The 123,444-nt window shown below is 40.7% G+C and overlaps 2 protein-coding genes and 1 pseudogene across 14 annotated transcripts; 1 reads left to right on the forward strand and 2 right to left on the reverse strand.

Moving 5' to 3' along the window:
• The first annotated feature begins 6,161 nt into the window (after positions 1–6,161).
• Positions 6,162–95,287, forward strand: Nfat5 (nuclear factor of activated T cells 5). Of its 12 annotated transcripts, XM_042277654.2 has the most exons (16): positions 6,162–6,598; positions 8,358–8,411; positions 39,049–39,174; positions 51,803–51,942; positions 52,084–52,361; positions 57,346–57,538; positions 61,186–61,376; positions 62,653–62,825; positions 66,657–66,791; positions 66,917–66,969; positions 69,283–69,415; positions 73,886–73,969; positions 82,028–82,176; positions 83,021–85,547; positions 86,399–86,642; positions 87,125–95,287. In XM_042277654.2, exons 1-15 carry the CDS (start codon positions 6,526–6,528, stop codon positions 86,632–86,634), a joined length of 4,545 nt encoding a protein of 1,514 aa, XP_042133588.1. In that variant the 5' UTR covers positions 6,162–6,525; the 3' UTR covers positions 86,635–86,642; positions 87,125–95,287. The 12 variants fall into 12 exon arrangements, with proteins under 12 accessions (XP_042133588.1, XP_042133584.1, XP_042133585.1 ...); XM_042277650.2 differs by having other exon boundaries at positions 51,803–52,361; XM_042277651.2 differs by having other exon boundaries at positions 51,803–52,361; positions 73,889–73,969.
• On the reverse strand, positions 36,537–37,064 carry LOC102919863 (proteasome subunit alpha type-3 pseudogene; annotated as a pseudogene).
• Positions 95,288–105,868: 10,581 nt separating the features above from the next.
• Positions 105,869–120,073, reverse strand: Nqo1 (NAD(P)H quinone dehydrogenase 1). Of its 2 annotated transcripts, none has more exons than XM_042277662.2 (6): positions 119,882–120,073; positions 115,635–115,799; positions 115,435–115,565; positions 111,076–111,189; positions 109,762–109,863; positions 105,869–106,220 (listed from the first exon to the last, which is right to left on the reverse strand). In XM_042277662.2, exons 1-6 carry the CDS (start codon positions 119,886–119,888, stop codon positions 105,915–105,917), a joined length of 825 nt encoding a protein of 274 aa, XP_042133596.1. In that variant the 5' UTR covers positions 119,889–120,073; the 3' UTR covers positions 105,869–105,914. The 2 variants fall into 2 exon arrangements, with proteins under 2 accessions (XP_042133596.1, XP_042133597.1); XM_042277663.2 differs by lacking the exon at positions 119,882–120,073 and adding an exon at positions 115,882–116,007.
• Positions 120,074–123,444: the final 3,371 nt, after the last annotated feature.

Raw genomic sequence — 123,444 nt, forward strand, 5'->3', positions numbered from 1 at the left:
TGGCAAGCAACACCTGGACCCAGGAAAAGCCATAAGCTGACCCCACCCAATGGGCCTGTATCTAAGAGGAAATACCTGACATTCCAAACATTCCCTATACCCCTAGACAAATGTCAGTCACTCAGGGTCTTGGACCCTGGAATCCCTTTCCTCCAACCTTTGCTATAATAAAAACCCCACCCTGCCTGGGCTCTGGGCTCTCTCCTCTCACTGCTGCATTGGACAGAGAGCCCAAGCCCTGAGCTTGAAAATAAAGGCTGTTTGCTTTTACATACGGGATTCAGTCTCTGTGGTGGTCTTTTGTCTTTTGGTGGACATAACAATATGACAAGGTGTGCTTACATTTGCTTTTGGATACACTTGCTCACCAGGGTGTGTGTGTGTGTGTGTGTGTGTAGGTCAGAGATTGACATTTGGAGTGTGTGTGTGTGTGTGTGTGTGTGTGTGTGTGTGTGTGTGTGTAGGCCAGAGATTGACATTTGGAGACTTCTGCTGCCCTCCACCTTATTTTTTTGAGACATGGTCTCTCCTTGATGTTAGAGCTCACCCTTCTTGCTAGACTGGTTGGGCAGTGTGTTCTGCAGATCTTTCTGTCTCTGCCACTCAGCACTTGGGTTACTCATCCTAGTGTCCAATCTTCAGCGAGGGTGTTGAGGATCTGAACTCAAGTCCACATGCTCGTCACAGCAAGCATTTTACTCACTCAGCCATCTGTTCCCTACCTCTGAACGTCAATGTCATAGATGACAACCTTGTGTCCCAATGTCAAAAGGTTGGACATCCCTGCAAAACCTTGAGAGACTTGACTGATGATGGTAAGACTTCAGATCTAAAGTGACTGGGACAATCTCATAACAACATACAGAAGTATTTTATAGAATTAAATGTCTGGTTATCATAAGAGGTAGGCACTTTGGAAGAAAAGCGAACAGTCTAGATCTGATGCAAATAGTATGCAGTCTAATTTTGCCTTCAGGAATATTTGCTAGAACATGCTTTCAGTGTGGATACTGATATATAAATATAACCAAATATAATTTAATTAGAATTTCAGGACAATGAGGTCATTTATTTCCCACCACTATCAATTCTCTTTTTTTATTATAAAGGAGTGCACCCAAGGTGGGGCAAAGGTAATCTGTAGTCCAAACTTTCTTTGTTTTATTACCTAAACTGCTCTGGGAAATTTCCTTTCAGGTTTTGCATTTGTTTAGCAGGTTCCTTACAATATATGTGTGACTAAAATCATTTTAACAGCCTTAATTGCATTACAAGGGCAATGATTCTGTAGATCTTGTGACAACACATTCCTCTGTTCTGTATGAGTTTATTTAATTTCTTTTCAGTGGTTGATATTTGAACCTCTTTCATTTACAGTAGATCCAGCTACACAGTTCACAAAAGTGCCTAAGCAGGTCCAGGAGGGGTTAAAGAATGCACTGCTGATCTAAAAACTGCCACTCTCTTATGTAATCTGTGCAATCTTGTAGTTGAATCTGGGTGTGAAATTATCAAATGACTAGGGAATATGATACACGATTGGGAAGTAATATAAAAGAATTACACATACTACCATATCTGTACATTTTGTTCTATGGACCCATTGTGATTTTTGACAAGAAGCAGCAATTTCCAAGTTTTAGAAGTTTAAATGATTTAATTTTTGTTGTTCTTGTGTGTCTTCACTATTTTATGAAGAAGTACAGGTTGTGGGTTGTGTCTAAAATATATCATTACATGAATTCCAGATAAAAGGGAATGCAACCGAGACATTAATGAACACACAGGGAAATACCATGAGAAATATAATTTACGAAGGATACAATGATCACATTTTTTTGTTGTTTTTGAGATGAGGTCTCAATATGCAGCCTCGGCTGGCCTGGAACTCACAGAGATCTGCCTGCCTGGCCTCTCATGTATAGAGATCAAAGGCATGTACCATCACACCCAGCTGCTTTTGATTTTGTTGTTTTGAAACAAGGTTTCATGTGGCTCATGGTGGTCTTGAACTTCTGATTATCTCCCAAGCACTGGGTTGATAGCACACACTTCCACATCTACCTGTTGTTTTTGTTTTTTTTTTCCTTCTTTTTGATACAGGATCCCATGTACTTCTGATTCCCCTTCTTCCATGTCTTGAATGTTGGGGTCACAGGCATGTATCCCCACTACAGTTCACTATTTATTTACTACTTTTTTTTGAAGCAGGGTGTCCTGTAACCCAGGCTAGGGTCATCTTGGGTATATAACCAAGGCGATCTTCAACTTCTGTTCTTCTTGCCTCTACTCGGATGGTAGGTGCACAAGTACACGTCATCACAGTGTATACAGGACAATTGAAACCAGGGCTTTGTCCATTCTAGTCCATTCTAGGCAAACGCTTTCCTGAGCTACGGTAGTCTTATGTCTTGTTTTTGAGTTTTTGAGACAGAGGCTCTCTATGTAGTCAAGCTGGCCTTGAACTCACTACATAGCCCAAGTCAGCTTCAAAAACTTGTCAATATTCTTTTTTTTTTTTTTTTCTGAGACAGGGTTTCTCTGTGTAACAGAGTCCTGTCTGTCCTGGAACTTGCTTTGTAGACCAGGCTAGCCTTGAACTCACAGAGATCCTCCTGCCTCTCCCTCCCAAGTGGAATTAATGGCGTGTGGCACCATGCCTGTCCAGAACTCGTCAATAGTCTTGCTAAGCATTCCTCTGTGTTAAGATTCAGGCATGAGTCACCGCCATTGGCTCATTTGAATTAAGTCACTGAAGTTGAAAAGAATAAAGTGAGCCGGGCAGTGGTGGTGTAATCCCAGCACTCGGGAGGCAGAGGCAGGTGGATCTTTGTGAGTTCGAGGCCAGCCTGGTCTATAGAGCGAGACCCAGGAAAGGTGCAAAGGTACACAGAGAAACCCTGTCTTGAAAAACCAAAAAAGAAAAGAATAAAGTGAAATTCTACTTTTTTTTGTTTGTTTTTTTGCTTTTGTTGTTGTTTGAGAGAAGGTCTCAAACTGTAGTCCAAATAGAAGCCCAGGTTTGTAGTGATCCTCTTGCTCCAGCCTAGGAAGTGTTTGCATTATAGGTGTGAGCCACGCTTGGCATGAATCTAGGTTCCTACGTTGCTACAAAGCATGGACACAAAAATTCTCCTATTAAATAGTTTTTCAGGCTGGTAAGATGCTCAATGAGTAAAAGTACTTGCCCCATAAAACCTGGAGACCCAAGTTTGAGCCTCAGAACTCCACAAAGGTGGAAGGAGAGAACTCACTTCACCAGTTGTCCTCTGACTCAAAACATGCACCATGGCACACATGCCCACATACATGCACATACACATACAATAATAATAAATACATTTGAAAATTTCAATTGAGCCAGGCGGTGGTGGCACACACCTTCAATCCCTGCTCTTGGGAGGCAGAGGCAGCCCAGCCTGAGTTCAAGGCCAGCCTGGTCTACAGAGCAATTTCCAGGACAGCCAGAACTACACACAGAGAAACACTGTTTCGAAAAATTAAAAAAAAAATCAATTGAAATATTTTTTTAAAGAATGTATCTGCACTCATTTAGTTATAAGGAATGCTTGCTGCTCATGGTGGCTCATGCTTATCATCTCAGCCAGCATTGGAGGCTAAGACAGGAGGATCATTCGATGTTTGAGGACAACCTGATCTACATACTGAATAGCAGGCCTACCTAGGCTACAGAGATGCTGTCTCAAAAATTATATATATGCACACACCACACACACACACACACACACACACACACACACACACACACACACACACTTAAGTGCAGGGCCTGCTGGGGTGGTGGGTCCTGGACTTGTGGAATTCCAGTCTAGAGAATTAACTGTCAAAGCCAAGTCACACTTTGGGGATCCTCTTCATTTTGTTTTTCTCTAATCAGAGAAAATTTGATAAACTAGGGAGCCCAATGGAAAAAAGCCAACAAAGGGCAGAGAATTGCTGAAGAAAGGGAAGAGGCCTGGGCACTTCGTGACTTGTTGATTAGGGTCAGAAAGGGGATTTCCTATACCCTAAGTGTGTTTCGGTCTCATAGGTTTGGCGAAAGGAATATGCGCTCAGTGATTCACCCCGCTTTCTCAGCGCTGCAGCTGGGTCTGGTGCATTGCAATTTCCTCTTCATGTATTATGTAGTGACTAATGGAAGGGCTAGGCCACCAACCAATGCTTCACTCCAACTCGAAGCTATAGGATTTCAATTGGCCTCAGCCTGTTGGGCAATAGGAGGTCTGAATCTTTTCTTATCAAATGAGTGGGGCTCTCAGAAGTTACAAGGGACTTCCCTTGGGACTTGTTACAACAGAGGGCAGTGGCCATAGAAGTTTGAGGGTAGTTTCCTGTTTTGCGCTGCTGTATCTCAGGGTGGCTCTGAAAACCTTTCTTCCCTCTGACAGAAGAAAATGCTCACAGGGTTGATTAATTATCACTAAGAATTCACTGAAGAAAATTGGGCAACCTCTATCAGATGCTGAGATGAAAGGATAGGCAGTTTCTGATGACACAAATGTAAATCCGAGGTCTGTGGGTGACACTCTGTAAATGCCCACTCCAGAGATACCGGGGCCTCCTTTGCTTGGAGAGTCTTCCCCCATACCAGCAGCATTCCAAGGCCTGATGAAGTGGCCGAATTCACTCACGGCGGGGCGGGCAAAGCTTTGTTAAGGATTTACACATTTAAAATCGGCAGGGTTTTAGGATTTGTGACTAGCTTTGCAGACACAGAAACACAAACTGAACCATCTTGAATACCTCAAAAACCTTGCCCATGTGGCTGCTGGCATCAATACTCCACACAAAATCAAAAATTAGTTCCCACGATGTGCACCCTGTGCTCCATTTGATATTTTAATAACTTGATTAAAAATTTCCCAGATGTCTATTAGAGTCAGGAAACAGTCTGTGGTGTAGGTGAGGATTTGTTTTTTGCAACGGAAACTTTTAGCCCCCATGAAGAGACTAGCCAAAACCCCTCATTTACATGTTTATCCTCCATCCTCACTTGAATGAACAATGAAAAGTGAAAACCTGTTTGGAAGAACAGGCTTTGAGGTTTGCTTCTTTCTCTGTCTCTCTAACAGCCAGGTGGACTCACAGGATCCAATTTTCAAACTGTCTTTTATTTTCCACTCTTGAATAAATTTGGGCGTCCACTATCAGAGACATCATTATAAATAAAATTAAAAAGATCAAAGCCGGTGTCGTGGTACTCTCCGGTGATACAAGCATTCGGAAGGCCGAATCAGGAGGATTGCCCCAAATTTGAGGCCAGTCTAAATCTACATAGTGAACTCCAGGCCACCTAGACCTACTTAGCGATACCATGTATCTAAATAAATAAATGCAGTCGCCATAAATATGATGTGGGTAACCTGGGGGAATTATTTTAATGAAAATAACGAATAGCCGGGCATGGTGGTGTCTGCCTGGCAGAGGCAATCACAGCTCTGTGAGTCTGAGGCCAGCCTGGTCTACATAGTGAGCTCCTTCAGGCCAGGGAGGACCAAAAAAGAAAAAAAAAAAAAATCAACATGAACAAGAACAAAAAAATCCATAAGCAAACGAAAAACCCCTCCAAAAACTCGATAACCCGGGGTGGTGGTGGTGGTTAGAGTACGGTCTGCCCTTTCTTAATTAAAAATGAGTCTGATGGTCCTTGGCCAGCTCACTGCAGAAACGGCTATGAAAAACCCCCGAAGGGCTGGGTTGCCGTCCAAGCCATGGAACTCCATTCCCCCGTGCGAGCTCCAGCCTGCCGGCCTTGGGTCGCAGCAAGTCTCTGGAGGTCTTTCCCCTGCTCGCAGACAGCCAGGTCCCCCAGGGTCGGTGTCCTCCTGCGTACACCACGGGGCAGGGCCGGCCGCCTCAGGCTCGCCGCCACCAGGTCGTGGCAAAAAAATCTCTTCCCTCCTCGGGGCCCCAGGAGCCAGGCCGCCTCCCTCCCTCCTCCCTCCCTCCTCCTCCCTCCCGGCTGGCGGGGCCCTTTCCCAGCCCGGGATCAGCAGCGGCCGCGGGAGCGACGGCAGGAAGCGAGGCCCTTGTTGATGCTGTTCCGCGGCGCGCCTGCCCGCCCTCCGGCGGCCCCTCGGCTCTTCCGGGCTGCTGGAGTTCCCCCCCCCGCGCGTGCGCAGTGCCCCACGAGGGGGCGGGGCTCAGATTCCTGTCAGCGGCGGCGGCGGTGGCGGCGGCCGTCAGTGTGCGCGGAGGAGAAGCCCGAAACGGACCCTCTGGCTCTCTCCCTCTCCTCTCCGCCGCCCGAACCTTCTTCTCTCTCTGGACTCGCCGGGAGTCAGGTCTCTACTCCGCAGAGCTGCTCTCCACCACGCCGCCCTTCTCGTCGCTCGGCCGGGTGGGAAGTGACTGCCCTCGAGGAGGAGGAGGAGGAGGAGGCAGCGGCTGCCGCCCTCGCCTCGCCGCCCCCGGTTCGGTGCCCGCGGTCCCGGAGAGGAGGTGCCGCCGCCACCGCCGCTCCCCCCCTCCCGCTGCCCTCGGGCCGGGCTGGGTCGAGCTGCGATGCCCTCGGACTTCATCTCATTGCTCAGCGCGGACCTAGACCTGGAATCGCCCAAGTCCCTGTACTCGCGAGGTGAGTCAGATGGGGGGTGGGGCGTGGGGGCGGGGAGCGCGGGCGCGCGGAGTCCCGGTGGGGAGGGGGGGTCCCCGTCGGAACCCGGCTCAGCCCGGCTTGCCCCTCTCCAGAGTTGTCCCGGGCCGGCCGTGGGGCGCCCCCGGAGGGCCAGGGGTGATTTCGGAGCTGCAGAGCGGCGGCCCCTCCCCGGCGCGGCGCGGGGCGGCCGGGGACTCTTGGTGGTGCGCTCCCCCCGCTCCTCCACCCCCGAGTCCCCAGCGGCCCCCCGAGGTTCGCCACCTGACGGTCGGCCGCTCCCGGCTCCGCCACCCTGGGCGGGCTGCCGGCCCAGTCCTCCCCCGGCTCGGCAATCACCCCACCGGTCCCGGTGCCGGGGCCGCGCGGGGGGTCGGGACGCCGCCGGGGCTCCCGTCTGCCGGACTCTCCTCCCCGGCAAAGTTGCCCCACGCCGGGCTGCGTGGTCCCAAGCGGCTGCCGAGCCCGGGGTCACCATTTTTTCCTCCCTCTTTCGGCTTGTTTGTGCGCGGTCGTCCTATCCTCCCCCCCCCTCCCCCCGCTCCGGCCTAGTCCACTCCCTCCCCATGTCGGGACGGCCCCCCTCGACCAGGCGTTCTTCCTTTCCTCGTCATCTTCTTGCCTGGAAAAGGCTCGAATTTTCTTTTCTTTTTTTTTTTTCCTTCTCTCTTTTCATCTCCGTGGCATTCTAATTACTTCTTTTACAAAGATAGGGATGCCCTCTCTGGATTACTTGTATTCCTCTCCCTGGAGTACCAGGCTCGGGCACAGTCTTGCCCTTTGAGAAATTTCTCTTCTTTGCTGTTCAAGGGCTTCTTGCAGAGAGGAGGCGAGGAACAGAGCTTCTCATTTAAAACTATTTTTTTGGCCAAGGCCTTCAGGGGATTCCCAGCATCTAAAACATTAACACTTGAGGTGATCTCTGCTGGGGTTAAATTCCTACACTGGACACCACAAGAATGTGTCAGAACAGGTTCCCTTTGCAACGGGTATTAAACCCAAAATACCCACATTTGCACTCATCACCACTTAATACCAGTGGGAGGGGGCAAAAGTTCTTAACGATTCATTTATATTTTAAAACATATACCATGGTGACCCCTTTGCCCGAGAAATCCAGCATTTCTTCTGTTTTTAGTTTTACAAATCCACTGGATAATTTCACCTCTTGTGGGTAGGGGACAGGAGGGGACTTAATCTTGACATTAGTGCATTCATGTTTAGTTGAATCAGAGGGATGTGGTTTACCCTGGAAGGTGCTGCTGACTTTATAGACTATTGAGTTTGTACACAGAGCCCTACTTAGTAACTGTTAGGCCATTGTCTGTTGCTCTGATGACTTTAGTTGGCAGACACTATCCTGAGGATGGTTCTCAGATATTACCTGAAATAGCTTAGAAATATTGTAGTTTGAAGTGTCAGAAGGAAAAGAAAAGATCAAGAGGTGTTCCTTAGAATAGGGCTGAGGTACAATTGGATGCTAAAAATAGTCAAGACAGTAACACCATTTGGGCAGTAATCGTCAGATAATTTTCCATGAAACAAATGCTTTATCAAAATCTAAGTTTAGCTTAGAGACCAGTGTAGAAGCAACCCAACCTTCCTTTTGCAGGAAATAAACTAGACTAATATGGGCTTAAACTCTTAAAAATACATAGTAGTTATATAAGAGATGTATGCTATCCTTGGCATTTTTTCTCATTCAGCATAAAAAGTACTTAATGCTTTTTGTGTTTTTCAGATTCTCTGAAGTTACACCCATCACAGAATTTTCATAGAGCTGGACTATTGGAAGGTCAGCAAAGTGCCGTTTTTACAGCATATTGTGTCAGTATGCAAAGGCTTTCTCTGAGATGGAGTTGAAATGGAAAAGTGGGAAACTTTGCAGACTCACACAATGTAGTTTTTTGCTAAGGAGCCTGATCCTTCTTTTAGAGCAGCTAAATGTTTCAGTGGATTTCGTTGTTGGACTTGAAGTGCTTGTAGGCCATTGTATCTGCTTTGAGAGGCCTTGGGGAAATCCCTCATAATCATTTAAAATTATGTGTTGGGTGTTCTACTTTAGAATGTCAGTTAATTTTTCTTTTAACACAAACTGAATTTGAAAAGGTTCAAACATAAAGATGATAAATTAATAAATACAGCAGTGACACCAAACACATACTTAGTTTGAAAGTTCCAAATTGAAAACTTTTGGATATTGTGCATTTCAAAATGATATATAATTTTTTTGTTGTTTGTTTTTGTTTTTTGAGACAGGATTTCTCTCTGTAGTTTTGGAGCCCGTCCTGGATCTCTGTAGACCAGGCTGGCCTCGAACTCACAGAGATCCGCCTGGCTCTGCCTCCCGAGTACTGGGATTAAAGGCTTGCGCCACCACCCCCACCTGGCACAAAATGTTATATAATTTATTTACCAATTATAGATGTGATTTCTATATCATCATATCTAAGGATGAAAAAAGCTAAGTAATCAAGATAATTAAACTATGCTTGGAAAAAAAAAGCCCATAGAATGTTCTGGAAAAAGTTAACAGGCTATGCACCTTAAACAGATGACAATTACTTTCTTTTTTTTTTTTTTTTTTTTTAAGACTTTACACTTAGCATCTTTGAATTTTAGAGTCTTGTTTTAGATAGCAAGGATATTAATTATTTCTCCATTATTTAGTAATGGGAAACAAACTGAAAGTAAGAGACTTGGGGGGGAAAAGGTCAACAGCAGCAGAAACAATCCTTTCTGTGTTGTCGTCAGTACTCCTTACCAAAGCCACGTGCTACTGTGAAATAAATACATGTATCCAGTAACAAGTATTTACTGTCTCTTTGGAAAGGGCCTTGGATATTTCTGTTATGTCTTGAATATAGCTTTCTCTTCTGTCAGAGTACAGGTAGTCCTGTAGATACAATGGGGAAGAGGGTGTTGTAATTGAGCTTAGGTTTAAATACCAGTTTAGCAACTTCTTCAGCTCGGTGACCTGGGGCAAGTGATTTCACTATTCTAAACTTTATTATTCCTTCTATAAAACATAGGTATCTCCTTAGTTAACTAATGTGTATTAAAGTGCATAGTTATAGTGTTTGGCTTTATTAATTATTTTATTATTGGACAGTACTGGGGATTTTTTTTATTTACTTTTGTTTTTTTGGGACAAGTCTTACTATGTAGCTCTTTGTTGTTCTGGAACATCTCCCTATTTAGACCAGACTGGCCTGAAACTTAGTTCTGCCTGCTTCTGCTTTGAGTGCTGAAATTAAAGGGTGTGTGAGAATGCACAGCAGTACTGGACCCAGATCTAACCTGGGTCAAGAATGAGAGACAAATGTTCTGAGCTATATAGCCCTAGCAGGGAGTATCATAATTAGAGAGATTATCAGGTAGGAGAAAGACAGGGGAAATGTGTTAATTATTTAAGGATGTATTTTATAAATGTTAAGGATTGTCTTGTTGTTTATTTTTGTTGTTGTTGTTTATTTTTATGTGTATGGGTGTTTTGCCTGCCTGTATGTCTGTGTAGCATGTGTGTGCCTTCTGCTCACAGAGACCAGAAAAGAGTGTTAGATCTTCAGAGAACTGGAGTTACAGATGGTTGTGAACTGTCATGTATGTGCTAGGAATCAAACTTGGGTCCTCTGGAAGAGCAGCCAATGCTTTTCTGAGCCATCTTTCCAGTCCCCTAAAAGTTAGTTTTTTAACTTTAGCACCAGCTATATTGTTTTAACAATATAATTTAGAGCTTATAAAAGGTTCTCTTACATTGTACCTATAAGAAGCGCACAAGTGTGAGGATTTTTTTTAAACTACAGTCCGAAGAAGAGAGACATTTTTAGAAGGGATGTTTTGTTTTGTTGTGCTTTTTGTTCTTTTGGAAACTGAATTTTACTATGTAGCCCTGGCTGTCCTGGAATTCAATATGTAGACCAAGCTGGCCTCAAACTCACATCTTCTGTCTCCCAAGTGCTGGATTTAAGTTGTGTAAAAGTGTTTTTTTGTTTGTTTGTTTTGGGTTTTTCGAGACAGAGTTTCTCTGTATAACAGCCCTAAGTGTCATGGAACTCACTCTGTAGACCAGTCTGGCCTGGAACTCACAGAGATCCGCCTGCCTCTGCCTCCTGAGTGCTGGGAATAAAGGTGTGCGCCATCAATGTATGGCTTTGTGTTAATTTTTTAAATACTCTGTTTTATTCTAAGAAGAGTATATTCTAGTTCATTTCTTCGTTCTCTTGATTCTCCTTTGCCGTCTTTGCAAGGTGAAGTATATTAGGAGACCAATGCTTCTGGTGTATCAGTATCTTGTAATATGTGTCAAAATTGCAGTCCCAGCAGGTGAGGTGGGTGAGGCAGGAGGGGTGCAGAGATGGAAACAAAGCCAGTGAGTTCCTGGTTACAGGATGTGAAACTTGCGCGCGCGCACACACACAGTGGGAAAAATTGTTGAACATAAATCTCTGCAGAGGGCTGTATGTCAAGAGCTTGCCACTGAATTCTTTAAAAACCTGTGCCATAGTACACATGTGGAGGTCAGACGACAGTTTTCAGGATTCAGTTCTTGCTTTCCATCATGTGGTCCTGGGGATCATACTCAAGTTGACAGGCTTGTTGGCAAGTGCCTTTACTTTACCCGCTGAGCTACCTTACAGGCCCCATAATTCATTGAATTATTTTTGTGTGTGTGCATGTATGTGTGTATGCATGTGTGTACCCTCCATGTAGAGCCCAGAGGTTCCTCAGTCTATCCCTGCCTTTCTGTTGAAGTTTCTCCCAGAGCCTGGAATTAACTAATTTAGCAAGCCCCCAAGGACCTTCTGTTTGTGCCTCCCTCTGGTGCTGGGATTACAGGTAACTATTTATATGGGTGCTAGGGCTCTGAATGAACTTAGGTCTTCATGCTTACATAGAAAGCACTTTTCCCACAGAGTCATTTCCGCAGCCACTGAATTCATTCATTTCTCTTTTTTCTAATTGTTTTTTGGGTTTTTTTTTTTTTCTTTTTCTTTTTGGTGTGTGTGTGTGTGTGTGTGTGTGTGTGTGTGTGTGTGTAGACAGGGTTTCTCTGTGTAGTTTTGGTACCTGTCCTGGATCTCACTCTGTAGACCAGGCTGGCCTCGAACTCACAGAGGTCCACCTGGCTCTGCCTCCTGAGTGCTGGGATTAAATAAAGGCTGGCGTTTTTTTGAGCTGTTTGTCTTTATTTTATGTGGATTGGTGGTTTGCCTGTGTGAATGTCTTGTTCATCACATGCATGTAGTACACAAGGCAGCCAGAAGAGGGAGTTGTATCCCCTGGAACTGGAGTTACAGATGGTTGTTAGCCACCATATTGTTGCTGGGAATTGAATCTGGGTTCTCTTGAAGAACAGCCAGTGCTCTTAATTAACCACTGAGCAATCTTCTCCCAGCCGTCTTTCTTTTTTTGAGGCAGGGTCTCACAGCTTGAACTTTTGGTCTTCCTGTCTCATGCTTTGGAGTGCTGGGATTAGAGCTGTTGCTAGCTACTGCATCCTAGTGGATCACTGGACTCACAGAATTTGTATAACCCTGAGATGTTAAATAGCAATTATCCCACTTTAGAGATGAGGAAATGGAGGCATATGGACTTTTAGTGACTTGCCTGGAGTCACATAGTAAGTTATAGAGTCCTGCTGTTGCAGCTGCTACTCCTCTTCCTTCTCCCTGTTTTAAACTTTCAGTCCTTCTGCCTCAGCCTCTCAGTGCTTGGATTACAGGTAGTCCTCACCATGTGCAGCCAATTTAAGTTTTTAAGAAAACAAGTTATAAACCCTGAAATTGGGAATTATTAAACTTGATAAATAGATTAAAAGAATATCCTTGCCATTCAGCAGAGTTTGATTTTTAGCTTGCCTATTAAGACAGTGCTGAGCCTTCTTGCTACCATGATTTTAATTAATGTGATGAGTGCCTGACAATAGGTACAAGGTCTTAACTAATTAATACAATAATGCACAAGTATTAAAATGACCTCAACTGCAGGAGATCCAGTGCTGTCTTCTGGCCTCAAAGGGTTCCCTCACATAATGGTATATATACACATAAATTTAAAATATATATAAATCTTTAAAAAATTGTATTTTTGTTTTTGAAGGATTTACTTTATAAGTGTTAATATCTTGCTTAGATGCATGTCCACCATGTACATGCAGTACCCAGGAGACCATAGGGCATGTGAGAGCTCCTGGAACTGTGGGTGCTGGGAACCAAACCCCTGTCTGATACAAGAGCCAGAAGTGCTCTTCATTGATGAGCACTAGCATCCGTGTGTGTGTGTGTGTGTGTGTGTGTGTGTGTGTGTGTGTGTGTAAGTGTAATGTATATAATATGTATTTTATGTTAAGTGAAAAGAAGCAGAAAGTAGCACTACATTAGTACAATCCTGAGTTTACATTAAAGTATGTACAGGTAGATGCAGTTATCAGTCAAAACCAAAGAATGCCTTCCAAAGATCTGTAAGAATGTTAATATTTACAATGTTGATCATCTTAGGTAATAAATTCCAGATAATTAAAAAATATATATATATATATTAAAAAATAACATGATTTCTAGTTATGTACAAATTTCATTATTAAAGCTGAGAATCATCTGGAGGAAAAAGTCACCATTTCTTAGACATTCTCTACTGAAAAACATTTGTTTTGGTTTATCTTGTTTGCCAAACAAAACTAATAGCCAGACCTGGTAGTGTAGACTTTTGAGGCTGAGGCCAGAGGATGACAAGGCCAGTCTGAGCAACTTCATGAGACATTGTCTCAAAATAAGTCTGACAGATGATCTAGGAATTACAGTATTAGTACAGTATTTTCAAGATTCTAGGTCCAATGTTCAGTACAGACAGACACCTAAGAAATGAAAGTAAACAGACTAAGAAAAAGGTCAAAGTGTGGTGGTTGCTCATGCCTTTAATTCCAGCATTTAGGCAGAGGCAGGCAGATCTCTAAATTCAGAGCCAGCTTGGTCTAAAGATTGAGTTCCAGGACAGCCAGAGCTATACAGAGAAACCCTATCTTGAAAAAAGAGAGAGGAAAAACAAAACAAACAAACAAACAAACAAAAAAACAGAAAACAAAAAAAAAACTATTGGGTTCTTCTTTTATTTTGAATTTTTATTTAGTTTCTATTGATCTGGGTCATACCTAAAGATTAAATATCATCATTATGAAAATAATGATGTTAAAACATGTCAGAAGTCTTGACTAGTTCATGACAGCTTCTTGTTAATTCATTCTCCCAATGATTTGTTATCATGTATTCTGTTGTTACCCATTTGTTTCTAGAGAAAGATTTTGTTTGTTTTTTGTTTTTGTTTTTGTTTTGTTTTTTTGGTAGCCAATGCTGGTCTCTTAGAGGGTGGATTTGAACTCCCTGTCCTCTTGTTTCTATCTCCCAAGTGCTATAATTATCCAGCGTGGGAATTACAACAATATAGTGTTCTTTAGGAAGCATCCATAAGGCAATGAAAGAAATTCAACTTGTTACACAATAGAAATCAGTAGAAACATAATATCCTCTTGCAGCAATATTTATTTTTTTTTGGGGGGGGGCAGGGGCAAGGCAGGGTTTCTCTGTATGTAGCCCTGCTGTCCTGAAACTGATTCTGTAGACTAGGGTAGCCTCAAACCCAGAGATCTGCTTGCCTTTGCCTCCCAAGTGCAGAGATTAAAGGCGTGTGCCACGACCTCCTGGCTTATTTTATTTTATTGAAAATAATTTTTTTCATACTCAGTGAGACTCCATTGATGATTTTTGTTTTTGTGTGGTTGTCAGTTGAAGATAGCTTCTTGGTTAGGGATAGGAGCCCATGTCCACTTTGGGGAAATATTTTAATGTTCACAATTAGCAAATCATTTGTTGTCTTAGGTGAGTGTCTTAGTTAGGGTTTTCTAATGCTGCAGTGAAACACTATGGCCAAAAAGCAAGTTGGAGAGGAAAAGGTTATTAGCATTGCTGTTCATCACTGAAGGAAGTCTGGACAGGAACTCAAAGAAGGCAGGATCCTGGAGGCAGGAGGTGATGCAGAGGCCATGGAGAGGAACTGCTTACTGGCTCACTTCTCATGACTTGCTCAGTCTGCTTTCTTTTTTCTTTTTTTCTTTAAATTTTATTTATGTGCATTGGTGTTTTGCCTGCATGAGTGTGTACGCTATCTTTTAACTGGAGTTACAGACAATTATGAGCTGCTATATGGGTGCTAAGAATTGAACTCTGGAAGTTCAAGTTCTCTGGAAGAGTAGCCAGTGCTCTTAACCGCTGAACCATCTCTCCAGCCCCCAGTCTGCTTTCTTATAGGACCTAGGACCACCAGCTCAGGGATGGCACTACCCACCATGGGCTGGGCCCTCCTCCATTGATCACTTAATGAGAAAATGCCTTATAGATGGATCTCATGGAGGCATTTCCTCAACTGAGGCTCCTTCCTCTAATAACTCTAGCTTGTGTTGAGTTGACACACAAAACCAGCCAGTACAGTGAGTATCTTTAAGAGGTAGTTGTAGCATATTATAGGTTAAACTCTGTCTTGGCTGATAATAATGCTTAGAAGTGAAAAGAAGGAAAAGAAAAGCAGAAGCCAGACTTTTCTCTCTCTCAGTTTTAATTTTGTTTATTATTGTCTATGTGTATGAATTGAGATGTGAATGTATTGCTCACCATACTTGTGAGATTGGGGGACAACTTTCTGGAGTTGGTCCTTTTTCCACCATGGGTTCCAGAGATGGGACTCACATCATCAAGCTGTTATTCTTGCTGACCCAGGGCACTTGATTTCTTTGGCAGTATTTTTATGACATCATAGAATCTCTTTCTGCTGCTTCTTATTTCTGCTGGTATGTTTCAGAGACAAAATGAAATTGAGAAGAGATGGGTGACAATAGTAGCCTCAGGAATTAGTCTTTATCTTGCTGGGGTTGATTTTGTTTCCTGAACTTCCTGAAAGTTCTGTGTTAGGAATTAGAATATTTCAGTGTGGCCCTGAGAACCTACCTGAGGGAAAGCACAGTACTTTTCTTCATTAAAAACACTCAGGGTACTTACTTTGGAGTTACTAAATTGCTTCTTTTCATAAATTTAAAACAGTATGAAGGGGTTGTGTTTGAAACAGGAGTCTTACAGTCCAGAAGGTTTGCCTTGAACTTGTTATATACTAGAAGATGACCTTGATCTAATTCTGATTCTCCTGTCTTTCTCCCAAGTACTGGGATTACAGGCCTATGTCCCCAAAGCTACTTTTATGTGGTGCTGGGGATCAAACTCAGGGCCTTGTGAAAGCTAGGCGTGCTTTGCACCAACTCCAGCATAGAATGTGAGTTCTTTGGCCTAACTTTATGTAGAAAATGCTGATTTTGAATAAAATCAAATTTTAATCAATATTCATACATACTAAATTCTACATTACTAGTTAGGATGTTAGATTAAAATGATTTTTTTAACATTATGAGAAAACAAGTTTGTTGATAGAGACTTTATTTATTTTGAGACAGAGTCTCTCTACGTAGCTCTTGCTGTTCTGGTTTTTATTGGGCTAGGCTAGCCTTGCTCTCACTAAGATCTAACTGCCTCTGCCTCCCAAGTGCTGGGATTAAAGGCATGCACTACCATGCCTGACCATAGAGGTTTTATTATACAAGTATGTTTATTTAAAGTTTTCATTACAGTCATCTCTACAAATTAATAAGATAGGACATGTTTATGTGTGTCCTGTGACAGAGGCTATAAACCAAATGTAGGCTTAAGCTAAAAAATTGCTGTTCTTCACAATCATGTACATGGGGTAGTGTTGAGAAGTCTTGGAATATGTTGTTTCTTTTTTACATTAATTAATTGTGTATGCATGTGGGCTGGCATGTGCCATAGCATACATGTCTGGAAGTAAGAGAGTAACCTGAAGGAACTTACTTGATTTTTGTTTTTGTTTTTGTTTTTTGGTTTTTCAAGACAGTTTCTTTGTGTAGCTCTGGATGTCCTGGAACTTCCTCTATAGACCAGGCTGGCCTTGAACTCACTAAGATCTGCCTGTCTCTGACTCCCGAGTGCCTGGATTAAAGGCGTGGGACACCACGACAGCCTTTACTTGATGTTTTTTGTGTTGCTCCGTATTGAATCAAAGTCCTCATGCTTGCAAGTTTGGCATATACTCTACCACTGAGCTGCACCATAGGATTGAATCATTTAAAAAAAAATGTCAGGCAAATGAGACAAACATTTATCAGTACAGAGTGAGTAAAGTCTGACTACTTTGTTTCATTGATTAGAACAACTATTTCTATATATTAAGGCAGCAAAATCCTTCTTGTTCTAGTAAATGTACCTTTGTTTAAGGACACCCTGACTTTAATGCTAGTAAACTATATTTAAGGAAATATGCATTATTAAAAAATTCATAAATATTACTAAGCATAACTTTTAGCATAAAAACATACAATAAAATTATATAAGTCACTTAATAAATACATGTAAGATGTTCATTGTTAACATTGGGAAATATAATGAAAATCACCAGAGATACTTCTCTTCCTTGCTAGGATGGCTGTGATCAAAAAGATGAGCCAAACATTGTGGTACATACTTGTAGTCCCAGTTACACAGGAGGCTGAGGTAGAAAGATCCCTTGAGCCCAGGAGTTTGAAACCAGCCTGGGTAACATAGTAAGACCCTGTCTCAAAGAAGCAAAAGGACAACAACAACAAAATACTGTTTACAATCATGTGGAGATCAATATACTACTGCTGGGAATGTAAAATCGTGAAAGTTAAAACGTGGGTGCTGGAGAGATGGCTCAGTGATTGAGAGCACTGGCTGCTCTTCCAGAAGACATGGGTTCCTTTCCCAGCACCCACATGGCAGTTTACTGCCATCCGCAGCTCCAGTTCAGGGCATCTGACACCCTCCTCTGGCCTCCAAGGGCATCAGGCACACATGTGATGCAGATATACATGTAGGCAAAACACTCATACACATGAAATAAGAATAAGTCTTTTTGTTTGTTTTGTTTTTTGAGACAGGGTTTCTCTATGTAGCTTTGCACCTTTCCTGGAACTAACTTGGTAGCCCAGGCTGGCCTTGAACTCAGAGATTCGCCTTGCTCTTCCTCCCGAGTGCTGGGATTAAAGGCGTGCGCCACCACCTGCAAGAATAAGTCTTTAAAAAGTAAAACACATGGAATTACCCTATTATCTAGAAATTGTGGTGTTAGATATGTACCCAAGGGAAATAAATACATATGTCCACACACAAATGTTTATAGCAGCATTACTCATAAATAGCCTAAAATGTATAGAAAAACCCAAATGTCTATAAATTGATGGATAAATGGGTAAGCAAAATTTGGAATATCCACACAATGGAGTATTATTTGACCATAAAAAGAAATAAAGAACTCACTATAATGTGGACTTGAAAACATGTTAATCACAAAAGACTACATATTATTATAGTCCCATTCCTAATACTATACAAAAGTTAGGTAGCTCTAGAGACATGTAGATTAGTGTTTCCTAAGGGTTGGGAGTGAGGAATAGGGGCATACATAGTTCAGAAAAGATATGGGAGTCTTTTAGGGGTGATAAAAGTGTTTTGTAATTTATAATAATGGCTATAAAAACTTGGACTATATTAAAAACCGTTATTCAATTTGGATGACTTTTGTGTAGTATATGAATTATATTAGTACACATACAAGAAGAACAGATACAGGAAAAGTTGAAATAGTATGATAAAAACAATACAGTTTATGTACGTGGGTTTTTTTATTGTAAAAGATTAGATCTAATAATAAAGTATTGATTGTGGAATGTTAAGTACATTGACTGTAGCTGCTATGTACAACAGGCAGTTCCTCAACAGGTTAAGCATAATTCTCACACAATCCATCTATTCTACTCATAGTTAGATATGAAAGCAGTGATTTAGGACAGATACTTGTATGCTAGCAACATTCTTTACAGTAGTCAAAAGATGGGAAGGATGGGAATGTAGCTCAGTGCCTGCCAAGCATACACAAGCCCCTTCTTCATTCACTCACACAGGCCTGGGAAGGTAGCACACACCTGTAATTTCAGCAGGCTAGAAAATTGTGAATTTGAAGCCAACCTGGACTATATATTGAGACTGGCTCAAAATTAAAAAATAAAGATGGAAATAACTAATCTCCATGAATACATATGACAGCTAAACAAAGTATGTTATGTGTTAGAACAGTGGAGTATTATTCACCCTAAAACCGAAGTGAAATTTTGATACTTCCCATATTGTGTAATAATTTTCAAAACATAGAAAGTAAGCCAGTCTTGGAATCTACCTATAAACCCAGCACTTAAAAGGTGGAAGCTAGAGGATCAGAAGTTCAAGGTCAGCCTTGACTACATAGTGAGTTGGGGCCAGGCTTGGCTACATGAGACCCTGTCTCAGAAAACCAAAACGAACAAAGAACATACAAAGTGAAATAAACCAAACAAAAAGAGACAACGTATGGCTAAAAGTTATGCTTGTATATTATTACTAATTACTTACTACCATTAAATTATGTACTTAAAAATGGCTAAGATGGTATAAATTTGATATATATTTTACTACAAAAACGTTCATAATTTTTAAAATTTAAGTGAGACATACTGATTCTCTCTTTCTCTTTGAGACAGACAGGGTTTCAGGTACCTTAAGGCTGATCTCAAATTCACTGTGTAACTGAGGATGACTTTAAACTTCCATCCTCTTGCCTCTGCCTTCTAATTCCTGGTATTGCAGGCATGAGCTTTGGCTACTATGCTGTATCCATAATAATAATAATCAAAACTAAAATTTGAGAAGCCAGATAGATGACTTCATGAAAAATTTATGAGTAGGTATATTAGTTTCATTTAGATGGGATGAAATAATATTTTTCACTATTGCATGGTTGATTCATTTTGTTGATTTGTAGAAAGAAAATGTTTATATTTAATAATAGCAGGATTGCAGTTATCCAGTAAATGTCACAGAATTGTGGCAGTGAGCCAGAAAGAAAAAAAATCTCCATTAGTCAAGTGAGATATACTTCTGTAGCTATGGAAACTTTAAGCTCTACTGAGTCTCAAAAAGATGTTCTTGTACTTATATCTGTATCATTAATTAGACATGATGGGGTTAATGAAGACCTTGGATAATTGTTATGTTAAATTGATATAATTATATTCATTGAAGGGCTTGGTTAAAGGGCACTGTTGGGTGGTTTAATGCTTGTTTTATATAAACATTAAACTAATTGTTGTTTATATGAGATAATTTTATATGAGGGTTTATATGAATTTTTTTTTCGGAGACAGGTCCTCACTTTTTAGCTCAGGCTGGCCTCTTAACTCATTGTCCTGCTTTAGCCACCTGAGTACTAAGATTATAGCATGTGCTACTGTGTCTGATATGTGAAATTTTGTTTGTACATTGTGCTAATACCTATGAATATTTTTTGAAAATCTATTTTGCTCTGAGAATTTTGAAGAAAAGTTGAATCTATTCAGAGGAAATAGAGTCTTTTTGTTTGTTTTAGGATATGTTATTCTTTGTTTGTTTTCAAGACAGGGTTTCTCTGTGTAGCTCTGGCTATCCTAGAACTTGCCCTATAGAGCAGGCTGGCCTGGGACTCACAGATATCTTCCTGCCTCTGTCTCCGAGTGCTGGGATTAAAGGCATGTGCCACCACCACACTTTTTATAATTTATTTGTTTTTATTTTACATGCATTGGTATTTTGCCTGCATGTATGTCGGTATGAGGGTGTCAGGCCCCCTAGAACTGAAGTTACAGACAGTTGTAAGCTGCCATGTGGGTGCTGGGAATTGAACCCAGGTCCTCTGGAAGAGCAGCCAGTGCTCTTAACCACTGAGCCACCTCTCTAGACCCGGGTTAATATTTTTTACAGAAAATTCTTTAAAAAATTTGAAGCTTATTTTTCAGGTTATAACAAATTAAACTTTTAAATGCTGTGTGTATGTGCTTGGAATTGAACCTAGGACCTTAGAGGGGCTAGGCAAGTGCTCTATCATTTATCTATATTCCCAGTCCTAAAAAGTGTTTTTCTTTTTTTTGGTTGAGTGGGGGGCGGCGGGCGGCGGCTGGAAGGTTGCTAGGAATTGAACTTGTTTTTGTTTTTGGTACTGAAGACTGAACCTAGGGCCTTATACATGCTAAGCAGGCAGTCTGCCACTGAGCTGTATCTCCAGTCTTGTTTTGTTTTTTGAAACTGCCCTCCTGCTTCAGTTTCTTGAGTTTTGCATTTTGTTTTATTGCAGAAAAGCCATTGTTAAAATCATAAAGCATAAAATGTAAAAGAGAAAATATGTAATCCTATCACATAGAAATAACTACTGTTAACTCTTTTCTAAGATAGCTCATTTTATACCTTTCTCTTATTTCTGATCATTAATAGCTATATACTGGTTTTTATTCTTTTTTTTTTTTTAAGATTTATTTATTATATATACAGTGTTCTGCCTGCATATATGTCTGTATGCCAGAAGAGGGCACCAGATCTCATTACAGATGGTTGTGAGCCACCATGTGGTTGCTGGGAATTGAACTCAGGACCTCTGGAAGAGCAGTCAGTGTTCTTAACCTCTGAGCCATCTCTCCAGCTCCAGTTTTTATTCCTAAATTACTGAATTCTATAAGCTGTTTTTTCTTTATATGTTTGAACATCCTCTTAAGTCATAAATGGAGTATAACTTAGCTGTATTTTTTATTCTAAAAGTAAGATTATAAACCTTTATATGTGCTGAGCATGCTGGAATATACCTTTTTGTTTGGTTCTGTTTTGTTTTTCGAGACAGGGTTTCTCTGTGTAGCTTTGCGCCTTTCTTAGCACTCACTCTGTAGCCCAGTTTGGCCTCGAACTCAGAGATCCACCTGCCTCTGCCTCCTGAGTGCTGGGATTAAAGGCGTGTGCCACCACCGCCTGGTTACTGGCATATACCTTTAATCCTAGCACTTGAGAGGCAGAGGCAGGGAGATCTCTGAACCTGAGGCCAGCCTGGTTTACAAAGCAAGTCTAGGCCAACCAGTGCTGCATAATGAGACCCTGTCTCAATACAAAACAAAACAATCTTTAAACAATGTGAAAATTCTAAGAAAAAAAGTAAAAATCTTTTCTCACATATATTTTCTGTGTATATAAGTAGGATTCTTTTGTTTGTTTGTTTGTTTGTTTTTGTTTTCGTTTTCCGAGACAGGGTTTCTCTATAGCCTGGCTGTCCTGGAACTCTATAGACCAGGTGGGTCTTGAATTCACAGAATTCCACCTGCTTCTATCTAGGATTAAAGGCATGTACCACCATTGGCTTCTTGTTTTATATATTTTTTTGTTGTCCTAGCTGGCTTGTAACTGACTGTGTAGACCAAGTTGACTTTGAACTTGTAGCCATCCTCCTGCCTCTGCCTCCCAAGTGCTGGGATGGCACATAAACTATGCTATGTTTAGCTAAATAGGATTTCTTTTTTAAAAAATCTTATTTATCTTTATTTCATGTGCATTGGCATTTTGCCTGCATGTATATCTGTGTGAGTGTGTTGGATCCCTTGGAATTGGAGTTCTAGACAGTTGTGAGCTGCCATTGGGTGCTGGGAATTGAACTTGGGTTCTCTGGAAGAGAAGCCAGTGCTCTTAACCACTAAGCCATCTCTCTAGACCCACTAAATAGAATTTTTTAAAAGAAGATTTAGTTTATATTTAATCATTATTTGTGTGGGGGGTGGAGTTTTGTGCATGTGTGTGGAGGTATATGCATGTTTGTGCAGGTGTCATTGGAGGCCAGAAGATGTCAGATCCCCTGGGGCTGGAGTTACATTGGAACCAGAGTTGATTCCCTGGAAGGGCTGTATGTGGTTCAAGAACTCTTAACCTCTTAGTCATCTTTCCAACTCTAGTTTTTTTTTATGATTTTACACTGTTTATAGCCTGATTCGCTGAACAGTATGTTACAGTGTAGACATTTGATGTGGTCCAAATATCTGTTTCTAACAACTGCATTGTATCATGATGTGGAAAATAGGAAAAAAGGAAAATAAAATTGCAGGTTTAAATATATATTTTTCTAGTTGTATTTTTTTTCCAAACCAAATTAATTCTTGAGTTTTGATATAATTTGAACATTGTGTGTGGGTGTGCATGCACTTCCTAAATATGAATGCATGGGTTAATGAACAGAGGTTAGAATTTTATTTTATTGGTCAACTTTTTAAAAATGTGACCTTTTCCTAGTCCTTTCTTCCCATGTTACAGTAAAATATCTGAAGGGGGAGCTGAAATGAAATGACATTTGCCAAATGAATAACTTGAATTCACCACTTGTATTGTGGGCACAGTTCCTGGGAACTGTTGCAAGTGCTTACCTCTGGCTTAGATGCCACCTTTCCTTTTCTTTTTCTTGTTACTTTGAGATAGCCTCACTAAATTGTCCAGGCTCTTCTAGAACTCACTGTGTAACCCAGTCAGGCCTTGAACTTGAGTACTCCTGTTTCTACCTCTAGAGTATCCAGGAATACAGAGGCCTGTGCCACCAGTAACTCAGAGAATTCAAGTTAAGACTGGTTTGGTCCTAAAATTGGTTGGTATATATATATATATATATATATATATATATATATATATATATATATATATATATATATATATATAGAGAGAGAGAGAGAGAGAGAGAGAGAGAGAGAGAGAGAGAGATAAGAAGGAAAGATGGTAAACTGATATAAATTCATTATTGGAAGAAAATACACCATTAAAATTATTATTAGCTGGGTTGGTGGTGATGCACAACTTTAATCCCAGCACTCTGGGAGGCAGAAGCAGGCGGATCTCTTGAGTTTGAAGCCAGCCTGGGCTACAGAGTGAGTCCCAGGACAGCTAGGACTACAGAGAGAAACCCTGTCTCGAAAACAACAGATTATTATTAGTAGTAGTAGCACTACTACTACTGATACTGATACTACTGCTGCTACTACTAGTAGTAGTAGTACTACTACTACTACATGTATGGTTTTGCCTGCATGTAAGCCTGTGCACCATGTCCATACAGTACGTGCAGAAGCCAGAAGAAGGCTTCATATCTCGAACTGGAGTTACAGATATGAGCTGCCATGTAAGTGCTAGGAATTGAACCTACTTCTTCTGGAAGAACAACAAGTGCTCTTAGTTACTGAGCCATCTTTCCAATCCCCAAAATACTCCATTTTGTACAGTGAAAGAGCATAAACTTTCCAGACTTAATGGTGCATGCCTATATTCCCAGCTGGGACAGGAAAATCAAGGGTTCAATGTTATCATCAGTTTGAGACCAGTCTGAGTTGTATGAGACCTTGTTACAAACAAAATGCCCTGAAAAAGAATACATGCTTACTGGAATTTACTTAATATAGTAGTAGTAGTGGTAGTGGTGGTGGTAGTAGTAGTAGTAGTAGTTATTGTTGTAGTAGTAGTTGTTGTTGTTGTTATTATATGTGCATAATGTTGGGAGGCACACTGTGGAAGTCAGTTTGAAATCAGTTCTTTTCTTTTATGTGACATCTGGGGATCAAACTGAGGTTGTCAGGCTTGCTGGCCCAGAAATTTTTGTTGTAACCTAGTCTCTTATTAGAGCTATTTCCCCCTCTTGATGCTGATTTTAGCTATAATTAATTAACTACTGAATTTACTTCAGTCTTCCTAGTGATCTTTAACCTCTTTGTACTTGACTACTTTAACAAGTTCACAGAAATTTATCACTTGTTAGTTGAAACTGCCAAGAGTTGGAATTATAACTATTTGGTTTCTAGTGTATCTGCCAAATGAGTTGATTTTGTTTTGAGAAGTTACTTTGCATTAACAAGTAGGATTGTTTAGATCAGGACTTCTAAAACTTTTCTACTCATAACCTCTTTTCAGGCCTGAGGAGTTTTCACATGACCCCACGTACCATAGGTATATAAAGTTAATATACAGATCTAACATTTATGGTTAATAAATCAATAAATAGATTTATTCTAAAATAATTGTTTGGGGTGTGTATATATATATATGTATGTATGTATAATTTTACTTTTTATTAAGGACAAAAGCAAATTTGCTTATTATGAGATGAATGTGATTGTCTTTACATAAAAGTTAAATCTTGACTAAATGTTTGATACCACAGATGTAGAGCCATATTCAGTGTTTTTCAGAGCTGACTGATATTTTGATTTTGTAAACCTCAGTGCTGAGAATATAGCTTGGCATAAATAAATAGTACAAAATGACAGAAGTATGTTTAGTGCCATGTCAAAATTGTTGGAAATTGTTTTAATCTCAAGCCAAAAGTCATCTAATGACTTTTTAGATGATACTCAGATCAAATTTGATTCTGGGGAAATATAATTAACAGCTCTGACTTTTTTCCACTTAAGATTTTTTTTTTTTCTATTGGTTACTTAAGACAGGGTTTCTTTGTATAGCCCTGGCTGTCCTGGAACTCTCCAGGTAGACCTGTCTGTCCTTGGACTCAGAGATCCACCTGCCTCTGCCTCCCTAGTGCTGAGACTAAAGGTGTGTGTTACCATACCCAGCATTTTTAATCTTTTTTTGTTGTTAAGATTTAATTTTTTAAATTTTATTTGTGTGTCTGGGGATATGTGCACATGTGTATATGTTTGCAGAGGTCAGAGATGCTAGATCTTCCTGGAGCTGGAGTAATAGATGCTCGGAACCAAATTTCAGTCTTCTGGAAGAGAAATGTGTAACATCTCTCTAACCCCAAAGACACTTTTCTTTTTGGCGGGGGGGGGGGGGGGGGGGGGGGGGGGGGGGACTTTGAGACAGGGTTAACTTGTTTAGTTCTGGCTGTCCTGGAACTCACTCTGTAGACCAGACTAGCTTCAAACTCAGAGATCCACGTGCCTCTGCCTCCTAAGTGCTGGGATTAAGGGTACAGGCCACTACATCCAAGGACACTTTTTTTTTAAAGATTTATTATTATTATTATTATTTATGTCTGTGTGTATCTGTGTGAATGTATGTCCATATGTGTGTGCAGGTGCTTTGTAGGCCAGGCTGGCCTTGAACTCACAGAGTTCTGTCTACCTTTGTCTCTTGAGTGCTGGGATTAAATATGTTCGCCACCACCGCCTGACCATACAAATATTTTTAAGTTATATTTGGAAGAAAGCATGCCATGGCACACATGTGGAGGTAGAAGACAACTTGTTAAAAAAAAAAGTCAGTTTTCTCTTTCTACCGTGTGAGTTCTGGGGTTAAAAGAATTGTTTCCTCTTTCTACTGTATCAGTTCTGGGGATCAAATTCCAGTCGTCAGGCTGGGTGGCAAATGCTGTTAGCTACCAATACATTTCTGAAAGTAGTAGTAGTCCTCTATGTCAGAGGTGAGAAATAAGTCAATTGGGATTTGATTGCAGCATTATGAACAAAAGCCTAGTTAGTTAAGTGATAAATGTGAGAAGAGGAAGTAGTGGCAGATAGTACAGACAACTTAACTGCTAAAAGCATTTGTAAAGAGTTATGACAAGAAGCCCCTAAGGGAAGGTAGAAAAATGCAATAGGAACATCAGTAGGAATCTTTGGGGTGAAGGAGTTGATGAAAGGAATGACAAAAAGATGGGGCAGGTCTAGTTGCACAGGACTGTTACAGTCCCAGCTACTCTAGTTCAAGGCATAAGGTTCTCAATCAAATTTAAGAGTTACCTAGTCTAAGAATTAGTTCAAGGCCAACCTGGGATAAAGTAAGACCTTGTCAAAAGAAAAAAGAAAGAAAGAAAAAGATCTGGGAATATATCTTGGTGGTAGACCACTTGCCTAGCGTGTACAAGATGCTAAATTCAACACTCAGTGCCACAAACAAAGCAAACAGATAAACAAATATAAGAAAGTTTTGGCACCTAAGGGAAAAACAGATTTGGGATTTAAGAGTTAGTGCTTCTCTTGAATTTAAAGGGATAGATAATAGTCATGCATGTGTATGCTCACCTTTAATCCCACTGAGATAGGTGGATCTCTGTGAGTTTGAGGCAGCCTGGTCTATGAAGTGAGTTAAGGCCAACCAAGGATACACAATGAGAATTTCTCTCAAAAATAGTCAGCTAGCTAGATGATAAAGGGAAAGAGATGAAAATAAGGAAGTTTGAAAACATGACCTGTGGTCTGATTTCTCCATGAGTGACAGACAGGAGCGTGGCTTTCAAAGAACCATTGTAAAGAATTGCTGGGAAAGCTGACAGGATGACATTACCTCTAATAAAAGGCTTCTAGGATGCTTGGAGGAAGGACATGAATTCATAGAAGTACTAGTCTGTGTAAGCTTTGATTTTTCTGCATCACAACCTTGAAGCTATGGGTTTAGGAATGTTGAAGAGGAGTGGTTAGTTTTTCCAGGATCGGGCATTCTCATTCTCTCTCTCTCTCTCTCTCTCTCTCTCTCTCTCTCTCTCTCTCTCTCTCTCTTTCTTTCTTTCTTTCTTTCTTTTTTTCCAGAGCTGAGGACTGAACCCAGGGCCTTGCACTTGCTAGGCAAGCACTCTACCACTGAGTAGAGTGCATGGATCGGGCATTATAAACTGGATGAAAAACAGTATGGGCAGAGTATGGGAGTGTTTCAGGACACAAGTTCACATTTTATCTTTTTCTTAGTTATTCCTTTTCTCCCTACCTCTCTCTGCTTTCTTTCCTTCTTTTTTGGTGGTGGTGGTAGGACTGGTTCTTGTGTTGCTTTGCTTTTTTGAAACACGATCTCATGACATTGAATTTATGATCCTTGTTCTTCACCTCCACAATGCTGAGATTATAAAGGTGGGCCACTATTTAGCCCGCCCTTATAATCTCAGTTTAGGTTTAGCCCAGTGTAGGGTTTTTTGTTTTTGTTTTTTTTGGATTGAACCCAGGCTTTGCGCATGATAAACAAGCCCTCTCAACTGATTTTCATTTCTAGCCTGCCTTTCCTTTCATCCCCTATCCCATCCATCCATCCATCCATCCATCCATCCATCCATCCATCCATCCAGGCATGTGCTATCACCACCTGGCTTTCATCTCTTTTTTGACGGTTTTCCCACTGTAGGCTAAGGTGGTTTCAGAATCACAGTAGTTCTCTTGCCTCAGCTTGGACATGTTGAGAATAACAAGTATGATCTACAGTACCCTCTTACCACTGATTTTGTACTTTTCTCTGATGCTGCTGCCTTATGTTTGATCTGTCAGAATTTAAATATGCACATATAAATACATATATATTTGTAAACATAAAATATTACACTGTGTTTTAAAATATGGGAAAGTACAAAACAAAAATAAATCAACATGAAATTCTGCTGTAATTGGATAGTGGCCACCATTAATAAGTTCATGATGATTCTTTCATGTATATACCTCTATTCCATTTATATGTTGCCTCATGAATAGAATTCTAGAATACATCCTGTTGTAGCAGCTTACTGCTGCTATTAAATGTAGATCTGTTACAATTTACAATGGCTACAAAGTGTTATATTGTTTAAATAACAAGATTTACTCAGTTAGCCAATCCTTTCATAATGGACTATTAATTCATTTTTAATACAACTTACAGATCACTGTAATGAACACAGTGTGGTTATTTTCTGTGAGGAGTAATGCTGCTGATCATGCAAGAGTTTGTATATCACGATCACTATTCCTGAACACTTTTTGTCTTGTGTTTCTAAATTTCTTCTGCTGTTGTATTTCCCAGTGAATGGTGCAGACTTGTGTCTTTGAGAATAGAGAGTAGAGTACATAAATAAGATAACTTGTGTGTTATTAGGTAAGACCATACCCAGATCATTTTGTAATCTAGTGTTGTAGTTTCATTCTTAGACTTTGTGGAGTCAGAACAAATTTGAATTCAAATTCTTCATCTATACTTTCTTTAGTTGTATAAATCTAAACATCTAAATCTAAGCATGATTCCTATTTCATTGGGAGAGAGTTTATAACTAAGATAGCTGTTTTAAAAAGTTTTGTTGGAGTGGGCTTAATGGCATGCTCCTTTAATTCCAGCACTTGGTAGGCAGAGACATGCAGATCCCTGTGAGTTTGAGGCCAGCCTGGTCTACAGAATGAGTTCCAGGAAAGGCTCCAAAGCTACACAGAGAAACCCTGTCTCGAAAACAAAACAAAACAAAACAAAACAAACAAAAACAAAAAAGGTTTGTTGGGCTCACAAGATAGCTCAGTAGCAGGTAAGGGCATTTTCTAAACAATCCTGGCAGTCTGAATTGACCTGTGGGGACCCATATAAAGGTGGAAGGAGAGAACTGGCACTATAGAGTTGTCCTCTGACCTCCACATGGGCAATGTGGCTTGTGCACACTCTTGCACACTTCATGTATACACTCATAATGGTAATAATAATAATAATAGTTTCATTTAGCTAATTAAAATTCTTCGTGGTATTGTTGACTTATTTATCTTAAGGGAATCTTCATTATCATCTTTTGTGCAATAAACCTTCTTAGATTAAATACTATGATTATTATAAATGTATTTAATTGGGTGTAGTGATACATCTGTAATCCCAGGATTACTAAGGCTGAGGCAACAGTTTAAGGCCAGTGTGATCTACATATGTAACCAAACCCTTCCTCAAGCAAAACTAAATAAACATCATTTGTTAAAAGAATATTTAATGATAGAAGAAAATGTTCATGATTGAATGTTTAAGGTTTTTTGTCGTGTCCCGCCCCGCCCAAGACACCTGGCCATTCTGGAACTCTCTCTGTACATCAGACTGGCCTCAAAGTCACAAACATCCTCCTGCCTCTCTCTGTCTCCCAAGTACTGGGACTAAAGGTGTGCACCACCACCGTCAGGCCTAAGGCTTAAGTTTTTATTAGGAAGCTATGAAGCTCATTCTGGGCTTGGGTTGCAGTTCATTTATTTTTAATAATATGTGTGTGTGTGTGTGGGGGGGGATCAGAAAGAAAGACAAAAGATTTCTTTCCTAATGAAACTTTTCATGCTTAAAGACCAGAACAGTGAGTGGTCTCAATTTTCTTGATTAAACACCTTGTGCCACAGGTAAATTTTAAAAGAAACTAACTACCTGTGATAGTCATGAGTACTTCCATCATCTTCAACACAAGAACAAAAATGCTTCCTGTTTTTTTAAAAAAGGAATTAAACTTTCATAGACTTAGCAGGTTCATGAAGAGTTTTGAAGAATTCAATAAAGGCTTTTTTTTTTTTTTTTTTTTTTTTTTGAATTAAAAAGCAAGTGTGGTGGCTCAGATCCATAATCCCAGAATTTGGGAGGCAGAGGCAGGAGGATCAGTAGTTCAGGGTCATATCTGGCCACATGGACAGTTTCATACTAGGTTACGTGACACTCTGTATAAAAAAAACTTTTTATACTTAAGAATATTAAAATTTGGTACTCAAATTAGCCAGGCCTGGTGACTCAGGCCTAATATGTCACCTGCTAAGGAGCCCAAACAGGAAGATCACAAGTTCAAGGCCTGCCTAGGCTACAGCATAAATAAATTCAAGGCCAGCCTGGAAAAAATAAGACCCCATCTCAAAAATAGAATGGTTAGGGACATAGCTCAGTGGCTCAGTGGTGTAGAGCACTTGGTCTAATAGGTGCTAGGCCCTAGATTCAGTTCCTGGTACTGCTTCTATCTACCCCCAAATATGTGTACACACATGTTCAAAGCTTATGAATAGCAGCATTATTTACAATAGCCAAAAGAGAGGAACTTAAATGCCATCAAAATACAAATGGTAATGTCCACATGATGATGAAACAATTATTCAACTACAAAAAGAAATTAAATACTAAATATATCCTACAACATGAATAGACCTCAAAAACATCATCCTGGACTGAGGGTGTAGATCAGCAGTGGAACACTTGTCTAGTATAATGCTTAAGACCTTGGGTTTAATCCTCAGAACAGATAAATAATAAATACAAAAACAAATAAAATCCCAGTGAAAAGATGTTCAGTGTTGAGGAATCAAGGAGGGCTTTCAATATCAACCTCTGACTTAACACACGCACGCGCGCGCGCACACACACAAAGGGCCTAGAGGGCTGGAGAGATGGCTTAGCAATTAAGAGCACAAACTAGACCCAAGTTAAAATTCCCAGCACCCACACTGTGGCTCACAACCAAATATAACTGTAGTTCCATGGAATCCAATGCCCTCTTCTGCTGTGCAGACAAAACACCTATATACATTAAATAAATAAATCTGGGGGAAAAAAGGCCTAGTTAAAATTTTTTTCATGAAAATATAAAGGAAAAAAATGGGGCTTGAGTGATGGCTCAGTAGTTAAGAACACTTGCTGTTCTTTCAGAGGACCAGAGTTTGGATCCCAGCACCCTTGTCAGGTGGCTCACAATCTCTTATAACTCTAGCTCTAGGGTAGCTGGTGCTCTCTTTTGGCCTCCACAGCATCCACAGGTATACATGCACACATAAGTAAAACGTATTTAAAATAATTTTTTTAAGTATAAGGGGAAAATAAAGTCACTTTGGGTTTTAATTCCCAAGGGTTGGGAATTCTGATGTTTTAGTTTATTGTTTAGTTTTTTGTTTTGTTTTTTCTTAAGATATGAAAAACAAATTGGAGAGGTGGCTTAGTGGTTAAGATCATTTGCAGCTATTGTAGGGGACTTAGTTTGGTTCTCAGCATCAACATGGTAGCTCACAATCATCAAGACTCAGATCCAGGCTGAATTCAAACTCACAGAGATCCACCAGCCTCTGCTTCCTGAGTGCTGGGATTAAAGGAGTGTTCCACCACACTCAGCTCTTGATTATTTATTTTTGTTGTTGTTTGTTTTGTTTAGGGGCTTTAGGGCTTTCCCCACCCCCCTTCAAGACAGGGTCTCACTATGTAGTAAGTGTGACTGTCCTGGAACTCACTATGTAGACCAGGCTGGACTTGAACTCACAGAGATCTGCTTGCCCCTGCCTCCCAAGTGTTGCCACTATGTTGCCTCCCAAGTGTGCCACTATGCCCCAGCTTGGTTCTATATTCTTTTTTTCTAAATTTATTTATTTTTACTTTATATGCATTGGTATTTTGCCTGCGTGTATGTCAGTGTGAGGGTGTCAGATCCCCTGGAACAGGAGTTACAGACAATTGTGAGCTGTCATGTGGATGCTGGAAATTGAACCCCCAGTCTTCTGGAAGAGCAGCCAGTGCTCTTAACCACTGAGCCATCTCTTCAGTCTGGTTCTGTATTCTTAAAGTTCCTTTCTCTCTATGATTTTATTGCCCCTGTTGCTTTTCCTATTTTCATCTGTTTACATTTTTTTAAAATTTATTTTGTGGTACATGATGTGTGCATATGAGTGAGTGAGTGTGTGTGTGTGTGTGTGTGCGCGCGCGCGCGCGCGCGCGCGTGCGTGTGTGCAACAATGCCAATGTGGAAGCCAGAGGAAAACTGTGGAGTAAGCAATCTCTTTCCACCTTTGTGTTGGTTTCAAGGATCAAACTCAGGTCACCAGGCTTGGTGAGCAAGTGGTATATTTACCATCTTGAAGCCCTACTTTTTTTTTTTTTTTAATGTACTATAACATCCCCCTTCCCCAACCATACAAAATAATAGGAAATTTAAAGTGTAGGTGGGTTTTTTTTGTTTGTTTGTTTGTTTTGTGGTCTTTTTTGTGGTCTTTTTTGGACATAGTTTTCTAGTCCAGACTGGCTTTGAACTCCCTGAGTAGCCAAGGATGACCTTGAAACTGCTGAATTTCCTGTTTCTACTTCCAGAGTGCTGGAATTACACGAGTGTGTCACTAGGCCAGGTTTATGCTGCCTTGGGCATTGACTGTACACTAGGCAATTACTCTACCAACTGAGCTACATCCCCTGTCCTAAAATAACAGATAATTAAATAACTGAATACTGTCTATGAAACTCTCTAGTTTCCTTTTTCCCCTAGTTGGTATAATGTGTACAGTGAATATTACCTAAATACCTTAAAACACTAATATGTTTGGGGAAAACAATACAATCTGGAAAATAATTTGAATAAATACATATTTGATAGCAAATGAGTAAGTTGGCTTACACTTCAAAACAGAAAATATATTAAAGGATCGCCTACCAGTTACTCTTGGAACTCTATAATCTTTCAGAAACAAAAATATCCAGTGGACCTGCAGCCAGTACATTTTTCCAGCGGAGATGCCAAGTGTGATGACTATCAAGGCTGAAGTGTTTTTGTTTTTTGTTTTTTAAACAAAAAGAATGCTGTCTCCTCGGTGCAGAACTGAGTTGGCACACTGGAGATGTCAGGACTGCGTTGTAGAATGTCTGATGTAAAACCTTAGCGTGGGATTTCACGTGCTTATTGAGGCAGTGAACAGAGGAGGGGAAAAATAAGGCAAATATTTCCCAAGCCTTTTTGGAGGGGGTGCATTAAGGAAACTTTCTATGCCATATGGTAGTCATATTTACAAAGCTGTGGGAGCACTCGGGAGGCAGAGCCAGGCAGATCTCTGTGAGTTCGAGGCCAGCCTGGTCTCCAAAGCAAATTCCAGGAAAGGCGCAAAGCTACACAGAGAAACCCTGTCTCGAAAAACCAAACAACAACAAAAAAAAAAAAAAAAAAAACAAAAAACAAAAAACAAAAAAAAAACAAGGCTGTAGGGTCTTGTTTTTGTTTTCATATTTAAAACAAGATGAAAGTGTTTACAAGTGGAGTTTTCAGTTTGTGTCCATACCTGATGATTGGGCATTGCAGATAGCATGGCTATAGACAGTGTCTATACCTGATAATCAAAGGAACTTTTATTATTTGTGTAATAGTACCTGTTTGGGGCATTAATTCACGCCTTTTAAAATGTTTATGTGTATGGTATTTTGCCTGCTATGTGTGTCTATGCACCACATGTGTCCCTGGTTCTTACAGAGGCCAGAAGAGGGCATTGGATTCCTGGGACTGGAGTTATAGTCTGTTGTGAACTACCATGTGGTTTCTGGGAATTGAACCCTGGCCCCTGTAAGAGCAGCCAGAGCTCTTTAACCATTGGAGCCATCTCTCATTGTTGTATTTTTAAAGCATTCTCAACATAAAATGTCATCTTTGCTCTTCCTTTTCCCATGATGTCTTCATCTATCATGGTATCTCCCTCCCTGCCCTCCCACTCTGTCCCTGTTCCAGCTCGACCCTCCCATTTCCCTATGTTCTCATTCCCCACTCCTTGCCCTCTGCCACCCCCACCCCCACACACCCAGTCTGCTCATGTAGATCTCATCCACTTCTCCTTCGCTGGGTCATCCATATGTCCCTCCTAGGGTCTTTCCCTGTTAGCTAGCCTCTCTGGAGCTGTGGGTTGCAGTCTGGCCATCCCCCCTCACATCTGGTATCCACCTATGAGTGAGTACATACTATGTTTGTCTTTTTGAGTCTGGGTTACCTCACCCAGGATGATATTTTCTAGTTCCATCCATTTGACTGCAAATTTCTTGATATCATTGTTACCACAAGTATATTTATTTAGTTACTTGCCTGACAAACAAAAATACTTATGTGTATGCACATGTACATGTGCATGGCCTCCTGGCCAAGAAACACCACACAGAAGCTGCTTTTTTTTTCTTTTTCATTTCTTTATATGCATAAGTCAGTATTAGTTGTGTTCAGCTTGATTACCTGAAAGTAAATCAGAGGAGATTCTTGAGAAATGTTATAAAGGAAATGAACTTTCTGACAATTTTGGTGTTTAGTCTAACCTCAAAGCAATTGAATTCCAGTTCTCAAGTCAATAAAGGTGAAGTGGAGACTAATAATCCAAAAACTAATAATAATGTAGTTCTTAGGAACATCTGTTCCTATTTAAACTACATCTGCTCTGTGAGCTGTGCCCCATTCATTAATACCACTTTTTATTGTGTTTATTTAATGATGATCTCCTTAAAAAAAAAAAAACAAACACCTATGAATCCATTGTCTGATCCAGTTTGGTTTTTTTTGTTCCTTGTCCTATCTCCAAGTTTCTTATCAGAGGAAAACTCTACTGTTCTAGATTTTATCACCATTCCTCCTTTGTTTCATCATTACATATTTTAAAATCTCTTTCTTTCTTTCTTTCTTTCTTTCTTTCTTTCTTTCTTTCTTTCTTTCTTTCTTTCTTTCTTTCCTTTTTTTGTTTTTTTTTTGTTTTTGTTTTTTGGTCATCTTTTTGAGACAGGGTTTCTCTGTGTAATAGCACTGATTGTCCTGGAACTAGCGCTGTAGATCAGACTGGTCTGGAACTCACAGAGATGTACCTGCTTCTGCCTCCTGAGTGCAGAGGTCATGTGCCACCGCTGCCCAGCTAAATTTTTGACATTGTTGTCTTTGTACCTAGAGACATTAATTTGTTTTGAGTACCTAAAAATGCTGATTTCATTCTTTCTCCTTTTCCGATTGGTCTGGGCCCTTACAACAAATTCTTAGTCTTCTGAATCTTCTCCCCATTCAGCTGATTTTCTTTCTTTGTGCCCTGTACCAGTTGTCAGACTGTGGGAACCTTTTGTCTTACCTTGATAGGAAGAAACCTGTTTGACAGCGGAGAAGTAGCCACAGGCAGGCCAGTGCAGTAGCATTTGGCGCCCTCTAGTGTTACAGCTCCTATGCAGACCTCTGGTAAGATCCTTAGCCCTGCAAAGTGAAAGCTACAGTGCTTCTGTAGGCCTAGGAAGTTAGAATGCCTTAGCCCTTGGCAGAAGCTGAGTTCTGGGTATGTCAAGATATGGAGATTCCTTAGCCCTTGACAGCTGTCAGTTTTACAGCTCCAGACCTTGAGGTATCTGAAACCCTCATTTCCAAAAGCTTGACAAGTCTCTGGAAGTCTTCTAATAACCCCAGTCTGGGATGTCTCTTGGATAGCCTTCTATCCTTCAGCCTCTGTTCTTGTTCTTTGTCTGCTTTCTCTGTCTCATCCTAACCTGGCCATCTTTGGGAACTCCTCAGCTCCTTCTTTTTCAGCTGTCAAACAGCCAACTACCTTGCCACTTTTTGCAGTCTGGCCTGCAAGCTGCCATTCTTGCTTTTCTATTGACTCGGCTTCCTATGTTAGCAGCTCAACCCTCATAACTAAAAGCAGCAAGAAAGGACTGCTAGAGAAAAATTTTGTATTGGACTTAGTGTTGCAATACTGGGACATGTATCACAGGGTGGTCTCCCAACTAAGTCACCAAGTGAACCAAACAGCCTGCTCATGTAGCCAGGGAAGGGATCAGAATGTGTTTGCACTAATTTTTCATTATCAGTGATGAATTATAATGATGAATATATCCCTCTTAAACCTCTGTCATTTGCAAATTAGAAATATTCAAGTTATTAATGTAATGACCACCTCCTTCCTATATCCTTGGGTACGGTTGGTAGAAAGTTATCTATTTTATAAAGTTGATATTTCTTCATCATGTACATAGGAACCTTTTTGGGTTTTCAAGTCAGGGTTTCTCTGTCCCTAGCTGGAACTCACTCTGTAGGCCTGGCTGGCCTCTGACTCAGAAATCCATGTGCCTCTGCCTCTTGAGTGCTGGGATTAAATGTGCCACCACCTCCTGCCTCCTTCTTTCTCTCCCCTCCTCTCCCCTCCCCCTTAAAAATTACTAAGTTAAGCATAACTGTGCATGTAGCATTTTCCTGATCTGGAGGAGAGCCAAAAACAAACAAACAAACAAAAAAAAAAAACCCAACAACAAAAAACTTGTTTGCTGTTTGGGCTTCATAATTTGCTTCTCACAAATAGAAGCCAATTTTGTCCATGAAGTTTATTAGGAACATTTTTAGGAGCCATACTTGTTCTTCCATAATTCTCACTTGTGCTTCTCCACTTTTGTGTATGTGTGTATGAGACAAAAATTTATTGAAAATTTATCAGTGGGTATATATGATCCATGGTGCTAGTCATATGGAGCTGTCACAGAAATGTAAAACAGAAGAGAGAGTGAAGAAAATGTTACATATTGTCATCATCTGATTCATCTTCTTCCTTCAAAGATTCCTCAGCCTGTTTCTCTGCTTCCTCCCTTATATCTTTTAGAACAATTTCATGTCTTCCTTTAGTTCATTTCTCCAACCCAGCTGAGCTCTAGTTCAAAAGCTTTATCCTTAAAATATTTTGCAGTTCTTTTAACTACTCCACAGCAAGTCATTTCTTTCATCTGAAGCTTTTCTATTTATTTCTTTGCAGCTTTCTGGCTTTAATGGTATAGCCCCAATAAATATATGAAATAACCAGTGGGTCAATACATATAGAACTGTGCATCCTCTTTTACACTGTAAGATCCTAACTTGAAACTACAGCCAAAATGTCTTAACAGCACCTTAGAGTCTGTACGTGTGTACATGGCCACTCTGCAAGATGTTTAAGAGGAGTGTTACAGCCAAAGTTAGATCTAAAGTTGGATGCTTCTCTTCTTGCTCTGTCTGCTAATGAATGAACATCTGCCAACAGATCTGTGACTGTCATTCTAACATGTCAATCAACATTAAGAAGTCGCTTATTGGAGCCTTCTTTATAAAGTTTAGAAAGGACTAATTTTTTTTACCTCAAACATAACACTGGGGCTCAGAGGTTAAGTGCACTGGCTGCTCTTCTAGAGGTCCTGAGTTCAATTCCCAGCAACCACATGATGGCTCACAACCATCTGTAATGAGATCTGGTGCCCTCTTCTGGCCTACAGAATCTTATAAAATCTTAATAAAAACAAAAAACAAAAAACACTTAACACTGTTTTTACATTTGATCCCAACAGCTGTACTGTTTTCCACAACCTTCATAGCATATTCATCTTGAAAAACTCTTCCATCAGGAGAGAATTTTACTCTAGATTTTTTACTCAAGATTTTACTCTAGTCCAGGCCAGCCTGGAACTGTGTAGCTCAAGCTGGCCTAAATATTCCTCCTGCCTTGGGCTTTGAAAATGCTTAAAATTACTTAAGCATACACCTGACAATACTTAAGCCAGGCTCCTTTTCTTTCTGGTTTAATTTTGTTTTGTTTTGTTTTCGAGACAGCCTCTTACTATGTATCCTTGTCTAGCAGGGAGTTTGATCCATAGACCAGGCTGGCCTCAACTAACAGATCTGCCTGCCTTTGCTTCTGTGTTAAATGTAAAGGTGTGAGCCACCCAGCCTCTAGTTCTCTTTCTAAGCAACAATACTTAATTGCACATGCACATGCACACACACAAAAGAGTACATTTAAAATAATAAAATTAATAGTTGTTAGTATATTTACAGAATATCATCACCTTAATCTGATTATGGAACATTTTTAGCATCCTGAAAAAAAGCCTCTGGCATTCCACACAGTCCCTATAATGTTGTTTTTTCGAGACAGGGTTTTCTCTGAGTAGCTTTTGAACCTGTCCTGGAACTTGCTCTGTAGATAGACCAAGCTGGCCTCAAACTCACAGAGATCTGCCTGCCTCTGTCTCCCAAGTGCTGGGATTAAAGGCATGCGCCACTACCACCCATCTCCCTATAGTGTTTTTACTTCTGTATAAGAAGTCTTGCCAGGCGGGGGTGGCACACGCCTTTAATCCCAGCACTCGGGAGGCAGAGCCAGGCGGATCTCTGTGAGTTCGAGGCCAGCCTGGGCTACCAAGTGAGTTCCAGGAAAGGCGCAAAGCTACACAGAGAAACCCTGTCTCGAAAAGCCAAAAAAAAAAAAAAAAAGAAGAAGTCTTAGTAGGGGTCTAGTGGTAAAGTGCTTGCCCAGCATGCCTGAGGGCCCTGGGTTTGGTCTGCAATATTGGAGGGATCATTTTCTCTCAGAAACACTTTTTTGTTTGTTTTTGTTTTGCAAAACAGGGTTTCTTTGTGTAAGTAGCCCTGGCCATCCTGGAACTTGCTCCATTGACCAGACTGGCCTCGAACTCAGAGATCCACCTGTTCCTGCCTTCTTAGTACTGGGATTAAAGATGTGCTTCACCACTGCCCAGCTCAGAAACATTCTTTGAGGGGGGTAGTTTTTGTTTTATTTTTGGAGATAGCATCTTCCTATATAGCCCAGGCTAGTCTAGAACTAACTTTGAGTCAGGTTAGCCTCAAACCTGTGGTCCTGCCTTGGCTGTTTGTGTTAGGATTGTAGGTGGATTTCACCTTGCCTTTGCATTTAAATTGATGTGTTTGTGTCTGTAAACCTTTGTGAGCTTTTGGATTATGATTTTAGTTTTAGATAATTTAAAAAATATATTTCTTATATTTTTAAATAGAAGAGACTGTCTTGAACAAAGAGTAAAAGTAAAAACCAAAATCAGAGAACCAATGAAAAATTCATTCTTCAGGTTTTTAATAAAATTATATACTAGAAGAACAAATACTTGCTAGTAACTGTTCACAACCCTCATGATACAGTTGTTTTTTGTGAATATGTAATTCTCAAAAGAGAAAAGATACTTATTTCATGTACATGTATTAGGCAATATTGACTGACCTTCCTTCAAATTTTTTCCTCCCTACAGAATCTGTCTATGATCTTCTCCCAAAGGAGTTACAGTTACCTCCACCTAGAGAAACTTGTGTAGCATCAATGAGTCAGACAAGTGGTGGTGAGGCAGGCTCGCCTCCTCCAGCTGTAGTCGCTGCTGGTATGCATTTCATTTTACTTCATTAACAAAAACTAGCGTATTATCTGGCCAACATGAACAGTATTGGCAAAGTTCATATCAAAAAGAGTATGATTTGAGGGTTTGTTTTTAGAAGAGTTTGAAGACTATACCCTTTAAATGGAAAGATTTTCAGTGATTTTTTTTTTAATATATATAAAATCTTTAATTTGGCACATTAGAATGCTATCTCTTAAAATGGACCTTGTCTTCAAATATGGGAACCAGTTTAAAATGACTTTGTTGAGTGCACATACAAAGGTTAAATATCACGCTATGGTTAGAAAATTGTATTTGACCTTTTATTTAACAAATATTTTTAAAGACTTGCCCAAAGGGAAAAATGTTATATGATCTGAAAAAGGACTCAAGTTCTGAAGTCTCTTTTCTGTTTATAAGGATATAACCTTTTTCCTACACTTGAATATACATATGGCCTGATTTATTTTAAATTTATGGAAAATAATCGCAAAATTGAATACAATCTTTTATTTAAATGCATTCTCCTGTATCAGTGAAAAGCATTAAAAATGTTTGAAATTTGTTAAGTTTATTTTTACTCAGCTCTCAAATCATACACTTTATAACTACAGTTAAATTGGTTCAGACTTCTACTTTGAATTACGATAAAAAATGACAGTTAAACTAATAGGAAAAAGTCTTGATTAGTAATAAATTAGTATGAATGATTTCCATATTAGCTTGCCCAACTATAATACTTTAAAAAGTTGGGATTATAGGTTGCTAAATGTATTTGCTTTAGAAAAATGAATACATTATATCTTTTCTGAAGTTTTATCTGTGCTATAGAGGTTTCTTGCCTTGTGATACGTGTCATCTTTTAAAATAGTATTTAAAGTCTATCAAAACATTCACAAGGAGAAATCAAAAGGGAAGGCTGAGTCTAAATGACGGTATTGGTACTGTGTTCTAGCAGCAGGTGTTTAAATTCATACATGCATTAATTTATATACCTTTAGCCTTGTGTACCAACCTTTCTCAAACCAAACAGTGCAGTATGAAGCCTTCTTGGTTGAGGGCAGGAAAAGTTCAAACATGACAAGGAAATATTGGCCCTCCTCACTGTTCATGTGTGGCCAGACATTTTCTAACAGTTTCTGTGGATTTAACTGTGAATTAGTGAGCTTTTTAGTGATCAATTTGGTAAGATGATCTCTCATATCTACCAGATTCTAAAGTGACTCTAAATATTTTTTTTTTAATTTGGAGCTTTAAATCTGGTTTTTAAAGATTGAATCATAAAACAAAATAGAAAATATTTTAAAGAAGTATTGTTTCACTTTAAATCCACATGTAGAAATTGACTAACTGATTTCTTTTGTGTCTTGAAATTGTTTTTATAAGGACATTTTGAATTTGCATAGAACTACAAGTCTGTTTCTTCTGTGCTTTTTAACATCTGTTTTCAGTAGATCCAGTTCCTTTTAAAAGCTGAAAAAAAAGATAGCTAAGTTTAGAAAAAGAACACTTTCCTTTAAATAGCCACGTGTTTTAGAAATTCTTATGAATAAATATTTAAAGCCCTTGATTTGGGGTCATTAATGAAAAATTTTACTTCCTGTATAGTTGAGAAAGTCTTTCCAGGTAAATTAGATTAAAAGCTGTGAGTTGAAACATGAAGATAAAAGATGTGACCAAAGGAAATATTCTAAAGCTATCTGTGTGTATATATATATATATATATGTACATTTGTGGACCTGGGGATTAAACTCAGGCCTCATGCATGATAGGCAGGTGCTCTACCACCAAAACATATCTCCATCCCAGTAAATTCTTATTATCTTGAAATCATTGGCATTATAAAAATGGTAAAGAGAATAAAAAGGTAACGTTGAAAGTTTTCTTCTCACAGAAAGTTTCTGTGATCTAAATCCAAGTAATTAATGGTCTTTTAATTTGCATATCTACTTTTTTTTAGTAACCAATATAGTTTATTTTCTGATGTCTTATTAATAGAAAAGACTCCTTTATTATATACTGTTACAGATACGAGTTTCAATTACAGAGTAGTAATTGTAGGGACATCAGTATGTATTATATGTGACATCATTGGAGTCACAATTTTACTTATCAGATTGATAGCCTTGGTGATACAACTATCAAAGAGAAAAATGGAGAATATATTACCAAGTTACTCAATGTCCTTTTGGCCAGAAGCTTGATAGCTAGGGAAATGCACATTAATTTAAATATCTGATGTTTTTTAAAAACAAAAATCTGTAGCATTTGCTGTTTACATGTGAAATGCATAAAAATGATGACTCTTGATATAGTTAATTCTTCAGAGTTTTGAAGGAGCTGGATTGGCTGCTATCAGGTATGAGGGCCTGGTGGGAACAGACTTCTAGTTCTGCCATAAAGGTTTGTGTTTCACAAATTTTAAATCAGTTTAAATTTTAAAAAATTTTAGAGACTGGGAATATGTGTGTTCATAACATTCTTTATTAATTATTAAAAATGTGTTTCTCAGATTCACCAATGCAAATTTATTTTTCTTTCTCCTCACTTATTACTGAGGGCATAAATAAATGTGATGCTGCTGATCCAGAATCCAGAATCCTGGGTAAAAGGATGTTTCTCAGCCCCTTTTAACTTGTTAAGATTTGGTCTTTGTACTATTACTCCTTTACATACTCTTATCAGTAGTATCTTTTTGCTTTGTGAGACCCAGGGTTAGGATGCGGGAAGATGAGGACAGGAGGCACAGTTCCTCTCCTATATGAAGACAAGGTCAGAACCTTTCATTAGTTTGAAATTTGTTCACCTGCTTGTTTTTAAGAATTCTCTTGGGAAAGTAGTTAAGAATTTGAAGTTCTATATGTCAATAAATGATAGATTCAGAAATGAAAACTTTAGACAGTGTTGCAAATTTTATAAAAAAGTAGTTATGACAGAGGCTATTTTCTTTTTTTTAAAAAAAATCAATGAATTAATAATATTAGCAAAATGAGTTGACCAAGAGAAATAAAAGTTATAGCAACCGAATATTATTTTTAATTATACATTTAGAGTTTTAAATCCTGAGATTTGTTTATAATAATAAATCTTTCATGGAAATCAGTATTAACCTTTATTATCTCAATTTAAGAAACCAGGTAGAGCCGGGCAGTGGTGGTGCACGCCTTTAATCCCAGCACTCGGGAGGCAGAGGCAGGCGGATCTCTGTGAGTTCGAGGCCAGCCTGGGCTACAGAGTGAGTTCCAGGAAAGGCGCAGAACTACACAGAGAAACCCTGTCTAGGAAAACCAAAAAAAAAAAAAAAAAAAAAAAAAGAAAAAGAAACCAGGTAGTAGCTGGAGAGATGGCCCAGTGGTTAAGAGCACTGAATGCTCTTCTAAAGGACCGGGGTTCAATTCCCAGCACCCACATGGCAGTTCACAACTGTCTATAACTCCAGTTCCAGGGGATTTGACACCTTCATACAGACATACATGCAGGCAAAACCCCAATGCACAATCAATCAATCAACATAAAAAAAAAGAAAGAAAGAAAAAAGAAACCAGGTAGTATACCTATAATACCAGCATTTTAGAAATGGGGGGAAAAGTAGTTCAGGGGGGAAAAGGCAAATTAATTTGTCTATTTTCATTTGGGGGATATTTGATGGGCATTATATTTCTTAGTTTATATTTAGAACAGATTGTCTTCAAACTCCGGGGTTCCCCCTGCCTTTGCCTCTAGGGTGCTGGGATTATAGGTATGTGCTACTACATCCAGTGTGCAGTTCATTGTATAGCTCAAGAATTTGAGTTAAAAATCTTTCTAGAGTCCATACCTGCCTGCAAGGATGGCTGCTAAGTTTGAGGCCAACCTGAGCTACTTAGGATGACTGTCTCAAAACAAAAACAAAACAGCAACAAAAAGATACCAAGAATTGATAAAACTATAAGTTTTATAATTCAGTGAAAAAAATTAATAATTAGTATATAATTCATTGGTTTCATTGTTAGTATTTATTTTGAATCTCCAATTCCCTATATAGACAAACCTAGCCTGGAACTCCAGATCCCTTTCCACCTGCCTCTACCTTCCAGATTCTGGGGTTGCTAGTTTGCCTCTTTTAGAAGCAGTATAGCCTCAGTACACTAATCCACAAGGCAGCTTTTAAAAACATGTATAGGAAGCTACAGTCATAAAGCTTGTACAATAGAATCTCTGTTGAGGCCTAGGGAGATGGTAATAGTGCTTGAAGACCTTAGTTCAGATTTGCAGACTCTATGTAAAACTTGTTGCATTGGTACATTTCTGTAACCTCGACTGGGTGGGATGTGTGTGTGTGTGTGTATATGCAAAGACAGATGGGTCTCTCAAAGGCTCCATGGCCATCCAGTTTAGTCAAAAATGGCAAGCTTCAGGTTTAGTTTTTAAAAAAATCAAAACAAAACAAAAAAACAAGCAAAAATAACCACAAAACAAGTCTCAAAGAAAATAAAGTGGAGAAGTGATTGAGGAAGATTATCCTGGCTGGTCTCCATACACTCCCACATAAGTGAATACAATCCTGCCCCCCCACACACACACACACAGAATACATCATATGTACACAGTCTCCGTTGTATATTTCCATTATTAAATCAGTGTAGGGTTTTTATTCTGTTCTACTTTGGTTTGGTTTGGGTTTGTTTATTTTGTTTGGTAATTTTTTGTTCTATAATATTATGTATTCCTTTTTTTTTTTTTCCTGAGACAGGGTTTCTCTGTGTAGTTTTGGTGCCTATGATGGATCTCGCTCTGTAGACCAGGTGAACTCACAGAGATCTGCCTGCCTCTGCCTCCTGAGTGCTGGGATTAAAGGCGTGTGCCACCACCGCCTGGCTTATTTATTTGTTTATTGAGGAATGTACTTTCTGTAGTGTGCATGTGAAGGTTTGAGGACAATTTTTCAGAGTCAGTTCTTTCATTTTGTATGGCCTAGGATCAAACTCAGATCATTAGGCTTGGCAGCAAATTCCTTAACCTGTCCAAGCCATCTGATGGCCTAGTGTTTTTTTGTTTTTTTGTTTTTTTTTTTTTTTTTTGTTTTTGTTTTTGTTTTTGTTTTTGTTTTTTTTTTTGGTTTTTCGAGACAGGGTTTCTCTGTGTAGCTTTGCGCCTTTTCCTGGAACTCACTTGGTAGCCCAGGCTGGCCTTGAACTCACAGAGATCCGCCTGCCTCTGCCTCGCGAGTGCTGGGATTAAAGGCGTGCGCCACCACCGCCCGGCTGGCCTAGTGTTTTTATTTATTTGAGAGAAGATCTCAGATAAACTTGAGCTTTGTAGCAGAGGATGATCTCAAATTCCTGATCCTCCCTGACCCTCCAAGTCCTGGGATTACAGCGTATTGTCAGCATACCTGGATTCAGGGTATGTAGTCCAGGCTGGCATTTAACTCATAGCAGTCCTCCTTCCTCAGCCTCTAAAATTCTGAGATTATAGGCATGGGCTACTACCCCCAGTTGGTAACTTTTAGAGGGTGCTGTAAGCAAGTATGTGGGCATTTGGTGACAAAGAAATTAAAGATAGTTGGTATGTTCTTGTTTTGTTTTGAGATAGGATCTTTGTTATATATAGCCTTAAATGCTTTGTTCAGAATATATCTCCTATTTCTTCTCTGTCCCCCCTTCCCCCGAGACAAAGTTTCTCTGTGTAACAGTCTTGGCTGTCCTGAAACTTAGTATGTAGATCCTCCTGCCTCTGCCTCCCAAGAGCTAGGACTAAAGTCGTGCACCACCACTGCCTGGCTCCTTCTACTTCTTAAGAATGTTTGGGTAAAGGCACAGCCTAAAAGTTTAAAACAACCACATAAAAGAGAGCATTCTGGCTTATGGATTAGATTGCATTTATAAACAGGAAAATAAATTGGTGAATATGAGTTAACCAAAGTTTTGGGTAAAAAGTTTTTCTTTACATGCATTTATCTGATGCTAATTTTTAAAGTTTATCCTAAAATATTGATTATTATAGCATGTAAACTTACTTTGGGTGGGAAAAGTACATGTGGGAAGTTGAAACTTTTAAACATGTAAATTGATCAGTCCTACAATTTTTTGTTTTTTTGTGAAGTAATCTGGATTGCTTATTTTATATGCTGGGATGCTAGTTGTTTTTCTATTAATGCACTTAACTTGCATTCTAGCCTCGCCATTCAAAGACAGGCTTCGTGTGGTGGGTTGTGTGACAGTGTCTGTCAGTAGTGAAGACAAATAGTACCAGAGACACTTAACCCATCCAATCTCACCCAGGGTATAGGTCGGTCTCGTTTTCAGACTTCTTCATAAGTCTTATTTCTTTCATTCTTTCTTCTTTTCTTTTTGTTTCTAAATAGTGGATTGATACTGATTGAAACTAAATCTGTTTGTAAAGTGTTAAACTTTACATTAATATTATAATAAGAAAAGTAGAAAATGAAGGTTGGCATGTAAGGTGTTGAAAAAGCAGGTTTGCAGCCACTTTGTGTCTTCTGTGTTTCAGTTTCTTGGCAACACAAACCTTGTGTCTTTCTTCTTTGATCTGAAAATATATATGTCCTTATATCTGATGACTTATGAGACAAGATATTTACCAGTAAGACAAATAATGGTCCTCATCAAGAATAACTAAGTTTCATTGGTGTGTAATAGATCAGAAAGTGTGTACCAAGTGCCTGTGTTGGTTTTCAGGAATATTTTTGAGTAGGCAGTAGTTGCCTCCTTCTCTGTTCCACTATTGGCTTACATAGTACACTACAAAAAGTTCATGGCCTTTGTAGGGACCTTTTAGAAAATTCAATTAATTTGCATAGATAATTGAAAATGTACAAATATTTTAAAGTGTTGTTTAAGCAAGGGATATATAAAATAACACTTAGGTTTCTGTATATGATAAAACTTAAAATCTAGTTTTTATTTTTCTTAACAAATTAGATATATGTATATTCTGGCATATTTAACTGACAATCTTTTTTATCCCAGGTACTTTGAACATTCATAGTGACCTTTAGTGATGTGTCGACATTCTCTTTGTAATGGGAAGTGAAGCCAGGGCCTCATGAGTGGTAGGCATTGCTCTGCTACTAAGCTGTGCTCTTAACTCCCTCCATCAATTCAAAGAAGCCAGTGAGAGCCAGTGAGATGGGTCAGTGAGTAGAGACACTTGCTACCATAGCCAACAACTTAAGTTGGATCCCTGGAACTCACATGGCAGACAAAGAGAACCCAACTCACACAATTTGTTATCTGACCTCTACATGTGTGCAATGACATGTGAGCGCGCGCGCGCGCGCGCGCGCGCACACACACACACACACACACACACACACACACACACACACGCGCGCGCGCGCGCGCGCATGTGCGCGCGCAAAATAAGTAAATATAGAAATATAACAAGAAAAATGAGCCATATGGACAGTTCAAGTTCATCATCATGGGTGACATTTAATTTGCAAAGAATAGAATAGAACTTACAGGACACTGGAGACATGTTGATGTTTATTTATTTTTTTTTTTTTTTTGGTATTTTTTTGAGACAGGGTTTCTCTGTGTAGTTTTGGCACCTGTCCTGGATCTTGCTTTGTAGACCAGGCTGGCCTCGAACTCACAGAGAGCCACCTGGCTCTGCCTCCTGAGTGTTGGGATTAAAGGTGTGTGCCACCACTGCCAGCTGATGTTTCCTTTTTTGTTTGGTTTGTTTTTTGTTTTTTTGAGACAGAGTCATTCTGCATAGCCTTGGCTGTCCTTGTACTCACAGAGGTTTACCTGTCTCTGCCTCCTAAGTTCTGGAATTAAAAGCATGTGCCACTATACCCAGGTTCCCTTCATTTTCTTTATTTTATTTTATTTATTTGATTTTTGAAACAGGGTTTCTCTGTGTAACAGCCCTGGCTGTTCTGGAACTGGCTTTGTAGACCAGGCTAGCCTCGAACTCACATAGATTCACCTGCCTCTGCCTCCCAAGTGCTGGGATTAAAGGCGTGTGCCACCACCGCCTGGCTGATTCCCTTCATTTTTAAAATTTAAAATTAATATATTCTTCTCAGGTAATAAATTTTTACTAATAAGTTGTAGATTATCAGTTTTTCTCTGGATATTTCCTATTTGTGATAGTCTCTGTGGTCACAGAAAGTTTTATGGAAAAATAGTTAGCTTATATAAATTAAGCTAAGTTCAAAAACAGTTATTTCACAAAAGAAAATAAAGATGTATTCACATACTACTTAGATGAGTAAATAAGTTTAGAAAAAACTTCCATGGTTATAAAAGATGGGTAAGCAACTGAAGGAACAAATAAAATTGTATAATTATTCATGGAAATATATTGTAACTATTTTGCTCTATAAGACAATAAAAGCAGAGTGCTTTTCTGGGAACCAGGGTTTGAGTCCTAAGCACTCACATGGTGGCTCACAACAGTCTATAACTACAGTCTGACGCAACCTAGTGCCCTCCTCTGACCTCTGTGGGCACTGCAAGCACATGGTACAATTTCATTCAGACAGGCAAAACACCTGTACACATAAAACCAACACAGCAAAAATAAATCATTTTAAAAAGAGATAAAAGCATTTATTAAAACATTTTGGGGGGGTTCTGTATTTTTAATAAGCAGCTATTTAACAAAGACTGAACATTCCTAACATAAAAATACGGTCTTTGTACTAAAAACAGGTCAGGGAAGTAGTTACCATATTCTGTTCATAGGAACTTACAAATAAGAATGATATACAAGGCCAGGATGGTAGTGCACACCTGCAATCTCAGCACTCAGGAGGATGCAGCAAGAAGAGTGCTGTGAATATAAGGCCCACATGGGCTACATAGCCTGCCTCAAAAAAAAAAAAAAAACAAAACAGCTGAGTGCGGTGACATTCCTTTAATCCCAGCACTGAAAAGGCAGGAGCAGGCAGGTCTCTGAGTTCCAGGCCAGCCAGAGATACATAGTAAGACTCTGCTTCAAACAAATCATGCCCCCCAAAATGAAAAAAACAAAATGGAAAAAAATATGCATGTATAAACAAGCAGAATTTTCTTATCACTTCAGTTCTATAGAATGCCAATTAAGTTTTTGAATGATTATATCATTGCCTGAAAGGTCTTTAAAGGTAACTTAAGAATATTTATAGTATTCCCAGAAATATTCTGTATTACTGTTCTAGTAATGCTTGAAATTGACAGGTTAGTGTTTAGCAATCTAAAATGTCCTTGTTATCATTGTTTTTATCTTTATATTTTAATGAAATAATATTAAGAAATTTTTTTCATAGTAAATTTAGGGTTAACATGTAAATAAGTAATATATAAGTAATTTCATTATATTTTTAGGGAAGACTGGTGTAGTACTCTCTAGGTAAAGGGCAAATAGTTATCTCTAAACTCTCAGTAGTTTACCTGTATCAGGTACTGCTCCTGTACCTATACAATCTAAGGATTTTGCATTTTAAATACTAAATCCTTTTTAAATCTCCAACCCAGCTTGTTTGCCAGTTTAACTTAATAGAATTCAGTATTCATCTGACTGCTTATAATTGAACTTTCCATTAACCCCCTTTTTGAATTCAATTAATTTTCTAGTACAGCAACTCAAGAGAACTCAGGAAACACATTTTCTAATTCATTACAAAGAGTATTTTAGGGGGCTGGAGAGATGGCTCAGAGGTTGGGAGCACTGTATGCTCTTTCAGGGGTCCTGAGTTCAATTCCCAGCAACCACATGGTGGCTCACAACCATCTTTAATGGGATCTGGTGCCCTCTTCAGGCATGCAGGCATATGTGCAGGCAGAACACTGTATACATAATAAATAAATAAATCTTAAAAAGAGTATTTTAAAGCACAGAAATGAATACACCAATGAGGTGATGCATAGGACAAGATAGAAGCCTCAGTCTCCAGTGGGAATTTGACTGTGCCTCTTTCTTGGAACATGGTGTGTTCTTGTTCCCTTTCCTGGATACCTGAATTAAGTCTGTTTTAATTTTTATATAGAAAAAAATTTTCAAGAGACTTCATTATATAGATATGATTGACTAAATTTCTGGTGTTGTTTATTTCCCTAATCTCCAGGCTCTGTAAGTGGGAGGATGGGGCTGTGAGCACTAACCCTTTGACTTGAGGACATAATTTATTCTTGTGGCACCCAGCCCCTCCTCCCATCTTGTGTTATTTAGCAACTTCCCCCAAGCCACCTTATTAATACAGTCTCAGGCGGTTCAAAGATGCTTGTTATAAATTAAAACCAGAAAACAAGAGAGACACTGTTTAAAAAACAAAACAACAACAACAAAAAACCCATCTTTATCATTCTGAAGCAAAAGGCCAAAATTTTAACCACAGATACTTATTGCTCTATTCAATTTAGGAGGTTTCTGGAGCTGTAAGCCAGGAACCCTGGATCAAAAAACAAAACACATATATCAGAATATCAGAACTATATAATTGGCAGTTGACTTCATTATGGCCTTGCACATATACTTTCCCTCTGTCCTTGGCAGGGATCTTTGAGATGCTCGTATTCTGCATTCTTGTGTGCATGATAGACTCAGAAAGGAGGGCAGGAGTAAGTGCTTTAGAAAAATACAAGTTCACAGCATTCATGCTACATGCTTTGTGTGATCCACTGCAAATAATGCATGCTGTTAAAGAATTTCTCTGAAAGTCAAGAATATAGACACACACAAACACGGATTTTAGTTTCATTATAGCCAATAGTTGGAACAGATGAAGTAACATTAGATATATCTTTTCTATTTGGTCCAAAATGAGCACCATAGTATTTTCCAAAGGAAAAGAAAAAACTGTATTTAAACCCAAAGTGGCTACAAATCGGCTCCTAACTGTCATTGACATTAGCATCTAGATTTTGTAGTTTTTACAGTTCTTTAAGAATATTTATTTACCAAGAAAACATTGCATTAATGCATGATACAAAATTGATAAATTTTTCTTTAAATTGGAATGCAGTTTAAAAGTGACTGAATTTTCTAATTTCAGCTACTGCATTTGACAGGATACAAACTAAAAAGTGGAACTGGTATCATCAACTCCTTCAGGTTCTTTGACTTATGGTAGTTGGGAGAAAATTTTTGAGTGTGGCATTACGTAGATCACATTACAGATAGCTAACATGACTTCAGCCTTGACAACAATGAAAAATTCGGGGGTGGTTGTCATTCTTTTAAGTAATTTACATGTTTTGATACATGCTTTCAATTGGGTTCAATTAATTTAGTAGCACAGCTTTTTATTATCTAAACACTGACTTTCTTACATTTTAGCTCTATAATTGACAATGAATGATTTCAATAATGGTACATTTAAATAATGGTGCATTACATTTGAATTTTTATTGTGCAGTTTTAAAACTGTGGCATAAATGGTTGTAGACACAAATTAAATTTAAGCACATTACCAATTTTTATTTATATGTACAATTTTATCTTGTACACGATAAATTAGTAATTTGAATTAAAGGTAACTTCCAGCCTAAGCAGTGTTAATATGTCTGAGTTTATGCTTTTTAGGGCTAGAGTAGAAGTGTTCTCAGTGCTACTGCTAATTGACACACAGTCTGTTCTGCAGAAACTTACTTAAATTTTGCAATGCATACTTGATAAATGATTTGAGATATTTTTATAGGAATTCTTGTGTTCTAGAAATTTTCATGCTTAATTTTTTGTTAGGCTTTAGACAGTACGATTTGCTATTCACTACCATACACAATTAGGCCTTTTTTAAAAAAGAGAGCTAATAGAAAGAAACTAATTTTTGAGCACATAAGACTTTATAAGAAAAGTCCATCTAGTAGCCACCCTTTTCTGCTTTTTATTCATTCTTAAAGGATGGATGTTTTTTATTACTCATGATTTTGATGTGCTGTTTCCAACTTTGAGATTCTCAGTGAGCAGCCTGTTTATCTTCTACAACCAAGCATGTTCCCATTAAACCTTTCTCACCTCTATTCTCATGGATTTTACAGTGAGTTATAGTGATGGTACCAGTTCCATTTTGCCTCCAGTTCAGTTGATTATCTTTTTTTTCCTCTATTTATTTTTCATTTTATAATTGGTATCTGGAATAATCAGAAGCTCTTTTCTCATTTATTTTCTCATATTTTTATTCCAGGATTTGCCTCTGAAGCAGGGAGTGTCTGCATTAAAAATGACCTGTAGTTCTCTGCTTCATAGGTTAGAAACTTATTTTAATATTTTGTGGCTAAGCACAGTCCCACTTTTCAAATTCTATAATGAATTATTTAATTGGCATTGAATGTGGACCACAAACATATATTTCATATTGGGGTTTTCTGTATTACTTTTAAATGATTAAAATTCAACAGAACATTCAGCTGAGGCAATAAAAGCTTTATTCTTGCTTTACAGCTTAAAACACTAAATTAGATTTTTAAAAATTTATCAATTATAACAAAAGTAAAAATGCTATTTGGGCATTTTTTAAAAATTGTATTTCTTAGGCTTTGTATTGCTTAAAGCATTTATATTCTAAAACTTAACCAAATTCCAATTATTTGTTTTGGGGAAAACAAATCAGTTCACAAATCACATTTTCATTGGGACTGCTAGCCAGCATAGGTGAAAACATGTATAGTGTATTTACTCTTGGATTGTACACTGCAGATGCTTCTTCAGCTCCCTCCTCTTCCTCCATGGGCGGTGCTTGCAGCTCCTTTACCACCTCTTCCAGCCCTACCATTTATTCTACCTCAGTCACCGACAGCAAGGCTATGCAAGTGGAGAGCTGCTCCTCAGCCGTGGGGGTAAGTAACAGAGGGGTAAGTGAAAAGCAGTTAACCGGTAACACAGTTCAGCAGCATCCATCAACCCCGAAGAGGCACACAGTTTTGTACATCTCACCACCACCTGAGGACTTGCTGGATAACAGTCGGATGTCCTGCCAGGATGAGGGGTGTGGATTGGAATCTGAGCAGAGCTGCAGTATGTGGATGGAGGATTCCCCCTCCAACTTCAGTAACATGAGCACCAGTTCCTACAATGATAACACTGAGGTACCTCGTAAATCACGAAAACGAAATCCAAAGCAGAGGCCGGGGGTCAAACGACGAGATTGTGAAGAATCTAATATGGATATATTTGATGCCGACAGTGCCAAAGCACCTCACTATGTGCTTTCTCAGCTTACCACGGACAACAAAGGCAACTCAAAAGCTGGAAATGGGTTGGTATCCACATTTTTTAAAGTTCTATCACCATTATGCAAAGCAAAAACGTAAATCATTCCCAAATTTTCTTAATTCTCAGTTCAAATTTGCATATAAAGCAAAAATGCTAATTTTATCCTTGAAGTACATGAAATTTTCAACTTAAAATCAAATTTTACTAGAAAAATAATTTTAAAATAGCAGTAGATTATAGCAAATGAATTTTATTATGGGTATGTTTAGTAGTAGGTGTAGTAGAAAAGATAATCTGTTTTGAAATAACTTTTAAACTTCAAATGGACTTATTTTAAAAGGATTTAAAAATATATTTACCTGCAGAAATAAGTAATAGTGTGGTGATGCTAGCTAAAACACTTAAATGTTCTCCAGAAGTTAATTTGTTCTTGTAGCAGTTTATTTCATATGGTTCATTCCATTATATTTTTTTTTAAAGAATTTTATGTTTTATTTTTGTTTTTCATCTTTACTTGATGAAAACAAGAAAAAAACAAAGATGACTCTATTCTCATATAGGTTCCTTTGTTTGAATATTTTTTTCCTTTGATACATAGTTCCAGTTTAGGAATTTTTTAAAAAATTGTTACTCTTTTTATCCCCCACCCCCAACCCCCGATTCTGTTTCTTACTTGAAGAATGATGAAACAGGATCATGGGTGCATATTCAAGTTTTCTGTTCCATCTGTGCCCTTGGTATACTACTCACCAAATCCATTTCAATGGTTATGTTATAGAATATTCCATGCTATAATACAGATTAACGTGATTTACTTTAGGATTCCTTTAGTATTTTAATTGTAATATTTAGTTGCTGGACTTTTGAAAGTAAATTTTCTACAGTATATTCAGTAAAATTTAACTCATTAGATTTTGAGAATTAGTTTTTAAGGAGGTAGAATATGGTTCTTTAGGTAACCCAGGATCACTTGCAATTCCCACTTGTTGCCCCCAAAAAAAGCATAGATTGGTGTACTCCATGATGACATCTTTGATCTGTTACATTAAAAATCCAACTCAGTAATATATTTGCCATAATAAATATTAAATATGTCTGTAAATGATCCCCTGTGTACATTTTAAAATTAGTAGCAGTCATTTAAGCAAGAATTAGTTAAGTCTGTACTCACAAGTTTGAAATCCCATAATGAAACTCATTTCCTTATATTCTAACCTAAAAAATAATTTGAAAAAATTTAGCCTTTTTTTCCTTTATACTTTTATTTAAATAAATAAATAAATTCCTTTAGAATGATATAGTTAAATAATTTAAATGCTTTACAGTTTCAAAAAGTCTACATTAGGCAATTTCCAAAAGAAAACATGGCATACAGCCTTTCCTAATATGTCACAGTTTAATAGTCCAGAAATTGAAAAAGGAATATTTTATTCAACTATAAAATGTAGGTTAAGGCTCTGAAACACAGTGAACACCCCAAGTCCTCTAAGGAAGTGTGACTGATAGAACAGATCTGAAAGGTGTGTGGATGTCAATAAATGTGTGCTTTTTGGGCTGCGGTGGAAAAGGTCTTAATAAAGTTTCAGAGGAAAATATTTTTCTATTTGTACTGAAATAATTATTAAAGTTTCCAGTTAAGAACAGTAAAGTTTTGACTTAGGGATAGTCAAAGTCAAACAGTGATTTACTGTTGCTGATTGAAAAGATTTCTTGACCTACATCTTTTCTGCTTCTGCTTTTGTATGATAGATATATCTTAGAAATGATTTGAGGTTACCAGGGAAAGTATAATGACATTGGTCAAGACAAAACTTTCATGAAATAATTCATGAAGCAGAAACTCCATCAAGCAGCAGAAGAAATGCCCATCTTCTTAGGTAATGGAAAATTATTTGACAATAGTATATGGAAATGATGAAGAAGTTTAAAATTTGAATTTATGAGAAATACATTGAGGAAAGGATGAAACCAAATGTAAAATACATGGACAACTGTTCTTAATCTGTAGTTCTAGCTAATTGCCTGTTTTTTTTTCCAATGATGAGAAAGATGTTAGAAACATGAAATTTTGAATGTTTTGAGAGATAAGTAATATAGTCTTCAATATGAGGTGACATAATTTGAAGTTTATATAATGCTAAATATTTATTAAATGAACTTTCGAGTGTGTTGCATATAGCAGTTCATTTATCTTCATGATGCCAGAAGTCTTGATAACTGATGGACAGAAAAACAGTTACTTTTACAACTAAAAAGTTAGAGCTTATTAAAGAAACATCTTTTTTAAAAAGCTGCTTATATGTAAATATTGCTGACTGTATCATTCTTAAATTCTTCAGCTAATGTCCTGAGACTTAGCAGCCCTGTTTCTTCTAAAGTTCTATAAGTTTAGATGTGATATCATGTGGATATGAAAGTCATATGAGGCCTTTTTGTAGTAAAAAATATTTTGATGACATAGACAACCTCAAGGAATATCTAGCACAGAACCTGAATGTCATTCTAAGTAGAACATGCCACATCACATTGTCTATGGTAGTTGTCATTTAGATGAAAGACTCCAGTGATGGAGTCCCTTCCTAAAATGAGGAAAGCCCTGGCTGGCTTTGATGCCCAGCCCTGCAAAAATCAATCAACCACTCCCCATGTAATAAATTGCTACTTGCTTCCTTTTTCTAAACTGTTTTACCTTAACAATTTATAAATTGAATTGCTACTTTTCTAAGAATTAGTTGATGTTTTCATTGCTTTACATGTCTGTAGATGTAAATATACATGTTTTCCATTTTTACATTTAAACCTAGGGAATTTTAGAATATAGTTGCAAGAACAGGCATGGTAGGTGGTAAATTTGTGTAAGCTCAGCACATGGGAGGCTGAGGCCATGGGCTTGTGAGAGGTTGACAAGCCTGGCTTATAGTGAGTTCAAGGTCATTTGAGCTGTGTGGTAAGAGTGCTCTCTTAAAAAAAAATAAAATAAAGCAGAACTATTTTCAGTATTTTAGAAATTATTTAATTCTTTGTGATCTTTTTAGTGTGTGTATATAAATATATATTTGATACATATATCTGATATATGTATCTGATATATGTATCAAATATATATTTTTTTGGATATATATCAACTCATTCAACAGATGTTCATTCCAAACAAGATACTTGTTTTATAGAAATCATTTTCATTTACTTTCAAAATGCTAGCTTAATTAGTATAAATATAAAAAACACACCTGACAAAATTAGTTGTCATATCATTCAAGTTTTCTTAGTACTTCAATCTAAAATTTTTCATTTTCTATTATGACTAATACATATGAACTATAAGTATTTGAAAAATACAAGAAAGTAAGTAAATAACCCATAATCTAGTCACTCAAGTAAACTGCTATTACCATTCTGCTATAATTTATTTTAGTTACTGTGTAGAGATGTTTTTGCATAGTTTCAAAATATCTTTTCCCCCCCTTTGGTAATAAGATGAATACAAAGAGATCATTATAGAATCTCATGTTTAATAAATTGTACACTCTTCAAACATTTGGATTTACTCAGAACTCTAAAAAAACAAATAAACACATTATTTGTCACAAATTGTTCCAGCTTCAGCCTGGTACTTTTATTCATAGACTCATTACTCTAGGGCCTTTAAAATGACTCACACATACAGGTAATCTTTGACTTAATCGTGTCAGACTTAGGTAAATGGCATTAGGGCATTTTAAATGGCATATAGAAGCTCCTTTTCCTCTTTGCTTTCCTTGTCTTTTTTCTCTTCTTCCTGTTTGCCTTCATCAGCAAACATCTCGTGTGAATTTGCCCTGTCAGTGCTACTGAATTATGTGTCAGTGTTAGCCTTTCCTCCATACTTCTGGCCCTTTTCTATGGAGTTGTTTTTATTGCGGCAACAGCTTGGTTACATCTGTATTGGTAAAGTTTAGAGCCAGGTTTAAAGCTGTTCTTCTGAAAATCATGATATTCTTCCAAGGATCCAGTTACTTTGTTGTGAGTAAAAAAGCATGATAGGCCTGACTTTTCAAGAACAAAAATGGGTAATTTTAAATATTTCATGTTGTTCAAGGGGGTGTGTATGATTTTATTCTGCTTATTTTCATCAGGTATTTGTATTACATTAGCTATTTTATAGAAGTTCTAATCACAATTTTGGATATTATATTATATTATCAACAAATGCTTAAAACATAGTCTTAGAGCCAGGCATGTGCTGAGGTAGGTGGGGTGACACTATAAGGCCATCCTCAGCTAGACAGCAGCTTGAAGACTGCCTGGGGTATATGAGACCCTGTCTCCAAAAAACTCAAAAGCTTCCACAGTTCAAAAAACTAAGTATAATTACCTTTACTATAGAGCTCAGATTATAAGATTTTTAATGAGCTTTTTTCATTTAACCAGTCACAGATAAAAATAATCTGGAAAAAAAAATCACACTTATTATTTAAAATAAACTTCATTTCCCAATAAAAATCGAGCCACTGATTTTTTTTTTTATTATAAATTTCTTACTTTGATTTACTGAGAAAGAAATCCAAAAGGATATATACTACATATACTTCCATTGTTGGATCTTTAGGCCTTTTGTGTGCTGGCTTAGTAAGTAGTTCTTGCCATTCTCTTTTTGTCTTTTGCTTTGCAAATCTGATTAAAATGTGATCATGGTCTTTTAGCTTTATATAAGACTCATGTGATTTTTACATTTTATTTTAACTGAATTGCAGTTTGAAAACTTCATAAATTATGGCATTGTTTTCCTTCTTCCACCCAACTATTTTTTTTCTTTTCCCTGTCCAGCTTTCTTTTTCATGGCATATAGTTATACTTGGTTCAAAAATATTTTAAAGATACTTTGGTTATATAGGGTGTTTCTTCCTCTAGGCTGTGTTCTATTTTATCAATCATCTAAGCGGTTATTTTCAGTGTTTTCGTCTTTCTGTTTCTTCCTTTATCGAAGTAGCTTTTATAGAAAACTGTTTTTGATGTTTTCTTCCCATGTTGTGCTTTGGTTTTCTCAGAACATTGGACAACCAAAAGGGAACTGGAGTAAAGAAGAGCCCTATGTTGTGTGGACAGTATCCGGTTAAAAGTGAGGGGAAGGAACTGAAGATAGTTGTACAGCCTGAAACCCAGCACCGAGCTCGGTACCTGACAGAGGGCAGCCGAGGCTCAGTAAAAGACAGAACACAGCAAGGCTTTCCGACAGTGAAGGTACTCATTTTATTTAGTAATGTGTGAAGACTGACTGAATTTCGTGGGTAAAGGTTTATTCCCAGAACCCAAAGAGAACTGGCTCTACATAGTTGTCCTGACCTCCAAACACCCACACCATGACACACACGTGCCCACATACATGTTCCCTACACACAACCATCAAATAATTGTAAAAATAATGCATGTGTATGTGATGAATTTTCTTCAATTTTTATTAATTATTTTAACCTCAGAAAAAAATTCCTGGAATAGAAGAATAGAATTATTAGTTCAGTATAATAGAAAACAAATGTCTAGTTGGGCCATAAGCCAAATAGTACTTAGATAATATTTGAATTGTTGTTTGTTTAGCTGGTTGGTTTTGGTTTTTTGAGATGCTTTACTATAACCCAGGCTAGCCAGGAACTCAATATGTATAATCCAGGCCAGCCTTGAATTCATGGCATGCCTCCTGCCTCAGTCTCCTGAGTGCTTGAATTATAGGCATGAGCCAGTATGCCTGGTTAAATTTTAATTAGAAATATGAGAGTATGTTCTGAAAAGAAAAAAATATCTGCAGCTTTTCAATTATCTTCTTCCTTTGTTTGGTAGTGGTAGCAGATTTGTCCAGAACAGTTTTATTCAAGAAGAAATTTTAAAGTGAATGCAAAGAAACATAGTAGAAATTACTAAGAACTTAACCAGTCATGATAGAACATGATTTTATTTATAGCTTTTTTTTTTTCTTAATATATGAGTGTTCTGTTCACATGTACAAATGTATGCCAGAAGAAGGCATCAGATCCTGTTATAGATGGTTGTGAGCCACCATGTCGGTGCTGGAAATTGAACTAAGGACCTCTGGACGAGCAGTAGAGCAGCGAGTACTCTTAACTAGAGTTGGTGGGGGTTTTTTGGTTTTGTTTTGTTTTTTTAACTCTTTCCCCTTTGGGGGCACACCACCCAGCTCCCAGATAAATACAGTTATGAATGCTCAACCTTAGATTGGCTTGTTTCTTGTCCGCTTTTCTTAATTTAAATTATCCTGTATACCTTTTGCCTCTGGGCCTTTTTTACCTTTCTCAATTCTATATACCTCTCTTTCCTTCTTACTCTGTTGCTGGCTGTGTGGCTAGCCTCTGTTGTCCTCTTCTCCTTTCCTTGTTCCTCTCTCTGTTTTATTCATTCTCTCTGCCTGCAGCCCTACCTATCCCTCTCCTGCTTAGTGATTGGCCGTTCAGCTCTTTATTAGACCAGTTATGTGTTTTAGACAGGCATAGTAACAAAGCTTCACAGAGTTAAATGCAACATAAAAATGCAGCACATCTTTGCATCACTAAACAAATTCCACAGCATAAACAAATACAACACATCTTAAACTAATATTCCACAAAATTAATCTCGGAGCCATTTCTCCAGCCCCTAGTAGCACATGCTTTTAATTCCAGCATTTAAGAGTCAGAGACAAGCATATCTCCTTGAGTTGGAGGTCAGCATGGTCTCCATAGAGAGTTCCAGGCCAGCCAGGACTACCTGTGTCAAAAAAAAAACCAAACAAGATTTTTAAAGTTGTCAAAATTACTTTTAAAGAACTTTGACTTATGCTGGGCAGTGGTGCACACCTTTAATCACAGCACTCGGGAGGCAGAGGCAGGCGGATCTCTGTGAGTCCGAGGCCAGCCTGGTCTCCAAATCGAGTTCCAGGAAAGGCGCAAAGCTACATAGAGAAACCCTGTCTCAAAAAACCCAACCCCCCCTCCCCCCAAAAAAAAAAGAACTTTGACTTAAGTAAAATTTTATCACTTGGTATATTTATTATAAAGAATATTATCATTGAAAACATGAACTGTCGTTCATTTCATATTTGAATGAAATCACGATTAAAGCTCAGGATTGGGAAACTTGTCTATGATCATTTATTTACACTAGTGTTACTGCTCTCATCCATCTGCGACCAATCCCTCAAGTCCAGGACACATAACAGGCAAGAAGGAAATTCAAGTTTTTCGTTGTGTATGTTTAGCTGGATATTTTAATTGTTTTGTCAGTATTCTTAACTTGATTATCTATCTTTAGGTTCTGCTTGGTCTAAGTACTTACACAGCTACATGTGTTATTGCCTCACTATGATAGGGAATGGACTGACAGCCCTGGACAGTTCATTTACTCACTCACTCAACAGACATTCCAAAAACAAACAAACAAACAAACAAACAAACAAACAAAACCCCAAAAACTTGACATATTCTCTGTTCTCTAATCCATCTGTAAAAGGAGATCATAAAGGATACACACTTCCTTATTTCTTTAATTATTTCCCTGATAATGATAGTCACTGCCCAGAGATGCTCATATAATGAGATATAAAGATGTGACATTTTTGTAATTTTTTCTTGCATACTTTATCAACAGCTTCAGTGTTTTTACTATAAAACTTTTATATATGAACTGTTATTTATTTATGAGAGTTTTGCTAGAGGTCTATAGTGACCATATAGCTGACCGTAGATGTTCTGGCCCAGGATTTCATGGTCCAGTCTTTGAAAATGAACTTCATTTTCCTATCATCTGTATGGCTGCATTTCAAATACTTTTCTGCTTAAGTAGTAAAAATTTATCATATAGATTCTCATTTGGTGATGAAGATGTTGCCATTAACACAATTTAGTGGTAGTAGCCGATCCTGAGTAGTAGATATACTATCTGAGCAATTGTGTATGTATTCCCATTCACTTACACAAATAGATTATGTGATGGTTTAGCTTAGGCATCTAAAGTAATTAAAATGTAGTTATTATAGAACCACTGCAATATTTTTCTTTATTTTTCATTTTGAGCTTGGCCTTTATTTCAGCTCCCTCCGCTAGCTTTATCTTTTTGAGACAGGACTGTCTATATAGTCCTGGCTGTCCTGGAACTCACAGAGATCCACCTGTCTCTGCTGTGATTAAAGGTGTGTGCCACCATGCCTGATTCCAGTTCTTTTATAAGAAAATTTTTGGACTGGGTGTGGCTCAGGGGTGACTACCTGAGTTCAGTCTTCAATACTCAAAAAAGTACCTATTTTTCCTCATCTAGTTTTTTGGTTGTTTTTTTTTTTTTTTTCTTTTTGGTTTTTCCAGACAGAGTTTCTCTGTATAGCTTTGGAATCTGCTCTTTAGATGAACTCACAGAGATCTGCTTGCCTTTGCCTCCCAAGTGAGGTTTCTTCATCTAGTTTTAAATATAGGATTTGATTTTGATTTTGATTTTTTTTTTTTTTTTTTTTTTTTTTTTTTTTTTTTGGTTTTTCGAGACTGGGTTTCTCTGTTTATCTTTGCGCCTTTCCTGGAACTCACTTTGGAGACCAGGCTGGCCTCGAACTCACAGATATCCGCCTGGCTCTGCCTCCCGAGTGCTGGGATTAAAGGCATGTGCCACCACCGCCTGGCTTGATTTTGATTTTTGAGACAACGTTTCTCTGTGCAGCCCTAGCTGTCCTGGAACTTACTCTGTAGATCATACTGACCTTGAACTCAAGATCTGCCAGCCTCTGCCTCTCAAGTGCTGGGGTTAAAGGTGTGTGCCACCACTGCCCAGGCAGGATTTGATTTTGAATGTTTAGTTTATAATGAGCTTATTTGAAATGCTAACTAGTGCTTATTCTGCATGTTATCTGGTTCCAGCTGGAAGGTCATAATGAACCAGTAGTGTTGCAGGTGTTTGTGGGCAATGATTCTGGTCGAGTGAAACCACATGGATTTTATCAAGCCTGTAGGGTAACTGGACGAAATACGACTCCCTGCAAAGAAGTGGACATTGAAGGTACCACTGTTATAGAAGTTGGCCTTGATCCTAGCAACAACATGACACTGGCGTAAGTACTTAATAAAATTTTTTTCCTTTTTTTTTTTTTTTTTGTGTGTGTGTGTGTAAGGTTGTAGTATGTCACACTGACTGGCCTGGAACCCTCTATACAGACCAGGCTGGCCTCAAACTCACCGAAGTCTGCCATGCCACCTGAGTGCTGAGTGCTGTGTGCCACTATGCATGGCAAATTTTTGTATTTTTTTGTTTGGTTAGGTTTTTTTGTTTTAGTTTTGATTTTATTCTTTTTGGAGACAGGATCTGTCTGCATAGCCCTGGCTGTCCTGGAACTACTGTGTAGTCCAGGCTGGGACTGGCTCTTGGCAGAGTTTTAAAATTATGGGTATGTGTGTATGCCTGTGTGAGTTTATGTGCATTATGTGTGTGCAGTTGCCCACAGAGATGAGAAGAGGATGTTGTATCTCCTGGAACTAGAATGACACAGAGTTGTGAGCCAGCCTGCATGGCTGCTGGGAACCAAACCCACGTCCTCTGTAAGAGTAGCAAGTGCTCTTAACTTAACCTCTGAGCCATCTCTCTAGCTCCTACATAATTTTTTATTTTATTATATGTTATACTTTTATGATAATCAAGAAAATATTTCTAGTTCCAGAAAATAGAAGATTTTGAGGGCTTCTCTCTTTCTCTTTGGTTTTTTAAGACAGTGTTTCTCTGTGTAGCCCTAGCTGTCACTCTGTAGACCAGGCTGGCCTGGAACTCAGAAAGATCCTTCCTCTGCCTCTTTGCCTCTCTGCCTCTCTGCCTCTGCCTCTGCCATGTTGGGACTAAAGGCATGTGCCACTTCTGCCTGGCTATATTTTTTAAAAGCACAAAATAAATCTCTTGTAGGCCATTACTTATGTTCACATTTAAAGAATAATTTTATTTTATTTTTTTTACTGTTTTTTCCATTTTAAAATGAAGATTGATAAGATTAAGACCTTTGAATATTTAAAATTTATCCTTTCATATTTTGTGAGTTTGGGGCCTTATCTCTATTACATATTCAGAGAATTAGCAAAGAATCAGCCATTAAAGAGAAGAAACTTGTTTTATAATGTACTATTGCTGGGCAGTGGTGCCATTCACTTTTAATCCCAGCATTCAGAAGGCAGAGGCAGGAGAATCTCTGAGTTCTGGGCCAGCCTGGGCTACAGACCTAATTCCAGGACAGCCAGGGCTACACAGAAAAAGATCCTGTCTCAAACTCTTCCCCCCCACCCCCAGAAAGTTGTACTATTTAGACAGTAACAGTGCCACTTGGTACATTTTTTTCCTGTTTTCAGGGTCGACTGCGTAGGAATCTTGAAGCTGAGGAATGCTGATGTTGAAGCCAGAATAGGAATTGCTGGTTCCAAGAAAAAGAGCACACGTGCCAGATTGGTTTTTCGAGTTAATATCACAAGGAAAGATGGCTCCACTCTGACGTTGCAGACACCCTCCTCTCCCATTTTGTGTAGTAAGTAAGAAAATGTGGGGATGCTAGATACATGAAGAGTTCTTAGGTTTTGTCAATTTTTCAGGTATCTGTAAATTTTAATGTTTTATACTTCAGCTCATGAACATGTCGATCTTCAAACATTTTAAAGCTGTAGTCAAGAGAACACAATGGCAAGCACTTACGCTCCTAGCCGTTTGGGAAGCTGACACAGGAAGACAGCTTGAACCCAGGAGTTAAAATCTAGACTGGAGGGGCTGGAGAAATGGCTCAGAGATTAGGACTCCCTGGCTGTTCTTCCAGAGGACCTCAGTTCAATTCCCAGCAAACCACATGGTGGCTCACAACCATCTATAATGAGATCTGGAGTCTTCTGGCGTGCAGGCATACATGGAGGCAGAACACTGTATACATAATAAATAAATATTTTTTAAAAAATACAGACTGGAGAAAATAACAAGTCACTGTCTCTTTGACCAAAAAACAAAAGAAAACCAAAATAACAGTTGTAAGCTGGATATGGTGGCACAAACTGTAATCCTAGTAACTAGGAGTAGAAGCAAGAAGACTGCCATGAGTGTAGGCCAGCCTTGTCTTCTGAGAGACAAGGTATGTCTCAGATTGCACGTCATCCTTAGCTCCTTAGTGAGGTTAAGGACAGCCTGAGCTACTAGAAATCCATCTCAGAATATAAAAATATTAAAATACATTGGAAAGGTACTTAGCTATTTATAGGTTCCTGTTATATATACTGATCTTAAAAAGGGCTGGAGAGATGGCTCAGCGGCTATGAGGACTGGCTGCTCTTCCAGAGGTTCTGAGTTCAATTCCCAGCAACCACGTGGTGGCTCACAACCATTTATAGTGGGATCTGATGCCTTTCTGGCATAAAGTCATACATGCAGGTAGGGCACTCATACATAAAATAAATAAATCTTTAAAAAAATGTAAAAAGGCTGGAAAGATGGCTCAGAAGTTAAGAGTGCTGGTTGCTCTTCCAAAAGACCTTGATTTGATTTCTAGCACCCACAGGGTAGCTCACAACTGTCTGTAATTCTAGTCCCAGGAATCTGATGCCCCATTCCATCTCCATGGGCAATGCGTGCATGTGGTACACAGACTTACATGCAGGTAAAACACATAAAATTAAGGTAAATTAAAAAAATATTTTAAGTAATTTGAGGGCTGTCAAGATGACTCAGCAGGTGAAAGTACTTGTTGTCAAGCCTTGTGATATGAGTCAGGTCCCTGGAACCCACGTGGCAAGAGGACTGACTCCCACAAGTTGTGATACACAATAAATAAATGGTAGTGTAGTTTTTAAAATATTTCCCAGCAAATTGTGCCCCCTAATAAGTCACTTAAATAGATAGGATGCCAGAAGGCAGTTGCCAACCCCCATGATTTCCAGGCACCTTTACCATGTGTTAGAACATTAAAGTGAAACAAGCTTTGTAAATAACTTTGTAAATAATGGCATGTCCATTTCTTGTTACAAGTAGTGGTGGTACAGCACAGTGCTTGTGAATGAGAAATGAAACTCTTACCTCTAACTTTAGTATAGAAAGAAAACAAATGAAGCTGGGTGGTGCTGGTGGTGCTGGTGGTACTGGTGGTGCTGGTGGTGCTGGTGGTGCTGGTGGTGCTGCTGCACACGCCTTTAATCCCAGCACTTGGGAGGCAGAGACAGGCAGATCTCTGAGTTTGAGACCAGCCTGGGCTACACAGAAAAACCAAAAAAAATAAAATAAAAAAATAGAAAACATGTAAAAGTATCCCTTTAAGTTCAATGATAGTATTATGTGCCTTTTACTATTGTTATAGTTTTAATTATTACACCAATAAATAAATTTCTTCCTTGTTTAATCAATACAGGTCAATTTTATATTATGTGCATATATGTTTTGCCTGCATGTTTCTTTGTATATTATGTGCCTGCCTGGTGCCTGAGGAGGTCAGAAGAGGACATCAGATCCCCTATAACTGGAATTACAATTATGAGTCACCATATGGTACTGGGAACCAAACCTGGACCTATGCAAGAGCAGACAGTGCTTTTAACTGTTTAGCCATCTTTCCAGCTCTGAGAATTTTTAATACATTATTATTTCTCGAGGTTTTTACTGTGGATTACTTGGGTTATTTTCTTTGGCTTTTTGGGGGGTGGGGGTAGGATTTTGATAGGGGGCCTACAATTAAAGGTCATTCATATTCGGGCAATAATCCTGGCAACTGGCGAGGCAGAGGCAGGTGTAGACCTGGTCTACAGAGTTCCAGGTTAGCCAGAGCTACACAGAGAAACCCTATCTCTGTGTGGAGATCATCCAGATTCTTGTTTGTTTGTTTTGTGTGTGTGAGTGTGTTTGTGTTGGTATGGACAAGTATGGATACAAGTACATGTGCATGTGTACAGCTTGTGTCTTCCTTAGTCACTCTCCACCTTATTTTGAGACTGGGCCTCTCACAGAACCTGAAGCTCATAGATTTGTCTAGGGCAGCTGGCCAGTGAGTTCCAGGGACCTTCCTTTCTCCACCTTCCAGCATGTGCTGCCGCACTGGCTTTTATGTGAGTGGTAGGCACTTTACCGACTGATCATCTTTCTAGCTTTACCTCAGTCTCTTAAGTGCTGGGATTATAGGCCTGACTTGGCACTGCTTTTTTTTTTTTTTTTTTTTTTTTTGGTTTTTTTTTTTTTTTGGTTTTTTGAGACAGGGTTTCTCTGCGTAGTTTTGCGCCTTTCCTGGAGCTCACTTGGTAGCCCAGGCTGGCCTCGAACTCACAGCGATCCGCCTGGCTCTGCCTCCCGAGTGCTGGGATTAAAGGCGTGCGCCACCACCGCCCGGCTGACACTGCTTTTTATAACTCATATTTGACTTCAAAACAGAAAAAACGTGTTGTTGAATTTCCTGTTAGCTTATTATAGGTATTATGACCCGTTTTCTTTTTGGGTTTTTTGTTTTGTTTTATTTTTATTGTACTAGTTTTGTCAAATAATTACCACAGCTATTCTTTAACTTAGCAAACACACAAATTTTACACCTATTATTTATTGTGTGTTTGTGTATGTATGTATGTATGAATATGTATTATGTGTTTAGATGTATGTGTGCCACGGTGCACACTCAAGGTCAGAAGACTGCTTGTAGGAATGGATTCTCTGCTTCTGCCATGTGGATTCTGGCACTCTAATCAAGTCTTCAGAGCCATGGCACTAATCCAAACACTAATTTTTTAAAAAATAGGTTTTTAGGGACTGGTGAGATGGCACAGAGGTTAGCACTGACTGCTTTTACAGAGGTTGTGAATTCAATTCCCAGCAACTAGATATTGCCTGACAACCATGTATAATAAGATCTGGTGCTCTCTTCTAGCCAGCAGGTATATATATGGAGGAGGACCACTATAAATAATACATAAATCTTTTTTAAAAAATAGATTTTTACTTAGTGTGAATGGCTGTTTTTGCCTGCATATCTGTTTACCACATTGTGCCTGATGCCCACAAAGGCCAGAGGAAGATAACAGATCCCCTGGAACTGGAGCCGTGTAGGTGCTGGGAATTGAACCTGACAACTTGAGTTTGATAGTCTGGACCCAGAAGGTAGAAGTAAAGAACTGACTCCTGTAGGTTGTTCTCAGACCACCCACCCACTGTGACATGTGTACATGCATGCATGTACAGAGAGAGACACAGGTGAACACACAGTCTAAAATAAATAAAATGTAAAAAAAAAAACTCGTGATCAACAGAAACAACTCATAAAACTGGATTCATGATATAAGTTGTTTGTACATAAGAATTAAGTGTTGGTGGCTGTTTTTATGGAATGTTTCTGTGTGTATGTCCACAGCTCAGCCAGCAGGAGTTCCTGAAATCTTAAAGAAAAGCTTGCATAGCTGTTCAGTAAAAGGAGAGGAAGAAGTGTTTTTAATTGGGAAGAACTTTCTAAAAGGAACTAAAGTTATTTTTCAGGAAAATATTTCTGGTAAGTAGGCATATAACTGGTCGATAGTGTTCCATGTTTCACTTGTTATAAAAATACAGTTAAAGCTAAAGCCACAGAGTGAGAAAGTTCAAAAAATTTTAAATCACTGTTATTATTTCCATCAGATGAAAACTCTTGGAAATCAGAAGCTGAAATAGACATGGAATTGTTTCATCAGGTATGTAACTTAAACTTTTTAAATATTTTTGTTGTTTATTCTCTGCAATTCATTTTTATTTGAGAAGCTTCACTCAGTTATTTGAGGTTCTTTCCAATTCTGACATTTTATTTCTTCTGTCACATAATCAGGTAACCCCCATTCTCCATGACCAGCAGTAATGTCCTCCAGAGCACTATTGACAGGAACAAGTGGGATCCTTGCCATACCAAGCTTGTAATAGATACCCATGGAAGACTTGTCAGTTCATTTCATTGTCCCTGAAGGAAAAGTGAACTTTGATCTAAAGTCTGCTTTTTCTGAGGGCACTTCAACCCCTCGTTCTAATTTAATTGTTATGTACCTAGTTTTACTAGTAATTGAAGCCTTATTACTCCATAGAATACTTTCTTGTGCTGTGAACATGTTTTGGTTTTCTGTTGTTATTGTTACTAATTTAGACAGGGTCTCACTATGTACATGTTTTGGGATTTGGCATACTGGTTAGATTAATATAATCTCTATTTTAGTTCTCTCTCTTCCCTTCACCCTCCCTCTCTCCCCCTTTATCGTCCTTTACTCATCCTCTTCTCTCTCACTTGTATCATTTTTCTCTCCTCCTCTTCCATCCATTTGTTTATTCTTCCTTCCCTTCTGAGAAATGGGATGTTACCCACCCACCCACCCACCCACCCTTTTTTTTTTGTGTAGTCTAGGCTGGTTGTGAACTCGCTATATAGCCGAGGATAACCGTGAACTTCGCTGCCTCTGCTTCCCAAGTGCTGGGATCACAAACCTGCCTGGTTTCTACAGTACCGGGGGTGGAACCCAAGGCTTCATGCGTGCTAGGCAAGCACTCTACCAATTGAGCCATCCTCAGCCCAATAATTAAATTTACATTTAAAAATAGATATGATGTATATAGGAGCACGCATAGCATATAGTGTGTGTATAAGTCAGGACAGATTTGTGGACTTGGCTCTGTCCTTCCATATGATCCAGGTATCAAATCCAGGTTATCAGGTTTGTGTGGCAGGTGTAATACAGCGGTCTTTAGAGGGTTGTGAACTTATTGTTGTTTTACTACTGTATGGGGGGGGGGGCAGGGTGTGCATGTAGTAGTCAGAGAACAACTCTGTGGAGTAAGTTCTCTTCTTCCACATTTCTGTGGGTTCCGGGATCAAACTAGGTCATTAGGCTTTTTCAGCAAGCATTTTTACCTGGTGAGCCATCTCCCCGGCCCTGTCTTGGACTTTCTGCAAATGAGTTTATAAACAAACTAAATCATAACATGATAGGTCATTGGTTCTGTGGTCTTGCTCATTTTTTTCTAAAAAAAATTTCATCCAGAGAGAGAGAGAGAAGTGCCTTTCTGGGAAATATTTTCTTAGAATAGAGTAAGATCTGGTATCCTAGAGAATTGACCTAGAACTCGTATTAAATGGAGAACAAAAATGAAGTATTAGAGAGAGGAAGAGGTGTTGAAATAAACAGAACTTTGGAGCAGGGCATGGTGGTGCACACACACCTGTAAGACCCAGCATTTAGAGGTTGAGCGGGGAGGAGTAAGACTTACAGGCCAGGCTGGCAAGATGTTTCAAGTGACGTGAATGCATCTTGTGTAAGGTAGGTACGATTATCCTGACAGACTGTGAGCAGAACACTCTAGATCTTTGTGGACCTTCTACTTTCTGTTGTTTGAGATGGTTAAGAAGTACTGTTAGGAAAATAAATGTGATTGGGTTGGGGAAGAATACTGCTTCTAAAGAATGGGCAGGGAAGGGAAGACTTCTGAGGAGGTGGCATTTGTATGTAAGACCTGGGTATGGGTAAGAAACTTGCCATTTGAGAAGATGAAAATACTACAGTTGGAGAGAACGAGTCTGAAATAAAGCTGAGTTTGGTAATTAAAAGGATAGACAACATTTAAGTTTAAAAAAGGTCAATTAGCTATAGTGTATTAAGCCATTTGGAAAGTAGGAATGAAATGAAGTTGGTCAAGCAGGGACCTTGTGATGTGTTGTAAAACATTTGGGCTTTACCATGAAAAAATATTAAGATTAATGACATGATGCCTATCAACCTTCAAATCATCATTTTTTGCTTGGTGTAGTGGCCTACACCTGTAGTCCCTGAATGTGGGGTTTAAATGAAGCAGGAAGATCTACAGATTGAGGCAGCTTTGACTGCCTCATAGCAAAGACCTGGCTGTAATAATCTAGTGCATTTTTTCCTAATCAAACTTTTAAAAACTGTACGGGTAACAGGTAATATACTTATTTTTTCTTTTAAACATTGGCTTCCTTTCTGATTCTTACACTTTTCTCTAATTAGAACCATCTTATTGTGAAAGTCCCCCCGTATCATGACCAACATATAACTTTGCCTGTATCAGTGGGAATATATGTTGTGACCAATGCTGGAAGATCTCATGATGTTCAGCCATTTACTTACACTCCAGACCCAGGTATGTCAAAATGAAAAATTCTAAACTAAAATGAATAATTTTGAATAGTCCTTTGAAAAGTTGAATAAATTTGAATAGTCCTTTGAAAAAGTTTGAAATCCAGACAACTGTAAGTATGAAGTTTTACTAATTTGATTTGGAGATAGGTAGTATTTTCTAAAAATACAGCTATAAGATACTACTGTTACTCTTAGAATCATTTCCACTGTTCTCAATAATAAAAAAGCTGACAGTGCTTGAGCTCAGGTGCTCCAGAGTTAGTCACAGCTTGCTTCCTAGTGAAGACCCCTCACTAGTCATTGAGTGCCTTTTAAACGCAGAAGATGAAACTCACAGCTGGAAATTGCTAATACTTTAGTTTGTCTGGATTATGAGGCCTTTTTTTTTTCTCCTCCTGATCACATTGGGTTTGATTCCAGGGCCTTAGTATCCTAACCACATGCTTGACCACTAAACTATATACCTCTGGCCCTAAGTGTGCATTCTGAGAAGGTGAAAAGGAGAAACTTGAAATGATAATTAACACAAAAACTATCAGACTAATGATAAATGTTTTGGTGGGTTTTTTTGTTTGTTTGTTTGGTTGGTTTGGTTTGGTTTTTTGAGACAGGGTTTCTATGTGTAACAGCTCTGGCTGTCCTAGAACTCTATTTAGACCAGGCTGTCTGCCTCTGTCTTCTGAATGTTAAGATTAAAGGCATGAGCCACCACCTCCCGTAATGCTTCAAATGTAATTTTAAGCACGTCATGATTTAGAAATCAGGGTGGCATGTGCCTTTAATCCCAGCAGGTGGATCTCTGCATTCTAGGATAGCCAGAACAGTTAGAGAAACCGAGAATCCCTATCTGGGCGGGAGGGGGGTGGAATGATGATTAGAGTGTGGGAGACCAACCCCCATGTTTATTTATCCAGAGACTGGAACAGTGAGGGATTAGAGACTTAGTTAGAAATAAAGAGGGGAGAGAAACAGAGTTCAGTCAGTAAAGTGCTTGCCTCGTAAGCATGGGGACTTGAATTGATTCCTAGAACCCATAAATAGCCAGACATACTCTTGTGATCCCAGCTCTGGGGAGACAAGACAAATAGATCATTGGAGCTTGCTGGCCTGGGTGTTGGGACCCCTGGAACTGGAGTTACATAGTTGGGAGCTGCCATGTGGATTCTGGGAACTGACTTTGAGTCCCCTATGAGAGTAGCAAGTGCTCTTAATCAGTGAGCCATCTCTCCAGTCCCCAATTTTGTCTTTTTATTCAATTAGAAATAACTCTTGATATTGTTATGAGAAATAATTCATTAAGAGTAAACCAATTCAAATCTTGGCCGGGCGGTGGTGGCCGCACGCCTTTAATCCAGCACTCGGGAGGCAGAGCCAGGCAGATCTCTGTGAGTTCAAGGCCAGCCTGGATTACCAAGTGAGTTCCAGGGAAAGCCGCAAAGCTACACAGAGAAACCCTGTCTCAAAAAACCAAAAAAAAAAAAAAGGAAACCAATTCAAATCTCATTTTGGATATGTTTATAAATGTAAAATAAATTAATTGAGGGTCATGACATGCCCACCTCCCTCATACTACTAATAATTTCCCCACCTCCACCCCCACCCCGCCCAAGACAGGGTTTCTCTGTGTAGTTTTGATGCCTTTCCTGGATCTCACTCTGTAGACCCGGCTAGCCTCGAGCTCACAGAGATTGCCTGCCTCTGCCTCCTGAGTGCTGGGATTCAAGGTGTGTGCCACACCACCACCCGGCACCAATAATAATTTTTTTAAAAAATGCTTAAAGCACTGAAAGCCAGAGTAGGTGATTCCACTTTGTAGTCTCAACACTCAGGAGACTAATGCATTAAGATTGCCAGTTGAGGGGCTGGAGAGATGGCTAGGCAGTTAAGAGCACTGGCTTTTCTTCCAGTTCTGAGTTCAATTCCTAGCAACCACATGGTGGCTCACAACCATCTGTAAAGAGATCTGGTGCCCTCTGCTATCCTGCAGGCGTACATGCAGACAGAACACTATACACATAATAAAATAAATTAAAGAAAGAAATCTTAAAAAAAAAAAAGAAAGAAAGAAAGAAAGAAAAATATTTAAAAAAAAAAAAAAAAAGATTGCCAGTTGAGTCCAACCTGAGCTACATAGGAATAATGTACTTCAAAACCAAACAAACGAGCCTTGACAAATAGAAATTAGAATGCGTTTTAGATAAAAGTAACTGGGTCCAGCAAGCTTGCTCAGTGCGTAACGGGCTAGCAGCCCAACTTCAGTCCCTGAGACCCATGTGGTAGAAGAGAACCACTTCCCACAAGTTGTCCTTCGACCTCCACATATGTGCTGTTGTACATGTGTATGCGTTCATATGAACAGTAAATAAATATTTCTTTTTTAACTTTTGATTTTTTAAGACAGGATTCACAGAGATCCACCTGCCTCTGCTTCTGCCTCCACCTCCTGAGTTCTGGGATTAAAGGTGTATTTCTTTACCACCTTGCGTTAAAAACATTTTTAATAGGTTTGAGAGTTCAGTCTGTAGTGTTAAAGTGTTTGGGCATGGAATGCTGAGTTTGCTCCCTGCTCCCGGAACACATTTTCCAGCTGTGGTGGTGTGAGTTTGTAAGTACCAGAGCCAGTGAGTTGGAGATGGGAGAGTCCCTGAGACTTGTTGGCCAGCCAAACTACCCTAATTAGTAAGCAGGCCAATGAGAGACCCTGTCTTAATAGACAAAATCAGTGGTTCCTAGGGACAGATACCTAAGGTTTACCTCTGGCCTCTTACACAAATGGGCACACATATGCACATGTCTCTACACATACTTGAACACACACATCCATATAAGAAAGGGAATTAAAAAAAAAAAGTATGGGCTAGGGAGGTAGTTCAATCAGTGAAGTACTTGCTGCACACAGGTAAGGACCCTCATGACCAGGGCCCACACAACAAAAAGCTGACTACAGTGGTGCATGCTGGAGAGAGGGGCCGGTGGTTCAGTTAGGGTTTCTATTGCTGCAACAAAACACCATGACCAAAACAGAAGTTGGGGGGAAAGGGTTTTATTTGGCTTACACTTCAGTATCACTATTCATCACTGAAGGAAGTCAGGACAGAAACTCAAACAGGGCAGAAACCTGGAGGCAGGACCTGATGCAGAGGCCATGGAGGGGTGCTGCTTACTGGCTTGTTTGCCTTGGACCACCACAATGGGCTGGGCCCTCTCCCATCAGTCACTAATTAATAATATGCCTTATAACTGGATGTTGTGAAGGCCTCTTCTCACTTGAGGTTCCCTTCTTTCAGATAACTCTAAATTGTGTGTCAGTCAAGTTGACATCAGACTAGCCAACACAGTGGATATGAGCACTTGTTGCTCTTGCAGAGATCCCAGGTTCAGTTCCCAGCACCCATATGCACTGGGGAGGTAGAGGCAGGAAGATCTGTGGGGTGGTAGCCAGGCAGTCTAGCTAAATCCATGACCTCCTGGTTTAACTAGAACAGTAGTTCTCAAACTTCCTAATGCTTTGGTTCTTTAATACGGTTCCTCAGGTGGTGGTGACCCCCCCCCCATAAAATTACTTCTTTGATACTTAATAACTGTAATTTTGCTGTTATGAATCATAAATACCTGGAAAGCAGGATATCTGATAAGTGACCCCTGTGAGGTCGTGACCCACAAGTTGAGAACCACTGGAAAGGCCAGGCGGAGGTGGCATACCCTTTAATCCCAGCACTCAGGAAGCTGAGGCAGGTGGATCTCGGTGAGTTCAAGGCCAGCCTGATCTACAGAGTGAGTTTCAGAATAGATTCCAAAGCTACAGAGAAACCCTGTCTGGGAAAACCAAAAGAGATGGGGGTGGGGAGGAGAGAACACACCAGAGGAAAGGAACCCTTGTCTCAAAAAAATGTGGAGGGGAATCCATGAAACATAGAATAATTACCATTTGAAGCCAAATACTCATTTGCAGTTCAACATTATTTAGAAATGACCTTTGTTCTTCAGTGCATTAAATTAAAAGCTGTTATAGAAGATTTAATAGGAGCCTTGGAGTTCTCCGTTAATGCTAGTAACAAGATGTAGTGTGTTCATCATGCATATTTTAATTTACTTTAAATGTTTACAGATGTTTTTTCATATAGGTAAATGATAAATATTTTTCTTGCTAGTGCTCTAATATGGGTGTTAAGTTTTAAATGTCTAAATATTTGGTGTCAGTCTTCCATTCATCTCTTGTTACCAACATGTACGGTGTTAAAAGAATTCTTAAATTTTTCTGTTTTGGTAAGGGATCATTTGTTCTATCTACTTGGAGATGAGAATATTTTAGAGGGTAGTCTGCTGGCAATAAAAAAATTACATCATCCTTGGATTTATAGTAAGTAAGTCAATGATGTGCTGAGAAAATATTCCAGTTAACGAGTATTAGAATATGTATTTTACCAGGATCAATAAATTGAAATAAATGTATGACTTTTATTTTTAATAGCAGCAGCTGGTGCTTTGAATGTAAATGTGAAAAAGGAGATATCTAGTCCAGCAAGACCTTGCTCTTTTGAAGAAGCCATGAAAGGTACCAAGTTGATATTTCTCAGATACTAATTTGGCCATCCTATGTGTTCACTAGTAAACCTTAGTTAGTGCTTTGTTTTCTCTGATGTATTGTGGTACTTAGCAAGGTGTTTTCCAAATTATAAAATAGATATGTTTAACTTCACTAATGCAGAGACTTTTTTTCAACTTGATATTTTTCCTTCATTTAGCATATTGATACCCTTTAAAAACTAAACAAAAACATAATAGACCAAACATGATGGTGTGTATTTGTAATCCTAACACTTGGGAGGCAAAGGAATCATGAGTTCAAGACCACCATAGGCTATGTAGCAAGACCTTATATCAAATGACAACAAATATGTTAGAGTAGAGGAGTTTGTTTTTAAATTCTTCAGTTTAGAAAAAAACAAAAAACAAAACCTCAAGGGGAACTGGAGAGATGGTTCGGCCCTTCAGAGGACTGACTCTCCTTCCAGAGGACCTGATTTCATCCCAGCACCCACATGGCAGCTCATAACTGTCTAATCCCTGTTTCCAGGGATCAGACTCCCTCACACAGACATACGTGTATGCAAAACACCAGTGTACATAAAAATATATATAATTCAAAGAAAGAAAAACCCTTAAGGGCCTTCAGGATGGCTCGGTGGATAAAGGCACTTGCCAGTAGGCCAATGACTTGGATTAAGTCCCCAAAACACACATGGTGGAAGAAGAGAACCAACTCTTAAATGTTGTCCTCTGACCTTCACACATACTGTGGCACTTGGGTACCCATACATACACACAGATAAATACATAAATAGGGGGAAAAAAAAAAAAGCCCAAACCCCTTAAAAGTAATGTGTATAAATCACACAAAAAAGTAAAAGAGAAGCCTATGGGCAGTGGTGCACACCTTTGATCCCAGTACTCAAGGGGTAGAGGCAGGCTGATCTCTGCCTGCTCTGCCTTATCTGCAGAGCAAGTTCCAGGATAGCCAGAGCTGTTACACAGAGATACCTTGTCTCAAACCCCAGCCCCAACCCCCTGCTCAAAAAAAAAAAAAAAAAAAAAAATGTAAAGCAGCGATTGTGAATCTTCCTTCTTAAAGAGATCATACTTGTTACTGATACTGAAATATGAACTGTAGGTATATGAAAAGTTGCCTTGGATCTAACCATTCTTCCTTCTGACATGTTTATTTACTGACCTACCAATTTAAGATTTTTGTTTGTTTGATTTTTGAGATTGTAACAGCCTTGGCTGTTCTGGAACTCAAACTCAGAGATGCACCTGCCTCTGCCTCCTCAAGTGGTTGGATTGAAGGCAAGTACCACCACTGCCCTGCCCTGCCCTGCCCTGCCGATGTAAAACAAACAACAGAAACAAGTATGATGGCACATACCCACAGTGCCAGTGCTGGGGTATCTGAAACAGGAATTTCATGATCTCAAGGCCTTTCTAGCCTACATAGTAAAACTGTCTCAAAAAACCCAAGGACAAAGGAAACCATGAATATAAAGTGATTTAAGTCAAGTCTGTTACAAAGTGGTAGGGCAGATAACTGCTCCACAATTTATAGTATGTTGTGATGATGCTTTTATGCCTTTACCTATGAAGGTACAGATTACATAATGGCCCAATTCTGTAATTCTTTTTTTTTTTTCTTCTTCTTCAATTTTCTGCCTTTTAATTCATGTGGATTAAGTTATATAAAGGGACATAAGGAGCTTGATAAATCTTACCAGTTACAATGAAACTTTTCTGTAGTAAAACTAAGTGTTCACATGTAGAATAGTTCCTTACAGCTTGCTCTTGTAATTGTGACCATGAACATTTTCCAGAGTAGATTAGTAAAAAACTATGCATTTGCAAATAGACTGGGAAGCTTGTCAGACTCAACTAAAGAGACCCACAGGTCTGGCCATTTAACTACTGTTTATTGAGCATTTGCTTGTAGGAGCTGTGTCAGCCATTAAAATAAATTCAGTCAGGCGGTGGTGGCATATGCCCTTAATCCCAACCCAGCACCCAGAGGCAGGTGAGTCTCTGAGTCCGAGGATAGCCAGAGCTACACAGAGAAACTCTGTCTCAAAAAGAACCAAAGGGATCAAGAAATTAATTAATTCATGTTTGTTAGATGAATACTCTAATTACTAAAGAACATCAGGTATGTTTGTAATCTGTCCTGTTTGTTTTGAGGCAGGATCTCACTCTGTTAACCAGGCTGGCCTGGAACTCCTGACAGTCTCTTGTCTCAGCCTCCAGCATGTTGGGATTACAGGTGTGAGCCATGGTGCTTGACTATAGTTCATCCCTTAATCCTGTGTTCATAGAGAGTCAGGTCCAGTAGATCACAACCCAGTCCTATATGGACTATCATATAAAAGGACATGCATTGAATATTTAAAAAGCCATGGTTTTGTTTGGTTTTTAGTGGTAAAAAATTTAATCCTTTAAACAAAATCTTACTAGCCAAAAATAGATAGATAGATAAGTAACTGAATATGAAATGGACATTTTTTTTTTTTTACAATTCAGACATTATTTTTGATAAATACCTTATCATTTAAAAATAGGGTAAAGTGGAGGAGCTGGAGAGATGGCTCAGTGGTTAAGAGCACTGACTGCTCTTCAGAGGATCTGGTTCAATTCCCAGCACCCACATGGCAGCTCACAACTATCTATAATTCCAGTTCCAGAGAACTTGACACTCATGGCAAAACACCAATACACAAAAAATAAAAATAAATAAGCTTTAAAAAAAATGTAGGGTAATAATTTTGTGAAGATGTAAACTAAACTGACTTCTAAACTGTCTTATAGATTTAAACTATAAATTCGTTATCATAAACAAAATAAGTAGCAATTCCTGTTCTATATTAAAAGAAAGTAATAGCTTCAGAACTAGGAATATATAGCTTATATTTAACGATTCCTTGAAATCAAAGCTTTAGTACTGTGCCAGAATGGTAAGTGGAAATTTAATCAGCAATACTTGAATGATACAAATTCCTGTTGCAGCAATAATCCTTTAGAGATCATTCTTAAAAATAGCCATGATTTGCAATAATGTTTAGATCTTGAGCCTCAAAAATAATACTGTGGCTACATATTGAAAGCTCTCTAAAGTAGGCTTCTTCCCCAATCCCCGTGTGTGTGTGTGTGTGTGTGTGTGTGTGTGTGTGTGTGTGTGTGTGTGTGTGTGTGTGTGTGTGTGTGTGTGTGTGTGTGTGTGTGTGTAGGGGGTGCCCTTGAAGGCCAGAAGAAGGTGTCTGTCTTCTAGGACTGGAGCTGCAGTTTGTTGTTGTCAGCAGTGTGGATGCTAAGTATCAAATCCACATCCTCTGAAAGAGCCATCAGTGCTTTTATCCACCAAGCCTCTCTCTAGCTCCTCCTGAGAATGTTTCTAGATGTTTTTCAGTGTCTTCAATGGTGCAGGTAGATTTGAGTATAAACAGACTGCTCAGTGGGTCATATTTAGGACCTAGGGATAAAGTACTAATGTAATAAATTTTCCATCTCTGCCTTATATCTTTCTGTCATCTTTGTATCACCCTGCTTTGTAGTGTGTGGTTAATGCGATGAGTTTAAACAAGAGTTGAGAGCATATAATTTTCTCTAACTGGTTGTAATTGTGTAGCAAGATTAAGGCTTGAAAGAACTGTGAAAATAATCTAGTACAATCTCATTTTGTAGGTGAAAGGCTGGAGATGTAGCCTCAGTGGTAGTGCTGGCCTTTCATGTACATGTGGGCCTAGCTTTGATTCCTTAAAAAAAAAAAAAAAAAAAAAAAACTTCTACAGGTATGGTGGCACACACCTTTTTTTTTTTTTTTTTTTTTTTTAAATCCCAGCACTTAGGAGGCAGAGACAGGCAGGTCTCTATGAATTGGAGGCCAGTCTAGTCTACATAGCGAGTTCTCAGACAGCCAGATATCTGTAGAGAGAGCCTGTCTCCAAAAAAAAAAAAAAAAATCATTTATAGGCAAATAAACCAAGGCTAAGAAAGATGAAGTGAAAATTGTTAGGGGTCACACAGATAGTGAATGACAGAAGTTGAAATTTAAGCAAGATGTCCTCAGCATTTTGGGTTAATTTGGGGAAAAAAATTTTTTTTTTCTTTTTGAGAAGGGTTTTTCTGTCCAGGAACTTGTCCAGGAACTTGATATGTAGACTAGGGTAGCCTCGAACTCACAGAGATCCCCCCTGCCTCTGCCTCTGCCTCCCAAGTGCTGGGATTAAAGGCATACGCCACCACTGCCTGGCTGGTTTGATTTGAAATAATTTTGAGATAGAGTCTTGCTCTGTAGCCCATACTAACCTCAAACTTGTGATCTTTCTGCCCCAACCTCCCAGTAGCTTAGATTGCAAGCATATGCCACCACATTTAGCTTTCTTGTAAAACTCCACTCATACTTATTTGTATTTTTTTAGATTTATATGTATGAGTATTTTACCTGAATGTATGTATGTACACCACTTGTATGCCTGGTGCCAATGGAGGCCAGGTGAAAGCATCAGACTTCTGGAATTGGTTCATTCATACTTCAGATAAAATTTATATTTGATGTGAATTCTACTTGCTGACAACATACTTTTTAAAAACTTATTTTTCTTAATTTTCTAAAGTTTCATATAAATGACAATAGCAATGTTTTTCACAAGTTTACCTCATTATTGGAATAATGAAATATGTTTTTATTATCTACCGTCTACAGCTTTTCTGAGTTGTTTTAAAAGATACCCTACTAGCCATTAGCATTAGGTAACACAGACTTTATGTTTTGAATTTTTTATTCCTCACTGAAATAAAATTTTCAGGAAATGGATGCATTTTTATCCTAATCATCACTGGACCCTCGGAACATAGAATAGTTCCTAAAACATTATAGAACTCAGTACACGCACATTGGAAATTGGGAAAGGAAAAATACTAGTAATAATTCAAGCCTTTTAATTGAAAAAAAAAATTGTGTATGTGTGTGTGTGTGAGAGAGAGAGAGAGAGAGAGAGAGAGAGAGAGAGAGAGAGAGAGAGAGAGAGAGAGAGAGAGAGATTGGTATCACAGTTACAGAAGGCTTTCTAATCTATAACTGCTGGTTTTGCTAGGGTAAGAATCATCTATGTGGGTTGCCTCTGCTCCATCTGGGTACATGTGACAAACTGGGATGGAACTGGTTGGCTTTCTGATACCAAGCTGACTTCTTTCTTTTTCAAATACTTTTATGATAGGTAACTTATTTATAAGCTATTTAGTAGTATATAGGAGAGAAGCAGGGAAAACTTAGGTTATACTGTTTTTGACCTAGAACTCATAATTATGTTTTAAAAGGAAAGAAAAGAAGAAAGAAAGAAAACATTCAGGAGAAATGCTTTCCTTACTTCTCCAAAGACATCAATAGTCCAGGGAAGCACCTTCCACTAGGTAGACAGCATCACAGCAAGATCTGGGTAGAGTTAGGAATGGCCAGACCAGATAACCCAAAATAGAACTAAGTTGTCACTGTTACTTTGGCAAACCAGAACCTGACTGAGCAAGTTAAATCTGCTCAAGTCAGTTTAAGGGAGTCAGTTCTCCGAACAAAATCCAAAGTGGCCTTGAAATAATTTTTTAAGTCATTTGTCATATTATGAACCAAGAAAAATCACAACTTAAATGAGAAAAGATAAGTGATGTGAATATTAAGATAAGTATTGGAGCTCTCTAACAAAAAGTTAGACCATAATTAATACAAGTAATTCTGAGTAAAAATAGAAAATTTTAATAAAGAAAGTGAATTCCACATGAACTATGAACCAAAGGCTGAGGGGCCCCCAGCTGGATCAGGCCCTCTGAATAGGTGAGACAGTTGATTGGCTTGATCAGTTTGGGAGGCAACTAGGCAGTGGAACCAAGTCCTGTGCTCATTGCATGAGTTGGCTGTTTGAAACCTGGAGCTTATGCAGGGACGCTTGGCTCAGTCTGGGAGGAGGGGACTGGACCTGCCTGGACTGAGTCTACCATGTTGATCACAGTCCTCGGGGGAGGCTTTGCCCTGGAGGAGGTGGGAATGGGGGGGGCGGTGGGCTGGGGGTAAGGGGAGGGGGTGGGAGGGGGGAGAATAGGGGAACCCGTGGCTGATATGTAGAACTGAATGGTATTGTAAAATAAAATAAAATTAAAAAAAAAAAATGAACTAGGGAAAAAAAGAAAAAGAAAGAAAAGAAAATGAATTCCAGTACAGCCAGGGCCACACAGGGAAACCCTGTCTCAAAAACAAAAACAAGCCGGGCGGTGGTGGCGCCTTTAATCCCAGCACTTGGGAGGCAGAGGCAGGCGGATCTCTGTGAGTTTGAGGCCAGCCTGGGCTATAGCGTGAGTTCCAGGAAAGGTGCAAAGCTACACAGAGAAATCCTGTCTCGAAAAAAACAACAAAACAAAACAAACAAAGAAGTTCAGATCTTTGGCTTTGAGTTTAAGCCACCCTGGGAAACATGAGACTGTCTCAAAAAAAAAAAAAGTGCAAGGGGCCAGAGAGATGGCAACGCTAGTTCCAAGGAGCCAGTGCTCTCTTCCGACCTTCAAGGGGTACATGGTACACATACTTGCAAACAGGCAGAATACTCATACACATATGTAAAAATAAATATTTTTAAGAGCAAGGATATCAAAAGGAAATTGAAAAATAAACTGAATAAAAATGAAAATAATGACATTTGGAAGTTTGTGAGTTGCTAGGCATAGTGGCATGTGACCTGTAATGCTAAGCACCCTGAGGCTGAGAAGGAAAGATGTTTGAGATATCAGCATGAGCTGCATATTAGTAAAACCCATCTTAATAATCAGTATTTCTGCTGGGCTAGTGGTGGCGCATGCTTTAGTACCAGCATTCTTGGAGGCAGAAGCAGGCAGATCTCTGTGAGTTCAAGGCCAGCCAGGGCTACACAGAGAAACCCTGTCTTGAAAAAAACAAACCAAAAAACCCCTGTATTTCTTTTCCAGAGTCTCAAACTTGTTGCTTGGGCTTTAGCGGCATGATCAATTCAGAGACTGCCATTAGCAATCACAGTAGCCTCCATAAAGTACCAATGTCAAACTCAAGTAAAAGTAAAAAGAAAAGAATCAAAGACAGGGGTGGGGTGGGGTGGGGTGGGAGGGGGTGGTGGTAAAAATAGAGTGGGAAGGTAGTAATTGCCTCTCCTAGCTGTAAATTGATAGCTGTTGGAAGTGGAAGGTGATAAAGGTAAAAAGTGGTTGAGAAATGCATTTAGTAATGTACCACCTTGAATTGTTCAAGTTTCTAAAGCATTGATTCAGTGAATAAAAATTTATAAATTACTTGATAGTTTCTTAAATTTTTGAGAGATACTTCAGTAGTCGTAGCCTTTAAAAGGTTGGAATGCTTGGAGATTACCAGTCTGTATGCTAAAATAAGCTAAACGTGATCCTTTTTGCATTGTGTATAACTCAGGACACTTAGATGTGGCTTGTGGGATACAGCCTAATAGTTGAACCATTTCAGTTTATTGTTTACCTACAATCAGGGGCATTTCTTTAGTGGTGGCGCTCTCTAGCTTGCAGGTGTCTCAAGGTTTGATTACCTGGCATGCCTTCTCAGCCTATACCAAGGATCTTCAAGCCAGATAGGGGTAGGGATGTAGCAGAGGAGGCAGAGTGCCTACCTATGATGCATTAACCCTGGGCTCAATAATTGGCTTTGCGTTTATCAGACATAGTGACCTACACATGCGGTGCCAAGTAAAGGCAGGAGGGTCAGAAATTTGAGGTCATTCTAGACTCCATATCTAGTTTGAAGCCAGCCTGGACTACACAAGAGTCTCTCAAAAATGGGGTAAATGTATCATACATTATAGCACCAAAAAATAGAAATTTAAGTAAATATAATAGGCATTTAAGCCAGGTATGGTGATACAGCATACCCATACTTTCAGCTCTTGGGGGCTGAAGCAGGAAGATGACAAGTTTGAGGCCAGTCTAAACTGTATAGAGACTACTTCAAACAAAAAAAAAATAGATTTAAACAATGGCTTATGGTAAACAGTTTTTATGATTATTTTGATGATTTACAATTTTTTTTTTATGTATGTAGCAATGAAAACGTCTGGTTGTAACCTAGATAAAGTAAACATTCTTCCTAATGCCCTGATCACTCCACTCATGTCAAGCAGTATGATTAAGACTGAAGATGTTACTCCAATGGAAGTAACAGCAGAGAAAAGATCTTCCCCTATTTTTCAGGTGAGTTATATTAACTAGTACTCCATATCTTTTTTTTTAAGATGTATTTTTTTATTATTATTATATTATTATATTTATATATATTATTATGTATTATTAATATATATTATATTATATTATTATTTATATTATATTATTATTATTTATTATTATTATTACAGCATGTATGACTACAGGCCAGAAGAGGGCACCAGATCCCATTATAGATGGTTCTGAGCTACCATGTGGTTGCTAGGAATTAAATTCTGCTCTTCAGAGCAAATGCTTTATATGTCAGTAAAATTGTTTGCAAAGTAACTTCCAATATACATTTTGACAAGAGGAGGAATTAATACCTGTGAGATGAGGGACTTTTATAAAGGTATTGTAAGTTGGTCTTGGGGCTTAAGGTACCAAGGCTCTAAGTTCAAGGCCAACCTGGCTACATAGAAAGACCCCGCCCCCAAAATTGATTGATTTTAGCATTTTCAGAGGTAGAAGCATTTTGATTATGGTTTCTTCTCTACTATCTTTTTAATTCCCCCTTTCAATTGTTTTTCCCCATTGCAATGTTACTGATGATCCACAATATGGAACTGTTTTAAACTTGATTACACACAAACCATAGGATTAATAGGATTAACGTTCTCTTATTATTCTTAATCTTGTTAAACATACCAAAAACTGATTTTGATACTGAATGTCAGACATTAATTATGTCATAGAAAATCAGTCTTAATAACAACTTCTAGTTGTTAGTGTAGAGTAGAAAATTTATTCTGTGTGCATTTGTAGAAACAATTTTTGAAGTAATAAATGTGATTACTTAATGTTTATATGTACATATTGTTTGTGACTTTTTCAGACTACAAAGACAATTGGTTCGACTCAGCAAGCTTTAGAAACTATTCCTAACATAGCAGGAAATGCATCTTTTTCGTCACCATCCTCTTCACACTTACCTTCTGAAAATGAAAGTCAGCAGCAGCTTCAGCCCAAGGCATACAACCCAGAGACCCTGACAACTATCCAAACACAGGATATCTCACAGCCTGGGACTTTTCCAGCAGTTTCTGCTTCTAGTCAGCTGCCCAGCAATGATGCACTACTGCAGCAGGCTACACAGTTTCAGACAAGAGAAGCTCAGTCCCGAGATACATTACAGTCAGATGGCACCGTGGTTAATTTGTCACAGTTGACTGAGGCATCGCAGCAGCAGCAGCAGCAGCAGTCCCCGCTGCAAGAACAAGCACAGACGTTACAGCAGCAGATCTCATCAAATATTTTTCCACCGCCAAATAGTGTGAGCCAGCTCCAGAGTACCATTCAACATCTGCAAGCAGGAAGTTTTACAGGGGGCACTGCTGGTGGCAGCAGTGGAAGTGTTGACTTGGTCCAGCAGGTTTTAGAGGCACAACAGCAGTTATCTTCTGTGCTGTTTTCTGCTCCAGATGGTAATGAGAATGTCCAAGAACAGCTTAATGCAGACATTTTCCAAGTCAGTCAAATTCAAGGTAGTGTAAGCCCTGGAATGTTTTCCTCAACAGAGCCTGTAGTTCACACCAGACCAGATAACTTACTACCTGGGAGGGCTGACAGTGTCCATCAACCGACTGAAAACACACTGTCTAATCAGCAACAGCAGCAACAGCAGCAGCAGCAGCAACAACAGCAAGTGATGGAGTCATCGGCTGCAATGGTGATGGAGATGCAGCAGAGCATTTGCCAAGCAGCTGCCGAACTGTTTCCTTCAGCTGCTTCAGCAAATGGAAGCCTTCAGCAGTCTCCAGTTTACCAGCAGCCTTCTCACATGATGGGTGCACTGCCTACCAACGAGGACATGCAAATGCAGTGTGAGTTGTTCTCTTCTTCCCCTGCAGTTTCTGGAAATGAAACTTCCACAACCACCACGCCACAGGTTACAACCCCTGGCTCCACTATGTTTCAGGCACCAAGTTCAGGAGATGGAGAAGAAACTGGAGCACAGGCGAAACAAATTCAGAACAGTGTCTTTCAGACCATGGTTCAAATGCAGCACAGTGGAGACAGCCAACCTCAAGTAAACCTCTTTTCATCTACAAAAAATATAATGAGTGTTCAGAATAGTGGTACCCAGCAACAAGGGAATAGCTTGTTCCAGCAAGGGAATGAGATGATATCGCTTCAGTCTGGGAACTTTTTGCAGCAGTCTTCTCATTCACAGGCTCAACTCTTTCATCCTCAAAATCCTATTGCTGATGCTCAGAACCTTTCCCAGGAAACTCAAGGTTCAATTTTTCACAGTCCAAATCCTATTGTCCACAGTCAGACTTCCACAGCATCCTCTGAACAATTGCAGCCTTCAATGTTTCACTCACAGAATACCATCACTGTATTACAAGGCTCTTCAGTTCCACAAGACCAGCAATCACCCAACATATTTCTTTCCCAAAGTTCTATGAATAATCTACAAACTAATACGGTAGCCCAAGAAGAACAGATTTCATTTTTTGCAGCACAGAACTCAATTTCTCCACTTCAGTCAACATCAAACACTGAGCAGCAAGCTGCTTTTCAACAGCAGCCTCCAATTTCACACATCTCAACCCCTATTCTTTCCCAGGAACAGGCACAATCCACTCAGCAAGGTTTATTTCAGCCTCAGGTGGCCCTTGGCTCCCTTCCATCTAATCCAATGCCTCAAAGCCAGCAAGGAGCAATTTTCCAAACACAGCGCTCAATCGTTGGCATGCAGAGTAACTCTCCATCTCAGGAGCAGCAGCAACAGCAGCAGCAGCAGCAGCAGCAACAACAACAACAGCAGCAGCAGCAGCAGCAGCAGCAGCAGCAGAGCATTTTATTCAATAATCAGAATGCCATGGCTACAATGGCATCTCAGAAGCAGCCACCACCAAACATGATATTTAGCCCAAACCAAAACCCAATGGCTAGTCAGGAGCAGCAAAACCAGTCAATTTTTCACCAGCAAAGTAATATGGCCCCAATGAACCAAGATCAGCAGCCCATGCAATTTCAGAATCAGCCTACAGTTTCTTCACTTCAGAACCCAGGTCCTACGCAGTCTGAGTCACCACAGACCTCCTTGTTTCATAGTTCTCCTCAGATCCAGTTGGTACAAGGGTCACCTAGTTCTCAAGAGCAGCAAGTAACACTCTTCCTCTCTCCGGCATCCATGTCGGCACTGCAGACCAGTATAAACCAACAGGACATGCAACAGTCTCCTCTCTATTCTCCTCAGAACAACATACCTGGAATCCAAGGAGCCACTTCTTCACCCCAGTCACAGGCTACTTTATTTCACAACACTACAGGAGGCACAATGAACCAACTACAAAATTCTCCTGGCTCATCTCAACAGACTTCGGGAATGTTCTTATTTGGCATTCAAAATAGTAAGAAACAAATTTCTCAGTACTCAGTTGAGATGTTCAGATTATTATAAGGAAGCACAAAGCACAGTATTTTAAGAGCAGAGTAGAATTCCACCAACTGAAAACTGAGGTCTCCATGGACCTAAATTTCCATATTTTCAAAAGTGATCATTTTAGACTAGTCATGATGGTACATGCCTATAGTCCTAGCCTTTCAGAGGTAGAGACAGGAAGATCAGTAATTCAAAATCATCTGGCTTGGTAGTGTGTTTGAGGACAGCCTAGGATACGTGATACCTTGTCTCAGAAACAGAAACCAAAAAAGGCGATAATTTTTTATACCTCACAAAGATATTAGGAGGGGTAAATGTGGTGTATAAAAATACATTTGCCATTTTAAGCTATTAATTTGAAAGGAAAATGAAATAAGGACAGATAATATCTCAGCCAATTAATTTTTTTAAAAGAGATAGGTAGACACCCGTTTTTCACGTTATGTCAAGTAATTACATAGGACTTGGATGATACCTAAGTAGTATTATTTTTATTTATTTAGAATTAGGTTCTTACTAGCTGTGGTTATGCTGGAACTCACTGTGTAGGCCAGGCTGGCCTTGAACCTAAAAGTTTACCTGCACTGCTTCCCAAATGCTGAGATTAAAGGTGTGCTCCACCACACCCAGCCTAAGTAGTAATTTTATATAAATTAGAGGAATCCCAAGATAAACTCCAGTGTCATCCTGTGAAAACCATTTTCTTAGGCTTAAGTAATGTACTAGATCAGCATAGGAGTGGATTTCCTCTGTCAACTAAAAGGTATTTTTTCATGAATCTTACCTAATCAGATGTTTCTGATATCATTGTCTCTATAGATTGCAGTCAGCTTTTAACCTCTGGACCAGGTACCTTGCCAGATCAGCTGATGGCCATAAATCAGCCAGGCCAGACACAAAATGAGGGCCAGGCTTCTGTGACAACACTTCTTTCTCAGCAAATGCCAGAGACTTCCCCACTGGCCTCCTCTGTGAACAGCAGTCAGAGCATGGAGAAGATCGATTTGCTTGTTTCATTGCAAAGCCAAGGGAACAATTTAACTGGCTCATTTTAATGAGATGCGTAAGTATTACATTTTGGCTTCTTAGTGAAAAGCATTAATTTGTTCATAACAGATTTGGGTTAATAGCATTGCTTAGACTTTACCCTTTTAAAATAGGACATTACTTTGAGCACATCACTCTGAATGATAGCTTAAGTCATGTAGGAAATACTGGGCATTCCTTCTGGCTGGAAGCTTCTTTGCTTTAGAATATCCAGCTAGCACAAGGCCCTAGACTCAATCATAGTAGAGAAAAGAGAGTAAGACAGAGGAAATCCTATAGAATAATAATAAGCTGGGTATATCTAAGTTGGGCACTTGCCTAGCATACTTGAGACCATAGGTTCAATACCCAGCACCACCAAAAAAATAAGAGAGACTGAAGATGATAGATAAGGTTCCCCTATATACACGGTGTCCTTTGGGGTCATTTAAGAGGTGACAAGACACTTCACAAATGCCTTTCTTCCCTAGTGAAATAGTGATTTTTTTTTCCCCACAGAAATTCCATGAAGAAAGTAATGATGATTCCAAGATGTCCTGAGAAATTGTGGTTCTATGAAGATCATTGAACTGTTGTAAAGAACTATATTGGAGTAAATGGGTAGATTTCCTGACTGTGAGAACATACCCATGCTGCCTGTTGCAGTAATTCGCCACCAATGTGCTTTTTGTTTCTAGTAACAGTGATGACTGAGAATCTGTTTGATTTTTCCAGCTGACAGAATTGTTGCTTTTGTCCTAGTTTTTTAAATGCAAGGCTGGGCCTCTCAGTTATTATTGCTATTAGAAAATCATATTTGTTATGTTTACTTACATTCTTATTTTCTTTCCTACATTATTTTAGTCAAGTAATGGCTTAGGACAAAGTAAAGTTTAGTAATGACTAAGGCTGTGATTTTTGTTGATGTAAAAAGCATGGATGTTGGCCAAAGTGAAGGAGTTTCTTTCAGTTTTCATGGAGAAACTGAAGGTATAACTTACAAAAAAGCTGTATTGAGAACTCTGCAGATAAAAGGACTCCTCATCACATACATGCAGATGGCATGCTTTCAAACTGGGTACAGCTGGAATGTTACTGAGGTCATTTTTAGAGAGTTGTTAGTTCTGTATTTCTACTAAGGGATTTAGCCATAACTGCATACAAATACTTTGTTCTATGAAAATGAAGGGAGTAATATATGACATTATGTTCTCATATTCACCTTCAGTAGTTTAAACTGACAGAGTCATTTGAGTCTGTTTTCTTCTTACCCAGCGTTAGGCTAGTGTTCCCACTTTATATGCATCTGTATCGTTTTCCCCTTCAGTTTTAGACAGCTGTTAATGTACCCCTGGCTTTATGACCCTGTAGTAATTTAGAGAAGGCAGCCACATTGATCCAGTGACCTGGCAGTCTGCGGCACTGGGCCAGGAATACTCTTAGGAATTATTGGGAATTGATTCCTGAGAAAAAAACAATTCTCTCTTTCTCTCTTTTTTTTTCTTCCATGAACGGTGCTGTTCTGAAGTCTTCAAATTTTTCCCTCTAATGAAAAAACAGTATAAAATTTCACTTTACAAATGAGGCAAGCAAACATTTCTCAAACTAATACTTCTCCCTGAGCTGCAGTGACGATAATTCACTTGTCACCTCAGTGCTTTACAGTTGAAGTGGTCACTTAATTGATGGGTCCCACAAGCCTTGGGCTTTACAGGGTCACACCATTGATTTAAAAGGAAGAGTTAACTTACGTTACAGCTACAGAGAGCAAAATTACACACTCCAGAACTTGCATTTGTAGCATTAGTTGTAGAGTTTTGGGTGTTCTTGCCACCTGTGTGGTGCCTGCTTCTCACTCCCACCTACATCTGGACACGTGCTTATGTCTCATTTATCTCTGGCATGTGGAAAGTGTCAATGCAGCATAAGGCCAACATGTGTGGCTTGTGTGTGTTGATATGTTTTGGTATCCTGTTTGTTTCTTTTACTTACTTTAAGTGTCTAAAATTAGCCAGTTTGTAGTTTCTTTTCCTTAGCCTTAGATTTCTTTCCATTTTTTTCTCTCCCTGTCCTACACAATTGTTGAACTGTGTGGAGCTGTGGTGTTGGTTTTGTTCATATGGTCAGATTCCCCCTTTTGTGATCTTCCTTTGTTCTTTGACTATTGTTCTTGTCATTTGCTTTCTCTTTGTTCTTCTTCCTCTGCCCTGACCCTTCCTTTCTCTCTCTGAGAGGCATTGGATTACGTTTTCAGTAGTACAGGCTTCTTGCCGATATGAAGGGAACTTTCCAGAAAGAGACCTACTCTGGTCATTTAATTTTGAAAACAGTTTTCAATCGTTCAAGTTTTGGATGGTTTATATCTAATGTGTGTTTCATTTTTTTGGAAAGCTATATTTTATATTTAGGAAATGGTATACTATTTTGCTATTTGTACTGAGTGAGTACATTGGCATAAATATAGAAATTTATATATATATATATATATATATACATATATAAACTATTCTTTTTGCCACACATTTTTGTGGTAAATTTGTGAGTTTGTCTGATGTTCTACCACAACGTGGCGTCTGATAACAGTGAGGGGTTTGTTATGTCTTTATTGAGTATTTAAGTACCTTTTGAAACAAATGGCCTGTTTATCTGTAGCCATTCCATCAGGCAGTTCCTTGATGTTACTAGTGAGCTAAAGGCAATACTGTGTGTTTGCTGGATCTCCACTCAGCAAGGTGTTAAAGAGCAAGGAATCTTCTGAGCTAGTGTCAAATGGTGTTTGACAAGAATGAGCCACTCTGTCTTTGTTCACTATATATTTAATATTTTATTGTTGTTGTTGTTATTAATTGGCTTTCTGTATCCTATGCCTTTTATTTATAAAGACACTAAAAATACCATGTTTGTAATTTTAATAACATTTTCCCATCTTTTAATATCCAGAACTACTTTATAAATTCTCTAAACCAAAAGTATTTTCCTCAATGTCTCCCTTCTCCCCCACTCCCTACAGGGAAGAATCACCCAGCATAGTTCAGGTTACGAGAAGAGTCAGCCACACAATTCAGTGCTTCAGCTTTCAGATGTACAACAGACACTAGCGTGTTGTCTGGAGCATCATGGAAAGCAGACCTAGCAGGTCTTAGAAGAGACAGGAGTCAGCGTTTAAAACTACATTTATTTCTGAGTTTTCTGAGTTACTTTCTGAGATCATGTAGGAGACTCAGGAAATCTGTTTGTTCACCAAGATCAAATTAAAATGTTACTACCACACCATGGATGAAGTGCAGCAAGAAGTCTGGCTTGTGTGGTGACTTCTGTTTGTTCTGTACTAGAAGCTTATCCTTATAAAATGCTGATTGGCAATGCCAAGTCACTGGGACCAATTTCTGTTTTATAATGTCTGAGTTTAGAACAGAACATCACCTGAACTGTAGTGGTTTGAGTGGATGGAGGCAAAACCCCTCATTTTTAGTCTCATCACTTCTGTGGTTATTTATACAAGGGCTGTGCTGTGCTACCATATTCCTGTTCAATAATGATGGAAGTTTATTTGTTTTCTTACATTGTTAAATGTTCCTTGCCCCTAAAGGTCCGTGTTAAGTACAATGTTCTGAATATATGATTTGGTTACAAGAAGTCTTTGTCTTCTTATTGAAGAGTTAGCTCAGTGGTTGATACTTGTGCTAAGAATGCAGCTTCTCAGTTCCTGTTACAGTTACAACTGCCTGTGGGAAGACTCAGTGAGCCAGTAAAGACCTTGGGAATCAGGACTTATTAAATTTATATCTGGCAGAAGGACCTAAATAAACTGTGAACTACATTTTATTCCTTTGTTACATTCAGTTCTTGCTTTCAGCAACTCATAGAAATGCTTGGAGCTTATCTCTCTCTATCTCTCTCTCTCTCTTTTTCTGTGGGTGAGCATGCGTGCATGCATGTATGTGTGCTTGTTATTCCTTATTGTCATTCCACACCAGGGAGCAGACAATTAGATCGTTTGTTTTGAGACAGAGTTTCTCTGTGTAGCCCTGGCTGTCCTAGAATTCACTCTGTAGACCAGGCTGGCCTTGAACTCAAAGAGATCCGCCTGCCTCTGCCTCCTGAGTGCTGGGATTAAAGGTGTGTGCCACCACTGCCCAGCTTAGATAATTTGTTCCTAAAATTTGCTATAGGCTTTTCTAATTCTAACATCATGTTATTTATTTAGCCAATTTTGGTGTGTCTACCCTGTCTTCTTAGAACAAGTGTTTAAAGGGCTTTGTTTATTATCAAAGCAGTATTAATGAGAGGCCTCTTTCCCTCCCTCCCATTCTCCCATCCTTCCTTGCCCCCCACCTTTATATAATATTGTAAGTTATAGTTTAGAATCTCATTATCATAGGTTTATTGCCTACCAGAGTTTTAGCTAATATACCCAGAAAAAAATAGAAGGAAGAAATTGTGCACATGTCCCTTTAGAATGAAAATAATTCCTTTTGACCTTTTTGAATGTTTGTTTTTATTTGTTTTCAATGAAGTTGCACTATGCTGCCCAAGTACTGGGCCTGGAGGGATGAAAGCAAGCACCTTCCCTGGGTCCCTTTGGCCTTTTTAAGCCATTGTAAATGTTTGTTTGCAAAAAATGGAATCTGTCAGCAAATTAGAACCACAGTGAAAAATGACTGACTGATTCCTAAACTCAGCATAGTTGTACATATTCTCAGGGGTTAGCCTGAGAATTTTCCTAGTAAAATTTTCTGTTATCCCTGTTTCCTGATTTTTAATTAGTTAAAAGTTATGGGAGACCTTGCAGCTTCACTCTGCATCTGGAGCATAGGTTCCTTCTCTAATCAAGATTTCCTTTTTATAGCTGCATGCTTTTGGTTATGTGGAGGGACTCAATGAAAAAGAAAAATTAATTCAGCATATGTATTAGAGAAGTAATTCAGGCCTAGGGGTGTGGTTCAGGGGTACAGAGTTTACATCTCTTGTGTAAAGCCCTGAATTTGATCCCTAGCACCACCAAAAGGGAGAGAAAAAGGACCTGGGTATACACACTAGCAAGAGGATGAGCACTGCTCCATCACACACTGAGAGCTTTCCCTGTCTGCCTGCTTTTGTTACTAGAGCTAAACTGTGGAGGTGGCATTCATGATGCAGGAGATTGACTCTCTACAGTGTCATTAGTAAATTGTCCTGATGCCCTCATTACTTTTGAACTCTGTTTTCATGCCATTCTAAGCCTTGTATATTAATAAAATTCTGTTTTTAATGCTCTTGTTCTTTCAGGCAACTTTTTACATTAGTATTTTATATAGAGATTACATGTGTATGGAAAAGTGCCTTTTTTTTACCATGCCAGTGTACCCTTCTTATAATTCCACCTTCCACTGTTGCCAGAAATGTATGAACAACTGGTTTTAACAGGTCCCAACCTAGACTTTTTCATTTGGCCATTCTTTTCTCCATTTCTTGGTCACAATAGAAGAAAACTTTGTTAGTTCCTTTGACTTGAAAATAACAGAGAAAGTGCTTTGGCAGAATTGCTTGGAGAGTAAGTGTATGCTGTTGAGGCTTACACGAATCAACTCTTTTTTTTTTTTTTTTTTTTTTTGGTTTTTCGAGACAGGGTTTCTCTGTGTAGCTTTGCGCCTTTCCTGGAGCTCACTTGGTAGCCCAGGCTGGCCTCGAACTCACAGAGATCCGCCTGGCTCTGCCTCCCGAGTGCTGGGATTAAAGGCGTGCGCCACCACCGCCTGGCTACGAATCAACTCTTAAATTTTCTCATCCCAACCAATTAGAGCTGGGTCTTATTAGAGCAGTAATGAAAATTTGGCTGTGTGCAAGATTCCATGCACACAAGTGTTTGTTAAATGTTATGAAGATACTGCTCATAGCATCTTCTCTGGTCCTAATTAGCTGGGTGAAAAGCAGTCATTAAAACATAGGTTTTGTAAGGCCTGGGGGTAATGTTGATTCTTTTTTTTTTTTTTTAATTAAACATGACAAAGTAGTTTATTATATTTCTTTTCTATCAGAACTTTAGTTAATGGGCCTTGGAAAGCTTAGTATCAGAAAAAAAGTTAGGAAGAAGCCATTTGAGTTCTGGGAGAGCTAAGGTAATTTCTTTAGTGTTAGATGCAGTTGGATTGAGTGTCCTGGTTTTGTCCATTTTGTTGCTGTTCTAGCTCCGTATCAAATGGTGGTACCTGAAGAAAGGGCCGTCAGCCACAAACTAAGGACAGTGGTAACTTAAACACTGGAGTGGAGCTATGTTTTCCATGGAAGTACTTTTGTGACCGTTGGACGGAAGATGGCAAACTTTTATGCAATATTCTTAATACCCTATTGTGCACTTTAATCATTCCAAATTCAGAGTACTGCATCCATTTTTATTTTGGATAGCTGGCTTGGTGTGTTTGACTGCTTTTTAAAGTAACTCGGAATAAGTGTGAAGTTGCTATTTTCTAAAGGACTTTTAAGACTTGGAAAGGTAGTGGAAGGAAATGCCTACACTGTAGCAGATCATTTTAGAATAGTAAAGTGATTACTGGCTGATGAGTGCATTGGAGAGCTACTTAGAACCATTCCCTTTCTTGTGTGTTTTATGTACCTTATAGAAGAACGCTACAATGTATAGTTTCTATCTGTGGTTTATGTTAACCAATATGGTCCTCCACCCCGGCAGCTAGCATCAGTATGAGCAGGAAACTAGTTAGAGGTGTGCATTCTTGGGCAATAGCCCAGCCTTGCTGAATTAATCTGAAGTTGGGCCCAGCAATCTGTCTGACCCAAGCCCTCAGGTGAGTCCAATGCACCTGAGTTTCATAGCTTAGCGAAAGTAAGAGACTTTCACTCTTAGAGATTCCTTCTTTACATATATTCAGCCTTACCTAGTAATCTGTGATCATTTATCAACAATGGTGATTTATTCTCAGTACTGCATAAGAAATGCATATGTCTTATGTGTATACAGTGTAGTTGCTAATAATTAATTTAACTTAGTTTGGCATTTTCCTACCACTGACTAAAAAGTTTACATTAACTGACTGATTTCAATATATAGGTGCAATGTTCTGTATTTCTTTAATTGGTGTGACATTTACTTAGCTAAAATAATTGATGGGTGCTACAGTTTCCTGTTTATGCATAATATGGGTACATTGTGGGCAGTGTAATACAAGCTTTCTCTTCATTTCCTCTTACTTTACCAGCAGACCACGGTTTTGCTCTGGCTGGACCAGCTCTCAGAACAGAATTACCATTCCGTATCATTTTTCTTGTATCTGAGATAGTAAATCAGATGGCTGGCCAGGCCAACATAACACCTCTTAGTTGATTTCTTCTCTTAGTAGATAAGGATTCTTTTCAAGTAGCTTACTTGGCATTTGAATGCTGCAGTAGAGTGATGGTTCTCATTGGAACTCATGCTTCAGGTGAAAAAATACTCAGTAACATAAGACAGTGCATTTTATACCTGGCTATTTTTCCCTTCTCAGTTGTGTGCATCCTTATTAACAAATAAGCAGATTTATTCATATTTTTCCTTTATAATTCAGCACTTCTATCATTAATCTTCCTTCTACTGTTTACAAATCACTGATGAGTTAACTCATGAAAGATTCACTTTTCAGAATAAAACTAAATGAATACTTGCTTTCTGAGAATCACTGCTCTCTGTCCCACACTAGCAGTGCTAAGTGGCTTATTATACAAACTGGTGCTGGAAAGTAAGTAGGCAAACTGTTGGGATGTTCTAGAGATACCCTCTGTAGTACCCCACCCCCACCCCCGCTGGATTACAGCCTCTGTGGCTGGACCCAGAGCATTCTACACAGTTTATGCAAGCCCCAGTTTATAATCCCTCCTTTAAAAATCCTGCATTCAGCCATGTCACCCCTACTTGCTCTTTCATGTCGGTCCTCCCCCAACCTAGAACCCACCCCAGGAGTAATATATGGTTTGTAGGGGTGACCTCAGGACAGCTTACACTCACACATAATCCCAGATGCATGAGAGTGGGGTTAGAATCAAACTTCTGTGATCAATAAAACCTGTCCTGGCTGGAGTTAGAGCTAGGTAGTTAGAACCCAAGGTGGGTGCAATCCCCAGTACAGAGAGAGAGAGAGACAGAGAAAGAAAAGAAAAAGGAACTGTCCTGCACTGAAGTGATCACAGTTTCACTCCTTAGAGACCTTCTGCAGCGCAATTGAACTAACTCCTTCTATCTGATGACTGCTCACCTTATTTCTTCCAAGGATAAGCTCCAAGGGATTGCCGCTTTGCTGGCAACTTTACTGAGTTTCACGCTTTTCTTTTACTTTGTGTTCTAATGAGTAACTTGGACTATTTCATTAACCTGTTCTCAAGTGATTTAGCTGCCATTCTGCCATTTTGAGTTTTTATTTAATTTTATCTGCTTGAGCACACTGATCAACCACTGACTGCCTTCTTGCATTGTCCTGCAATGATGTAAGAGTGACATTTGTGTATATGACTTCATAGTTGGAATTTCAGAGCACTGACACCAGATATTCTCAGTTTGTTCTCTGGGGGAATTTTCATTTGCATCTATGTTTTTAGCTCTCTGTGATAACTTGTTAAATATTAAAAAGATATTTTGCTTCTATTGGAACATTTGTATACTCGCAATTATATTTCTGTAAACAGCTGCAGTCAAAAATAAAACATTGAAAGTTTTCATTTTGCAGTGTGTTGCCATCTTTTTTCCTCAGACTTTGTGTTGTTGGCCTGAGTATCTGCAGTGGAGAGAAGTGGCTAAGACTTGAGACCATTACAGAGGTGATAGAAAGCAGAGAAACTTTTTTTTTAACTTTATTTAATGTGCATTGGTGTGAAGATGTCAGATCCCAGGGAACTGGAGTTACAGACAGTTGTTAGCTGCCATGTGGGTGCTGAGAATTGAACCTGGGTCCTCTGGAAGAGCAGCCAGTGCTCTTAACCACTGAGCCATCTCTCCAGCCCCAGAGGAACTTTTTGAGTTGTTATTTTGTACCTACCATTTTGCCTGGCAGAATACTCAGTATGTTAGTGTGGCCAGATTTCTCTTTAGTTGTTCATATTGAATATGTGCGTAGATAACACAGAGTCTCTCTATTCTGCTAGTTGCTTCTGCTTGTATGAACTGGTATTTATCACAGTGTGCCAAGTATAGGTAGCTACTGGTAGATCTCTGTGATCTCCCGTGAGATATGCACAGATAGTTCTAAGGGTTCATATGTGAGGGACTCAGCATGTAGCTTATAAGAGTACTCTCTTAGCATGTGCAATTCCCTGGTTTCAGTTCCTAGCATCTCAAAAAAATGTGTCCACTAACCAGATGATGAGGGAAAGGGTGAATCAAAGAAGAACAATAAATTAGTAATATAGGTGATACAAGGGTATTATGAACATAGTATGTAAAGGACAACCTCAGACTGCCTCAGCAGGACATGTGGTACACGCCTTTAATCCCAGCACAGAGGAGGCAGAAGCAGGCACAAGTCCGTGATTTCAAGGCAAGCCAGTAATGTGTATGACAGTAGATGAAGAACTGAGTTGATCCTACCTCCTGAGAAAAAGCTAGATGTGGCATACATCTAACCCCAGCACTGGAGAGACAGCTCTGGGTGCATCCCTAGAGCTCATTCACCAGCCAACCTATCTGAATCTCTGAGCTCCAGGTTCAGTAGAGAACCTAACTAAGGAATTAAGGTGCAGAGCAATCAAAACGGACACCTGAAGTCAACCTCTGCCCTCCACACACAAGCGTAGGTGTACTTGCATGTACACATGCTGAGGACCGTGGGAATATACAGCGGGTGACAACTAGTATTCAACAGGTTGACCTACCAGATGAATAACACTCTATTGGGAAACCCCACTAGGCAAAGTCAGAGGGGTCACTGGCTATGGAAACCGGTTGTTTGCTGTCTGTAACTTTCTCATGTGCTACCACAATACCTCCTCCCTAAAAAGAACTTCCACAGCCCATTGGTGGTGTGTTTTACATCTTTTGGGCACATATAACTATGGATGGTCAGGAAGATGATTTCTACTTATGCTTATAATTATAATAATACTAGAATATTTTTCATAACAGACATAGGAAAATTACAAAGAACAGCCTTTTACACATTTAACTAAGACCTTAAGAACAAATTCAAAATAGATGGGCTGCCCCTGCAGAAAATACACAAAGACAAATTCCCCGTGGTTTTTGCTGAATCAAGGTCAGACTTGAAGCAACTTTGGTAGACACAACCCTCTGAAGTAATTGACTTTTTGCACATACTCCCAGCCTCAGTTTGTGTTGTAGGGTTCAGCCAAATAACTGTGATTGTTAAGTCCTGAATGTCACTTTCTGTCTGGGAAAGAGCTGTGTGCATGTCCAAGTGTTACTCACTGGCCAGTCAACATGACCTTCCTAGCCTGAGAGAAACTGAATTTATCATGTGTTATGAGAATGGCTCAGACCCTGAAAATGTAACATATTAATGTCCTGAGTTTGGCGTGGAAAGGGGCCTGTGTAGAGCTGTGTAGAGAGCCACTGTGAAGTGTATGTGTGCAAGTGTGTGTGTGCTGAGTGAGGGATGTAGCTGAATGGGCAGAGAGAAAAGTGTGAGAGATGAAGAAGTGTAAGAAACATAAGAAGTATCGTGAGCCGGGTGGTGGTGGTGGTGGTGGTGGCACACGCCTGTAATCCCAGCACTCGGTAGGCAGAGGCAGGCTGATCTCTGTGAGTTCGAGGCCAGCCTGGTCTACAGCGCTAGTCCAGGACAGGCTCCAAAGCTACAGAGAAACCCTGTCGGCGGGGAGGGGTATTGTGAGAATAGGTGTGAGAATTGGAACTAAGGAGAATTGGAACCAAAGATTTGGAATAGAATTGGAACTAAAGATTTAGAACTACAGAATTAGAACGAGAGGAAAAGAGAAATACCCTCAGATCATGTGTGAATTATTATAGATAAGAAATCTTTCTATTCCCTGCTCTTGAGAAGTCTTTCTCTGAGTAACCCTGGGAGCTGGACTCCCAGACCACTATGTACACATGCACACACAGATGTACAAACACCACACATGTACACATAAAATCAGAGAATGTTAATTTGGCATTAATAAGCTTAAAAGAGCATGGGAAAGGTATAATAACCAAAATGAAAAGGCAGCTGGAAGGATGGCTCAGCATTAAGAACATCTGCTGCTTTGCAGAGGGACCTAAATTTGGTTCCCAGCACCCATATCAGCTCACAACTGCCAGTGACTCTGAACGGCACGCTTTTTGTCCTGACTGCCCGGTCCCAAATAAATACACAGAGGCTTATATATTAATTACAGAGTGCTTGGCCAGTAGCTCAGGCTTATTACTAACTAACTCTTGCATTTAAATTAACCCATTTCTATTAATCTATGTATTGCCATGTGGCCCATGGCTTTACTGGTTCTCTAGCATCTTGCTTCTTGGGCAGCTCAATGACATCTCTCCCAACTCTGCCCTTCTTCATCCCAGTCCTCAGTTTGATTGTCCCACCTAACTTTATCCTGCCTTGCTATAGGCCAAACAGCTTTATTATTAGCCAATGGGAATAATACATTCACAGTGTACAGAAGGATTATCTCAGAGCAAGTGACTCCAACTCCATGAGATCAGACAACCTCTTCTGGCCTCTGCAGGCACCTCCATGTGTATGTTTATACACATGCATATGCACATATAGTTATAAATATAATTAGTCTTTCAAAAACAAGACTCATTGTCTCATAAGCCTGACAACCCGAGTTCAATCCCCAGAACCCAGAAAAAGATGGAAATTAAGGACTGACTTTGTCAAGTTGTCCTCTGACCGCCACAAAATCACCATGGCATGCATGAATGCACAAAACACAAATCAACGTAAAAATAAAAACAAAGGCTCTTAAGTTTGGTCCTGTGTGGAGCCTTGACTCCCCATACTTCACTGTACAACCATTTACCAATTTGTTTTTCTGTAAAAGAGACTGTCCCTTTAGGGCTGTCACCGGAGTTAAGCCAGGTGATATGTATTAGTTAACTTAGTTCCTGGTTCACAGTAAATACACAATATTAACATTAATAGTCCTGATGCCACCCTGTTCTATTGTCTCATATGCTAGGTACCTTTTCCCTTTACTTTATCGAAAGATCCAGTCTGAGACATGATAATCATACCCATGAACTCACAGCAGCTGAGATTATTTGCACAAGATTAAGTCGGCCAAAGTTCTACCAGAGATGGGGGAGGTACTCTCCAGGCTCACCCCTTACTGTGGTGCTATTAGCAGTTGATAGCTGCTGGGGGAGGGAAGGGGGACCCCCTGGAAGATTTCTCAGGCTCCAGTGGAAGGCCCCACACCCCACACAGATAGCAGTAATTGGACACAAAAACAGAAGACAGGAAGTTGTGAGGGAGGCTTGTTGGAGATGGAGTTGGAAGGGGGAGTTGGGGTGGATATATTTCATCATTATATGTGTGTGAAATCCTCAAGAATAAAATTAACTTTTAAAAAAAATACAGTCTTTTAATTGTCTTTAGCACCAAGGCTCTCTGTTATCCCATTGGTGTGTAAATTTTTTTAAATAGAAGATAAAGAATTCAGGGCAGGAGAGATGGCTCAGAGGTTAAGAGCACTGACTGCTCCTCCAGAGGTCCTGAGTTCAATTCCCAGCAACTACATGGTGGCTCTCAACCATCTGTAACGAGATCTGGTGCCCTCTTCTGGCCTGCAGTCATGCATGCTGTATATATAATAAATAAATAAATCTTAAAAAAAAAAAAGAAGAAGAAGAAGAAAAAGAATTCTGTTGCTGTCATAAAACACCAGACCAAAAGTAACTTGGAGGAGGAAAGGGTTTATTTTGTTCACAGTTCCAGAAGTCAGGGCAAAAACTCAAACAGGACAGGAACCTGGATACGGGAGCTGATGCAGAGACCACAGAGGTGTGCTGTTTACTGGCTTGCTCGTCATGGCTTGCTCAGACTGCTTTCTAACAGAACCCAGGACCACCAGCCCTGAGGTGACCCCACCCACCATGGGCTGGGTGTGCCACATCAGTCATTAACCAAGAAAATGCACCACAGGCTTCCCTCCTGGCCAGTCTGGTGGAATTTTCTCAGGCTCCCTCTTCCAAAATGATTCTAGCCTGTGGTAAGATGACGAAAGAACTAGCCAGCACAGCCTCCTCTCTGAGTCCTGACCCAGGTATACCTTTTCCTTCTGTTGTCCTGCCCTCTTCTCCCAGATGCTGGCCAGAGCCTAAGCATACTTTCCCTAATACTCCGCCTTCCTTACTCTGCCTCTGAAGTTCCCTCCCCTTTGCCATCCAGTTCATGTCATGGCTGACTTCCATGCTTAACTCAAATGGCATGGCTCTCCCTCTCCCCTGCCTAGAAATCTATAATCAACATCTCTCTAAAACAAACATAAATAATAAAACCCTTCCCTTGGTAAGATGTCAACAACATCCACCCCTCCTAAGGTCCTGGCAGGTATGATTCCACCAGCATTCACTGGGGCAAAACAATGAATCTGAGGCTTACTTACAGAGCTGTGGGTGAGTGGTTATGGACAGAAGTGGATAAGCTTTTGTGCCCTGCCATGTTCTATTTTTTTAATTATTATTTATTTATTTTTTATTTTTCGGGAATAAAGTTTGCTTCTGGTGTAGTAGACTTTGGTGGTCTGTTCCCCATTGTTTCAAGACCCCAGATCCAACAATTCAGTGACCGTGGAAAGTTGGGATGCTGCAGGTCCGGAGCCAATTAGTTTCTTTTGGGCTTTCTTCAGCTCCCTAAAAAGCCACTCCTTACCCACCTCTGTGTCAGATCAAAGATCTTGACATCACATGGCTTGGTTTGCTTTCTGTTGCTGTGATAAAGCCCCCTGGAGAGGAAGGACAGCTAGGGCAGGAACTAAAGCAGAGGCCATGGAGGAAAGATGCTTACTGGCTCGCTCAACCAACTTTATTATACAACCCAGGAACACCTGCCCATGGGTGGAATCACCCATAGTGAGCTGGGCCCTCTCCCATACCAATCATTAATCAAAATGCTCCAGACTTCCCTACAGCTCAATCTGAAGGAGGCAATTCCTCAATTGAGTTCTCTCTTCCCAGATTGTCAGATTGGCAAAAAACAAACAAACAAACAAAAACAGCACGTAGATTTAAACAAACAAACAAAAGTTTGGAATGTATTAATCCTATTCTCTACCAACCCAAGGAAAACAGCATCTCCTCTGCCTGGCTGTAACCCACCTCTCTGATGTCTCCACCAATGTATTTTATCTATAACTTTGAACTTTATGAAAGTGTTTATACACTGGAACAGGGAATTTGAGATAACCTAAATCCATGTTCCCGAGGCATGGCCACTCAGTTCAGCACTAGGATAATCTTGAGGAGAGAGCTGTGCTTTTGTGCCAGCCCTGGCCACTCCTTTTCAAACTCCTCTTGACCTCAAGTATTGAAGAGCCTCAGAGATCGGTCGGCAGGCCTCCTTACACAGCTCTAGGAGAGTGCCTCCAGTTTCATCCATTTTAAGACATAGGTTCCCACATGTACCTAGCTGATAAATTCCTTAAGTTCCACGTACGTTCTTGGGACCCTGCTGTTTGCTCGACAGCTTCACCTCAGTTGTCTCAGAATCTCAAACATAACATGAGGGAAGGCAGATGCTAATCCCGCCCCTCCCACTCCCCATCCCTACCCCAAAATGCTCCTTCCAGAGCCTTGCAAATGGAATCTCTGTCCTTTCAATTGCTTACACCAATACACCTTTGCAGTTTGGACTCCACCTAATTCAGATCCATCATCAAATCCTGTTAACCCTGACCTTTGATCTGGTCCACCCCAGTCTCTCACACTTGATTGTTCACATACCAGCCAGAATTACTTTTTTTTTTTTTTTGAGACAGAGTTTCTCTGTGTAGCTTTGGTGTCTATCCTGGAACTTGCTCTGTAGACCAGGCTGGCCTTGAACTCGCAGAGATCCGCCTGCCTCTGCCTCCCGAGTGCTGGGATTAAATGTATGCGCCACCACCGCCCGACCCCAGAATTACCCTTTTCAAAGAAGCCTTAGCACACCTCTGCTCAAAAGCCTCTCGGGACTCTCCTTACAGCAGTGATCCCACAGCCTGTTTGTTCTGACCCATCCTCTGTTTCTGCTGCTAGCTGACTTCCAGTTCCTTGAGCTTATTTGCATGATCCTATCCCAGGAGTTTATTAAAGACATCCTGATATGCAGTCTCACTTAGCACCTTATCTGACAAGCATGAACTTAATGGACAGCTTTCTTTATTGGGCTGCACGAAACAGTCCTTCAGCCCCAGTTCTGTCCCTCTAATTCTTCTTCCTAGCGTTTTCAACACCCAGCATACCTGTTCCTGTATCTGTCATTTTCCACAATAAAGCAACTCTGCAAGGGTAGGTGTTTCCATATTGCTATGTGCTTAGCACTCAGAAGAGTGGCCGATTGGTTGGGTATGTCAGAGTAAACACTGCCCCCACCCCCAGGCATCCATTGACCCCATTTCCACTGTGTGCTGTAATTCCTACACCACTTTCTTTCCTAATGCTCTTAAAATAATTACAGCAGGACAGAGGTGGGTGCCTTTAATCCCAGCACTTGAGAGGCAGAGGCAGGTATGGATCTCTGTGAGTTCCAGCACAGCCTGGTCTACAGAGTGAGTTCCAGGACAGCCAGGGCTACACAGTGAAACCTTGTCTCAAAACAAAACACAACACTATTACATTATTTATTTGTGTGTTTGCACGTGTATGTTTGCACGTGTGTGTGTGTGTGTGTGTGTGTGTGTGTGTGTGTGTGTGTGTGCATGGCGCGTGAGTGGTCAGAGTATGGCTTTCAGTGCAGGTGACTCCATGGCCACTCAATGTGAAACAGCCTTCCTGGGCCAGCTTAGTCTACATCACCTGGCCACCACTTGTTTCTGAATCTCTAAAATGGTTTCCTAGGAGATTCCCCTTTGGCCTATGTGATGCCAATTCTTGGTTGTCAACTTGATTACATCTGGAATTAACTAAAACTCAAGTGGTTGGGTACACCTGTGAGGGAATGTTTTCTTAATTAAATCCTTTGACATGGGAAAATGCACTTTTTTTTTTCTTTTTGATCTTTTGAGACAGGGTTTCTCTGTGTAGCCCTGGCTTTCCTAGAACTCACTCTATAGACTAGGCTGGCCTGGAACTCAGAGACCTCTGCTTCTGCCTCCCACACGTGAGGATTAAAGGCATGTGCCACCACCAACCAGCTGGGAAGACGCACTTTTACTCCAGATCTTTGAGGTGGGAAGAACCACTTTTAATCTGGGCCACGCCTTCTGCTGGTAGCCTAGATAAAGGACTTGGAAGCAGGAAGCTTTTTCTTTCTTTGCCTGCTTGCCTTCACTCTCCACAGCAAATTCATTCCTTCACTGGCACTAGAGCTGACTTTTTTTGGAATTCTGGCATATATGAAGAACAGCTGAGACCTCTAGCCTTGGGGACTGAACAACTGTATTCTTGGCCCTTCTGTTTTAGACAGCTATTGTTGGAGTAGCTGGACCACAGTCTGAAAACCATCCCAATAAATCCCCTTTATTTATCTATCTGGATTCATTTTGTTAAAGTTCTGTTCCTCTTAGAGAACCCTGAGTATATCAACCTGGATGCCTGTACCACTGGTACCAGTGAAGTGGGTTTATTTGTTGAAATGAATTCCAATTCCAGTAGTGGGAATTCACTCCTGTGGCCAGCGGCCTTCAATTAGAATGTCATTTATTCGTACCCTTAGCTTGCACCACTTGTAACAAGAACCTCAATGGGATATATATATATATCCCATATATATATATATATATATATATATATATATATATATATATATATTTACATATATATAAATTTATTAAGGGGTTCTCTGGGGAAAACAGACTCACTGATACAGATAAGGTAAATCCAGTTGCAGAATCCTTGGAAAGCTGGGGACCAATCACATGCTGCTTCTCACTGCCTGATCCGGTGTTCACCACCCAAGAGTGAGACCCCCTTTCTTCTCCCTTTTAAACTGTCACATAGGCAGGTAAGAAGCACCGCCTATGACCAGATAGCCCAAGGTCATGGGTGGAGTGAATTCCCACTAAAAATTCCAAAGCGTCCAGCACTAAATCAGGTATGCAGAATTTTTGACCACCTAGCTTTGCATATTTTCTTGCCATCTGTCACGAGGATATACTATTATAATTTATATTATAATAATTGCACCCACAGTGGAAAGAGATGCACCTAAAGATTTCTTTGTTTCTAGAGACAGGATCTCATGTAGCTCAAGATGGCCTCAAACTTACTATGTAGCTCAGGATGACCTTAAATTTTTTTTTAAAGATTTATTTATTATATATACAGCATTCTGCCTGCATGTATGCCTGCGGGCCATAAGAGGGCACCAGATCTCATTACAGATGGTTGTGAGTCACCATGTGGTTTCTGGGAATTGAACTCAGGACCTCTGGAAGAACAGTCATTGTTCTTAACCTCTAAGCCATCATTAGGGCTGGAGAGACCTTAAATTTCTGACCCCTTCCTCAGTCTCCTGAATGCCGAGATGACAGTCATAACACCGTCAACATGGCCAGCTCGCATTTCAAGAATTTAAATGAGGTAGGGTGGGGACTAGAGAGAAGCCTCCACATTTAAGAGCCCTTGTTGCTCTAGCAGAGGGCCAAACGGAGTTCAGTTCCGAACACCTGCATCAGGTGGCTTACAACCAGGTGCCTGTAACTCCAGGAGCTGTGACTCCGTCTTCTAGTCTCCATAGGCATCCACACTCACCTGTACATACATGCCTAAATAAAAATTAAATTCATGCCAAAATTGTTATGCCAAAATGAGCACCTGAGAGTGTAGTTCAAGGGAAGAAGGCTTGCTTCACCTTTGTGAGATTATTCTTTACTTCCACAACACACGTGTATACACACACACACACACACACACACACACACACAAGCACACACACACACAGTGTTAAAATTATTCACCATAAATAATAAGACCCATTTTATCCCCCAAATCATGAGATCCAAATATTCTCTTAAAATGAAAGTCACTATCAGGGCTCGAGAGATAGTTTAGGATCTAAAGAGCACTTTCTGCTCTTGGAAAGGACCTGAGTATGGTTTCCAGCACCCACTTCCAGGGGCTTACAGGCACCTGTAACCCTAGCTCTGGGTGACTGAAGGCCCTCTTCTGACCTCTGTGGACACTTGTACTCACGTGTCCACAAACCCTCAGGCAGACATGCCTATAATACAAATAATTAAAAATAAAACATCTTTAAAAATACAAAAGGAATGTCATTGATTTCACAATATAGAAAAACCTTCAAGACATTTGTATAGATGAGACTGTTTTGGTGGAAGGCTATGATTTTTTTGTGTTATTTTGGCATTTAGGATTTATTTTATGTGTGTGGATGTTTTGTTTTCATATCTGTCTGTCTGTGCACTGTGTGCCTGTGGTGCCTGCAGAGGCCAGAAGAGGGCACTGGATCCTTTGGAACTGGAGTTAGAAACAGCTGTTAGCTTCTATGTAGGTGTCTTAGCTGGAAGCTGAACCGAGGTCCTGGGCAGGAGCAACAAGTGTTCTTACGGGCTGAGCCATCTCTCCGGCTCAGTAGGGGGCTATTGTTTTTTAAGTACTGAAGTGCTTAAAGGCTTGTACCACCATGCCCTTGTGTGTTCATTTATTTCTGCAAAAAATGAATTCGAAGAATGAGGCAGAGACCTGTTTTAGTATTCATTTCCCAGGGACCTGTGTGTGCTGTGTACAAGACCGAGAAGAGCTGGAGAGAAAGCCCCCTGGGAGGCATGTCAGCCAGTGCACAGTAATTGAAAGCAGGATGTATCATAAACAGGCTTTAGCTTACTAACTGCTAAGCAAGTCAGTCCCTCAGCCATTATTTTCTTTGAGCAATTCCCCTCTGCCCTAAACCACAGAGAGGTAATTAAAAGAAACAGATCTCTGGAGAGTTAGATGCCATGTAGCCAGGGCTAGCCCTAAGAAAGGGGTTATATTGTGTAGATGACCTAGAGGAGTATCTTCCAGCCCTCCTGCTCCGTATCACAAGCAACCTGTGGCACCTAATGTGATTTTGGTCATACCGCAGTCATAGCCATACACTCGATGACAGAACTATCCAAAAATGTATGTAGTGAGCCTACTTCTTTTCCTATCTTTGTGGAATAAAGGGAAAAACAAAAGGAAGTCAGACAAGCTGGAAAAAAATAACTAGGTGTAGCTACATGTTCAGGAAAAAAAATCTTATTTTCCAGCTTTGATCTGGTTGTCAGCTGGAATGGACTTGCCCAAGTGATGGCCCACAGAAAGGCCAAATTTATTCTTTTTCTGCTCTTCTTGGACCTCTTTTTTCAGTAAGAATCCTGCCTGGAAATTTAGATCAAACAGGCTGCTTGGAGCAAAATAGAGTGGCGTCTCATCCCAGATAGCCTCCAGGCGCTTCTTCCAGTCTTCCAGGATCTGCTTCCGAGCATCTGGCGGGGTGTGGCCAATACTGTACACCAGCTGGGGTTCCAAGACCTGGAAGCCACAGAAATGCAGCGTGCCGCTCTGCAAGACACAGAAACACGGAGCTAAGTCGCAGGAGCAGTCTGGCAGGCTGTACTGTAAACAAGTATCAGAAGTTGGTCTGGGGGCTGGAGAGATGGCTCAGCCGTTAAGAGGGTTAAGAGGCTGTTCTTCCAGAGGACCTGGGTTCAATTCCCAGCACCCACATGACAGCTCACAGTTGTAACTCCCATATCTGACACCTTCACCCAGACATACATGCAGGCAAAACACCAATGCACACAAAACAAAATAAATTATTAAGAAAAAAAAAGGCTGGGCGGTGGTGGCGCACGCCTTTTATCCCAGCACTTGGAGGCAGAGGCAGGTAGATCTCTGTGAGTTCGAGGCCAGCCTGGGCTACAGAGCGAGATCCAGGACAGGCTCCAAAGCTACACAGAGAAACCCTGTCTCAAAAAAACCAAAGAAGAAGAAGAAGAAGAAGAAGAAGAAGAAGAAGAAGAAGAAGAAGAAGAAGAAGAAGAAGAAGAAGAAGAAGAAGAAGAAATTGGTCTAGGGGCTGGAGATCTGGCTCAATCATTAAGATTTGCTGCTCTTACGGGTAATGCCTGGGGGGTGCTCACCAACCTAAGACAGAGCACCTGTGTGGCCTGAGCAGGTGTCTCCATGATGGGTAAGGTGACCTGCTGACGTCCCACGCAACCTAAGTCAGAAGCTCATTTATTAGTAAAAGGGGGACCTGTAGGGCCCTGGCCCCCGTTTTGGGTAACTGTTGCCTTGCTTGCTGACCTTGACCTTGATATCCTCCCTATGCTAATTCCCTTCCGGGTTCCACCCTCCTGAATGCTTAAGGGAAGTTCCTTGTCTGTGTATCCTGCATAACGGGCGTTAACAGCTTAGATGCAAGATTGTAAAACATCGATCACAAACTTCTGCCCTCCAGGGTTCTCCCATTGTGCTGTAAGCCTGTATTTAAGACCTCTTCCCTCCTTCAATAAACCACATCCGGCATTAAAAAAGAAAAGAAAAAAGAAAAGAAAAGATTTGCTGTTCTTTCAGACAACCCAACCTTGGTTCCCAGCAGTCATGTGGAGTGACTCACAACCACCTGTCACTCCAGCTCTAAGGATTGGATGACCTTTTCTGACCTCTGCAGACACCTACATAAATGTAGCATACACACACAGAGCAATAAAATAAACAAATAGACATCTTAAAAAAATAAATAAATAAACAAAACTGTCTGGGAGCTGGAAAGAGGGCTCGGTGGTTAAGAGCACTGGCTGCTCTTCCAGAGGACGGGGTTGGGTTCCCAGCACCCCACATGGTGGTGCAACACCTGTTCCAGGAGATCCAAAGTCCTCTTCTGGCCCCTGCTGACACTGCATACACACACACGGTATACAGACACGTGCAGGCCAAACTCATAAAATAAAATTTGAATTAAAGTTTTAAAATCATTTTTGTTTTTTGAGACAGGGTTTCTCTTGTGTAGCCCTGGCTGTCCTGGAACTTGCTTTGTAGACCAGGCTGGCCTCGAACTCACAGACATTCTCCTGGCTCTGCCTCCCAAGTGCTGGGATTAAAGGCGTGCCCTACCACTACTTGGCTAAATTTTTTAAAATCTTGTCAAAGGGTGATCTGGGCTTGCCAGTAAGAGATAGTCCAGTCCGACCTGAGGAGCCCTGGGAAGATGTCACAGTTCCTTCCCTTCCCTTCTGCCTCGCGCCCTTTCTGTCACCCCATTCAGCCTCTTTGGTGGAGCTTTCCTAGGAATGAATAAAATCTTGGAACTGTGCCAACCTGAATCCTCTGCCAAATCTTCTGCCAAAAGAGCCGGAAGTTCTATTACATTAGGGAGAGCGCTGCTCCTTGGCGATGGCTCTGCCAGGGAGGGCATGTCGATGTGCATTTTCCTGCCTCTCTGCGTGATGCGCTCGGTCTTTACAAACGGTCCTCCTACCACCTGCCTCACTCGCTGTCTTCTCCAATCCCCTCTCTTCAGAAGACGGCATCCTCAGGGTCCGATGACCCCAACACCTACCCCTAAGGCAAGCTGAATGAACTCAGTTCTTTTTTTTTTTTTTTTTTTGGTTTTTCGAGACAAGGTTTCTCTGTGTAGTTTTGGAGCCTGTCCTGGAACTCACTCGGTAGCCCAGGCTGGCCTCGGACTCACAGAGATCCGCCTCTGAGTGCTGGGATTAAAGGTGTGCGCCACCACCGCCCGGCTGAACTCAGATCTTATCTTGTCCTGGGGAGCCAGATATGCTGGTTCATGCCTTAAATCCAGTCACCCTGGGCTTACATAATGAGACCCTGCCCCTCTTCAAAATAACTTTTTTATTTGTATTTTATATTCATTGTAGCATGTAGTATGTGAGGGTGTTGGATCTCCTGGAACTGGAATTACAGACAGGTGTGCGCTGCCATGTGGATGCTGGGAACTGAACCCAGGTCCTCTGGAAGAGCGGCCAGTGCTCTTAACCACTGAGCCATCTCTCCAGCCCATGACACACTGCACCGCACGGGACCACTACCCCCTTTAAAAAAAAAAAAAGAAGAAAAGGGCTGGAGAGATGGCTCAGTGAGGAAAAGTACCAGCCTTGCAGGCCTGATGGAGTGAGTTAGAACCCAGAACCCATGAAAAAAGTGGACGCAGTGGCATGAATCTGCAATCCCAGCATGCTAAGTCAAGATGGGAGGCTGGAAGACGAGAACTGCCCATAAGCTCATAGGCCCGCTAGTCTCGACTACACAGAAAGAAGAGAACCCCAGCATCGACAAGGTGGAAGGTGAGAACCGACTTCCTAAAGTTGTCCTCTAGCGCGCGCGCGCACACACACACACACACACACACACACACACACACACACACACACACACTTTTTAAAAGGAAAAACATGGGGCTGGCCGGGCGGTGGTGGCGGCGCACGCCTTTAATCCCAGCACTCGGGAGGCAGAGCCAGGCGGATCTCTGTGAGTTCTAGGCCAGCCTGGTCTACAGAGTGAGATCCAGGACAGGCGCAAAGCTACACAGAGAAACCCTGTCTTGAAAAACCAAAAACCAAAAACAAACAAACAAAAAACATGGGGCTGGAGAGATGGCTCAGCGGTTAAGAGCACTGACTTCTTCCAGAGGACCCGAGTTCAATACCCAGCATCCACATGACAGCTAACAACTGTCTGTAACTCCAAGATCTGACACCTTCACACAGACACACTGCAGACAAAACATCAATGCACATAAAATAAAAATAAAATAAATTAAAATAAATAAAAGGAAAAACAAAATGTTGTTCTGGAGCTGAAGATACAATTCCGGGAAGACTGGGGAGCCCAAGGCTTTGGGTCCACACGCTGAGGGGCGGGTGCACATTGGTTAGGAGAGACTGACCCCGTACCCCAGTGGCCGAGGTCATCTATGTCATAAGCTCCTTCCTGAAGGAAGCCTGGGTGCTGCTACGCCGTTGCCAGGCTTTCCTTCTCACACCTCAGGTCAGTTCGCCATTTCCGTCTGGAGGTTTGGACTCCAAGGAATGCTCAGCTAACAAACTTCCCTGGACGTTCACTGACAACAAGGTACCTGAATGGGCCAGAGGATGATGTTCATGTCCCCGTGGACACCCTGAACAGAGTACATGGAGCCGCTGCCCCCGGTGGTGATGGAAAGCAAGGTCTTCTTATTCTGAAAGAGAAAACAAGTGTCACCCTCCTCTCCTGGGTCCCAGTGAGCTAATGATCAGGGCTCCTGGGAGAGGCCCGATTGAGTCCATCCTATTGGCGCTATTATTTCAGACTTCAGCTCCGCTGCGGCCTCAGCGTGACTCTGCACAAGTTCCAACTGTGGCTGTGACTGGCACGTGGCTGTGGATAGCCCTGACTGCGGCACAAACCACAGACTCACTGAAAACATTAGGAGGTGGCCCGGCATGGTGGCCCAGCACTTGGAAGGCAAAGGCAGGAGGATCTATGAGCTTGAGGCCACCCTGGTCTACACAGTGAGTCCCTGTGTCAATTTTTTTTTTAATTTAAATAAATAAAAAAGTCACAAGATTTTTTTTTTGGCAACTATTTGGCCTCCAAACAACAAAAGCCTTTTTTAGTTCTTTTATTTTATTTTTCCAGGCAGGAGCTCATGTATCCTAGGCTGACCTAAACTCTCTATGGAGCTGAGGATGACCTTGAACTCCTGATCTTCCTGACTCTAGTTCCCAAATGGGATTTTAGGTGTCCACCACCACGTCAGCAAAACTTTCATTTTACTTGTACTATGGAAAAATCTCAAACATGAAGAGAAAAACAGCACAACGAAGTGTCCACCAAACATCTTAAGGTCTGGTTTTACCCAGCCGTCGGCGCTCATCGGTCCCTCACCACACACTTGTTTGTTTTTCCTGGAATACTTCAAAAACGAAGTCCTAGGGCTGGTCAGGTAGCTTAGCTGGTGAAGGGGCTTGCCACCAAGACTGACAACCTCAGTCTTACCCCTCAGTCTGCAACCTTCTGACCTCCAGTACACACGGAGGCCCCTCCCACCTAAATAAATAATGGGGACTGGGGAGAAGGTGCAGGGGTTAAGAGCACTCACTGCTGTCCAGTCAACCCAGGTTCAATCCCCAGCACCCACACGGTGACTCACAACTGTCTTGTAACTCCAGTTCCAGGGGATCTGATGCCCTTTTCTGGACTCCTTGGGGCACTGCACTCATATGGTACCCAGATGTACCAGCAGGTAAAACACCCATATACAAAAACAATAAGAAAATGTAAAAACAAAAATCAAATCCAAAACATCTTTTGATTTATAAGAGCTGTACAGTGCATCCCTCCCTGGACTCAGAGTCCAGCTGTGCTCTCAGGGCAGAATCTACCCAGGAAATACCCAATGTTTACCTACCCGGAAAGGTCCCTTGTCATACATGGTGGCATATGTGTAGGCAAACTCTGCGACGAGCACTCGCTCGAACCAGCCTTTCAGAATGGCGGGCACTCCAAACCACTGCAGCGGGAACTGTGGGACAGAAGACAGAAGACAGCCAAGGGGTCAGCTCAGGGCACTCCCCTGCCCTCCCTTTCTCCCCTGCCAGGAAGAGCTCAGGTGCTGAACAACTCTCCACAGCGTCGCCACAGGCCTTCACCCTTGCATTCCCACAGGGAAAGTTAGCACAGTTAGCGATGGGAACCGGGGAAGTGCCTCGCTGCCTTAGTATGAACTACTTGGTGAGGCTGGGGCTGCAGGACGGCTGAATGTCAAGTTTGAGGCCAGCCCGGATAGCACAACACACACACACACACAAACTGGATGTGGTAGTGAGCATCTGTTATTCTAAAACTCAGGAGGCTAAGCCAAGATATTGAGGATTTAGAGCCAGCATGGGCTACATACCAAGACCATCTCAAAAAAGCAAGAAAAGAAGAGATGTAACAGGACATAGTGGCAAGCACACACAATCCCAGCAACTCGGGAGGCTGAGAGATTCTGACTTCAAGGCTATCCCAGGAAGCATAGTAAGACTCTGTCTCAAAAATAGTCACAGCACTCAGGAGACAGAGGCAGGTTGATCTCTGTGAATTTGAGGCCAGCCTGGTCTACAGAGTGAGTTCCAGGTCATCCACGACTGTAAAGGGAAACCTAGCTTCAATAAATAAATAAATAGAACAAATAAATAAATAAAAATACAAAAATAAAAGTAAAAGAAACACAGGGCTAGAGAGATGGCTCACAGGTTAAGTAAGGGCGCATACTTCTCTTCCAGATGACCCAGCACCCAAGTTAAGTAGATCAGAAATCTAGTTCCAAGGGATCCAACACCCACTCCTGGTCTCCACAGGCACCTACACCTACATACACATACCCACTCACAGATACACAGCCTACATAATTTTAAAAATGTATTTTCCTGACACGGTGGAACACACCTTTAAACCCAGCTCTCTGTGAGTTCTACGACAGCGTGTTCAACATAATGACTCCAAGCCAGCCAGAGCTACACGGAGAAACCCTGTCTCAAAACAAACAAAAAAACTAAGGAAAAATATATTGTAGTACCTAACTCAAAATAATAAGAAAAGAGAAAATCCTATCCTTGATCTTGGCTCTCTCTTTTTTTTTCTCCTAAAAACTACAGCCGTTGGCTGGGTGTGAATAAAGTCTCATGCAAATAAGATTCATTTTCACGAAATCCATATGGTAGCAAAGCCAAGGAGTAAGGACTCCAGGCGAGTTCGCCTCAGTGAGCAATGACTGAATATTTTCCCAAGAGCTCGTGTTAGCACGCATCCTCCCAAGACGTGGCTCCCTTGTGCACACAGATCCACACACACCCTTATCATCTAGAATAAACAAAGCCACTCAGAATGTAGACCACGGGCCACTGTGACTGAGTTCATCAGGTGCCCCGTGAGAGAGTCTACTCTGGGGTACTGTTCGGTGACAGAGCACTCGCCTAGCAAACAAGTATTCACCCTGGCATTCATCCCCAGCACCTCAAAACTGCGTCGTATCCACCCTCTGGTCCCAATAAAAGTGAAGAAGGGTCTGCACAAGTCTTTCCTGAAACTCACTAAGTAACTCAAGCTGGCCTCGAACTCACAGAGATCCGCCGGGCTCTGCCTCGTGCGCCACCACCACCTGGCTCTGCTCAAGTCTTTATTTACTCTCCTCGAAACATGTTCAAAGCTCATGAACATGTCCAGGAGGAAAACCAGGACAAAGAAAGAATTTGTAGGGCTTGGAGACATGGCTCAGTCGGTAAAGAGCTGGTCTCACAAGCATTAGTGCCGGAGTTCAATTCCCAAGCAGCCCTGTGAAAAGCTGGGTGTGGTCTCACATGCTTCTAATCCCAGGAACAGAGAGATGGGGCGGTACAGACAGGTGGATTCCTGCGCTCTCTGCTAGCCTGGTGAGCTCCAGGCCAATGAAAGACCGGGTCTCAAAAGAGATGGCTGGTATTCCATCCTCTGGCCTACACACCTACACCCACCCATCCCAACCAACCCACGAACCAAAAACAAAAATTTTTTAAAGCTAAACAGCGTTCTCCCATATTCAAAGGATTCCTGACCTACAGTAAAGGGCTGCAGAGGTCACAGATGTTGTTTGATTTTAAAGACATAATCTCTCTCTCTTTTTTTTTTATTATCATTAAGAAATTTTCTGTTCATTTTACATACCAACCACAGGGGCCCTGGGAAGACACAGTCTCTTAAACTGAGCATGGTGGCACACACCTTTAGTCCCCGCACTCAGGAGGCAGAGGTAGATGGATCTTTGAGTTAGAGGGCAGCCTGGTCTACACAGCGAATTCCAGTACAGCCAGGGCTACACAGGGAAACCCTGTCTCAAAAACAAAAACAAGCCGGGTGGTGGTGGCACACACTTTTAACCCCAGCACTCGGGAGGCAAAGTCAGGAGGATCTCTGTGAGTTCGAGGCCAGCCTAGTCTCCAAAGGGAGTTTCAGGAAAGGCTCAAGGCTACACAGAGAAACCCTGTCTCGAAACAAACAAACATACAAACAAAGACATAATCTCACACAGACCACTAGCTCTAAACTTGATATGTATATAGCTAAGGCTGGACTGTGTTCACTTCTCCAGTGTTAGGATTATGGCTGTGTGCTACCACATTCAGCTTGGAGGTCAATTTCATAACTGGATAAAAAAAAAAAACAAGACTGGGCAGGCAGTGATGGCGCACACCTTTAATCCAAGCACCCGGCAGACAGAGGCAGGCGGATCTCTGTAAATTCCAGGCCAGCCTGGTGTACGGAGTGAATTCCAGGACAGCCAGGTTTGCTTTGCAGAGAAACCTTGTCTTGAACAACCATAAAACAAACAAACAAACAAACAAACAAACAAACAAACAACCCCAAGACGGATGCTGGGTCCGGGGCGCTCACACTTCCCTTAGATGTGCTATGGGCAGCTCACGACCTGCTGCAGAGTCTTTCACAAGACTGAAGGCAGTGAAAGATGGAAGATAGACCTGAGGCTCACACAGGTACCTCCTACGTCTAAACCACGGTGACTCGGAGACAAGACTGGAAGACACTCAACACTGTTGTTCCCTCGGCTGCACTACAGTAAGACGGAGAAGCTATCCTGTGTGGCACAGTGCTAGAGCACCCGCCCAGCATGCATGGAGCCCTCCCTGGGTTTGATCCTCAGAACCACATAAACCGGGTGCTACGCGCCTGTAACCCCAACACGGAGTGGTGTGGAGGGGGGGCAGCAGGCACACATAATCCTCACGTCATCTGCTGATGGTACCATTGCTTCAGGGAGAATAACCCCAGGCAGGGTCAGCCATACAGCCTGTTGCCCACACACAGAAGTCCCCATCACCCCACACACCGTCTGGGATACAAAAGGAGCAGAGACACAAACTTTAAGAGAGCCCACAGGGAGGAGAGTCCACCAACTAGTCACACTGGGGAGAAAAGCCGGGGACTTCTGTGTCATCCTCTGTACTGGGTTCCTACATGAAAGTGTAATTAACCCCGGCGCTCAGGAGACAGAGGCAGGAGGATCAGGAGTTCCAGGCCATCCTAAGCTACATAAGCCATCCTGTCTCAGAAGAGTTGTACCAGGGTGAAGCATGTCGGCACATCCGTACTCTCAGCTCTCAGGAGGCAGAGACAGGAGGATCACTGGAACTTTGAAGCCAGCCTGCTCCACATAGGGGGCTCCAAACAAGCCAGGGCTGCATAGCAATACTGTGTCTCCAAAAACCAAAGTTAGGACTGGTCAGCTGATAAAGTCACTTGCCATCAAGCTCGATGACTTGAATTGATCCCCAGGACTGCATTGTGCAAGAGAACCAGCTCCTGATAGTTGTCCTCCAGCACACACACACACACACACACACACACACACACACACACACACACACACACATAAGCATAATTTAAATAAATACACAATATAGAATTGGAATTCCCCCAGATCCCCTACCCTAACCATTATAAAAACCCTGCTTGGTTGCTACTCGGGGTCTCTCTTGCTCAGCTTCTGCATCAGATGGATGGAGAGACTCAGGTTTAAACTTGTAAATAAAAAGACTCTTTGCTCTTGCAAAACAAACAAATGAATGAATACACAAAGCACAGCAGCCCAGCTGCACACCGTGTGTGACCCTATGGACGCCACCCTCTGACTGACAACATTTATTCAGAGAGAACGCAGAATGACAGGTCTGGGGCAATAAGAGCAAACACCACAGACATTGCTTTCTTATGACTTCTGTCCCAGCCATACCTGAAATATCACGAGGTCAGCAGCTTCCAACTTTTTCTGTTCAGCCACGATATCTGGGCTCAGGCGGCCTTCCTTATAGGCTAGAGATGACTCCGAAGTATACTGAAAGTTCTCGGAGTCCTTCAGCTTACCTGTCGGCAGGAGAGAGGGGGTGAGGCCGGGCCACAGGGTCCACTGTCAATGAGAGAGACAGTCCTTACCTGTGATGTCCTTTCTGGAAATGATGGGGTTGAAGTTCATAGCATAGAGGTCAGATTCAGCCACCTCCCAGCCCTTCTTCTTCAGAGTCTCCACGGCAGCCTCTTTCATGGCGTAGTTGAACGATGTCCTCTCTGAATGGGCCAGTACAATCAGGGCTCTTCTCCCTGTTTAGATAGAAGGTGCGACATGGAAGGGAAATCCAAATGGGCTGAATGAGTCTCTTGTCTAAAATGCTTGGGACCAGACCTTGGTTTCCACCTCAGTTCTTCAGATAGGGAACAGTGGCTAGGATTACAAATTAAACAGCTCTAATCTGAAAACCCAAAGTTCAGGCTGCTGAGATGGTCAGCAGGTCACGGCATTTGTTGCCAAGCCTGATGACCTAAGGCCAATCCCCAGGACCCACATGGTAGGAGAGAACCTGTCTCTGGGGTGATCCTGACCTCCACACGGCTATGTAGACACACACACACACACACACACACACACACACACACACACACACACAGTGAATAAATGTAATTTATTCATCTTTTAAAATATGAAGTCCAGAGGACTCCAGAATCCAAAATATTTTGAACATCGTGTCAACACCCAAAAACGTTTCCAAAAAAGCCAGGTGTACTGCCTCCCCCTCTTTAATTCCGGCGCTCAGGGGGCAGAGGCAGGTGAATCTCTGAGTTTGGGGGCAGCTGGGACTACACAGGAAGACCCTGTCCCCCCAAAAAATCTCATTTATTTATTTTTATCTTTTGTAGTTGAAGAAGGGTGTTTATTAGGGGTGAAGAAACACCACACAGACACACAGAGAAAAAGGCCCTCAGCACAGCGGGAGGCTGTGGGTGGGGTGGGGCCTCAGAATGCCTAGAAATCCCACCTGAAATATGAAAGAAACAGTTAAGGCTGAGAGTGTACCTCATGACACAAAGCTTGCCCAGCTCCGGGCTCCATCCTTAACACTAATTAAAAAAAAAAAAAAAGCTTCGAGTCTTAGATAGAACGTTTCTATCTAAAGATCTAAGGTTTTCCATCTGTACAGCCAGCCAAGCTTCAGCAGCTAGGAGCCAGGGAGGGATCACAGGGAAGAAGTGGTAACTGGTGGGTTGTTGGGATCCATTTGTCTTAGCTCACTGCTGTGAGGAGACACCATGACCGACCAAGGCAGCTCTTCTGAAAGACAGGATTTACCGGTGCCCTTGCTTACAGTTTCAGGTCAGCCCATGATCCTCATGGTGGGGGCAGGGTGGTACTCATGGCACTGAGTGGTGGCCGAGAGCTACGTCCTGATCCACAGGAAGAGAGAAGGCAACATGGCCTGGCGTGGGCTTTTGAAACCTCAAATCCTCTGTGACACACTTTCTCCAACAAGGCCACACCCCCCAATTCTTCTAATCCTTCCAAAAGGTGCCATTCCCTGGGGACTAAGCATTTGAATGCATGAGCCTAGGGGGCCATTCTTATTCAAAGCACCACACTTACTGTTGCCATAACCGACCACCACAGACCCGACAGATTTATTATATATGTGTGAAGGTGTATTTGGTTCGCTGGGAGGAGACTGCACCTGGTGAGGGTCTTCTTGCTGGTGGGAACTCTGGGGAGTCCTCAGACAGTGCTGGGTAACACACAGTAAGAGGGACAGATTCAAGACAGAGCCACACTGCTTCTTACAACCCCTTACTCGAAGACAATCTCTCCACACACTAATCCACAGTTCTGGGAGTGGTGAAGCTCATTTCTGAGGACAGAGCTGTTGTGACCCAATCACCTCTCTCACTCCTGTGAGAGAAGGCCTCTTGTAGCCCAGGCTAGCTTCAAATGCACTGTATATTACAGGATGACCTTATAACAAATAAATAACAAATAAAATGAATTTTAAAAATAAAAATAAGAGGATAGAAAAGGACGGAGGGAGAAGAATAAAGAAAGAATTCTGAGTCTGTGAGAAATTAATGTTGGCATATTTAATTGGCCACCTACATGAAAATAAAGTGATCTCCCTAAAAAGTCAGTATAATGGCACCCTTGTCAGGGACAGCGGTTAGGTTACCAAGGCCCTCCGAGTGCCGTCAGCATTATTTCTTGGGATGGTGTTAAATAACGTTTTTTAAGGATTTATGCTGTGGGATGGTCTGTATGTCAAATTGCTCTGATTGGTCAATAAATAAAACACTGATTGGCCAGTGGCCAGGCAGGAAGTATAGGTGGGACTAACAGAGAGGAGAAAAGAAAGAACAGGAAGGCAGAAGGAGACACTGCCAGCCACCACCAGGACAAGCAGCATGTGAAGATGCCGGTGAGCCACGAGCCACGTGGCAAGGTATAGATTTATAGAAATGGATTAATTTAAGCTATAAGAACAGTTAGCAAGAAGCCTGCCACGGCCATACAGTTTGTAAGCAATATAAGTCTCTGTGTTTACTTGGTTGGGTCTGAGCGGCTGGGGGACTGGCGGGTGACAAAGATTTGTCCTGACTGTGGGCAAGGCGGAAAACTCTAGCTACAGATTTACTTTTCTTTTTGTGTATATGTCTTTGTGTAATTTATATGTGGGTACCTAGAGACCAGAAGGGGGGTGCTGGATTTCCTGGAGCAGGTATTTGTGGGGTGCCAGCCAGGCTTGTTACATGTGAACTCTGGTCCTCGTGATTATACAGCAAATGTTCTTAGCCCAGTCTTCTCTCTAGTTCTGAGTTCTGTTTGAATTATTCCACAGACAGAAACAGCTTCCAGGATAATAAAGACCTAAATGCTTGTTTTGCAGCTTAGCTCTGGAACACACCAGAAATTACGGTCAGCACCTCTGGCTCAACTTCCGCTTTGCCCTGCATCTCAGCGGAGCACACGTATCTACCGGCTCAGCATCTACTTCCTGTCGGTCCTGGGGACTGAACCTGGAGCCGCACACCCTCTACTACCGAGCCAGCCTCGCAGCCGCAGCCCGGTTCGGCCAATGCCGCTCGGTCCCTCCTCTGGCGCGCTGCCAGGAAACAGATGGGCTCATTTTTCGATGAACCCTGAACCCCGAGATTCTTGCTCCTCCCTCTGCACCTGTGTTTAATTTCCGCTCCGTTTACCCCCCGGAATGCTCAGGTCAGCAGAAACCAACCTCTCAGCTCTGCCACACTGTTAACTGGGCATCTGTCAGGTATCGCAGGGGCTGAGGGCGTGGCATACGTTACTGGGGAGCCTAAACTTTATGAAAGGTAATTTTTGGCCAGGTGTGGTGGTGAAAGCCTTTAATCCCAGCACTTGGGAGCTCTGTGAGGTCCAGGACAACCAGAGCTAGATAGAGAGACCCTGTCTCAAGGGATTAAATAAATAAAATTTTAAACCACATCTAATTTTTTTAACTTATTGATTTTATAGATATGGGTGTTTTGTTTGCATATATTGCCTGTGTGACATATGCATGCCGGGTACCCTCAGAGGGACGGGAGCTTCCAACAGTTTTGAGCCCCCCTGTGGGTGCTGGGGATTGAGCCCAGATCCTCACTCAGCAAGAGCAGCCAGTGTGCTTAACCAGTGAACCACTACTCCAGCCCCATATTTTTTGTTTGTTTTGTTTTTTTGTTTGTTTGTTTTTGGAGACAGGGTCTCAATATGTGGCCTTGGATGCCCTGGAACAGCTTGTTTATACACACCTCAAACTTACAAAGGTTCATCTACCTCTACCACCCAAGTGCTTTTAAGTTACATTATTAATATGTTCAGACAGATCTCTCTCTCTCTCTCTCTCTCTCTCTCTCTCTCTCTCTCTCTCTCTCTCTCTTCACTTTTCAAGACAGGGTTTCTTTGTATAGCCCTAGCTGTCCCAGAACTCAATCTATAGACCAGGCTAGTCTTGAACTCAGATCTGCCTGCTTCCCAACTCCCAAGTGCTGGGATTAAAGGCCTGTGCCACCACTGCCAGGCTAATTCATATTTTAAAAAACCTTGTGTCCTGGTTACTTTTGTCCACTTGACACAAGCTAGCACTTGGGAGGAGGGAGCTCCAGTGGAAAAACTTCCTCCATCAGACTGGCCTAGGGCTATGTTTACGGGATACTTTCTAGATTAGTGATTGATTTAGGATCGCCCAGCCCACTGTGGGTGGTATCACCCCTTTGCAGGCGGGCTAGGAACAGAAGCTCCCCTTTCTGAGATTAGTCAAGGCTCATCCAGGACCCTCGTCACTTCACTTTTCACAGCAAAGCCCCTGCCTCCTCCTTGGGATGAATTTGGCTGGGGTTGGAGCTGCACTCACCCTCCATGGCTCCAGATGTTGAGGGCGGATCGTAGTCCCAGAAGCTGACTGGCTGAGCAACTGGTTGCCCGGACGACCCTGAAGAGTTAGGGAGAGATCCGTTGGGGTGCAGCCTAGGATAGTGTAAGCCGTGCCGGCTGAGCACTCGGAGGCTTTATATCCTGCCTACCCGCCCCGAGTGGGGCAGCCAGCGAAGGCGGAGCTGGATTCCTAAACCCAGAGGCGCTGGGCGGAGGATACCAACCAAGTTACCCAAAGGGAGAAGCAGTTTACGGCTGGAATAGGACTCCTGCACACGGAAGTCAAAAGGGTTCCTTGGGAGCCAGGGAGTGAGAGGGGATTTGAGGATATGGGTACATATGGGGTAAATTCAACTGTCGCCTGCGGGACCTCCTAGTTACAAAATGGAAATTTCCAAAAGAAATTACCCAAGCTTTGTTGGACCTGCATGCATATCCCGCCTGTGTGGATTATTCTTTACTCAACCCTGGGAAGTTGCTTTTGCACGCAAAGGGCAGGGTGGGGCTGGCAAAGAGCTGGCTCAGGTTTTGCCAAGTCACTGTGACTCTAGACTGAGCGCTCAGAGGCGTGTGAATGAATTCATTTCTTTTTTGCAGTGCTCTGAGTCTGTCCTTAGAAACTCCACAAGAACCGCCCCCCATGGTATACACCTGGGGCTCCTCAATTCTGCCCCTGGTGGACAGGTAGCCGAGAACTGATTGATCATCATGGCTATGGTCAGGAAGCTAGAGTGAGGCTGGCTCGGAGCCATGCGGAAGTATTTGTATAGCCAGACAGGTGAAATTGAGTAACTTTACACAAAGATTTACATCAGAACAGAGAACAAAAAGATTTTAAATCTCTATAAGTAATAATTATGGTTGTGGGGCATGCTGGCGCACACCTTTAATCCCAACATACAGGAGGCAGAGGCAGGCAGATCTCTGTGAGTTCAAGGCCAGCCCGGTCTACATAGTGAATTCCAGGACAGTCAAGGCTACATGGTGAGACCCTGTCTCAATAAACAAACAAACAAACAAATAAATTTTTAAAAAAAAGGTAAAGTCATCCTACAGAACAAAAATAGATGGACTGCCAGGAAGTCAAGTAAAGGGGGGCTGGAGTGATTGACTCTGCTGTTACGTGAACTGGCTGCTTTTCCAGAGGACTCTGCTTCCCAGCACCTAATAGGCTGCCCACAACCAGTTGTAACCCAGCTTCTTCATCTGATCTCCATGGGGAGATAGGGTCTGTTAGGTCTCAAACCTTGGATCTAACAGATCCAACCTCCAGGCTGGCTGAGGTGCCTATTTAAGAACAACAATAAAAAAGCAGACCTAGGGACTGGAAGAACTGACTGCTCTTCTAAAGGACCCGGGTTCAATTCCCAGCACCCACATGGCAGCTAACAACTGTCTGTAACTACAAGATCTGACACCCTCACACAGACATGCGTACAGGCAGGACACCAATGCACATAAAATAAAATTTAAAAAAAAAAATTTTAAAAAAAAGCAGACCTAGCCACCAGGTTCTCCCAGGATCCCTCAGTCCCTACCTGGTACAGGTATGGCTGGTGTATCCTGCCCTTTACCCTAAAAACTCCAGCCCAGGGGCTGGCTGCTCTTACCCCAGCTGTTCTTCCCTATATAATCCAGCCATTTTGGCTACACCGGTCCTTTTTTCCCTTTGCCCTCCTGGCCTCTTAATCTCCTCCTCTCTCCTCCTCCCTGATGTTTTAAAATGATAGTGGCACTGGTTACCGTGCGGAAAGGTCATGAGGGACAATCTACGACATAACCAAGTATCAGAACTTTATTAGGAGGAAAGGAGGACAAAAGAACCAGGCCTGGGGAAGAAGCACATGCAAAGAGCAGAGACAGAGACAGAGATCTGGGGGAGGAGAGAACAGAGAAGGAGGAGGAGTCTGTGTCCGGCTTTTTAAGGATTCCCGTGAACCTGTGCAGGTGGGCTTACGGAGCTACGACACGCATGCTCTGATTGCGTGACCACACCCTGCACATGCAATCACCAGCGTGCACTGATGATGTAAGGCCCATTGCTGAACTGCGCATGTGCGGCCATGCAGCTGGAGGGCCTGGCTCAGGGTCCTGTTCACTCTGGACTCTCCCAGATGTCTTTGCCTCTGGCTATACTCTCCCTTTTATCTACAATAAACCTCCTCCACCATACCTAGGAGCAGTTGTGTCTCCTTTTATTTCCTTTTTTCTTTCAGGATCAGCAGTTCTAGTCGTCCTCAGTTTCAGATCAGGGCATGCTTTACTCTAAGTCACTCCATATTGTATAAAAACAGCGGTACTTCAGGCTGGGCACTGCCCTAGTAGACTCCATTTTATAATCCACAGACTATAAATGATTTACTCCTGGAAGTAGAAAGGACACATCCTTAGGTTTATTGGGGAGACTTTGTTGGTTAAATGGCGCGCTGCTTGTGGCTGGCTGCCACCGGGAGGAGAGTGCTGGAGGAGAGTCACAGCCATGGTTACCTTTTTAGAGCTTTATTGGGGGTGGGGGAGAGAGGACAGATGGAAGGAAGGAACGGAAAGGAAAGAAAGGGACACACAGAGGGCCCACCCGCTTTTTAGGCTGGGACACCGTCGCAGGCTGATGACGTAATTAAGACCAAATCCTTACAGATTTGAAACTGGGGTCGCATGGTATAGCAGGCAAGGCAGTTCTTGGGAACCAGGAATGTTAAACACACAGGGCTGTCTCTTCAAAGGGAGAGATGTATAACCTGTTTTCTGTTCAGAAGGCTGGGAATGACTGTGGTTAATAGCCTGGTGACCTTTGGGCTATCTATGTGGTTGAGACCACACCATATCCTCCCCAAAACCTTGTTTCAAATTTGTGTTCTCAGTTAATCCACATAACCTATCCTTATGGAAGATGTCATTTGTACTTTACAAAGAATTTTGATATAATAATGTCTTCAGCTGTGTTGTGTACATGGGTTGAGTTAATCATCAACAGGAAACTTTTCACCAAATTGTGCTGTGCTTAAATATGCCTATAATAAACTACTTGGCATCAGACTTGAAGTTTGAAACAGGATTGGATTGTTGCTCTGCTGGCTGTGGTGTTTGTAGAGAGCCCCACAACATGGGTGCATTAAAATCATATCAGGGAAGCTGGGTGGTGCATGGGCTACAGAATGAGTTCCAGGAAAGGTGCCAAGTACACAGAGAAACCCTGTCTCAATCCTATCAGGGAAACGAAGCCCGAGAACTTCCCAGACACTCCAGGCTGAGGAAAGGGTAGAACTCCCTCACCTGGACTGTGTGGAACCAAAATAAGACCAAAATGCTCTCACCCCAAAACTAAAGGCCTAAGACTGCTCCTTTTAGCTACAGGCCATAAGTTACTGGAACAGGCCAGAAGTTACTGAGACCAGTCAGTTCAGATTCCAGAAACCAGGAAGTGTAAAAGTACAGAGCCACAAGATAGTCACGAAGTAATGCCTGCCAGACTATGGAATGTCCTCTCCCTGGTTTCCAGGGTAACTGACCACAGAAATGCCCCCACCTGAGGGCAGCCAATGA

The sequence above is a fragment of the Peromyscus maniculatus genome, chromosome 5 (assembly GCF_049852395.1).
Source record: "Peromyscus maniculatus bairdii isolate BWxNUB_F1_BW_parent chromosome 5, HU_Pman_BW_mat_3.1, whole genome shotgun sequence".
In the NCBI taxonomy this organism is placed as follows: Eukaryota; Metazoa; Chordata; class Mammalia; order Rodentia; family Cricetidae; genus Peromyscus; species Peromyscus maniculatus.

Bases quoted from the DNA above. Each gene is read 5' to 3' on its own strand.
- Nfat5 (XM_042277650.2), top strand. From the start codon at position 6,526: ATGCCCTCGGACTTCATCTCATTGCTCAGCGCGGACCTAGACCTGGAA. The intron at 66,792-66,916 runs GTAAGTAGGCAT...TATTTCCATCAG, and splicing joins TTTTCAGGAAAATATTTCTG to ATGAAAACTCTTGGAAATCA. The intron at 69,416-73,885 runs GTATGTCAAAAT...TATTTTTAATAG, and splicing joins TACTTACACTCCAGACCCAG to CAGCAGCTGGTGCTTTGAAT.
- Nqo1 (XM_042277662.2), bottom strand. The intron at 111,190-115,434 runs GTATGGCTGGGA...TCTGTCCCACAG, and splicing joins CTGACCTCGTGATATTTCAG to TTCCCGCTGCAGTGGTTTGG. The intron at 106,221-109,761 runs GTACCTTGTTGT...TGTGTCTTGCAG, and splicing joins TCATCCTCTGGCCCATTCAG to AGCGGCACGCTGCATTTCTG.